Source organism: Paralichthys olivaceus, chromosome 2 (assembly GCF_024713975.1).
Source record: "Paralichthys olivaceus isolate ysfri-2021 chromosome 2, ASM2471397v2, whole genome shotgun sequence".
NCBI lineage: Eukaryota > Metazoa > Chordata > Actinopteri > Pleuronectiformes > Paralichthyidae > Paralichthys > Paralichthys olivaceus.
In genome coordinates, this window is record NC_091094.1 from 23724197 (window position 1) to 23831823 (window position 107627).

Below are 107627 nucleotides of genomic sequence, written 5' to 3' on the forward strand. Positions count from 1 at the left end.
GCTCAACAACACTGAACCTCTAATAGTGTCTATGTGAAAAAGAAAGTGCTGCACATAGATGCGCTGTATGAATGTGTGTGTGAATGGGTGAAGCTCCGTAAAGCACTTTAAGTGGTCATCAAGACTTGAAAATCACTATATAAATACAGCCCTCCATAACCCGGCTCCCACATACCTGTTGGACCTTCTCCATCTTCCCATGCCCTGCGCTCTTCCTCTGATTTACTTCTCTCTGTCCCCACATTTAAACCCAGCACTGTAGGTGGCAGAGCCTTCAGCTGCTCTGCATCACGACTCTGGACGTCTCTGGTACTTCACAACCTCAAGCTGGACTCTATTGGACTGTTCAAATCACAACTAAAAACACATCTTCAATCAATCAACATAAAATCTTATCTGTCCCTTACTTACATTTTTAAGCCCTTGGTTTGACTTTTAGTCCCCCCCTGCTGTATTAATAGGTGTTTGTGTCTCATAATCTGATATTAAAGCATGATTTTACTTTGTTTATCCATGTGTCTATATTGTAAGGTGTCCTTGGATGCCTAGAAAGGCGCAGTGAAATGAAGTGACATTATTATTATTGTTGATCTATGGATAACAATAGCACCTTTTTAATTATTATTTTATCCATGTTGGACCAATTACAGTTGTGCACCATCACCACTAGTTGAACCTGGTGACCACTCAAAGCACTTACACATTCACACAGTGCATTTGGGGTTCTGTATGTGGAAAGGGGGAGACTGGGATCGAAGCCCTGACCTTCTGGTTATTGAACAACCTGTTCTACCTCCTGGACGCCATAAATGATAGTGCAGATCATTTAGGCAATGCCTCTCACACCTCATTACTCAGTAATTCATTACATTTTAAAATCCCAACATACATTATCTCAAGGCACTTTATATGGTGCAGTCAAGAATTTACAATATTACAAAGAAACCCAACAACAGTTTTTTTTTATTTGTCCCATTTAAATCTAAAAGCAATTACCTGGCATGGAGGATAAGGTATATCTGCTCAGATCATCACTTGTCTGTAGTGTTGATAGTTATTCACAAGAAAATGACCCATTAAAACCCCAGGCAGGTTTTCTTGTGAGCTCTCTGCAACATCAGGTTGAATGGGGAAGGATAGAGTCTTGGTGTCAGGACACATTGTTCTGCTCTGTTTAATGAAATAAACACGTCCACAATGTCCAGATTAAATCAAGATTCCAATAAAATGCAGGGGAAAAAAGCTTTCATTCATCTCAGCATTTGCAAGAGAAACTTTTAATCGCCCCCTTTACCCTCCTGGCTCTGACAGGCTGTGTCGTGGAATGTGTTGGAGTAAAAACTGCACCTCTTGTGCGCCTCCGCTCTGCCCAGGACAAGGCTCTCTGTGGGGGAGACCAAGCGTGAATCATGTAGGCTCATTAGCTGCTCTCCACGGCTCCAGGTCCTATTGTGAATCCCTCGCTTTTTTCTGTTCAGAGTGAATATCCGTGCCTCCACATAAGTCTGCCCTCCGCCCAGTGATTACCTCTGCTTAGCTCATAGCATGCTGCTCTAATTGAGCCTCATCACGGTGGCCTACTGATAACTACAATTCAGTCAAAACAACATTAAGCCCTGCCTCACTGCGTCTGTAATGAGTTCCTGGGAAAACTGTGATTTTTTTTGTTTTACCTTGCGTGTTATGGCATGAAGTTCATTTATATTCATAGGTGGGATGAGTCCTTGCAGCTATGTATTTTTTTCTTTTTCAGAGAGACCACAATATCTGCAGACTAGTTAATTTATTGATACCACAGGGATGAAGATCATAATAAAAGAGGTATTTTACTGAGGTGAGAGACGTGCACTTGTGGAGTGGATTCTCCCCTCATCAACTGCACCCTTGAGCAAGGAGCTTGCGTTACTCGCAGACGACTTCACAAGACAAACAGTTAGCCCTCATTCATTATGTATGAAAGGTGTGCAGCTGGGTTTGAACAGCACGACATTAAGATGGAGAAACTTATCAGGGGTGAGATGTGCTGAAACAACTTTCAGGACTTTTTATCATGCAAAGGAGGATGACAGTCATGCCAGTCATGTTTGTGTGGAAAAAAAACACTCCAGTAGACTCAAGGAAAGTGAGTCACTGTCAGGTTGTTGTTTACCCACAACATAAAAACTGTTCAGACTCAATCTGACTGCATCCATCATCAGTCAGCAGCAGTTCTTTTGAAGCACGTAGCAGCCTTGAATTGCAATAACTCCAGAGGGCTGCTCGGCCTCCGACAGTAGAAGATTGAGGTTGTACTGCTTCTGGGCATGAATGTGTAAAAACTGAGTAATGCTCTGTGTGTAGAGAAATCACAGATTCGACCAGAGCAGTAGCCAATATTCCCATCAAACATCATCATTGTGGTGTGACAGGATATACACAGTACCGTATCCTAGGAATCAGTCGGCATATTGCTGCTCCTGTGTGCAATTTAACAAACTGTATCATGCCAGCGTTCCGGAATCAGAGGCGTGACCCTTAACACAACAGTGCCGGTGTCTGTCCCCACGGTTCTAAATCTCCTTTGTACAAAGACATCGATCCGGCTCTGTGACTACATCAACAGGCAGCACAAAGATGGAACCATAATTCCCCTCCATTGTGGGCATGTGTGGGTCTTCACAGGAAGCATTTGGTTGTTAGTTGCAGAAAGAGCTAGAGTACAAATAAGAAGCAGCAATGGCTAGAAGTAGAATCTAGAGTTTAACTGCTGACAACAGAGACAGCAACACTTGTAATTGATTATCCATGTTGTGTTCTACACTGGCAGCCGAGGTTGTTTTCGTCCAGAAGGGGGTCATGTGATTGAAGCCTGAATCAGTGAAGGCTAAGAAGTGATTGAAAAGACCCAATCAGCCAGTGGTTATGAGTGTCATTTTTGTTTTCAAACATATTCAGACTAAAATGCAGCCCCAGAGTTTTAAAGCAAAAATGGGGCCAGCAGCATTTCCAAACGTCTCTGTTTTAATAGCTCTAAAACTCTGGTGAAGTGTGGACGCCAGGTGTAAATGCACAGGAGTTGGTACGTTTCCAAACTAAAACATTTGTATGGATGTAGCCTGATACAGAGATCTTGCTGTATTGCGGTTGAGACGACCCCTCAATATATCTTGTTGTTCACTGAAACACAAAGCCTGGTTCATGGCCTAACACATCATGCCAATGTTCCAGAATCAGGGGCATGGCTGTAACACAACCGTGTTGGCGTCTGTCCCATCTTTGTTCAGGCTATGTGACCATCTCTTCTGCTGGCATAATCACAGAACAACAATACCCTGACTAACCCCCAAATTCGGTATTTGTAGAATGGTATGCATAACATTCTCGCCTTGAACAGGCTCTGAAAAGCCGACAAGATAAACTGATCTGAATATCAAAAAACTGGAGGAGGAGGAGGGTTTCTGAAGCTACGCAACCAGTAGAGAACCAGTTCTGATGAAGCATACTGGCGGATTCAGGGCTGGACTTAACTCTATGAGACCCAGATGGTAAAACATGTTGTCAGACCACATCAGAAATCATGCTTTTGTAGTTATTTCTATTGGAAAGACGACTGTCATAGCGGGGAGGGGTTGCAGCAACTTAAAAAAATGCAGCGTATGGTTTCTGACAGTGATCCCTGGAAAACCATCGTACTGTTGCCCTTGGTTGTTCACATGAAAAGTATCAGAATCAGTTGAAAAAGAATGAAAAATGAGAGCTTGGGGCAGAAGTTTAAATCCTGGCTCTTTTCTCACCTCTGCACAGCTGCTCAGTTATGGCGTGAAGTGGCTGTAAATGTTTGGATTTCACTTTTCACATTTAATTAACCTTAACTACAACCTCTAACCTCTTCGGTTGCCTAACCCTAACCACACCTTATCTATGACTCATTTGCCATAACCAAATTTATTCCATAACCCTAAAGGTTTCAGTATTGTCTCAACATGACTGAGGGGAAAAAGTGTTTTTTTAACTTTTCTGAACAGCCTCACTAAAAGCTGGCCATAGCAACAGGGGACACATGATACTTGTACAACTGGGGGTAGCAGCGCACACTTTGGAGCTTTTTTCCCCCACAGGGATGTTGTTGCCCACATTTTTCAAAGTGTTGCACTAAACTGTGGAAGTGAATTAAGCAATTGTATTAAAATCCTTTTGTGATATGAGTGCGCACAAATTGGCTTTGGTCTGATATTGCAGAAAGCAGGAATTAAAAAAAAAGTAAAGTAATTCATGCACCTATCCAGGGCTTAGAGAACAGGCAGGGTGAGGGGTTAAGCCCATTCATGGTTTCCGCTTCTGCCAGCGAGCTGGGGTTCACTATGGTCCTTGTGATGCAAATGTCGTCCTCCACTCTAAATTTGTGACCGTGTCAACTGTATGATTGAAGGTTGGTGGGTGGGGGGGCTGTATGCTGATTAGAAAATGACTACTACTACTTGAAAACTTAATGAGGGGTATTGCCTTGTAAAATATAATGTGAAATCAGAAATTGAGACAAAACCCTTTTTGTGCACCGAGTGTATTAAACTGATGGATTAAATTGGGCAGTTTAATCAAGCAGCATCAAACAGTCATGGTGGATGACTCTTTGCAGACTTAATTGGCATGACACAAAAAAATTACATTTCCACAAACACCTTATTCAGTAAAAGACTAAAAAATCAAATATATGGCAACTACAGTTAAAATGAATCTGTTCTTGCCTCAAGTACCTCAGTTTTTTTTCGAGCAGCCAACAGTTGACCTGAATCTCAAAACAACTCTGCAGCCTCACCGGAGGAGCTCACTGTGTTATTTCAATATGGCACTGAATCATTTATGTGGGCACACAAAAAAGAAGCCATGCCACGTACACGCCTGGTGAGCACAACCACCTTGGAAAGGGAAGGGAGTAAAGAAACGTCTGGGCCGTCTCCCTCTGTGTACTCTACCTTCACAAACCTTCAGAAACGGAGGAGTGGAGATAAGATGTGAAGTGGGAGAATTGGCTGCTAAAAAGGCAACGGCACGGCAGATTGAGGACATACCCTCTCTGCCTCTCTCTCCCTGGCACTGATCCATTACGCACAGGGGAGAAAAGTGACTTATGATTAATCATCTCTTGCAGAATTCTCCAATAAAATTCCCCGATCGATACGCCCCGCATGCCAGGGGAGAGAGCACACAGCTTATAAATAAGATTTTGAATGATTTAAAGCCTACTACTGTGCTTCGTTTACTTGCTTGAATCCCAGTTTTTGTTTGACTTTTGTGGAGAATCAGTCCCTTGAGGTTGCGTCCTTCTAAACCTTCTAATTACACACTTTAGTCTTTCTTCACAGTGAGGCTGCCTTTGTCATCAAGACTCATCTCTCCATGGCGTCTTGCTGACACAGAGGCTACTGTTGCCTCTGTACTAGTTCCACTGTATCACCGCGATTAGAACCACTTGACCTTCCACATGCAGATGATGCCCATGTGAGTCTGTGCCTATTGTTCTTTTTTCTCTGCATCTCGCCACATGACCTGCCGTCTGCCTTTCTAAGAGCGCTCCCTGCGATGTTAAACAAATCTTCTAACAGTCTAACAGTCACATAACAGCTCGCTCAGTGCACTTCACACTGATGTTTGCTTTTCAACCGAAGCTTTTATAGATTTCCAATTAAAAAAAAAACATACAGTACAAGCACCTCTCAAACAACTTATGGTGAAGTGTGGTGAGTAAGCACGAGAGAGTTTTCTGTTTCGCAGTCGGTTGCCCACTCCAAAGCCAAAGTTCTGACATGATGATAAATTATGATGTGATTATGATGATACAGTTCTCTATAAAAATTAATTTCAGTTCTTTTTGTTGACCGAAACGTCCTCTTCTCTTTTTCATACATTAAAACCCATGAACACATATCCATTGTTCCTGCTATCCGCTCTTTCTCACACTAAATTGGTTTGTTTCTGTCACACACACATGGTCACACAGCCGTCTTCATTGCCATGTCCATGCTGTGTTGAATGGCTGCATATCCCGTGCACGCTCTAGTCCGTCTGTGGATGTTTGTGCGTGTTTGTGTGCGCTGATTGTTGTCCAGCGGTCTAACCCCGGCGGAGCTGTGTTGGATGTGTAGAAGTGTCCAGGGGGGATTTGAAAAAAGAGGGGAGGGCGGTCGAGGACACTGTTTCCTTCAGCAGTGGAATGTCTTCATGCGTGTTCCTGTTTGGAGAGGCTGCTCACGGCTCCCAGAAATTGGCAGGAAACCACATGCTTCTAACACTGGGGCCGATAAGACGGAGAAGGAGGTGGGAGGGGTTGAGGGGAGGAGAAGAAGTGGAGTTGGAAGGGAGGAAGGGAGGAAGGGAAGGGTGTTTTATAGTGAACCTCCAGGAAGGTAGATTATCCCACGAAATGCTGGCAGGGCTTCAGCCTTTGTGCATGCTTGTGTGTGTATGTGCACGTACGTGTGTGCATGCCTGTGTGTGTATGTGCACGTATGTGTGTGAATGTCTGTGTGTGTTGAGGAGAGAATAAGGGTGTGTGACAATAAAAAAGCAGCTCCTCCAGCTCACTCAGCAGTGGAGAGTTTCAATGAATCCGGGGCAGGCTCCACAAAGGGCTGCTGAACAAAAGGCCTGCAAGCTGAGAATGTGCAGCACCGAGGCACGGCCCAATCTTATGCTTTGTTAACCCTCAAACACAATACTGCATAAAGACTAAGACAAGCACGCCTCACTCGTCTATTACGTGTGTGCCTGTTGATTACGAACCTGACAGTGCAATGCCTCCGACTCATACACTGGGATTCGTGTAAACTCCTGCTGTACCTGTAATGCAGGAACACTGTGCGCTCTATTCTTGGGCGTAACATTTGTGACTCAATTGTAAGAATGCCACAGGATATTTTCAGCAAAATTTGTTCAAAGGTTATATTTTGCAGAGAAATTGTGATCAAGTAAAGAATCGATCATTTGGAGCAAACAAAAGTCAATTCTACACCCACTTAAAGTTATCAGCATTTTTGGTGTTAACCACGTAGTTGCTGAGTAGTAACCTTTCATTTTCTCTCTCATTGTCAGTGTGCTCTCTGAAAAAACACCACCGGGGTTTGAAATAACTTCCTAAAATAAAAGTCTTGCAATTCATAAGTCTACTTGGGTAATAGAAGTATTGGCATCATGATGAACTTTTATCAACTTGTGTCTGTAATGAAGATTAGAAAAAAAACACATGGACAGATTAACTGTGTGTAGGGATGTTGGCGTGGATCCAGGATGTCTTTTGCACTTTTTTTAACGTGCATTTCTCAGAGAATAATTCATGGATCTTAAATTATAATAAAATTAAGCATGTTAAGGGAACTGATCTAGTGAATTCAAATGTGGTTTCAAATGGACAATTTGGGGCTTTAGTGGAGGTATGAACTCTACTCAGTGACATTGACAATGGAAATACTCAGGTAAAACTGCAGTACCTCAAATTTGTACAAAAGAACAGCACTTGATGGTAGCCAAGAGAACTTTCAAGATACTGAACCCCAAACTGCTCCTGACGTGTGTGATAGAAAAGTGAAGCATATAGAAGCATTGTTTGAATGTGTGCATGATGATACTTGCACTGTAAAAAGCTTTGAGTGGCCAATAAAGCTGGAAAATGTCTATATAAATACAGTCATTTTTAATCCAATGGCTTGTAGGGATTTGGGAGTCCTTAATCTATTCTGTTCTAGTGAATGAGAAGAGAATAGAGTCTTTGTTTGCTCAGATTAAATAATCTTTTAAAACGCTGATAACAATAAATTCATTATTATGTTATACGTTTACTTTATTACAGTGGATTAAATTAGATACTGAGCCTAATAATCATAATTGTCATGCCTAAAGAGGCATAACAAACGTGATTGGATAAAAGAGTCGTCGTGGGTCCCCAGTTTCCAGTTTCGAGATCATGCTGCTTCTAAGAAGGTGGTTGGACCACGAAAACTGGCAGAGAAGCACAACTTAGTGTCGATCACGCTTCTCCAAGAGAATGATCCTTTTTACCCCTTGAATAAAACTGCATGGGCTGAGTCCCACATGTCCATCCACAGTCTTTAGATATTCCCACAAGTGCACGCACACACAATCCAAGGGATTATAAATCACAGACACTTGGGAAAGGGTTCCGCTGACTCCGGCTGGTGTTTATGGTTCTCTATGACTGAATCCAGCTGTTTGGAGCCGCACAATACTCTGCGAGGTGCAGTCAATTTGGTAGATTAGCGTATTGACAGATGGTGCTCCATCCATCCAGCAATCAATATGTTTTATTTTATTCCTTCAAATGTTTACTCGAGTACCGAGACACAGAACCCCTTTCTTCCCAGGCTCCAGTGGCTATTGTACAGTCTCCGCTCTCCTATTACACCCACCTCCCACCCCTCCATATTTTTCCTTCTCTGCCTGGAATGACTCTCTAGCCGTCCGTGCAAAAAGGAACACTCCCTTGCTCGCAAAGTGCAATGAGATATGCCCCCCCCCCCTCAAGTAGGGCAGCCAAATTGAGCAATCAGACAACACATCCATCACTATCCTGTGGGGTGGAGTAAATGACCTTGATGCCGTCTTCACACTCAATTTCAGATACCCTTGGGCTCCATTATGGGGAGATTTAAGCAGCGAGACAGTGGCCGGCCTTCACATTTGATTCTGACGATACAAGATGTGATAAGTGTGTGATCCGGCTCAGAGAAAAAGAGTAATGTGGGAGGTACAGCTAAGGGTAGGGGGGACGCAGCTGATGGAGAGGGTGAGTCAGCAGAGGTGATGAAAGCGTGGCAAAAAATTAAGATGGAGTAAGAGGGCTCTGGGAGATGAGAAGAGGAGATGGTTGACAATAGTTGGAAGAGCCAGCAGGTAGAAGGTGGCTGTAGATGGAAGAAGATAAATTGCTTTTCAAGGACTTTCTATCCAGCCCTTCTACTCTCTGTCTTCTTCACTGCACTAAAGCTGCTGGAAAAGAACGGTTTAGGAACGGATAAGTACTTATCCTCCCCCTCCCCCTCATCTCAACTCTGGCTGGTGGGAGAGAAAAAAAGAAAGAGCACAGATGAGCACTCTCAAATAGAAACATGTTTGCATACCAACAACACTTTGATGCCAAGACATATCTTCTCTGACAGTGCCACAAAACAGTGGCTCAAAATGAAGAAGAAGCAAAAAACTAAGCAAGCCCCCGTTGAGTTTTGATGTAAAGTGATTTGGACAATGGTTTCCTATTTAGTTTGACTTTTTTCCCTTTAATTGAGTGTGTGTTCTTCCTTCCTCTTGTCAAGAGGAAAGACGCAAAGGCAGCAGCAGCATGAACGCACGCAGCTCCCCTGGGAGTTCATTTAGAAACACCACCTGCAGGTTTGAGTAGCATCATTAACAAAGGTCAGATGTGCTCACTGTGAAATTATACACACATGAATTTCTCAATGACTTGTTAATACACCTGATTTCCTTGCCCTGGGCGACAGTTTGCCCTTTGCTGTCTGCCAGGGGCAGAGTTAGACAGGAGTGCAGCACGTGGGCGCTGTGCATTTGATTTAATTGAGAGGTTGCTGATAACACTTTACACTTGAGTTACATGAGCATGCAAATGAAATCAACATCATTAACGAACCAAGTGGCGAAACAAATCAATATGCGTTATCCAGTGTGTACACTGGATTGTGGAGCTTTAATCCTCATCTGAGGCTGCATGTTCATAGGTGTCTTTCAGGAATGGAGCTGATGTGCTTTGGAGTCGATGCAATATTTGTTCTAAGTTAATGTTTAAACTGTTAAAATGTTATTGGATTTTTTGTTCTAAACCAAAAAATCAATTTGCACTTTTCAATCAGAAAATATTCAGTCACCATTTTTCTCTCATTCTGTTATGCTGCAGCCTTATGCTGAAATAGAAAAAGAATCCTTCATATTATAAATACAATTTTGTCTTGTTAAAAGGAAACAGAAACACATCCCATTGATTTAAATAGTCAGAGTCTTTGTAGCTCAGGTGCCTCCTACCTCTTTTGATCATCTTTTAGATAATTCTGCGCCTTGATTAGAGGTTATCTGTAATGAGTCCATTTGAAAGACAAACAACTGTTTATGTGAGATCTCACAGTGCCCATAATTCAATGGCTTATTCATATCTGAAAATGGCTTCATGTGGTTTCACCCTGACAAGCAATGATCCAGCTAACTGGGAATGAGCCGCAGGTTTGATCTTAACAGCTTGTTGCTCTGATAACAGACCCACAGAAACTCTGAGTCAGAGAACTGGACAGGACTGTCAAGACTTCTCAGGGGAGCATTTCACTGCATTTTACTTGTGTACCTGTGACCTGAAGCGTGCCATGCTACAGTGATTATGCACTGGCTATTGACCAAATGCAGGTGACCTATACTAAATATCCTGCCTGAATGCATCCTCTGTTGGCACAAACAGGGCTAAAGCTGCTGTTGTGCAGTGCTTTCACCATCAACTCTTATTAGAAAGACCCAAAGGTTAAAAGTCACACCAGCAGTTTATGAGGCTATCAAGAAATATGAAGGGAATTTGGATGTCCATCCACACAGAGAGAACATGATCCGGTTCAGACCCAAGACCCTCTTGCTGTGAGGTGACAGTATCTGTACCACCATGCTTCCCAGGAAATACTAACGTCTGTACGAATTCAAATGCTGACAACACATTTCCCTAAAAACGTAACTGTCAAACCCATTACGATTAAAGCTGTGCACCATGAGTATCTGTCCCAAATTGAATTGGTTATAGGTCTGATAGTTGTTCAAATTTTTTAGGAGAAAACAAAAACATTTCAATTTCAAAATGAAGGAGGAAAATCATTGGATTACCAAAATCATTAGGAATAATCCTAAACCCACTGATAGTTCTTTTAATCTGGACCCCCAGTGGTGAATCGAGTTTGCCTTTCACATATGAAGAGTGCAGCAGAAGATTGCCCGAGTCAGACATACAGATGTATTTAATTCCGCTGCAGAGATCATGGGTTTTTGTTTACAGTGCATCAAATCAGAGTCAGCCCTTGTCAAATCATCAACAATCACATCAAGCTAATTATCTGCAGTGAGCTGCTGCTTCTGCTGATTTAATGCATTTGAAACACTCCAATAAGCCACAATGCATTCATCTGCATATCACCCACATCTAGCGTATCACCAGACAGGCCCAGGAGAGCTTCCAGATACGAATCTTATATGTGCATCTCTCTGATGGCCCCACATAGCATGAACAATTTGCGGTCATAACATTGTGAGAAGCGCTGTCATGTGAGGAGAAACACACCATTAAGACTCAAGCAGCTGTGTCAGATCAGACTTTTACACAGCCCGCTGCTTTGTCATGTCAGAGAAGGTTGCAGCTTGTCCTTGTCCACTGAAGCGAGGGTTTGCACAGTGGAAACAGGCCCAAGGCAGGTTATCTGTGCTGCACTCATCCATGTAACTGCAACATATAAAAAATACTACGCAGTGCTCCTACTTACCTGCCTCGTGAGTTAAACGTTACATGTTCGGGGCTCATGTGGCTGAGATCTAATCACGGTAACGCAGCGGAACCAGGACAGACGCAGTAGAGCTGCGTGTCACTCTGACAAAGCTTGTGTTGAGCAAAGGAGACATGACGACCTGCTGACGACAAGAGAGAAAACTGTCACAAGGGAGTAAAACACTGCCTGAACATGTCATAATCATAACAAGGTAAATATGTGGGAAGCAAAGTTTAATGAATACAGTATTTTCAAGTCAACTTGGAAATGAATTCCTGAAAAGTTTTAGATGTTTCCCTGTTCATTATCACAGAAGACATTGTGACTATGTCAGTCTGATTAAATAACCATATAAAACTAGATATGTAAAAACTTCTTCAATCATTAGCAATATTTTTCTCTTCATGGTCTGTTATCGGCCTTTCTAATCTGTATCATACACGATATCATTGTGGGGGTTGGAAAGTCATGCCACAGAGAAACGTGCACAGCCTGTTTTCTGTTTTTATTTAGAAACTGTGGCTTAAAACGGGCTGTCAGGACTTCTGGAACTTTGTGATCTCACAAAAACTACTTTCAGACAGAAATGCATTTTAAACATTCTCCTGAAATTACCATAACCATGCTCGCCACCATCCAACCTGGAAGGATTTTGTTTCGTCAAGTGTTTACCTGACATCCCTCATATTGTTATTTAATCTCCATTACAGACTCGGTTGGTTTCAGCCTTTAATCCTTTTAAGTCCTGTTCTTCTACGCATTGTTGGATCACTTTTATTTTTTTCTATTTTATCAGTCGTATTGTTTCAATAAAAACCTAGCTGTGTGTGCGCAAACTTGCTTACTCACAGTGAAGGGATGATGTCCACTGCCTGGAGTTGGAGCTCAGAAAGAAAAGCTGCTTTATGTGTTTGTCTCTGCAGGCAAAGCATATTTCTGCCATAAATTCAGCATAAGCTTATGTCACGCCACCGCTGGTTCCATACATGTCAACCTCACTGCCGTCTCAATCAGTCTCATTCAAAAATACATCCTGTCCGGTGGTGACAGAAAGGTTGAGTGCTCCTTCTCCTTGCCCTGGTAATCCACTCGCCATATTCCATGCTCGTCCCAGCTGTCCAGTCACCCACCTCTCTGATGTCCCTGAGGGGTATCAGACTCTGCGGCCACACACACTCTTCTGGTTGGTTTCTGCACCAGTCCCCCCAGCCGAGGAGAGAGAGCATTCTTTGAACATCTATATGGCTCATTCTGAATATGTGTCCATATTGGGGTTATTACAGCATTTTGCCTCACACAGCCTCCTGCCTGTTTACAGTCAGCTGTAAATGTGTATGTTGTAAATAAACCAAGCAAGTTGAAGAACACAGTGCTGACTTGCAGAACAATGAGGGGTCACCATGGGAGCAACGTGCCAGTTTGACAAGAGAGGACAATCCTCCAGAGGCCAATTAAGTTCAGAGGGTGTAGTCATATGGGGACTTTTATCTTAAAGGAGATGATTTTTCTCTTTTTCTTTCCTCCAGTGTGTAATATAATTTGAGAACCTAAAACCTCTGTGAAGTTAAAAAGTCTAAGATACAGGCAGCTCCTCTACCCAACAGTAAACACTGCTCCTGAATCTACTGAAACAGGAGTCCAATGCATACTTCCTCATAATCGTGATGTCACACGACACCAGAGTACAACACTTTGCATAATGCACACCTAGCTACTACAGAGACAGGAGCTAAAACCAAGTGTCAGACAGAGGCTCAAAAGAGAAGCTGCATCAATGGACAGTGTGAGGAAAGTTATGTTTTTTCTGAACATTAGAGCGTGTGAACCTTTTCAAGTAACGACCCAAAGTAAAATTAGGAATCTGAATACAAGCATAATATGTCTCTTTTCTTCTGAGTATGAACGGCTGCATGGGAATATTAATGAAAACAGCTTGGTAGGAATTGTGTTTTTAGGAATAAGGACAGAAACTGGGATATTTTGTTCTTATGGATGCAATGAATGAAACAAGAGATATGAACATTGGACACACATCGCACAACCTGGTGTAAGGCCACAAAATACGAAGAGGCACTCATCTAACATATAAACAGACAAAACAATTGTTAACAAGTTGACATCATACTTCTCCTAATAGACATCAGTTAGGAGGATGACAAGATGGTTGTTTTCTCTGGGAAAATTGAGGTCTGTTCTCGATTAGAGCCTGTCACAACGCCTTCTGTCACATTCTGTCACATTCTTGCATCCTCCAACAAGCTGCGTGGCTGACACTGCCAGGCTGTAGATTTCCAGGAATGAGACCGTTGGCACTTGACTCTTCTATATGTTGTTTTGCATCACTCGCCACCCCTCCCCCTCTCTGAGATGAATACTGAGAATGATTCACTCTTGGATTGATTCACTGACTGCCTCTCTGCTCCCTCCCCGTGAGAGGGAGAATGTTTCTGCCAGAGTTAAACGCTGAGCACTTGTCGAGCTGCTTGACATGAACGCAATTGCCGGGGCTCAAATCGAACACTTAAGTCAGTGCTCTTACATGTAGTGCACTATGTACACTGTATTCTCACTGGTGTAGAGCACGAATTCCAACAAGGGCAGTGTTGAGCCAATCCAAACACGGCGGTTGTGAACTCACTGGAAATGCTCCAACATGTGATGGCTGCCTGACTGCTTTGCTCACATGCCATTTTTACTTTCTCGTGGGTCCCCTCTATCATGTAACATGGACATATATGTCACGACAATGTGTCCTCCTTCCTCGGGTATTAATTTCAGCTGGTGTTCTCGCTGGTGGCCTCTGCCAGCCATGATGGCAGCGGAGGAGAAGTGTCCATCATTTTATATTTAACTGTAGATCATTTTGAGTGAGCACCATGCAGGTAGCACACCGTGTGTAGCCACTTGTCAGAGTAAATGTGTGAAAAGGGAAGCATGTCAATTGAGACACAGCAAATGTAAAAGTAAGGATACATCCACATTATTACGTTTTCGTCTGAACACGTATCAACCCTGCTTCGGATAAGCCTAAAATCCACACTACTCCAGAAACTACTCCAGAGTTGCAGAGCAGCTAAAACTGGGATGTTTGGAAACGCTGCTGACCCTGTTTTATTTTGAAATCTCCAGGACTGTGCTTTAGTCTGAAAGGGCAGAAACTGACTTTGGTGTATTTGGAAACGATGATGTACACTCACAACCGCTTGTTGTGTCTTCTCGGTCACAATGTAGCTTTCGATGATTCACCAGGCTCCTATCACACAACCTTCTTCCGGAAGAAAAGTACCTGTGGTGTAAATTTCTTGCCACATTAGTCAGCACACAGTGGGACTTTCTGAGTGCACATTTAGACTCTCGCAAGCACATACTTTATATTCTGAACTGAAATTTTTCCTGTGCTCAACTCGGCCTACACACTCGCTCAATCTCTGCTCTGTGCGCTCGCAGGCACCCGCGCTCTCGCTCACAGCGTCTCTGCTCTCTCAACATCTCATGTGCGCTCTCAACTCAGTCTGAGCACTCGCTTGACTTGGCACCGCATACTTGTAATGTATGTACCACCAAACCAGCCACCACAGACTGGGAGGAAGCAATTCTGATTAGCTGTTTATAATTGGGTTGCGAGAGTCCCACTGCACGCTCACCGATGTGGCACAAAAATAACGCCATAACTATCGGCTAAGCCTCCACTACCAGAGGAGAAGGCTACACAAATAATTAATTACAAGGGTGGCTGACTCTGTTGTCTTCACATCTTCACATGATCTGGTATTTGAGCAACCTGCATCAGTTCCTGTGTCCAGTGAGACGTGCATGCCCTCCTGTTAACACTGGCACGTGCATGCTCAGTGAGTGGTCATGTGATGTCTGTCCTGCATGTACGGGTATTAGTCAGGACTGGGATTCAAACTGTAGATCCTAAACGCTTGTTTTAGCTTAAAATTGTTTTTAAATCAAGATGTGATTATTATAGTGTGCTAGTTTTTTTCCCGTTGTATCACTGATCATTGCATTGGGATATTTTTGAATTACAAAATTGGTTCCTCTGCATTTATTTGTCAAAATATTTTGAGTTTTGAACTTAAAAATTCTGGGTTTTGACCAGGACTGTAGATAATGAATTAATTCACATACAGTAACTACAGTTATTTTGTGGATTTTTGTCACTTCATTGTGTTTTGTTACATTTCATCATGAGCAGAAATTATTTTACTGCCTAAATACAACCCACATAAAAAGTGTGGTTTACTTTGTATAACACAATAATGCCATTGTAGGAAGTTCTACATGATGCTATGAGAGAAAGTGGCACATTATCTCATGTTTGTGTGTAAGTCCTGTTGTCTCCTGATAAGATTCATAACAGGACATGTAGTGTGTCCTGATGTTACCCCTGGGCTGAGGGGAGGTGTGTGAATAGTTTATCGACGCACTAGTAAATCCACGAGTGATGCTAATGTCTCACAGATGTGTGAACACTGGAGTCTCCTGACTCAACCACAAAGATGAATGTTGTGCGGGTGGGCATTGATTTTTGTGTTGCAGAGATTAGTGCACATTAGGGCTGGAATATGTTAAGGAGGAAGGTACACTTTTAGCCTGCGCTCCCATCGCCCTCCCTCTCTTTTCATTGAGATCAGATCACCAGGCGGCAAACAGATGTATAACCAAAAATACACATTGCAAGTCTTTTGATGCAAGAGTGAATAATAATGTATTTTGAGTGCGAAAATCTGGGATGAAAGAAATGCATGTGTTTCTAATTTCAATCAAGAGATTTATTTGAGGACGGAGGTTCATTCTTGACCTTTGGAAACAGCATATGTAACAAAATACTCTCAGCTCACATGGGGCTTTCATCTGGCCGCCTTTATTCAGCAAGTGGAGCCGGTTCAGTTGTCACCACATGATCTAAGTGAGAAACGTTGGGCTCCCCCTCCCCCAAATGTCTTGATCTTTCTTCTGGTCAGTGATATTGACCTCTTCTTATTCAATGCTGGGACCAGTTCTGGTCTGGTGGTAACTGACAGTTCATGTTGCCTGTTTTATCATTCAGTCTTTTAACAGGGGTTTCTGCATTCATACTTAAGCAGTGTTCACATTTGTTGTTGCAAATAATTTCTTGAATTAGGCATAAACTTCTCAGATAAATAATGTTCCTCATTAAGCTTTGGTTAAAGATGTTGAAACTTAATTTGTTACGGTCTTTCCTCATGGGCATTCATGGTGTTACAATTGATACATTCATATAAAATATATAAGAAAGGTGACAGAAGAATGAAAAAAATAGTCTTTTACAGGGTCCTAATTTTGATTTGGGGGTCTACTATAATAGTTTTCTATCCTGCAATGTTCAAATTACACATCTCCAACTTCCAAAAGCCCAGTTGGCTCTGAACTGTAAGCTGGTTAACTCTTTTGTGATTGATAAACTGCTTAGAGCAGTGTCGGAAATGTCAGAGCCCTTAACCAGAGGCTTCTTGATCAGTTGCCGGTTCTGTCATCAATTCAAGCCCCAGTCAGATCTTGAAATTCAGGATGAATCTGCCGATAGAACTCGACCAGTTTCATAAACATGACAGGAACAAGACTTTTCACACTGGTTTTATTTTGTCATTCTCTTAATTGTCTAAATACTGTCTGTAGGCAGCCATGTTACCTGGTGATGTGCACACATCACAGAAAGTAAACCAGGGATGCAAACAATGTGTTTGATGCTCTACAGGAGCAGAGAGAGAAGGACTCCCTTTGCTGTGGACTTCAGCCTTTATAACTTTCACATGCACATAAAAGCTATGATTGTTTCTAAAACAATTAAACACAGCCTCAGGCCAAGTCTGATGTTGCAAATACAAATGGAGAGGGTGACTGTAAGTATCAAACTGAAACAACCTGTAAAACATGATCAAGATTAAACCCTGCAGCACAGCTTCAGTGGGATCAAAGTCCTCACTCAGCACACACACACTCCATAATCATCCTGTGCCGTTTTGCACCAGCTAAAGGTCAGTTACAGCAGCCACTCTGCTCAGGTTCAGAGGTCAACAGCCTCTTGTGTCCTGGTTAATGGATCCAGCAGCCTTATCAACTGTTATCCAAGTGCAGGCCGATAGCTTCCTTTTCTTCAGAGTGCAGAGTCACTCCGACTCGCTGCCGGCTGCACGCTGCTTCATTCCACGATATCAGTTTATCTGATCTGACGCTGTTTCCACAGCTTGACACAACATTAATGCACAACATGCTTATTAGGTTGCTCTGATGTCAGGAAAATCCAGCGAGCTCCCAATCACGTTGCGGCAGATGTCAGTGGCGGAGCCCGAGGCCCCGCATTCTGTGAAAATAATGATACTTTATTCATTTTCTTTACTCATCGTTTCATTCGTCTACAGTCTGGTTCTTCAATGAGAAGCAGCAGTCTTTCCAAGAAGCTGGAAACAATAGTGTGAACAGAAAGTTCAGACAGACCCCTTTTTTTTAAAAGCGTGCTACGCTGACAGTGATTTCTCCCTCCTCCTCCTTTACCTTCCTATCCTCGCCCTCCAAGCCCCCCCCTTATTCTCTCTGTTGACGCAGCGTGTCAGCTGGGAGGCACGGCGCTGTACCATGCAGATGTAATCTAAACCTCTCCGTGCCAGAGACCAGTGATTGAATCGCAGCAGGCAGCCGATCTGTGACATGCTGACAGGATCGGCATAGCGACACATGTGTGGATATCTGCTTTCATGCAACACCTCCTGGGGGAACAGGAATGTGGTAGGAGGCCAACTCTTGCGATGTGCGTAGGGGTGAAGCGGAGATTTGCTGGAAACGCTGCACGACTGGGTGGGACGACACACGAGTTGGCTGACACTACGCAAGAGAGAGAATTTAATCTGAGCTGAGATAAGACGGAAGGCCGCAAGCGAGGGTGGGTTGGTGAGAGACAGAGCATGAAATAGAAAGAGCAGGTTCGAGGAAGTACGGCAGGCTAACTGGGAACAGAGTCGCGGAGGTGGAGGATGAAACACGGCAGAATGAAGTTGTGTTTTGCTTCGGCAGCTGTGATCAGGGTGGAAAGTCCATTTGCTTGCTCAGCGCGTGTCAACGGAAGCAGCGGAACCGACACTGCCGAGCAAATTTAGACAAGGAACCAAGTGTGTTTCTGTGTTCACGTGAAAAGCACAAGCTTTTATCTGTGTCAAGATCTGATGTCAGTAATGTCAGGGGAGCTCGTCTGCAGAGTGCTCGGGGAGAACAAGCATGAGAAACCTTTGTTCACCGTCTGGTTGTAACACACTAACATCCTTGAGGCATCATTAGTCTGAGGCTCAGTCTGCGCCGCTCAGAGACAAACGGGCAGGAACGCAGACTTCACACAGAGGCTAAAGGGCACCGTCCCATGGACATAAGGCTGAGCAATCACAGCCACTGCCTGCCTCAGAGGTTCAGCTCGAGGTTCCCCCCATTTTTTATTCTCCTCGGTTATTTTCTGCCAGCATCTGAAAAAAAATCAAAGTGCGTGTGATCATTGCTCAATCTTAACAACTTGAAAAATGAACGATACACCGATGGCTCTTTGACACCAACCAGTTTACCCAATTTATTTTGATTTCCAACCTGCGCTGCTGTGTACCAGGAGTCATAAAGGAGCTGCTAAACTCCATGAAAGCCGAGCATATATATATATATATATATATATATATGTGTATGTGTGTACAGCAGACGAGGAGGGAGAACGGCAGAAAGCAACAGTGTTGGTTTGTTGTTTCCAACTCCCTCAGCACTTACAGGTTCCCTCCGGCACAGTCTGCACTGAAATATTAATCGTGTTTGACAGCTGTTTTAGCTACGAAAACAAACATGAGACTGGTGCTTTTTGGGAAAGCGTGGAGACATTCACTTGAACGTGGACTGGCTCAGATAAGACACAACTGTTGTGTGTGCAAAAGAAGAACAGGCTCACGACACCAAGAGTGTGGAAGCAGCCTCATTAGAAATGTGCTGTTGTTTCACACTGCTAACCAACAGCTCATTAGAAATGTGCTGTTGGTAAGCAGTGTGAAATTCTGACGAGGCGTACTTCATGTCAGCTGTCATGTTCCCAAGAGCAGCGTTGTATTGCACAAAGTCTACATCCTGTTAGACAGAAAAGACTCAATCACCCACCACTTACGTCATCATTTCCAAATTCGCAGTTTCTGACTAAATTGCTCCACTGGAGTTCAAGGCCAGCAGCGTTTCCAGAGTTGATGTGTTTTCAAACGAAAACGTAGTAGTGTGGTTGTAGCCTGAATGGAAGAGTGTATATTGTAGTTTGTAATGTTCAGTCAGATATCAGCAGGTCAGAGTCTCGAGAAGTCGAGTCTTGTGTGTGACTGCTCTGTCAGATGATTATTCTATCATTACATCCCTGTAACCCCAACGCTCTTTACAAGGTGGTATAACGATGCTCAGCTCTCTATCACACATACACACACACACACGCACACACACACACACAGCTCTAGCATGGCAGAGGCAATTTGCAGCATTAAGCTGCCTGATAGCACATGTCAACTGAGAGTTAAGGAGTGATTTAACGGACATTGCTCACACCAATTAGAGTGAATCAGCCAGTCAACGCTACTGACGACAAGTGGATGTCCCAAGCTCCCACACACACCCGAGCTCCCACACACTGCAGAAAAAGGGATATTTCACCATTTCTTTTGTGATTAAGAGCATGAAAATAGCCCATTTAGATAACCCCCCCCCTGTCAGCACTGTCAGCCTGAGAGACACTGACACATCCCATGCACTCATTCCCACATTATCATACGACATTTCAAGAGGGCCGACTACAAAGCCCCGAAGAATGAGCTGAAGGGAACGGCCACCTGCTTCCCTGTCGTGAGCGGTGGAGCGCCGCTCCTCGTCTGTGCGCCAGCCAAGCCTGGAGCGACATGACACAGTACGAAGGCCACAAAAAGGGAGACAGAGCCGAGCCGCGACACAGCTGCGCGAGAAAGAGTGCGCACAAAGGGATTTCTATTTGCGCACCCATTGGACGAGTCAGGCCTTGGAGAGCACCTGATTCATTTCTTCTTGAGGGCTATTAATCTTTTCAAGCACCAGAATCACTTTGCCTCTCAGGAACGGGAGAGGAGATTGAGTTTTCTTTCACAATCAAGCAGATCAGCGTGCTGCTGGGAGAGGAGGACTCTGTCCTTGCTGCTGCCTTTCTCATTCAAAACAAAAACAAAGGAGGGGACATTATCACATTAGTGAGATAATTCTGAAATTTCTATTCACAGTGAGGCGAGCAAGGTCACAGTTCATATGAAAGAGCCAAGTGGTTCACTTCATCTTCACAGACACCCAACCTGAATGATTTCAAATGAGTCCAAGTGTTAGGTCATATGGTCAAACTCCTCTATACATATAACAGGTGGCATTTTTAGTCGAAAGCTTCTCACTGTTCTTACTTAAGCACGTGTACTTATGTTCGGTGTGCAGAAGAGATACCTGGATTACCCTGTGCTTCCTCTGAGTATGACGTGCACTTGTGCTCTGGAATGAACACGTTCACAAGGTGGAAGAGAAAGTGAGCTCTCAGGATGTGAAGGTCGGGAGCAGGTTCTGGACAAATCTACAAACTAATTCCACAGACGTCTGTCTGAATGTTGCTCTGAATGTGGAACACATATCTCTCAAACTGATCATCTGATCGACTCCACACGTGGCATGTGAATTCTTAGTGCTCATTAGAAGCGCAGTGCAATTTGGACACACAAGACGTTCAATATATGTTAATAGAAAAGTCAATAAACAGGCGACCAGCTCACTATAACCGTCAGTGTGTGTGTGTGTGTGAGGGAGAGGGGGGGCAGCATGCTAACTGTTAGATGGCAGACCCAGTTGAATCTGGGCAAAAATAGAAAAACTGTACAAAGGAACTGAAAACATGTTCTACATTGAATAAACCAAAACTAAATGGAACTCTGAATGGATACATAATGGAACAGGAAGTGTAGATCGTCCTGTTGCTGAAGTTGGTCTCAATCTGACGATCATGTTTTCTTTATTTCTTTTTGCTCTGAATGCTGTGTGTTACTTTGTCTGTGGTTTCATTTGACTTGTGAGTGGAGTATGGAGCTGAAGCAGAAAACTTTCATTCATAAAACCTGGACTTAAGACTCAATCTGACAAGTGAACAGATAAAACTTGAGAGGGAGGTCCGACAGGAGGAGGAGCTGCTAAATGGAGAAACCAGGAAAAGACGACCTCCCACCAAATCCTCCCTCGCCTACCTGAACGATCTGGATAGTGTGGAGACGGTGGAGGATGAGGAAAAACTCCTGAACCAAGAGACAAATTGTTACCAAAAGAAAGGAATGTCCTGAATCCTCACCCTTTTTGATTTCCCTTCACCTCTTCTTATCTCACCCAACGGTTCACATCGAGCTGAATTTTATCTAATATTTAAGTTGTGAACATTTGTCTGAGGATTGTGCCAATGCCTACAGACCTCTGGAATAGCCCACATGAAACGTATAGAAAAATATGAATTATTATCTATTACAAAACGTATAGTTATAAACATACAAATATCTCTGAATGATACTGGAAATGTCCCTGCACTGTCCTGCTGTGCTGTTCAAAATGTCTGAACACAATTTGAAAATAGCTTCAGAAAGCTCCATCTCTCTGAGAGTTAGGTGGGAAGATCAATACCACTCTGATCTGTCCCATGAATATGAAGCCTGGAAGCTTGGGGAACAGTTAGCCTGACTCTGTCCAATAGTTAATAACAAATCTATTTCCCAGTACCACAAAAGCTCATCACTTAAAACATTAAATATTCTCAGTCGGGTGCAGTGACTCCAATTAGTTTTTGAGGTTTTACATTTGGCAGGAATCAAGCTGTTCATATTCCCTTCTTTGCACTGGCTACTGGCTGTAGCTTTGTACTGAGTGTGGTCTCAATCCTCTCATCTAACCTTGGCAATAAAGCAAATACAGCAAAATGGTGAATTATTAAGAGGAAAACTATTTACAAATATGGAATTTTGCTGGCCCAGCCATGTGGACGTGTGTGGTCCTCCCACTGGTCAGTCCAGTGATGACATTATCATTAGACGTCTAGAAACCATTTCTTCATGACGACACTCTTCCGCTGTCCAGGTATTAAATGGGAAACCCTGCAGATGGGTTGGTAAAAAGCTAATCCATCAAGGGGCGTGGTAGAACCTACCTTCATGATTGCACATGTACTGCTGCTAATGGGCTAATTTCCAAGATGGCCTACAAGAGCACCTGAGCACATTACTCCCGTTTCTTAGCCCCTTGGGGGTCAGAGGGCACTCTGCACATGAATAAGGGGCTGATTTATCAGATCCAAGTCAAAATAGAACACAGACATCACATTAATTACTGCCTTGTATAATTCATCAGCTACCTTCATTAAAACGTGGCCCAGTCCCTTGAAAAATGTCAGCTGGTGAAGAGTATTAATTGCAGAGGAACCAGGAGAAGTGCTGGGCCTTCGGTCAGACTCAGAGACGGCAGTGCTAACGGCGGAATATGGAGGCAACTTTAAGATGAAAAACGGGAACAGAGCCCAGTGTCACTTAATCACTGTGAAACCCCAGTGGGGAGAGGGAACAACCGCCTGCTGGGGGATGCACAGTCCCCTACACACGTGTCCCCAGAATGAACGAGGGGGGGGGGGTTAAATGGGCTGAGTCTCACGGCGTAACTCATCTCCCTCACTGCGATGGTGATGCTCGCTCCCAAGAGGGGCTTGTCTCTTCTTGGGAGGTGCCCCACAACACCATCCATCTCGGTAACACAATACTGCCGACACTGCCCATCTAAGCAGCCATCATCCCCTCCGTCTCCTCAGCTGCCTCCATTCAGCGGAGGATGGAAGAGCCTGAGGCAAAACTTTGGCTGTGCTTGATCAGTCACTCCCTCAACTACTTATGACCCAGATGATCACACAACCCGAGAAACTCTGCTAATTTGGGTCATTTCTGTATTTCTTCTCCATCATTCACTTATGATAATCGTCACAAGTCGACTCAGGAGAAGTTCAAATTCACCTCTTTGCCCAGAGGTGCTGCTGACACCGTTTTCCTCTCTCTGCTGCCCCTCTGCTCCTCTATCTCGCCGCTGCCTCGGGCCCCATGGTGCACTTATCTCTCACACAAACGGCTGCTGTGCCGCAGCACCGCTCGCAGCCCTCATCTATCTGCCTGACATGTGCTTCCTTGTTTGTTTTCTCTCGCCTGCTAGACGCGCCTGATGATATTGAGCTGCGTTGACGGCGCTCCTCCATTCATGCCAGACGAATCAATCACTCCCGCGTGCTCCACGGCCCCGTTTAGTGCCGACAGAGTCTTTTCCACTTCAATCAATGCTGGGGCTTTAGAAAAGGTGTTAGCGTATTTCCTACTATTTATTAGGAAAAGCATAGCTCCCTCAAAGTAGCTCTGCCAGGCATCTCTGCTGAGTGATGAACATTTGTCAGCTTCCTGGAATGACATTCCTGCTGCGTTTATGAGAGCCAGACATGAATATACAGGATAAATATGTTAATATGAGCATGGGAATATACATGGGGAGTTGTGAAGTTTTACACTCAAAAAAGGAACTCAAGTTATTCATACAAAATCAAATATAGCTGAGGGATCAAGTCTAGTCATGGAGCATAGATTATTAATTCATTTATTAAGAGAGCAGCAAAGACAAAAACAGTCAAGATAAGACTAGACTAGACAGAATAAGGAGGTTAGTGTTCCTCAATGAAATAAGGAGGGAAAAAACCATATGAATAGGTAATAAGGATTTTAATGAGGCTTTGAGTTCATCTTTTAAGATAATATAATTCAAGACAGTAAATAAAGTCCTTTAGAAAAATGTTAAAGAATAAAATCCCAGCTGCACAAAGCAGAAGCTTGGAAAAATTCCAGAAGTAGAAAGAAAAATATTAGGAGAAAAATGGTCCAACAGGTTTTCTTACACTTGAATGGAGTTAACAGTTCATTTCAGTTTAATAAGAGTCTTTCAAGTTCCACATCAGTTCCTCTTAGCTGATGAAGCCACTGTCATCGGGATGGTCCTGTGTTTGGACAATGTGCAGAGGGTTTCTACGAGGACTCAGCTCTAACACAGTCCCACCGCTGCTCCTCACAGATGTTGCTTCAGTCTTTGCTTCAGTGCTGCTCAGCTGTGAACGGCTTCTCTCCGCTTTGCAGCTGGAGCCTTGAGAGACGTTCAGCTCCTCTGCCACCCGCTCCCCCAGCTCCTCGATCAGCTGTCTGGTGCTTTCTGAAGCTGCGGGGAGGGCGTCCACTTTTCTCTCCGCCGAGAGGAGTGTGCTCGTCGGCTCCTGGGGGATGGGAGAGGCAGCGGAGGTGGGTTGGGGCAGGGGAGGGTTGTCCTTAGACGTCTCTCCTCCTCCACCTCCTCCCCTCCTGCTGGAGTCGGTGCATCCCTGCCCTTCAGCCTCAGATTCCTCGCTCTCATCAGATGAGCCACTGCTGCTGCTGCTGTCACTGGAAGCGCCGCTGCTGTCACCGCGGGATGTCGGAGCGCCCTTGGGAGCTCCCTGCTCTTCGGCTTCGTTTTCTTCTTCTTCGTCCTCCGCCACCATCGCGGCTGCTTCCTCCAGCTCCTCCAGCTCCAGCTCCAAGTCTTTTTTCCGCAGAGAGGCTTTTTGTAACATTGCAGAAAAGGCTGCCACCTTCTTAGACCTGTGAGAGTAAGGAGGGAGAAATGGGGTTAGCAAATGAAAAAGTCAGTTTTCTTAATTAAACTGATAAGTGAGTACGCAGAGTGAAACAAAAGAACCATCTAAGTACGACTTCATTAGTGGCACTACGACTGATCGACTGGCTCTGTGTGGTGAAGACATAGCCACAGGATAACCATCTACAAATCTAATACCCATTAAACAAATCCCATTCTCATCTGAATGCTAAGTAGTCCGCGATTTGCTGAGGCGCGGGGGGCTCAATGAAATATGGAAATAGGGATGTTTAATAATGTAGAGGAGAGGAGTGCTGCTGATACACAGCGCTCTTCTCCTCCCCCACTGCTGCTCTCCCTGTAAGAGGTGATAAGAGACTGAGAGGGATTACAGAGAGAGGCGCACTCCTCCTCCCCCCACGCACACTTTCGCCTCTGCATCCTGAGAGTCTATGCCAACAGTGAGAGGCTGCAGCACAGTGCAAGAGGAGGTGTAACAGTGATTGATAACAACCAGATTATACTTGAGGAGGATGAAACTGAGCAGAGGCACATTGTATTCTAGGCAAGAGCTTTCACACAGGCACTGAAGTCCAGATAATCTCTTGACATTCTCCGGAGGGGCTGCATACAAATGACCAAGTGAGAAGCTCCAGACTTTCTCTGGAGTTTAGCACCCTTATTAAAAACTTCAGATAATGTCAAAGTGAGCCAATGAGAATGAATGTGTGAGAATACAGGAGGCTTCACCGCCAGCTAGTGGGTGTGTCGATGACGTTTCTAAAACGTGACAGAAAAAAACGAAAAGAATACAAATGTTTCGGGATGAAGAGGCGGAGCCACACACGTAGAGGACACAGTACGTCCTGCCTCTACACGCTGCGCCACCCCTCAACTGAATGCTCCAGACATTTCTGTGTTGTTGTGAACACGTCTGAGCAAAGAATCTCCTGCTACGTTGTTCATGTGTGAAAGGCAAACGCTGCATTGAACAGACATTCGTCAAAGTGCATGTGTGAAAACAGATGCTCTTAAAACTTTTGAAATCATTTCAAGAGCAGCCAACGAACCCCTGAGAATATTTTGAGCCTGAGAGAAGAAAACAGAGCTTAAAATTTGTTTTACTTAACAATCAGGCAGCACTGGGAACTAACTGAACTAACACAGGGAAAAGAAGCAGGGTAACCCTGAACGGTCAAAAAGTCTGACTGCAATACAGTCGATAAACGTCTGGAGAGAGAAAGGCTCCAAACTGCAGTCTCACAGCCGAACGTCTCTAAAGATTAAGATTAAGAGAAAGCCCTCATAAAGCAGTACATTAAACAATGTTCCTGTCGGCCAGCCTCAGGTTCGGAGCTGTGTCACCACAGACGACACAACAGACTCCTTGAAGAGAGAGGTGTTTTATTGCTGATGAATGTCCTCCCACAAGGCCCCATTTGTGTAAAGCCATCAGATTGTTGGGAGGCCCCTGTCTGCACATTATTCACGCTGGGAATGCCCGCCATGCTGCCAAAAACTTAAGTGGTGGCTATTCGTCCCTCAGCGCGGTCCGGGCTTGTGTGCCGCCCCCATTGCCATGGTGATTACGAGCTGACCTCTGTGGGTCACTGCGATTCAGACTATGTCCATTCAGAGTGGGATAAAATGTGTGAGCGAAACTTGTGTGTGTGTGTTAATGTGAAGAGGGGGGTGTGTGTACGTGTGGAGAGGCTACTCTTCCGCTGCCATTCACATTTTCACACTCGGCTCCTGTTGCCCTCTCTGGCCCAATTAACCCACTGCTGAGCACCAGGATGGCTCCTCATTACCGTGCAGTCCTAATGAGCTCCCTATTCCGGAGCCATAAGTGTTTATGGAAGCAGCATGGAGAGGCTGTGTATTCATTTAAGACCTCAGGAGGGACTGTGTAAACAGATCTCATAGTTGTGATGTATCGTCTTACACGTTTGTCTCTGCACACTGAGGAACAGAAAAGAATGAAGAGGGAATGGCAGGAGGGAGGGGAGGGGGAGACTCTCCTTTCTGACATTCACCTTCATCCAAAAATGTTCTGTTTTTCTCTGTCACGTTGTGGCAGAATTTGAAAACGGTAGCTGAAATCCACTGAAGTCCATCATGCTAAGACGCTTGGGCAACTTGCCAGCTCAAACAGAACCAAGAAATGGATTTTTTGAAGAAAGATCTCCCCCTGTGGTATCAATCATAGAGCTGTGAGTGAAATGTAGAACACTAAAGCCAAGCAATCTGTAAATGTTATCAAATAAAACCTAAAATATGTCAAAAAAGACATAAGACATGTCCACTTATGAAAATAAAGTGCCTTGAGATAAATTATATTATGATTTGACGCTACACAAATAAAATTGAATTGAAAAATACAACAAATCACACGTCAGAACCAAAAACATTGATGAATTGATCCTACTAATGAATGTTGTCTGATATATTTTTATTTTAAAGTATATATATATATATATATATTCACCAGCTGTTAAAACTATTCATCCTAATGGAGCGTGAATACAAAATGTCAATGCCAGCCTCGTGGAGGCACTACATCAAAAGTCAGACATCACCAACAACTTCAACAAAGTCATTGATTCGTCCTCTGGGCACCATGAATATCTGCCCCAAATTGTCAATGGCTGTTGGATCATGTCTAACCCACAGAGGTGAACTGAAGAGAAACTGAATTTTCAGATTAAACAAATGAATCTGAGCTCCTTGTCTCATGAGAAATGTTTAATCTCCACACACTCAGCTCATGTGTCAACACAGAAGTTGTCTGAAGAGGAGACTTGCGACCGAAACCACTGCATTCTTTGGGCAATCAGATCCAAGTAATTTGTGGCTTCAGTGTGTGAATGTCAATAAAACTAAGATTCACAAGTTCTGCCCAACTTTAACGATGACAAACAGTTTTTTTCAAACACTGACTACAGGATATGAAGACATTAATGTAACCTCAACTGATCAGGATGAGTGTCTACAGGCTGTATGGAGACTGCTTCGGTCCCAGGCTCTATAAAATCCATGTGAGAACTTGCTGTAGCGAGACTGGAGCAGAGGAGCCTCCTGCAGCACAGCCACTTCAAAGACTGCCCTGTATTCTCTTTCCCCCGTGGGAAGTCATTATTGAGTTAGCATTGGAAAGGCGCGCTTGTTTTCTCTCCCCTCCCTTGCTCTGTGGTGGGAGAAGCTCAGCCTGCGGTGAATACAAAGGCTCTGTCCAGGAGGGGGAGGGATAATGTTGTACACAATCCAGTCATTACTACACCGCTGTTGTGGCTTGCCTTCATTAAACTGAGGAGGGGTGGCTTTTTCAAGGTTGGAAAACTTCTGGCGAGACAAAGGCACCTCCATCTGCCAGAGTCTTTAGATAAAAATGGGAAGAGTGAATGTATGTGTGTAAAAGAGCCAAGCTAAATTACAATCTCACATTTCTTTCATAGAATTCGTGTTCATTGAAAAAGGAGACTCATTTAGCGTGTCTGCGCTCTTTAAGACATTTCAGATAAAGCTCGTCTTCTGATGTATAAATCTGTGTAATACGAGCACCAGATTTCCTCTGTGTAACTCGCAAAATGCATCATTCACTAGCTGAGGGGGATAAACGCAGAAACTGGGAGACGTGATCCGTCAGTGTGACTGAACACTGGAACAGTCCGAGGCACTGGATGCAACTCCGATTCCAGAAATGAGAAACACAGATGTATTTATTCAGCGAGCCAGTGCTGGAGATTATACTTAGGGCTGCATGAGAAAAGAGTTACTGTACTGCAGAAACACAGACACACAGTTTGTTACATTTGTGACAAAAATATCTCCATGTTTTTTACAAATCTTATTTTTGCAGCTTTGGCTGTCACTCCTACCAGGTGTGATAAGCACCCTTAGATCTGAGGGCACAGGGATTTCACAACAGACCATAAAGAATGTGCTGACATGCCTCAGTTTTACGCTGCTTATCTGGAAAATAAACTCAAACAATCATTCAAAATGTCAGCCAGGGCATCTGCTGTCAACGTCCTCTGGATTTTTCAACTTACAGGTTCATATACTGTACTTGCAGTTGTTGTACATGCACACATTTTCTTTTGCCCAGCTAGCATCGTCGCTCTTTGAATGGTTGTCAGCTGGTCAGTGCCCAGAGGATGAATCCCATACAGAGTTTTATGATTTCCAAGATTTCGGTTCAGACATTCAAGTTCAGGATAAATCATAGCAGATTTGGTGATTCCCTAACATTTCCTGTAGGACTATCAGCCGGTCAAATTGAATTTGTCAAATACTGAAAAATCATGCAAAAATAACAACATTCCCATCAGCCTCAGCAATACTGCAAATATTTGCATGCTGATGCACCAAAGTGAGATAATGAACATGCTACACATTATACCTGCTAAGCATCAGAGTGTTAATACACTTTATTTCCGTTAAGCCAAAACAAAAGTTGGCCATTGAGCCAAAAGGGCCAGTGTACACTGTCCTAACACCTGATGGGAGTTAGGGTTAGGGAGACATTTTCTTGAGAACATGGAAACATCTCTACAACAGCAGTAAGACAGTCAGATGATTTGTTTCGATGATTTGTCTAAACCACAAGAAAAGTATTGTGAGTGCACCCTAATAGTTGGTCATGATGCTTCATTGGATAAGTTAAAATGAGGGCCAACTATCAAAGAAATTTAGTTTTTTGTTCATTGCTTTTCGTGCACAATGAACACACTACAAATGTCTGAGTGTCTTCTCTGTAAATCTATTACCTCATGTTATAAATACACACTTCTGTGTCTCTCCTCTCACTGTAGCAGCTGCTTTTCCAATAATTTGAATGGGACCATTGAGAACAACAAAAGACACATTTAATTTCTAACAAGGTCGGACATCGTGTCACACAAACCACTTCTTTGATAGTATTATTTTGCCCTCATTTTATTTTATACAATGGCGCATCATGACCAACTATGAGGGTTATATATTCTCATAATATGTTTTCTTCTGGTTTAAACAAATCATCTGACTGTCTGACCGCTGTTGTAGAGATGTTACCATGTTCTCAGATCCTGGCTATTACATTGGTGAATACAATATTATCATAAGCAGCAGAGGGCAAAACTACAAAGATGAAACTCATTTTGTCGACATTTTCCTTCCAGGCATTTGCTCTCTGTTGGAACAAGTCAGAATGTAGTAGAAATTTAATGTGCCTCAACAGACAAGGTTTTGTTGCATTTACCAGTTCATCATTTAAGTTTAAAAGTCGAGCTGAAACTTTCATGAACACACAGTATTTCCACTTATCGCAGGCACTGGACTGGTCTGTGCACAAGACAGCCAAAGCCCCCAGGCTTGGATCTGAAAGCTCTTGTTTTTACACTGCAACTTGGAAAGTTAAAATCTTCAGGTCGGAGTTGCTCTTCTGTTGGGATCGTGGGATTGTTCTCGTCTTTTGACTCATGAAGTTCCTTGGACAGTTAAGTCTTTAGAAAATGTATTAGCAGTTATTCATTCTGTTTAGATATCTCTAAAGATTATAGCTGGTTGTTTAACTGAACTTCCTCTAAATGCATAGGCCTTGTGAGGCTGCAAAGACAAAGAAAATCCAGACAATATAATTGACTGTAATAAGTGGAGTGGGCACTCGGAATATGGATAGAGGAAATTATGCAAACATGGTTTGTAAGTCTGTGTTTAAGATGAGCCTGTGTGCTCAAGACAAAAAGCTGGAGTGGCATCATGCTGGGAGGAAATCTGTACTACTTATCCCCGTTAGCTGGGAGACATTTGTGTCTTTGTTCTCCCCAGCGGGGCCTCTAGGATCTCCTTCAGTGCTGAGGCTATCATCAGATAGAGCAGCTCCATTATCTGTTTCAAAGCCTTCAGGACGGGCGTTTGACAGCTGTTTAAGGATGCCTGGTTCCAGGGAACATCTGGGTGTCACATCAGCTGTGCGGTTGGGAGGGGGATCAGAAAAGCTGCCAGGCTTGGCTAGAGCACAAATCCCCCACTTCCTTCCACAGAGGGAGCATTGCACCACAGAAATATCCTCAGATGGCTAATTTTAATACTCCAGTAAAAAGCCCTTGGGCACGAGTAAAATTAAAACACCTATTGCGTAAGTAGCTAAAGTGAAAATCTGGGGTAATAAGTGTCTTATGTTTTACAATCACACAAAGAGGTGTACTGAGGTGAAGTGAACAGCCTCGCTCAGTGGGGGGTTGGGGGGTGTAACACCACGCCAACACGCACAAGTGCACTTTCGAGGCGTTTGACCACCGGTCTCAGCTGACACGCTGACCCCAAATTTGACCTTGTTGCCCCGAGACGTTCCCAGTTATTACAGCTCCAGATGCTTTTCCCTGCGGGGGAGCTGCCGACAACTCTCACCAAAGGCATTGTCGTGCACACAATGCAGAGGATGAATGAGATGAGGGAGGAAGAGAGAGCGGGAAGAGAGCCTGAGGGCTGCTGCATACTCCAAAAAGGAAAGAATGAATGTCTACAACTTCATTTTTGGCAGCCTCTTGTTGTTTTCATGTGGTACAACACACATTCTTTTTCTTTCACTGTATTCTATCTCTTCAGTGGAGACCACACCCGTTGTTTCTGAGGACTGTTCACACACCTACCATTCACAACTACTTAAGTACTTAATTTTCCTGTTATTTTCAGTCCATCCTTGAAGTTTTTTCCGGCCTTCGGAACAAAGTATGATTGTCAAATTGTCAAATTGTCAAATTGTTTCCAAAAGTCACAAATTCACTCCATAAAAGAGAAAAGAAAACCCAGAGAGTCAGTTTCCCCCTTGCAACGATGACATCATATGGAAACTCACCTCACGTTCCTCCTCTCAGATTCACCCTGGAGCACATCACTTGTAAGCTGCCATGTTTTTTTTCAGTTAGAATCTAATTGACCCATTTAATAAGGGTGGGTGGGTGGTTTTTGAGTGAACCTGCACTGAAAAAGGAAGTTGTAGCCCTTCTGATTTAACTGAGGTACTGTAACACAACACCAGGCTTATAAGCTTTGTCTGTGCTGGCTGCCATGAATCTACGTTGGCCTCCCTCCAAGCTTTTTGATAAAGGGAGCGAAGACAAAGAGAGAAAGTGAGGCGACTCGCTTTTTTTTTTGTCTGCAGTCCAGCAGCTCTGCAGGGGCTTTGGCATCTGAGGACCTTCAAAAGGAAACACCGAGGCTAATGGACTGGAGACGCTGCTGCTCCATTTGGAATTATGCTCTCTGCTAACAATTCACAGATAATTAGGACTGGATGGGTGTGCGAGGGCCAAGTTAAAACTGTTTCCACAGAGGAAGAGTGTGTTAAAATCTGGAACGATCACCACCGCAGTGAAAAAACACTAAACTCGAGTTGCACATGACTGAGACAACGCAAAGAGTAAATTGGTTTGAGTTTGCACTCTTGATTTCAGTGCGCAGGGTTGTCCTCTGACTGTGTGGGAGAGTAAAGGAGGGCGCCTGCCTCGGGGCTTAAATCACGCTGAAGCCTTTATGAGGTTGTAAATTTGAGACCGATGTCTCGGCAGTCAGAGGAACTTTAGGAGTTGAAATGCATGTGGGACAGCGAGGAGACTAAATAAATCAACCCCTGAGCCAACAAACACCCATTAATCGCTGTGTCCATCATGCACAGCTGATCACGTCTGTCTCGCTGGTGGCAGGGAGTGACAAGATACAGGGATTGCATGGGAGGGGGGGGGGTATAGATTACATCTCATTTTACCGCCCGGCTCCCAGAGACGACTCACTTAGCCGAGTATGACAAATCCTGCACGGGGGAATATGTCACACTGAAGGAAACAATGGCTACACAATCTGACATCAAACCTGTCAGACGACACAAAAGAGCTGCCACAACAAACCGCATGTGTGATAGGCGAAGATGGTGTGAGTTAACCTGTCATTCCAAACATCAGAGGGGCCTGGTTCTCCTGTGCTGCGTTAGATTTGAAAAAATATTGTCTGCTCACCAATTCCACAAGCGCCTGTCTGTCTGTCTGTGGAACGCATATTTCATGAACCGTTCTTTTCGATGTTTACTCTTAATGGCTCGAGGAAGGAAAGTGTCGAATTTGGTGAGATTAGGACATGCAATACTTTCAATATTAATACGATTTAAATAAACAGGCAATCAGCGCTCTGCAGCAGCAGTGGGGGCGGGGCAGTCTACCTTCAGTCTGCGGATAAAGTTGAACTTCTGATAATCTACAGTAGCGGCAGGCAACTTGGTCAAATCACAGCCAGATACTTTTTTAATGAGACCATTTTTATAAATATATTAATATATCAGACTGACAGACATTCACAGGAGTCGATGGTGCTGATCTCCACTATGGCGACAACATTCATAGGATCACTTCTTCTAAATAAAAGCATTAAGAAGCTGTAATGCTTCATATTGAGCTGAATTAAAGAGCTTTTATTTTGAGAAGCTGTGAATTGATTGCTGAACAGACCTCTGAAATAATAAAAAAAATAATTCAAACTTATATTTACACCACACATAAACAGAAATATAGCTTATTCTGTTTCATTTTATAAAAAATATTGACTATAAAATCTTCACTGCAGGAAAACCAGGTAGGATGAAAGCTTGTTTACAAAAGGCTCTGCACACAACGTCCAGCAGACAAACAGTATAAAGTGTCAGTATATTGTAGAACTCACTGATGACAAGGAATAATTCTGAAGTAGCTCCTCAGCATCAACACAGGGCAAGAGATCAGTCTATTCCAAACAGGTAGGTTTAAAATGGCCACTTCACTAACACTACAACCATGGGAACATACTTTCACAAACCACAACTGGAGACTGTGTGGAATGTCTATGGAACCAGAACACTCATACACAACAGAAATCAATACAAGCTTTGGTTGCTCTCTCAAGTGGTGGGAGGTGATAGAAGTGGTTTCACTGATCTGAATGTCTTTTTTCACAAAATGATAGTTTACACGAGGGCACACAAAGAAACTTAACTTCGCTTTCATTATTGAAAGGAAGAAACAATACATGAAAGATGGAAATGTATCAATTCAATCACAGGGCAGTGCTACCAGAGCTCGGACTAATCCATTTAATGATCGATGCAGGGGCGTAGTAAGATGTCAGCACATTAGGTCAAGCGGACATTTAGTTCCAATGCACTGCAATGGAAAAGAGAAGAGATGCAGGGAGGAGAGGCAGTGTGCCAATGCCCCTCAGGTCTGAAGAGAGTGAGATTGATTGAGAATCTCAGGGAGCGAATGAGCCTCAGCAGCTCTGTGGACCTGCAGAGGAAGATTAAAGGTGTGTCTTCTCCATGGTCCCTGTCCTGAAGAGAAAAGAGATCACCGACCCTAAACTGAGCTGCTGATTGCTCCCATGCATTATGACCCCTGGCATCCATAGCATCTATCCATCCATCCGTTAAGAGCAGAATTCAAGACTTCTGCTGGAAAAATGTAGAAATGAGAATTTGAGGAGAGGGAGAGAGAGGGGTTGAAAAACGGCACTAAATCCCACTGGACCTTTTATCGTGTCTGCATCTGGGCGCCGAGCCTACAACATCAGGCACACATTTTTCAACTGGGCTTTTTCCAGACGAGCACACCACTTGGCTGAACCCTTGCCAAGAGTAAAACAGAGCTCATTACTGAGTAATGCGCTCGCAGGCTCAGATTTAAAATGTGTAAGTAATTGTAAAATATGTGCAGGGAGGAGGAGAGAGCTATCAAACCTATATCATCGGAGGAAAAAGTGCAGATTTTGCAAGATTGGCTTGAAATGCAAGTGGATGATCACAAGAAGGGAGAATTTGAGAGGCCCCAGTACACAGAGAGAGAGAGAGAGAGAGAGAGAGAGAGAGAGAGAGAGAGACACACATATACATTAAAAGTTCTGCACAAAGAGAATCTGCAGAGTGCAGCTGCCTCTTTCAGATTCACTGATAGTACTTTTGACACATGATAATGGAGACGATGGCGATTGCATCTATCCCTGGCTTGGTCGCAGAATTGTCCCTGCTATGACAAATGACTTGTCTAATCCTCTCCTCTAAGGCACTGATGCATCATGGAGGCTGAGTGGCACTTTCCTTGACTTTGACTCTGCAGTTATTCTCTAGGTGAAGGTCTCTGAGGTGAGTGTGTGCGCATGCTGAACTTACTTGACCCTCTGGATCCAGATGCAGTAGTCTGTGATGTACAGATCGTTCAGTATGTAGGCCGGCTCGTTCTCCCTGAAGACTCGGTGAATATCCAGCAGGCATTTGAGGACACAAGCTCTCCCTGGGCACAGGAACACACCGTGGCAGGCAAATGGAAAAACAGTGTAACAGTGTTATTCTCGCTCAGTATTAAGGATGACAATGTACTCCAGCTGCTGGCAGACACAGCATGAATCTAAAAGCTTTCAGTCATTGTTCCATACATAAAAGGTACAGGATCAGAGGAAAACTCCAGTGAGCTGCAGAGTAATTTGATCCATACGCTTTAAGACGAGTTCCTGGTTAAGAAACGGTTCATCTGAGACAAAGGAGCCAATGAAAAGACAAGTATATTTTTGGCATCTGTTCTGTCAATTTAATGATGGTTCTGTTCAGACTTTTTTTCTGACGTGCGTTTGCTTTCATCCGTCAAAAATAGCACTGAATGTTTTTTGATGATTTTCCACTTGACATCTATTCTATTCAGTCAATTCAGCTATTGTGCAGCATCATAATCGTCCTGATCCGAATCCACTTTTCCTGTGATCTGACAATCACGAGAGCCTGATTCACACATTACAAAGACGTCAATAATTCAATCCAGCAGGGTGATGAATGTTATTACAACTGTGCATAGCACCATGTCACACAATTTCAATCTGTAAAAGACATCTGTATTTTTGTCTGGCAAAAAAACTCCTGAGTGTGGCCCTAAATGAAGAGTATTGTTTTGTTATTCTTGAGAAGTTTGTGAATCTCATGTCACAAGCGCTGCAGCTTGAACGTTTAGTGTGGATTTGCCGCATCTGTTTTACAGCTTAAGGCTTTTAATTACTTGATTATTTTGCCACTTTTCTAGTGTGAAGGCATTACAGCTGCGCAGCATTAGTATGTAGTATGAAATATGGACACAGCCACTGCTTACAAGTCTGCTTTCTGATTCAGTTTTTGAAATATTTGGGAAATGTGATATTCAGCTTATGCTTTACTTTGATTTATAAAATTTAAGAAACAAAATAAGGCTATGGCTGCAGCAATGACCAGAGATGCCATGACGCCGAGAAACATTGTTCACAAAACAAACAGATACAGATATTGTTGCCACACCCTCTGGTTGAATGCAAATGTCTCATGCCAAAGAACATGTGTTTGTGTGTTTCACGATGCTTGAGCACCATAAACTAAATTCCATTCACCTCCGTGCAATTTTGGGTGGAGGCAACGGAAATTGTGATGAATATCTCAAAAAGCTCTGCACATAAACCGTGACTATGTAGAGTTAGATGAGTAGGGAAGTATGAGAACTTACATGTGCTTTAATGAACAATGGGCTAAATAAAGAGCAACTTTGTGGTTTGTTTACAGCTAACAAAAATAGGGAAATCATATCATCAAATCATATGTTAATACGTATCTACCTTACATTAAAGCTGCTGTCAGACCCTCTGGTGATACAGGCCGACACCTGTGTCAATGTGCAGTAAATAAAAACGTGATATCCGCAGCTGAATTAATACATTACATCCGCATTTCCTGCTGCACCACCTCACATGATCGCCCCGGAGATTTCTGTGTTGTTGGGAACACGTCTGAGCAGAGAATCTCCCGCTGCATTATTCATACATGAAAGACAACTCCAGAGAAACTCCGGAGTCCATTGTGCAGACATTCTCTGGAGTTCATGTTTGAGAGCGGCATAAAAGCTGTTGGGAAATGAATTGAAATTTAACAAATGACTCCTGTTCATTCTGGATAATCATGTTCTTTTGGGGATTTAAAGGTTCAGTGTGTAGGATTTAGTGACATCTAGAGGTGAAGTTGCATGTTGCAGCTGAAGTCTCCTCATCTCACCCTCCCCTTCTCAACATGACAGAAAACATGTGGTGAACTTCAGTTGTCATGAAAACTCAAAAGGTTTTAGTTTGTCCAGTTTGGACGACAGTAAAAAACATGGCGGCCTCCACAGAGATGTAAATATATGTAAATCCATGTAAATATAAAGTTTTTAGATATGAAGAGTCCATTCTGTGGTAAAGAAAACAACAATTCATACAATCTAGATGAAACACACCATAAAAAAATAGGATATCTATGTTTATATATATATACACAATTGTTCAGATAGAAATGGCAAACACTACAATTATTGAAATGATCTATTTACCATTAAATTTACTGAATCTCAGACAAATACTTATTGAAATTATTATTAGGTTTATTATGATTAATAAAATAACACTTATGTATCTCGATGTAGTAAACTATTTTGTTGTTTGTTAAAATCTTTCTTTTCAGTTATGTCTTAAGTCAATGGATATTCCGTGTGATACTTGTATTCAGCATGGGATCTACTATTCAGTAGATTACATTAAAATTATTACATAAAGGTTTGATGGAAATAAATCATCTGCCAGCCAATGTAACTATATAATGTTTATGTCTCCAATGGGGGGGTGGCTTTTAGCTACAATGCACATGACAGGATTTATTGTCGTCACCTGCACTTTGACAATGTATTTAGAAATTGTTTTAGCAAGCAGTCAAAACCACAAATGTATCACACATTGCAGAACTGCACTGAATCTCTGACAAATGACTTCTTCCTGAAGTATACAACAAACCAAACTGCCAGAGCATTTCTCCCTCCAATCAGGCATATAAATAGTCTTCTGATGTGGCCTACAATCCACTGAGGGCAAGAGAAAATGCCCCTCTCCACCTCCGCAGAGCTGCTTGGCATTGTCCAGAGACATTCCAGTCCAATCAAAATAAACAGCACACTTGCAGCAAGGAAAACCTTAAGCAAACATTTGGTTCTCATTTAAGTGTGGGATCATATGCAGGGAGATCTGCTCTCAACTTCAGGACTTGGATCATGTGGGGAAAAAACACACTTGCTTCCAAGATTTACTGCTTTTTAACGCTGAAGTTGTTAGTGGAAAATTAGAGGAAAGGTTGCTCTCTGCACCAGTTCACCATTGTGGTTCTTGGTGAAATGCCCATGACAAGTGGGAAAGGTGTGTTAATTAGGCAAAAGCCGATTATCCAATGAGCAGTGGGAGCACGTGCAGTCCACAAGTGCTGAAAGAGCAGGCTGACACAGACGCAGTGTGGGATGAAAACAAAGGTTGCTGTGTCTTCTGGACAAAACTCTAGCGATTCCAAAAACTGCAAACGCAGCAAAGTGAAAATTGCTTTTACTGAAATTGTTCTTTTTTTTCTTATTCTGAGCTTTATTTCCAAAACATCTGTAAAGGTTTATGTGGTTTAACATTATAGTTTTAATATATTGATATATTCTATGTATATTAACATATGGAACACATGGTGAGTGGGAACAACACATAAAATATGAGTAGAGGTTATTAATGTTAGAGTGTAACCAGTATGGAATCTGTATTATAGCCTTCAAACAAATATATTTTAAGGATAAATGTCTCATCTGCCACATAAAATATCCGTAGTGTAATTATACTATCTCAAGAATACTTTGAATAGATTTGGTTCTCTTATAGTTCACTTAGAAATATGAACTGAAGGATTTTACTAGTCAAAGTACTTGGGTGGAGGGGACAAAAATAACATGGAAATATGAATTTTCTTCTGGGTAGAACATTTTAATTTTTGAAATCCCAACTAACAAGATATGACAGTGCTTAATATTTTAATCAAATTGTTTCTAATAGTCTGTTTTATTATATTACATATAATATATATTATTTGTAGAATTGTGGACTGTAAACCTTTTGAAATTGTTAGAATACCAGGGAGAGACGGCAGCAACTTGGACATGAATAAAAGCATAATAAAAATTTAAAAAGTGATGCTGGTTAAATATACGCTCATTGGTTTAATGACCGAACCCGATGGACCGAACACCTGATTGTCTCGTCTGGTGGTTACAGTGATAAAATAAATAACTTAAGGGTTCAGAAGGAATGTTTCCAGTTTGTGAGAGCGAGACCAGAAGAGTCTTTCATAGAACAGAAATAGCAGCAGGAGATCTGCATTCGACTGATTTTGCCACTAGTGATGGTGTGCTTGAAAGGTAAGAGAAGAACATCTTCACCCAGTGTCAGATCTAATATGTGCCGGGGAAGTTCAGCTTTTACAGCACTGCCAACTGACATCACTGTCTTCCTCATAGTCTACTTCAGTGCATCTAGTTCAAATAACTGTATTCAATATCAGCACTTCCTTATAATTCAGTCCTTTTCACACACACACACACACACACACACACACACACACACACACACACACACACACACACACACACACACACACACACACACACACACACACACACACACACACACACACACACACACACACACACCATGCATCACATCCAATTAAAGGTCGCCAACACTCTCCCTTGATTTTCCATATCTAGGTCACAGAGCTTACTTGACCTAAAATTTGACTTCCACTCATTTAACTGCGGTAAACATTCCATTACGGGTGCATACATTTTCTGAATGACTGACAGATGTGGTCCTCTGTTACAGATCCATCCACCATGCGTCTCTGCTGACATTTCTCGTCCTGTCAGTGTGACGTTGATAGCAGCCTGGCCCTGAGGTCGTCCCTGACACCCCCTCTGCTCCTCCGTACCTGCCCACTGGTTCTTAGACACTTAAGAAGCAGGTGGAGGAGCTCCTGGAGAATCCTCGCCACGCAGCCAGAGGCTTGTTCAAATATTTACCCACGGAAAACATTTCCTCCGAGGTCTTAACCTTCACGCTGCCATTAACGGATTTGTTTTACTAATTCCTATGAATGTTTGCTTTCACAGCCACTTAAACGAAGTGTCTTAAAAATGCAGCGTGCATTTCCATTTGCCTTATCCTGACAAATTAATTAGTGCGTGAAATAATGCTGTGAGGAAACCCGCCCTTGCCAGGCCGGGAAACTGTCGCGTTTCAGTTCATTAAGGGAAAGCCTTATTACTCATGCACTTGCAAGTAATAATGTTTTTATGAGTCTGGAATTGACATTAAGAAAAATAATAGAGAAATAACATTTTGTCTCCCTTGATGCACTGTCATATATAAACAGTCATATCTTATCAGACAAAGAAGAGCCTGAGTATGATGTTGTAGGAGCTGTCAGAAAACTGGAACAATGAGACAAACATTGTTCCAGTGTTTCCTGTGCACAAGAAAGAAGGTGCGGGAGAGAGCGACTCAGACTGCTGTTTCACTGCCTCTCCTGATCAACTCATCTTCCTACTTAATCATGCGAGGAAATGCTAATCTGGAGCTTAAAAGGCCTTTAATTTGCTGTCATTTACCAGCATTAAAATCATCACGAGCTGGATAATCTCAGCCCTCACACACCCTGCGTGTGTTTACACTGCAGAGTTTCATCTGTCCGTGGGGACTCTTGATTTAAAGATTACTCTTGGCTTCAAGATATCAAAGTCAACAGACCGTTCTCCACTAATCCACATTTTGCTCCCCCGAGGAGGTGCGAGCCGGGCCACTCTCTCACTTAGCTGGAGCAATTTTACTTTTAAACACACGCCACACTATACTTATTAATTATTTTTAACTCCACACCATGTGTCAGTTCAGAAGGCTGTTTTTCTATTAGGCAATGTACCACTAAAGCATGCTGATTTTCAGGGTGTCTCACAATCGACCTGCATCCCACTGCTTCCAGGCAGGCGGCAGACTCTGAGCCTTATTTACATATAATAAACGCTACTCAGAAGAAACCACAGGGTGGACAAAATCAATTCACACTAATTAGCAATGATCATGTGTTCACAGTGGAGTGAAATGATTCCACATTAAAAGGTTTGAGTACGCTGAAGCTGAGTTTTAGAGCAAAAACCACAAAGACCACAGAGACTACAAACTAACGGAGATGTGGCAAACGCTACGGGGTCACGACCAGTCTGCAGAGGTCAAAGGTCACTGTGGTAATGTGTGTTGCTCGAGCCCACACTCACCTGACTGAAAAATCTTAGTTGTGTCACGTAGTGCTGCAGAGACCAATGCAAAGTGTCTGTGGAGTGGGTAGCACAAAACCCTTCGTCCAAAAGACACCAGGACCTCCTGGAAGGAGCCGTACGTCTGTAAGGGAGAAAACAGGACAGTCAGATAACTATCCAGCATAAAAGCACATAATGCTTTAGTTCAAGTTGACAAAATTCAATACAGGCAGACAATGGAGAAAATTAATATTCAACAGAGATTTAGATGGAATAAAAACCTGGAGTGACATATACAGTAAGCGAAAATACATTTTATAGTGAACAATCTCAAACAGCACAGATTGTGATAAATGCCTCAACAAATCTCTCCTAAAACATAACTTTGCTCTGCTTCCTTCTATTACAATACAGTTTGTCACAAACAATGTTCAGATGTTGTGCTATGAACTGCTGGAGACTTTGGGTTTCATCTGCTGCATGATTCCAAAGGGGATATTTTAAACTGATATAAGAAATCATATTTTGTGTTCAGTCTAACATCTTTACAAATACTTACATCTCTACAGAAATCTCACAATGACCTTTGTATATAAAGAACAACATTATTCATATAGACTCTGTAGCTGCAGAGATATACTTTATTCATTTTGGGCATGTCATTTGGCAGAGGGGGGTCTGGGCAAACGGTAGGTATTAAGAGGTGAGTGACATTTAACAAAAAAACAGGATACCCAGCAAAACTAATTCTGGCCAGTGCGGAATATCAATCATCCATCGTCCAATCCTTTTCCAGCAGATTCAAAGTCATTCCTGCATATTTTATTGGATACTTAGTAAGAATTCAAAATTAAAAAAGGTTATTACATCAGCAACTGGAGATCCACTATCTGTCAACCTCTGGATCAAACTGGCAGTCATGGTTCGGTTCGATAATATTTCACAGCCCAGGAGTTTACCCTCCTTTTTTACTGAGTTTAAAGTCTGGTTCCCATTGGAGTGCATTACAGTGGTGGTGCTCTAATTACTCCGAACAACTCCTCAATTATAGAGCTGGCAAAACAGGGGCTCACAACTCTTAAACACCTCTGCAGCCCTGGCCAATTAATTGCTGCTTCTCTTTAATCACTGCCACTCTCAGATTTTCTCTGCACTAATGGACACACAGCCTGCAGACAGAAACTGAGATTTCTTTATCCCTTGTTTCTTCTTTTCTTTGTGGCTTGTTAGGGATGTGCTGGGAGATAGTGAGTGTGTGTCATCGGGGATCACGCTCTCCCTTGGGCTTGTTTAGTATGAGAGTAAATAAGGTCTGCTGCTGCCGGGTAAAGGGGGGGGGGGACTCGCAGTCACACCAGTGCAGTCAACTGAGGACAAGTAAACATACAGCAGATGGAAAAGAGAGGGGGGGGTAGGTGGTGGGGGGGAGGGAGAATGTTGGGCATAAGCGGGGCAAGAGAGACAGACAGTGGCAGAGTAAGGAAGAGATTGCAGAGAGGGAGAATGGAGAGAGGAAGCAGAGCTGATATCGATGGTGACACACAGACAGACAGGCAGGCAGTCAAAGACAGAGAGGAAGCCATTGTGGAGCAGAAAGTGAAGGATAAGAGAGGAGGAGGAGGCGGGGAGCAGAGGATTGAGCGAGGTGGTGTGTCAATAGGGGCTGACAGCACTGCTGACTGAGGGACGAGCAGTATACAGCTGCCAGGCAGGTGGAGCCTATTCTTTACTCTGCTGTCACCTCAGCAAGACAACTACTAGCTCTCCAATTGGGGTCAAGGTCTACGAAAACAAACCGGTCCAATGATGAAGCAGACTGTTCACAGCTTCACTGGCTTGGTTGTAATTAGCCACAAAATGTGTCATAGATGATTTGATTTCCAGTGGTGACCTTGAGTGCACGCCCAGCCCCTAACAAGGACGCTCTGGGACACAGTCAGTCAGTAAATATTTAGAGGTGCCCTGTTGTTGCTGAAAGCATTAAACAACTGGCAACAGCAACTAAATAATAGAATTAAATATGCTGGTCAGTCTGATGACCTGTCCAGGGTGTACATCACCTCTCAGCCAATGTCTGCTGGGACTAGCTCTAGTCCCCCGACCGTCATAGAATAAGCGGTATTGAGAATGAATGAGTGGATGGATGGTTGATGACTGAACAAGATGTGTTGTAGCCTCCGTTAACTGTTCCAATCGTCAGTTAAGATTTCACCAGCGTGTTTTGTTACGCTGCAATGACAAAACATTGCTTCTCAATAAACATGACACCTGGGTGAACACGCTAAATAAAGTTCGTCTTTATTTAGTGATGCTGCACAACGGTGCACTTTGAAATTCCAGGCATTGGCCTGTAAAGACAGAAAGGCAAACTACTGGTCCAGGGAAAAGAGTCAATCACCTGTTTTACCATTTTAAAAAACGTGGATACCTGCTAATTTTGATGTCAAAGAGGCATTAACTTCTCCTCCAATTGACTAATCCTAAGTGTTTAAGTTAGTTTATGACAGCTCCCCACATACACACAGACATGCAGACACACAAACTCACACGATTGTGTAATGGCAGTTTGTGAGCAGACACACAGCACCCATCACTTACTCTATGAATCGGGAACACCTGTTACTGCTATTATACAGGTTACGTGCCAAGTCCAACAACTGACAACTCCCTGCAGGTCACATTACAGGCTCGTGTCAGAGCACAGACCTGAGCTGTTTATTTCAGAGCAGTCTCTAATGTGTCTTCAAACGTTACGGCAACTGTCAACATATTCACACAGAGTGCGAAACACATTCACACACTGACATTCTCTTCAAGAGCCTCTCTAATCACCTCAGAACACATCCAAGCTCGAATACATCAATCACAGCAGCCAGTCAAAGCGAGTGTGTTCAGTGGCAGCTGCTGATTCACAAGTCAAATACTTACAAGAGGATAATAAAAGAGGAGCTGAGCTACTATATCTTACGATATTCTTCGTCAAGTTCACACACAGGAGTTTTAAAGGTTCACACTTCACTGCACTCTGATTTATTACCTAGTTTATCAACATGAAACCTGTATTTCTAGTTGTAGAAAAAAAGTTATTGTTATTGAATATTTTTTTTCTCAAGTATTACTTTGCCAACACAAACCTAAGTCGAAGAATAAAAAGACGGTGAGAATGTCAAGGTGTCAAGAGGAAAGTCTTAAGAGGTAAAAGCTCCAGCAAGACTTATAGTTTAAACTATACTGGAAGTGTTTTCGATGCCTTCAGACTCCAAACATCTTATAGCTGATACTACAAAAGGGCATATTGGAGATATTACACAAGATACTGGAATTCTAGTGTAATTCTAATGAACTGTCTCTGTGACAGCATTCAGACCTGGTATTAACATTTGTTAGTGGTCAGCACCAATCTGGTCTGAACACACTCAAATGCGTCATGAGAGCTGATCACTCAAACCACATTTGGAGCTGGAACGCATGTGACCACATTCTTTTAGCTTTGAATCCAAATGTGTCCAGGGCCACATACAGTGCGATGATGTCTTCTGACCTACTACAGTTCAAAAATCTTTTTACACTTCTCAATGTCCATGCGTTGATTTGTTTGTTGCCACCGCTACAATATGAGCTGACCACCACATTTTTACTGAAGACATTTTTTCAGGTAAAACTCAGTTTGCCATTATTTTAACTGCACCAAGGTTTGGACTCTGTAAAAGTGGAACAAGGGCAGCACTGGTGAAACTACAGTTTGGTCTGATGCAATGTGTATTTTAAGGCATTCCAAAATATGGGTGGAGGAAATGGAAATTTAAAACGCACACCCTGAGCACCTGATTTATAGCTGCAGACTGACTACTGCTGAAATTCCAACAAAACTTTTCCATCTGGGTAAAGGAGGTTTATAATCTGCAGGAGTGGGAGTATCACCAGGAGAGACAGTGAGAAAGATGCATTGTAAAAGAAGTTTATCGGAACAAAAGGCAGCAATGAACATACTTTCTTTCCACCATACAAACCTTAGTGCATTCATGTGGAGAGCATCAAAACATAATCATCTCATAGATGTTATTTTATTTATTTATTTTGTTTGGCGGGGGTCTCAGATTACAATATCCTGATTGCCGCTGGGTATTTTGCACACTAAGTAATTATTATTAGATTTGTAAAAGTTCTTTTTATTGAGCTAATACATATTTCTTTAGACAAAGTCTTGTTCTCATGAGATTCATTGACACATGCCGTTTCAGAAGTATCTCCTCTTGAATCAGTTCACTCTTTCTTTGGCACTCTATTACTCACCGGACAACAGCTCAGATCTTATTTATACAGCTCAGATAAACTGCAGCTGAGTTCGTTTATATCTGAAGTTTCAATCTAAATACTCAGAGAGGACTTTCTGCTCTTGATGTAATGTGCGAGAGGCTCAATAAAAATCTCACCAACCCGGAGCTGCAGATGACAACAAACCCGGCACGTACATGAGAGTAAATCATTCACTGCCTCGTGCAATAGCTAACTCACCTCCAGCCAGCAGAGAGTTCCGCTGAGTTTTCTGATTGTCCACGGTGACTCCACCTGCAGGGAAGGAGGTAACCACTCATCTTTATATCAATAACATACAGGAAATAATAGATGGGAAATGCAGCACAATAAATTCAGCTTGAAGAGCAGCTGCTCAGATGACTGTTCAAAACATAAAACAGGCTACAGGTTGAAATAAAAAAGGGACTTGTTCTTGTCTCTCTCCAGATATAATATCCCAAATGGAAATTTAAAAGATCACATTTCGTTTTCACAGCTGGGCTTTAATTCAACAACGTTGTATCAAATATCTCTACAATTTGAATAACACATGCTACGAAGCACCTTTATCAATGAAGTCAGCCTCTCTCACCTACCTAGACAGCTACCTCAGAGGACTGACACAATGAGGTCTGAACTGAGCACTCGGATCTGCTGGTAATCTCTTAAGGCTCTGAATGAAATGGAAGGGGGTGTAAAGGATTTGAGGATAGAGGACTTTGTCAACCAAGGCTAAGTGCTGCTCATGAGGAGCTGCCTCTTCACACACACACACACACACACACACACACACACACACACACACACACTCACATTGTGCTCTCCCTCTGTAGAGCGTACTTCATAGCAATAAGCCAGCAGGACGTCCGCGAGGCCGAGCCACGCTTGGTGACGGGACGTCTTGTCCAGCAGGAAGGAGCGGTTGGTGAATTTTCTCAGCTGCTCCTTCTCGTCATCAGTGAATGATACAGCTGCACGAGGACAAGGATTTTACAGTTAGATGTGAAGTTTAAAGTCACCATAAGTCTTACCGGTATAATTTGGTAGGTCACACACTGCGAAGGAATATGTGTATACCATCGTTCAAAGCCATAAGCCATTTTCATGAACTACAGAGAGTGTCTGCACATGTCCGTCACATATGAACGATGCAGCAGGAGATTCTCCGATCAGATGCATTCACAACAACACAAAGTGTTCAGGTGAGGGGGTGGCGCCTGAGTAGAGCAGAGGAGGCTGGACATAATGTATAAATTCTGCTCAGGAGATCACATGTTATGGTTTACTGCACATTTTGGCCCTCTATCACCAAAAACTTTGGAATCTTGTTCTCTTTCCAAGTTAACATCTTCGTCAGTGTCCTCTACTTGTATGTCTCCTTTATTTCAGCCTCAGATATTTGTATCCTTTTTGTTTTTTTCAGTTTTGCGCCCACACGCTCACTGTGGATTCTCTGTATAATCTCCTGCTGTATTCTCACATGGGCTTGGACTTGGACATTTCAAAAGGGGGATGGCACGAGAAATGCCTCTAAATTTCTGCCCGTACTGACTTTGACATTAGTTTGCACATACAGGAGGAGCTGTATGTGAAAATGCATCATTTAAACACACCTTTTAGCCACAAGGTAGAAAAATAAAATAATGACTGAAACCAACATGTATGAAGATGAATGACACAGAGTTGCATTATAACACTAATAGAATAAAAGAAGCTTAATAAAGTGGCTGCATAAAAATTACATCCATACTGAGTGAATGTGAAAATGCATGATCCTGGGAAATAAGTGATACATCCAGAGAAGCGATAATTTTCAAGTCACAGCAGAAATGTATGAGTCCCAGTATAGAGCTACCTTACCAGATGTTTCCCCTGATGTACCGTTTTTGTGTGTGTGTGTGTTCCTAGTGAATTCAACATGAACAATGCTGCAAAACCTCTCACTGACATTTGTGTTCTCACATACAGCCCCTCTGGAGAATTTACGGAGATTCTCTTAAATTCAGAGCATGTCTGAAAGCAGCTAATGTAAGTCAATGTATTGTCCTCTGCAGTCATGGAGACATGTGGGAGTCTGTGTGTGTGTGTGTGTGTGTGTGTGTGTGTGTGTGTGTGTGTGTGTGTGTGTGTGTGTGTGTGTGTGTGCGTCTGTGTGGGGGGGTGGCAGCATAAAAGGAAAAGGAAGAGGAGACTTGGCCATTTTCCTACAGTTAATCTGTTTCCACTGTTGGCTGATGAACTGTTTTTCTGGAGCAGTTGGGGGCAAAGAGCCTTGTTAAAGGGCACCTGACTGAGCCTGATAAGCAGTAGAAGCAAAATACGCCAAATACTCCTACAGGAAATTCACAAAATTAGTAAATCCAGTCTCATCTATGTGTTTGACAGCTCTGCTTTAAGAAAACACACAGCTCCATCATATGAAAATATCTCAAAACCACTGCTTCCCTGCTCACTGCAAAGTCACTAACTGTTGCCTTTTGAAAGAGACATCTGCTTAATGGGGATTTGTGGCAAGCCTAATGGAGCGACACAAACAGACTTCAATCCCATTTAAGCTATCTGCAGCGTTCAGTGCTGAAAGGTGCACTGAATGTCTGCAGGAACATGCTGTAACTCAGCTGTTTTCATCCTTTCACCCAGCACCTTATGAAATAGCTGAAAGCATTTCCTCTCTCTGCACGAGGAGAGGAGACTCTGCACTGAGCCCCCGGTGAGCAAGACACACGTGTATTGGCTGGAGCATGAACACAAATACACAAGCTCACACACACACACAGCACTTTTAAACGATCTCTCTGGCTGCAGCGGTAACTTGGCTCTGTTGGGAAGGAGATTCCCGCTGCATTACGTCAGTTTCTAGCTCCCGAGTCTCTCAACGCTGCAGCGGGAGAGCAGAGTTTGAGGAGAAGACACAGACAGACGCACACATCCCCACACCCACATCTGCAGGCTTTGTTCTTCCAACAAATGCAAAGACACATAGATTGAGAGAGGGGATGAAAATGTAATATAAAACCCAGTGGTGTAATGCGTAAACGTGCAGAGTCACAAGCATCAGATAAGCAAGACCATGTGCACAGATTGTCCCTCAGCACGCACACACAGACACACACTTAATTACTTCTGAGGACATTACATTGACTTATATTGATTTCCTGGAAAACTAACCCTAACCCTTCATTTAAACCAGAACTTAACCCAACCTTTACCTTACCCTAAACTTAACCCCAAACCAAACTGTTACCCTAACCTTAAACAAAATCTAACCTAACAGTAGCCTCAACCTAAACCTTAAACATGTCTTCACCTTAAATTCTAATGATAAGGTTATGATAACTCACATAAGTGACTATGTGAACAGATTTAGGTCCAAACAACAATAGTAATAACTGGACAACACACACAGAAATGCATGGATGCACAAGTGCTTTAAGATAAAAAAAAAAAAAGGAGAAAAGATTGATGTACAATACAAATATTGACAAAAGAAAATGTATTAAGGGTTCCTTGTTCACACAGAAAGGATCCTAGAGATTTGAGCAGTACAAGTGCCATCTGTGCTGGAGAAATTATGTTGCACAACACACTCAGATTCAGTAATTAAAAACAACAACTAGAGGGAAAATCGAAATTGAAACAGAGCACGCACCCTCTTGCGAGTTGGACACAGCAGCCACACGATGCTGATATATTTTCTATTAACTCTGGAGCCAATGCAGCGAGGTGAGGTGAGGTGAGCAGAGCTGATAGATGTGCCCAACACCACGTTCATTCGTCTCCTCCACGCAGCCAATCAATTCTAGCAGACATTAGCACAGTGGATGCGGACCTCTCCTGCTTGCAAATTAATTTCTGACCTAATTCCTCCAGTCAGGGCAGTCTGGCTCGTCAATGCTCTCTACAGGTCCAGATGGTCTGGTGGCATGAGGAAATATGCTTCGTGAAAATACTGCTGAGGGTTGGAAAAACGCTCCCAGAATTTCGCAAATGCATCATATGACCTTGGATGGCGGATACGGTTAATTTTGTGCATGCACACGCTGTGATCATTTCAAGCATAAATCAAAGGGGTACTTAATAGCCATTTTTGGACATGACCTGCGGGTAAAAGGCAGAGAATTGACTACAGAGTTTACCCAGAGTTTTCCTTTCACACGTGAACACCAGAGCAGGAGGTTTTGTGCACAGACGCGTTCACATCAGCAACAAATCTGCTGCATTATTCAGGTGGGAGTTGCAGCAGCCAGATGCAGCAGATAGAAGCAGGAAGTGACGTATTAACACTGCTGCTTAAGATATTGTTTACAGCACCCCAACGCCGTTGTAAGCTCTTATCACCACAAACTCTATTTATGTCTACGTCTGCATCTCTTATGTGTGTCACCTCTTTTTCACCGGATGATCATCTTCCATCATGCTACAAAGTATTTACTCTAATATCTGACGCTTCCCATTACACACGGCATCAATTGCACTTCTGTCCATCCTGGGAGAGGGATCCCTCACATGTGGCTCTCTGAGGTTTTCTAAGTTCTGTTTCCCCTGTTGGCAGGTTTTTTTTGGTGGTTTGTTCTGACTTGTTGAGGGTTGAGGGCAGAGGATGTCACACCTTATTAAAGCCCTATGAGACAAATTGTGATTTGTGAATATGGGCTATACAAATACAATTTGATTGATTGATGATGATATTTTATCATTTTTACGTCGGTCGTGTATTATCTTCACCCCCCCCCCCACACTTGCTCACGGTGAATCCAGCGGTGGATCCCCTGCTGTGTTCACACATCAGCTCCTCCTGGAATTCTACGGACTTTCTTCGTGGAGGCCAGGTGGAGAAAGTCCGTAGAAACACATTCAACACTGCAGAGTCCAGCGCATGTTTGAAAGCATCTAATGACAAAAAACACAATCTGCTAAAATGTGCACAGAAGACGATCTTCGTCAGAGGTCAGATTTCTAAAACTCAGCCATAACAAAGTGGAGCAGTTAGAGAGACGGAGCTGTCAGGACCATTTAGCCTGAACCAGCGTGTGAATGCAGGCCTCCAGTGGGCAGCTGCGGCCTGTCAGTGTGCCGGCCCCCAACACTGGAGAGCACAAAGGGGCCACTTTCTACTTCATTAGCACTTGTGACCACATCCATCTGTCAGGTGACATATATATCAGACTTTGCAGAAGCGAAGGACAGGAGGAAAAAAGCCTAAAAACCCACATGAGAGGAGGGAAGTTTTAGTCCTCCATTTTAAATATATGACAAACAGTTAAACTCACAAGCAAGCCTTTAAGATTTGATGGCAAGCCGCTTAAATCTCCTGACCGATGCCATTCTTCACACTCAGCTGAGGCTAATGCTATTCCACTTGTCAATCAAGCCATTAAGTTTAATTTGGCCCATTTATCTACGCCCGCGTTCCCGACCGACGCACTCAGTCTTAGAATGCGGAATGAGGCGAAGGAGCCGCCGGGGATACTGGGAAGCGCAATGTTCTTCGGAGGCTAAACTCAAGAGTGCGGCTAATGGCCTTTGCTTTGCTGACTGATGGCTGCTCGTCAGCGGTCGGGGGCTGGCGGAAACGCGACCGGTCTCGCTCCCTTCTGCGATAATGCTATCTGTTTAATCTAAATCCTCTCTCAAGCGTACGGCACCCATGCACTGCACATAAGCTGTGGCTGTGAGCCCTGTGCTCACTTTAACAGTGGAAGTGCTGGAATTAGCAGGCTGTTAGAGGAGCGGGATGGCACAATTAAATAGACTCTTGCAGCGCAGAGGCCTCACGCTCCTCTACAAGAGGCTGAACGGAGAAATGAAGCTGGGAGGCTCGAGCCAACAAGCAACATATTTCAGTCTGAGTAAATGAGCCATAGGTATTGATATAGACAGGAAATGACTTGCAAAAAGAAAAAAAACATTTTGGGGAAAATTGCAGTAAGTGCAAGAAGGTAGAAATATGAACTGCTTTTGATTTGCCTCTCACTCATCAGTTGTGGGTGTTGGTCAACGGGCAGCAGGGAAATGCAGTGATTAGCGAAGGTTTAAGTTCAATCTCTCCTAATGCGAGTGTCTTTGCTGGTGGAAGAGCCCTGAGGCTGTTTGTCGGGGGAGGGCAGCTTTAGCCGACGAGCTGAGCTCTGACCTTCCTCTGGTACGGGGCAGTAAAAAGACTCATGTGTCCTTTGGGGATTAATATATTGTCAGAGGACAATGTCAGGGCCTGACATAGATCAAGCTCAGCCAACACTTTCCCATTTAGAACTCCCTCTCTTGTACAGTTTTTCCTATTCATATGACTGAAGGAGGATTTGGAGGTTTGAAGGGTTGGTATACAGGGAGGTAATAAAATGTTTGATAAGCAGTATTTCAATTTGATCAATAAACAAACAATGCATGATTGCACTTTCATTTTTTGCAACTTCATGCCCCCTTCTGGTAGCCTCTAGTCACTGCTCATTTAATTGCTTGAAAATCCAATGATCCACAAGAACGTGATGTGTGATATGTTTTTTATATGATTGTGGTTAAAAGTGAATATTCCCATGTGTTCTGCCCATGTTTACTGTGCTCCAATGATTCTAAGTGTTTTCTAACCATTGAATTGTGATCAATTACAGAAGTTGATGTCCAGTTGAGGCACATTTGTCTGAGGTAAAAGCAGATCCCACGGATAATGATTTTCCTCTTTTGTTCATACCAAATTATACAATTATAATTAATGAGATTATATCAAATAAATGAGGTCGTGACTGCTCAGATTACTCCTGTGAATCTTTGGAGGGGGAGGTAAAACTTTTATGCTTCATATGAACTCATTAAAGTCACGTCTACTCTACCAACTACAACCACATTCTGCCACTTATCTTCAGCCACATGCATCAGTAATAACAAACTAATTATATTATATGAAATAAATTACAATTGTCACAGGGACTTTCTCTGCTACCTTGAGTACATTCTGCTGACAAAACTTTACTGTACATTTTCTTCTCCTGTTCGCTTATTTTACATCTGTGCACTGGAAACATTTAATAGAAAATACATACTTGTGTAACCTTTGTTAAGGAGCTAACCCTGAGATTGATTCTAGCAGCACAATTAAGATAAAACAATCGATCAATTAAATGTTTAAAGATTATAATGGCATTAGTTGAACTCACCAGCGTCTCCATCCTGCACCGTAGAAGGACTCATCTTTGTCCACCATGGTTTAAACTCCAGCAGTCCCTTTATTTCATCGTCCTCAAACAAATCAGCACTGCAATGACACATATATATATATATATATATATATATATATATGTAAAAAACACAGCTCCATGTATTCAGTAGAGTCAGAGGTTTTTTTTCTTGGATAAACTCACAGGTAGTGGTCAGTTGAAAAGGCAGATGCTTCTGCCTCCAGCCTCGCCTGCCTCCTCTCTGCTGCTGTTGTTCCCTCTGGGTTCTTGATATCGATCACATCGCTGAGCTCCTCCTGTCAGAACGTTCACAGCATTAATGGCCATGTGGTGTGTGTATGAGCAGAGTTTGTCTAATCTCATTCAGAAACAGATGGTACCTGTAATCTGGCAAACACTCCAGACCTCTGGTTGGCAAAGCCATATTTCTGCTGGGCTCTCAGTTCCTCCTCGGAGCTCTCTGTGTACACCTCCTGCTCAACCTGCCAGTCAAATTCTTCTTCATCCTCCTCCTCCTCTTCATCGTCTCTGACACTTTCACTGCATCCTTTAAAAATGTTCAGAAGGTATCTATCATTGGTTCTAGTTTAATACTGCTTCATTCTTCACATTTTTCCTTATGTATGAATTCCAATTAATGACTTTCAGTTAATAAACAAGTTAAACCAGTGTATGAAATTGACTTACCTGAGCTTAAATCTTCCACCAACGGTTTTGCTGAGCGGGAGCCCTTCGGTGCGAGGAGACTCGTCAGCATCTGAAGTCCTTCAAAGTTTTCCCCAGATGTCTCCTTTGGAACCCGAAGAGTGAAAAGACCTGCAGTGAGATGGGACATGCAGGGAAACGTTTTTAACATTACAAAGCTCCTGTTTACTGTACAACTCAGGTTTCTGTTATTTCATACACACATGGTGTATGTTCAACCTAAATGAAAGACATCTTAAAAGGTAGTTTTAATGCAGAATATAATTTAATCTAATACTAGTTCACCATCATACCAGTTAAATGCAGGTACAATGGAAAACCAGTAGGGACAATATTGCAGAGAATTATTTATTATAACTAAATTTCCCAGTACCTTTGAGCACTATACATGTATTTGTCATTTCTGATGGAAAAATAAAATGAATGATACTATACATATTAAAATGATGAATGAAACAAGGCTTTTGCTAAAATCAAAACTTGACCAGTAAGAGACAATGATCTGTGAAGTAACTGTAGCTTGCAGTGGTGACAGTGTTTGCTTCACATCTGGTGGTGCTGACTGAATCTTCACATACAATGGTCCATTTACAGCAGCGTGGCTTCTCCTTACAGACCACAATTACTTGAAAACATTTTATGACTAAAACCATTGCAGAGAGCAGAAGGCTGTGGTCCTCAATTCAGATTTGCTCTCCATCCCCAAACACCAAACTGAGCCGTCTGTGTCGCAGCCCCCACCCTCTGGAAACCTGCCAAAATATGCAATGCTGCATCTCTGAACTGCTTCAAAAACCTCCTCAAGCACCACCTGTTCACTAAGGCCTTTGGCCTCAGTCAATGCTCCACCCTTTTTGTTTGAATGAATAGAACATGAGAAATACATGAAGCCATTGACACCAACTTTACTAAACTACTCATTTAAACCCTAAAGAGAACATTTGACCTTCTGACAAATCCCACATTTGAATTTGAAAATAAATCTATCTTTATTACAAGCAGCAGCAGATAAATCAGGCCACCTACATGTGCAATACTACAAAAAATTAAGCCCTTGCTATTAAAACTGAAGAGATGAATAAAAATGATTTGCCTGCGCCACACCGATAATCTGATGGTCGCCTAAAGACCTCATAAAATTTCAATGCACCCAAGTGTTAAAGCTTACAAGCACTTTACGATAGAAGCTGACTAAGTGCTTGAGTTGCAGGTCTTGCAGAATGGGGCGCCTGGAAGACAGATCTTAATGATTGCTCATTATAAGTCTAAACAAGGACACTCATTAGCAGCGCTTTATTAGCAGATGTTAAAGGCTTATTTAGACACAGTGTGTTAACTGGGGCCATGCTGACAGACGGGCGACGAGGTGTCAGAGTCCATAAGGCAGACGTCTCCATAAAGACAACTTCATTACAACTGATTAAGGGGAGGGAGATCAAAGTGACAGAGAGTAATGTAAAGACAATAGAGAACATCATGCCAATAGTCATTATCATGTTTCATTTGATGGTTATATGTTTAAACAAAATTCTGTGTGAGCTGCCTGTCATTGTCACAGTGAAGAGAGAGAGTAGAGACAGCCTGCAGGCTATAATAATTATGACATTACAGAAGGTTCCAGCAGCTCCTTAAATGGGATGAGATGATCAGTGGGTTCATTTACTCGGGCTGATTGACTCAAGTACAAACTAAAGACTCCCTGGGGATCAATCACTGACTGCTATTACAGCCATGCTTCTGGTCCTGCAGAAGTGTCTGACTGGTCACTATTAACATACAAGCAAAAATCAGCCATATTTTTAGAACAAACTGTGCTGCGTGAATGTGTATGGATTCTAATTTTCACCAGATATATAGGTTACTTATAATCTGTTGGTTGGCGTTTAAATGCTTTGTAACTCACACACCTGCTCTTTCACACATACCAGTGGCAGGTCACATTCACACAGGGCCGCCGAGCCGACCACGTGCATCATGCACCATGTGTAGAGCACCAAGCGCCGGAGGGAGCATCACAATTATGATTATCATCATAATTGTCACAATCACTCAAAATGATGAATTGACGAGTGATTGAGAATCAGCAGCGACACTGCGGTGTGGCCCAGGCATCAGAATGTTGCTTGGGTGTTGCTTAGCAACCGACACTGCCCGTGGCACTGTGTGGTCTGAACCTGGAGAGCTGTGCAGACGGGCGGGGTGGTGCTGTGGCCAGGCTGCGCGCACTCTGGCTGGGCCACAGGTCCCTGCCCCGGCTGTGTGAGCTCCACCTCCAGAAGGAGAGCTGTGCAGGTGGCCTGGGTGATGCTACAGTCTAGTAATGGGAAACACTGCACTTCCTCATCATGTCACTTCTGCAAGCTCTGAAGAAGAAACTTCATGTCTATGATGTACATCATTTAAACCACTGTACATCATTTAAAAATGTATACTGAATATTTCTACACTTCTTTTGAAAGTTGATCCAGCCACGTGACACCAGTTTGTGAAACCTGAGCGGTTTTGTGACTATGCGTTAAGGAAGAATCTAACAGTTCAATTACAGCCAATGAGATCACGTCGCCAGTACCAACTGCTGTCTGTGCCGTTTGAATAAAACTCGATATTAGACAATCAGCTACAGTAAAAGTTGATGGTAGCAAGCAGTGCCAACACAGTTACTAAGTAACTGAAACAGACCTAGAATCCAGATTCATATTGGGTTACTGTGACCTTTGACCACTGAAATTGAATCACTTCATCTTTGAGTCCAAGTGAACCAAATTAAAAAAGAATTCCCTTGAGATGTTCTGAGACATCACATTCACAAGGCAAAACATGTTTGAGGTCAGAGGGACCTTTGACCACCAATCAGGTCTAATCAGGTCATCCAGGATTCAAAGTTAATTGTAGCAGATGTGATGAAATTCCCTGCGGACAGTCCTGATATATCACATCCACTAGAACATGAGGTCACTGTGACCTTGACCTTTGACCTTCAGGCACCAACAATGTGTCACTTCATCTTTGAGTCCAGGTGAACATTTCTACTAAATTTGAAGACATTTCCTCGAGCTGATCCTACGATATCACGTCCAACAAATAAATAAACACACTTCTTGAGGCCAACGTGACCTTTGGCTACCAAAATGAAATCCAAGTTCAAGTGAATGTTCGTGCCAAATTTCACAGAATTCCCTCAAGGCGTTCTGGAGATATCACAAAGCATATTTTTGCCTTGTGACCATGACCTTTGACCAAAACAAATTAGATTCAGGTCATCCTTGAATCCAAGTGAATGTTTGTACCAAATTTGAAGAGATTCTTGAGATATCTTGTTCAATGGAATGGGGCGGGCGGACGGACAGACCAAAAAAACGCCTCCGGCCATAGAAATCAGCCTCGAGCAAAAACACACTGCAACCTGTGATTAATTATTTAAGAGTAGCCTGTCAACTATGAAGACTCATTAGTAGATGTGTTTTCTTGCTGAAAACAAATTCGATAGCCGATTAAAAAACCAACAGCAGAGCTTCACACAGGAACAACGCTGCGAGGGTATAATCATGTCAGATTACATTGTCAGATTTCAGTTATATTAAGTAAAGCACAGCCAGCTACATGGCTAACTAGCCACTATATGAAGTGTCTTATAATAGGGCTAACGTTAGTCTGCAATCTGAGTCGACACCTTCAGTAAAAGTCCAGTTCTTGGTCTAAACATCTGAACCTTAATTTATCTACACGTTGGTGATACATGGTATATCTGCTTCCCCCACACCGAGTGACCATCTTTTCAAAAGTGTTTAATCAACTTGCCCTGCTTAATCTTTTTACTGGTCCAGGGCCATCGGTTAAGTCACACCCTGTTTGACAAGTGCATTTCTTTTCAATACTGGCGTGATGAGGAACCTTTGTCATTCCATGTCATAACCCTGTTCTGCATTTAACACAGCTTATTGTTCCTTTTTTTCTGGCTGAAGGACAGAGTAGCACATTCACAAAACAGTTGGGAAGGAACAGATTTTTGAAAACAAATCTAACCAGGAAAACACTGTGTCACTATGTAGTTTAGTACAAAATAAGCAAACTGCTGGAAGGTATTAGATCCTCCAGCAGAACTCTTAAGTTGTGTACTTTCCTCTCAGAGAATTTCTTATTAATCATGTAGTTTATTTGTGTGTAAAAAGTAAACTTTGGTCATTGCAAACTGTGAACATGCACATATATGGATTGTAAAAAGCGGCAACACTGCAAGACTCAGGCTCCCTTTCCTCCAGCAGCTTTAAGTACCTATAGTGAAATATGTTAACTGACATTTTGCTTTGTAATGTCCTCATGAAACTGTGCGATGAGTCATGCTGTTTTATAGCCATTGTGCATATTGTCATCATATAAAAATGTGACCTACCTTTATCAATGTCAAATTTGGCCTTTTCTCTCCCATCCTCCACAATTCTTCCAGGAAGAGTTAATCTGGAAAGAGCACATATACATAAATGGTGATAACTAATAACTGCAAAGACAAACATTGGATTTGATGATCCTCACTTGTCATCTAACTACAGATATTGAGTAAATGCCTGTATATTAAAGTCAGCTGGTGCTGCTTCCCTTTCATCCAACCTAACCTTAAACACAGCTCCACCAGTGTATGCTTATTGGTTAACTCACCTTAGAAAGTAAGGCTTGGCATAGAACTTGAAGTCTGATCCATCGATGTAAAGGTCAAACTCTGATGTTCTAGTGTAGGGCACACGGATGCTGAGGATCAAGTACTCAGGGTCTTGGCTCAGGTCAAACGCAGGAGTAATCATTATGAATGCAGATTTAAAACAGACCTGTGGAGTCAACCAGGGGGATAATGTTAAAATCCACTTAGTCTGAATGGGAATCACATTTCACAGCAGTTAGCCAGGCTGGATCATGCATCATGACCCGCCTGACTACAGCACGCCACCTGGTGGCTGACTCCATTAAATGTTGTTGTACGTGATCACGTGTCCAGAAGCCGCAGCAGCCCACATGTGCCACACAGATGGTGACAACTGTAAACAAACCCCGTGTCACACGTCACAACAGGTTTCCCTCTGCAGCAAGTCACACACCATGTATTTATATTAGGTTTCAGTCAGCTGGGAACAGTCCTGTCGTTCTGTCTTGTTTTATACCAGACTTCACTGGGAATCTGAGGTATTTAAAAAGGTCTGGCTCATTGACATAAGTGTGTACACCTCAAAACATCACGGAGGCCTCTTTATTAATTAAAGAGGCCTCTCCGGCATAATCAATGTCTGCATTTCCTCAAGCAGCATCAATCGACTACAAGCTTGTGTGACTATTCCGTGAATTTATGGATTTAGCTAATATAAACCCCTCAGATTATTAGTTGTAATCAGGTTGGTGTATTGTCTTATAATGACTCAGAGTCACAGCGCAGACTCAGCATCACACCACACGACGCGGTTATCTGTGAGCAGAACACATCTGAGGATATAAACACGCTAAGTTAACGCAGTAATAAAGTTTCACTGCTAGCTCGCTACTAGCCCGCTAAGCTAACACATGACAGGTCTCCTCGTGTGTTAGCTAACTGATGCTAACATACCGCCACTGAAACAACCCTCTTTTCTCCGCATGCAGAAGAACCCGTCTGTTTGGATCACATCGGTGGAGCAAGCACAACACAGCAGGAGAAGAGTTAACACAGTTCACAGGAAAACACAGTCACTCACCGCAGAAACACTGAGTTCTTCTCACTGACCACGGTTAGCTCCTCAGTGTGGCGGCCATGTTTTACCGGACTACACAGACAAAACAGGCAATTTAATGTTTAATGAAAATTCACTTAATCTGGTTTATAGACAAAATCAGAAACTGCAAATGGTGTAATACATGACATCACATGATATGACGTGACATGACGTGATTTGTGATATATAGTAGATGAAATCACAAGACATGACATTTGATATATGATATGATTTGTGATGTATGATATAATATGATGTGATATATGACATATACAATCTATATTAATCGATATATAAAATCACATGAGATGATGTGTGATACATTCTATGACATGACATGACATTATATGATATGTGATATGACATGACATACAGTATGATATCATATGTGATATATGATATGAAATTAATCTAATGACTTAATTGATCAATCAATCAATACAATTTATTTATTTTTATTTGTGTTCACTGCAAAGAAGAATTAATCAATCATCTGATTTAAGCTCCAACAGAAGATAAGACCTGATGAAATTAAAGCTAAATCAGGAGTGAGTCTAGCTGTTCTCTAGCAGCTCAACCAGCTTTGTAACACTGCAACTATTCATTTGTTCTACACTGTTCAGCAGCAAAAAAGAGAACTGAATTGGAGTGAACTCAATTTATTGCATTGGAATTAATTTTATTGAAAAAAAATAACTTAATTGGAGTGAACTCAATTTATTACATTGTAATTAATTTTATTGAAAAATATCTATTATGCAACAAATATGGGAAAATTAACCTATTCTAAGCCATATTGACCCCTTTCCCTCACACTCTATATGTTTTATTCTGGGTTGTAGATATTGTCAAATAGGAAATAAAATAGGGCCTGTATTTTTTGAGTTGCTCATCACATATGAACAATGCAGGAGATTCTCCACTCAGATGCATTCACATCCACACAGACATCTTAATAGTGGTCAGATAATGGGTAAGTGCAACAGACAGGAGGAAGGACATAATGTATAAATTCTGCTGCAGAGATTATGTGTTTTTCACATCAACTCCAGTGTCCTTCCTTAAAACCAAGAACTCTCTGGACATTTTGTCGGTGTCTTCTGCAGGTATAACACTTCTTTCTCATCCTGACATATTTGAAGTCTTGAGTCTGTCGCATGATAGAAACATCAACAACATGCCCTGAATTCTGTGTAGGATTTCTTGCTTTTTTCTCACATTGGCTCATTCCGACATTATAAACGTTTTTACCAGGGGCTGGCAAGAGAAACTCCCTCACTCGAAAATTTGCATTTTCACTAACAGCCCACCCGGAGAATTTCCAGAGACTCTCATGACTACAATGCATGTCTGAAAGCAGTTTGTGTGACATACTAGGTCTGACACCTTAGCATGAAATGAGTACTAAGTGAATTGCAGAGTGTTCATGAGGTAATTTAATAGCTTCCACAGTTCAAGCCCTGCAGAAGTGACAGCAACATGTGCAGAAACATGAATGTTTGCACAGTTCTTTTGTCCTAATTCTGCTGATCAATGGTCACCTCATCAATGCGTTCAGGAGCCCTTTGACGTCTTATGCTGGAATATTTATTGACGCTTGGCCAAGGAGAAAATCAGAATTCATCCATACAACATCTGTGCATTATGCTCTCTCATATTCTGAAGTCTGCTTTCCTGCAGTCACACTTTAAACCCCAACAGATCATTTAATCTATGGGTGTGCTTGTTCCTGAACAATCAAATGTATTTACTAGTTATGGAGACAGTATTGTTGGCTTACGCAGTCTCATATCTATGATGTCTAGGGAGTGAAGGCTTTGACCTTCGCCAAGTTCTTGCACTTCTCAAACACAACAGCCTGTTGCACTCTGCCCCAGAGAGGACAAGAGACAGTGTAGTAGTAGAAGTAGTTGGTGGTACTTCTTGAGCAGCTGCCTTTAAGGTTGTGTCAGCTGTCCCTGGTGGTCTAGTGGCTAGGATTCGGCGCTCTCACCGCCGCGGCCCGGGTTCGATTCCCGGTCAGGGAATTCTTATTGTAAAGTATCAAATACATGTACTTATTCATGCACTATCTGTAATAGTGATACTGTAGATAGATGGAGAAACTGTGATGAGATTCATTGAAATAATGACTCATGCAGTGAAGATTGTACACTGAAGCAATGAATCAGACATCATGATGAAGAATGTAGTAGTCTGACACCGCCTCAAGCAAAGTGAAAACCTACCAGAAAGCAAACAATGAATGGTGAAAGAAATCCCAAGTTTAATAACCTTCTCAAAAGTCAGTGCACAGAACAATGCGATATGCAAAGCTGGCCAGGGTCACAAGTCAAACCCAAAGAAATATTGCAGCCACAGACTAACGTGAGCATACCTGCAAACAGTGAACACACAGTGAACCCTCCATTGACAATATCATTAAATTAGGTATTAAGAACTCTATCACCATCTTCAGGTAATTAGTTCAGGTCACCATCTTGGAAGTTGTTGCCTTTTTCACTGCTTGAACTCTCACTGATATCAGCTGACACCCAGCCACCGGCTACATCCAATATTCCTAATCACCATGCCATTTTGTATGCTAGAACAGTATCTCCATTTTAAGACCTGACCAGTGGCCTGGAGGATGTCGGCACAGTTCCATTGGGACTTTCTGAGGTGGCCTTTCCCACATGAACAATGCAGCAGGAGTTCTTACTAGGGAGCTGGCAGGAGAAACTCCAAAGAAAGTGCGGAGCCTCTCACTCAGACATATGTATTCTCACTTACAGTCCCTCCAGAGAATGTGCAGACATTCTCAGAAGTTTCTGTGCATGTCTGACAGCAGCTTATAATATACTTATGATGGCTTTGATGACAGAAATATGACTCTTTGTGAGAAATTGATGAGTAAAGTATTATATAAGATATCATTTTAGTGAAGATATCATGGAAGTCATTGTAATTGTATTGGTACACCAAAAATATATATGAAAAAAATATACGAAAAATGTAATTAAAGGTACAGTGTGTAGAATTTTGTGATATCTAGTGTTGAAATTGCATGTTGCAGCTGGACACCCCTCACCTCACCCTCTCCTTTCAAACATGAAAAAGAACCTGTGGTAGCCTTTAATTGTCATAAAAACTCAAAAGGTGTTTAGGTTGTTCAGTCTGGACTAATGTAAAAAACATGGCGGCCTCCGTAGAGAGGACCCCCTCCATGTAAATATAAAGTATTTAAATATAAAGGGTCTTTTATGGAGTAAAGAAAACTACAATTCATACAATTTAGATGAAACGAACTAGTGAAAACATCATGAGGATTATTCTACATTAAATTTCTGCCAATAGATCCCTTTCACCTAAATCTCACACACTGGACCTTTAAGCAGGACTTCTATCCCAGTATAGTTATTACTACATAGTCGTGCGTTAACAGTCCCGTCATTACGGTGAAGCAGCAGAGGCCACGCCTCCCCTGTGTAATCCTCCATGGACGGTGAGCAGCTCCTCTCCATCATCATCTGCGGGAAAATGCGAGCGATGGACGGGAAGAAAATGTCAACCCGGGCTGCTCCCCCTCTCCCGCAGACATGAGCGGGGCCCCGTCTGCTCCTCGGCCCGCAACAAGTCGCTCTCACCATGCGGATCCACTGCAAAGTAGTTGTGATCGCCGTGTGCTTCGGAGTTTTCCTACTTTTGTACTTTTTGGGGGGCAACGCCGCGGACGATCCGCTGCTGAAAGAAGTTGTGGAGGAGAAGAAGGAGAAGAAGGAGGAGAAGGAGGGGGACCGCAGGGCTTCCCCGTTGCCAGCTCAGCTCGGACGCGGTGTCGCGGCGAAGTTTGCCGGGAAAGCTTCCGCGGGAGTCGCCGTGCGGTCGGAGGATCCTCCCGGGGGACGGAAAGAGGCGAAGGCGCTGGTCGGAGGTGGCGGCGTGCATGTGAAGGGGTGAGCGGAGTTAGTTTCTCTCTCTGTCTGTCGTGATCAGCGCTTTTCTTACACGCCTCTGCCAAATAACACGAAGTCCTCTCCTGCTCCTCTCTGCTTCTTTCCTCTGGTGAGTGTCAGTGCTTCACGCTCCCTCCATCAAACTGCACACATTTCTGCACTGGCCTCACAGAAGCCTCGTCAGTCAACAGATATTCTTCACCTCCTGCATACTTGCATCTGCTCGGCTGCGTTTTATACCCACTATTTTTCCTCTGGTTTATTGCCCCGTGAATCATTATAATCAGGGGGCTGCTTAAATGTCTGGCAGAGATGTGAGTAGGGAGCATGACTAATGTGATTAGGTTTAAATGTTGGCACTATTCTCACAGCAGCACAGCAGAATGATAAATCATCACCTGACCTCTAAATCTGGATCATTTGACCCCTGGTGTGTCAGGCCTCTATTTTCTGACCCTCTTTTTTCTTCTAAGAGGCAATGGTCACCTTGAATGAAATAAATGGATGTTTAATATAGATGCAAATATGCACTGAATGGTTTCACTGTAGCATCGGTGAGGTCTTGGAAGTGACACGAAAAGGAAATCCATCCTGTTGACTGTTCCCTCCTCAGAGTCTGCCAAAACATGTCTGTGTAGGAGTGAGAAGCTTGTCAGGTGTGATTCTCCTTTTCTGATTTAAAAGTGAAACCGCGTCATGACAGTTGATTTGACGAAGACACCGTTTTGTCACAGTCTCCTCAAATGTTCGAGCAAAGGCAGGAGTTTGTCAGGTGCTATTTCTGTCCAAGGATGGAAGCATTCTGTTGTGTCTCGCCGCTTTTCTAATTTCAGCCTCACACATCCCTTCTGCGTTTCCTCCTGGGTCGAATGCCAGCCATGCCACAGCAGCCACAGTGTGGTTGCTGGAGATACCTTCTCCACCGGCAGCCGGTAATATGTATTCTGGTCCAGAGCCCGACTGGGGAGGATGGGGACACTGTTCGGTAGATAACGGCCATCAAGGCGTTACATTGAGGAAGGACCTTTATGTCCTCTCAGAAACCACAATCCCCCGTGTGTGCTAAGCACTGATAAGAGAGATGGGGTGGAAGGGGTCACCAGTGGCTGTAGCTATAAAAAAAGAAAAGAAAGAAAACACTTACGGTAACTGCTTTGGAAAACGCTCAAGACTGACTGCTGCAATTAATGGAAACACACATCTGGCTAGAGCCTCGAAAACTTTCTACCGGAGATAATCTGATTATTTTTAGTAGTTTACGAGAATATAAACCAGAGGAATGTGAAGAATAGGATGTAGTTTTCAGGTTGGAGACATACAAGCCTTGGAAAAAAGGTTGATGCTAATATTCTGATCACAAGGATTGATATAAATAGAAAGCTCCACTGTGACTTTGGGGAAAGGATTTTAATTGTGTCTCTCATATCTGTGGATACACACTGTGGACATCTGCAAATCAGAGCACCGGACAGATTTCCTGTGTGGCGTGCTTAATGGCCAAACGTCCCTGCTTTTCCTAATCAGATCATTTCCTCTTGACACTTCACACTACTTCCTGTGTCCAAAAATAGAAGGAAGAGCTCCAGCTACCAGACACATGATTAGTCTACTAATCAGTAATACAAATCATCTGAAACCATTTAAAGTACTAATTCATTTTCATTTGTCAAGTACAATGAAAAAACCTTTTCAGGTGTCAGAATATCAAATGTGAGCTTTTGCAGATTTTCATAATTTTGAAACAGACAGACATTGGTAAGATAAAACAACAACAACATTTTATTACACTGAATAGAGCCCGACTGATATGGATTGTTACAGGCCAATGCTGATACTGATCATTTCTGATACAGATATACATAGTATTTAAAAAAATGGCAGTGATTCCTAAGATGTTTTTGTCAAACTCTAATGACAAAGAAATCTAACCCGGGCTTGATATATATAGACATATATAGAATTTATATAGAATTTAACCATGACTTGGAATCCCGAATCCTGAAAGTACATGAATTAAGAAAGTAAACACAATTTTAAATGTAAACAATGATAGTAGTGTGTCTGTAAAAGTCTCCCATCGGTCGATATTTATCTGCTAACTGATAAATCCAGGCTCAGGTGCTGAACGAATAATCACTTATCAAAATATTAATTGACAATGTTGGTCAGATGTTAATAATATTCACTGCTCAACAATACATTGAAAAATGTTCTAAAACTATGATTTAAAATCCTGCCAGCAGTCTTGACTTGCAGGATACACATTCCTTCACGGCGATCACTTCATTACTGTCAGCATGTATCAGATGCAGAGTAATACAGACGTAAGCCCTCTGTCTGCTTTGTTACTCGGAATTACCGTCTGCATCTACAGGATTAGATGACTGTTGATACATTGCGCTGAAACAAATCCCCTGCCCTGTCACTTGGTATAAGGTTCAGCAGCGTTCCTCTCAGTAAAAGAGTTTCTCTCTCACAGTGGCATTATGCATACCTATAAAAATGTCATCGTACATGACTGAACACTCTCTGCAAGCTGTATGAAATCTCCCTGCTCGCCTGTGTGACCTGGCCAGAGAGGCTGCATGTGTGAGCCTCATCAGCAGCAGTTGTATGTCTTATCTTGGCTAACTCATTTTGAAGTTAGTGGTGGATGAGTCATGGATAATGTGGAAGGAGAATCTAGGAAGACAGTGAGTCTGCTTTTGGGTAAAAGCCAACATGGCTGAAAAGCAGGATTTGAAGCCCAAAGTTTAGAAAGTGACTAATCATGCCAAAATAAAAAAATGTTAACAGGAAGTGATCCCGCTACTGCTAAAGTAAATTGTTCTGCAATTGATGACTTGATCAACTGAAAGTAGTTCAGTTACAACTTGTGCGATCACTGATAGTGATGATGATTTGCAACTAATCTCTAACATGTATAGATTAATTAGGGGCTGTTGCTTTGTAGTTCACAGCTAAGTCGATGTCAGTGTTGGGAAATTTGGAGCTTGTTCTTGTTTATTCTGAGCTGACTCACGAATGCAAACATGAAAGAACACTAAAGTGAGGCTCAGGCCCTGTAGAAGATGCCTTTTCGTTGACGACCTCCCATGTTTCCTGGGATATATATTCAACTTAGGTTCTATGGTGTCAAGACACAGTTTTCATCTGATGGTTATCCTATTGGGGAAAGAAAGTTTTCGAATGATAGAAGTGCAACTAAAGTGTAACACACTTCATTTATTTCACATAGCATTCAGTTGCCTTTGAGATGAGGAATCACTTATAGTACAGTGGCTGGGATTTTCCAGTCTGAGCAAATTTGAGAAATCATTGGCATCCTGGTGACTTCTGTTGACCCTAGTAAACGAGACATGGTGTATATTTACGCTTTGATTCCGTTGAAACAACACCTGTGTGTTTTCCTATAAAACAGAACAGACTTGTTATTTGCATCCCCCACACTGACAAAACTCATTTTATAAGGTGTACATCTAGGGGCCGTCTAGGAGAGTGTAGCTAAGAGAAAACAACTGTGCCTGCAAAAGCCTTCCCTTATGGGTTTGACTTATAGATTTACTGCATGAGCGTGGGAAGGCTGCTGTAGAAGAAAGCAGGGAAAGCAGAACGTGACCATTTTGATTCAGACTAGTTCTTTTTCTGATTGTGTCATTCTTGTAAGTAAATATGTTGGTTATATAATTATCTATATTTTAGAAGGACAAAGAGAAGGAAATAATTGATCAGTAATTGATAATTGACCATTGAGTCAATCTTTTACAAGGATCTACCAGTGTTAGCAGATTGCATGATTCAAATTTAGGAGGCATGTGCTGTGTCCACATGCTGCACAGCTGCAAAGGTTTGAAGGTTTGCACGTGTTTGCAAAGAGCAAGTGCAAGAGTCATTCCTTCGAGTTTATTAGCATAATTCAGGGGTAATTTAGCCAAAGAAAATTGGATATCGAACCATAGATCAGATTTTTTTGGTACACATTTCAGTCATATTAAAGTAACTCTCTTTTAAAACGTGCCTACAACATTTCGACAGGTTTCGTCAGCCCATCTTGGCTGAATTATGAATTGGACTGTGTGGCGGTGGGGTATGGTTAGGGCGCCAACTGCTGGACAACAGGGAGGAGTGGCTCAGCCGGTGATCCGACAGCTGGGCAGAATCAGGTAATCAGGGCAATCAATAAAAGCATGCTTGTAACCTGGTTCTGCCTCTTGTAGTAGGCTGGCGTCCTGAGACCTGGAAGAGCGGCGGACGTGTGCGGGCGTCTGAGCGGGTTTAAAGACCCACCCCGATAAAGAGAGATATTCAGAGACAAATATATGCGTGTGTGTGGGTTGCCAAGGAAGGCAACATCAATAAAAGACTTTACGCAAGCCATACTCTCCTCCCGTCATTCCCCGGAGTGGGCCGAGTATCCCACAAGTGGCGCCTGAACAGGGACACGGAGAGAGGAGAGCATGGGGGGGAGAAGCAGCCTGGAACGCGCCATACAGGGCCTGGCGGCGAGGCAGCAGAGCACCGCGGCGCTGCACCGGCAGCAAACCCAGGCACTTGCCAACATCGCGGCAGAACGGAGGGAGGACCGGGCTCTCCTGCGGGAGCTGCTCCAGCGTCCAGCCACCCCGCCGACCGAGCCGGGGACTAGCTCCCGGCAGCCGTCGGCGGAGACCTGCGGGTGGCCGGAGGAGGAGAGGAATGAGCGGAGACTCAACAGCGCCCGTCTTGTGAGCCGGATCACAGCGCTGTCGTCAGAGCTGGCGGATGAGCGGAACACCGGGGAGTCTGCCTCCCAGCTGCGGGAGACTGAAACTTCCGAGAGACTGCGTCTGGAGAGGGACATGAAGGACCTGCAGACCAAGTATGAGCGAGCCATCAGAGAGATTGAGTTCACCAAGAAGAGACTGCAGCAGCAGAACAAGCGGCAGCTGGAGAGGAGGATCAGCGACCTGCAGGCCGAGAACGAGGAGTCCCAGCGGAACATCCAGCAGCTGAAGGAACAGACCCAGCGACTGACGGCCGAACTGCGGGACACCAAACTTCACCTGGAGGGCCAGCAGAGCCGCAACCACGACCTGGAGAAGCGGAGAAAGTCCGACAGCGAGCCGAGTGGAGCCCGGCAGCAGTGCATCCCGGCGGGGCGCCCCAGACCTGCTCCAAGACAGCGAGTCCCCCCAGCACCACCAGGCGGGACAGCCCCGCCCGCGGGACCCAGGAACAAGAGAGCAGAGGCTGCTCCTCGGGGCCCAGCCTACGCGTCGGGTCGACCGGCACCAGGGGGGGCTCCTCAAACGCCGGGGCAGGAGTGCTGGCGGTGCGGCCAGTCGGGCCACTTCCGACGGGAGTGCCCGCTGATGGAGGTGGGGCAGCGGGTCGGGGTGGCCGGGCCGCCAGCCTCTTCCCACGGCCCGGGAGAGACGTACCATATACCGGTATGTATACAGGGGGGTATACACCAAGCTCTGCTGGACACGGGCTGTAATCAGACGATGATCCACCAGCGCTTGGTTCGAACGGGGGCATTGATGGAGGCATCGTGGGTGAAGGTGAGGTGTGTGCATGGGGATATTCACGAATACCCAGTGGTGACTCTGCTAATTTCATATAAGGGAAAAAAAACATAGAGTCGAGGCAGGGGTTAGTCCCCGTCTCACGCACCCCCTGATTTTGGGCACAGATTGGCCGGGGTTCCGGGGACAGGCGAGAGCGGCGGTGGGGGTGCGTTCACGTGCGGTAGGGAAATGTGAGTTGTGTGCGGTGCTCACCGGGGAAACAGAGCCCGAGACTGTCGGGGGGGCGGCGGGACTAGCGGAGCCTCGCCCGGAGGCTCCTCTAATCCCCCCGGTGAGCCCCATGGACGATTTTCCACTCGAACAGTCTCGGGACGAGACCCTCCGCCACGCTTTCGATCAGGTGGTGAGTATTGACGGCTCCGCTGTTTCTCCGAACGCAGCACACTCTCACCCACACTTTTCGATCATTAGGGACAGGTTGTATCGTGTGAGCCGTGACACACAGACAGGAGAAGAAATCACCCAGTTGTTGGTGCCGAAAAGCCGTCGGGAAATGGTTTTCCAGGCGGCTCACTATAACCCCATGTCCGGGCACCTAGGGTATGAGAAGTCACTGAACCGGATAATGGCCCGCTTTTATTGGCCGGGCATTCGCGCGGACGTGAGTCGGTGGTGCGCGTCTTGTCGCGAATGTCAGCTGGTTAACCCGCCGGCCACACCAAAAGCGCCGTTGCGCCCTCTTCCACTGATTGAGGTACCTTTCGAGAGAATTGGCATGGACCTCATCGGGCCATTAGACCGGAGTGCACGGGGACATCGCTTTGTGTTGGTTCTAGTGGATTACGCAACGCGATATCCCGAGGCAGTGCCGCTGCGGACCATCTCCGCGAAGAGCGTGGCGCAGGCACTGTTTCAGGTTATCTCCCGTGTCGGGATTCCGAAAGAAATCCTGACGGATCAGGGCACCTCCTTTATGTCACGTACACTACGCGAGCTGTATGAATTGCTGGGCGTCCATTCAATCCGGACTAGTGTTTACCACCCACAGACCGACGGGCTGGTGGAGCGGTTTAACAAGACACTAAAGAACATGATTCGTAAGTTCGTGCACGAGGATAGCCGCAATTGGGATAAATGGTTAGACCCTCTGTTATTTGCAGTGCGGGAGGTTCCCCAGTCCTCCACAGGATTTTCTCCATTTGAACTGTTGTTTGGCCGGAAACCTCGGGGCGTCTTGGACCTGGTAAAAGAAGACTGGGAGACGGGTCTGAGCGCTTCCAAAAACGAGATTCAGTACGTGCTGGACCTGCGAGCAAAACTCCATTCACTTGGGGTATTATCACGGGAGAATTTGCTCCAGGCCCAGCAACGTCAGCAGCGCCTGTATAACAGAGGGACGAAACTAAGAACATTTGATCCGGGAGATAAAGTCCTTGTATTGCTCCCCTCCTCTAGCTCAAAATTACTCGCCAAGTGGCAAGGGCCCTTCGTGGTCACACGACGAGTGGGGGAGGTAGACTATGAAGTAGTGCGGTCTGACAGGGGTGGGGCCACACAGATCTACCACCTCAACCTCCTTAAAAAGTGGAGAGAGGTGGCCTCTGTTTCTCTGGCTACCACGGTGATCGAGAGAGATGAGTTGGGACCGGAGGTATCAAAACCGGATTATTCTGCCCCGGTCAGTTATGACGACCATCTCTCGCCAAGCCAGAGAGCAGAGGTTGCGAAAGTGCAGTGGCGGTTTGCCGATGTGTTCTCCCCCTTGCCAGGACGCACTACGCTCATACACCACCACATAGAGACCCCCCCGGGCGTGACGGTGCGTTCACGGCCCTATCGTTTGCCGGAGCACAAGCGGAAAATTGTGCAGACGGAGCTTCAGGCCATGCTGGAGATGGGGGTAATAGAAGAATCCCACAGTGACTGGTGTTGCCCCGTGGTGCTTGCGCGCAAGACCGATGGGTCAACACGGTTCTGTGTGGATTATCGGAGGGTGAATGCGGTGTCCAAGTTTGATGCCTATCCAATGCCCCGGGTCGACGAACTCCTGGACCGGCTAGGCACGGCTCGCTTTTTCACGACACTGGATTTGACCAAGGGCTACTGGCAGATCCCCTTGTCTCCAGAGTCCAAGGAAAAAACGGCCTTCTCCACTCCGTACGGTTTGTACCAGTTTGTCGCACTTCCGTTCGGGTTGTTCGGGGCCCCAGCCACATTTCAACGCCTCATGGACCGGGTTCTGCGGCCACACTTCGCATATGCTGCAGCCTACTTAGATGATGTGATCATTTATAGTGAGACCTGGGAGCAGCATATGCGGCAGGTGGGGGCGGTGCTCGAGTCCCTGAGGCGGGCGGGGCTCACGGCCAACCCGAAGAAGTGTGCGGTGGGACGGAGGGAGGTACGGTATCTGGGGTACCACTTGGGGGGCGGACAGGTGCGGCCGCAGGTAGAGAAGACCGCAGCGGTTGCGGCCTGCCCAGCGCCCAAGACGAAAAAAGAGGTCAGGAGGTTTTTGGGTCTGGCCGGTTACTACAGACGCTTTATTCCAGCCTTTTCAGAGCTGGCCAGCCCCCTGACCGACCTGACCCGAAAGGGTGCCTCAGATCCGGTCCAATGGACGGAGCAGTGTCAGCTGGCGTTTGAGAGGGTTAAGCTAGCCCTCTGTGGTAAGCCACTGCTGTATACTCCTAACTTTTCTCTCCCTTTTGTCCTGCAGACAGACGCCTCGAACAGTGGGCTGGGGGCCGTTTTGTCCCAGGAGGTGGAGGGGACCGACCGCCCCGTACTGTATATTAGCAGGAAGCTGGTTCAGCGGGAGAAGAGTTACAGTACGGTGGAAAAGGAGTGCCTCGCCATTCGGTGGGCGGTCGGGGCCCTCCGCTATTACCTCCTGGGGCGCCCTTTCACCCTCTGGTCGGACCATGCCCCGCTCCAGTGGCTCCACCGCATGAAGGATGCCAACGCGCGGATCACTCGCTGGTATCTGGCTTTGCAGCCATTCAACTTCAAGGTGATCCACAGGCCGGGTACCCGGATGGTCGTGGCCGACTTCCTCTCCCGCTCGGCGGAGGGGGGGGGTGGGCTTGCGGCCGGCGGGATCCCGGCCTGAGTCGGGCGGTGGGGGTATGTGGCGGTGGGGTATGGTTAGGGCGCCAACTGCTGGACAACAGGGAGGAGTGGCTCAGCCGGTGATCCGACAGCTGGGCAGAATCAGGTAATCAGGGCAATCAATAAAAGCATGCTTGTAACCTGGTTCTGCCTCTTGTAGTAGGCTGGCGTCCTGAGACCTGGAAGAGCGGCGGACGTGTGCGGGCGTCTGAGCGGGTTTAAAGACCCACCCCGATAAAGAGAGATATTCAGAGACAAATATATGCGTGTGTGTGGGTTGCCAAGGAAGGCAACATCAATAAAAGACTTTACGCAAGCCATACTCTCCTCCCGTCATTCCCCGGAGTGGGCCGAGTATCCCACAGACTGATATCGAATTTTTGGTTGAGGTGATTCATCTGGACATCCCGACTATTGCAAATCATCAAGCAGGGTAACGAAAAACAGATTTTCTGCAGATATTCATCTGGTTGTGGTCACGTCATCAAATGCTAATGACCAATCATGTGAGATCTGGGGTCAGATCTGGAGTATCTGAAGGTTTGTCAGCTTGTTACGAAATAGAGAATCTTTACCCAAAGAGGAAGGGCACGATGGCAGCTTATTCAATTCACAGCTTTGATATCCATTTTTTCAAACCAATACAAGTTTGATACAAGCCCACCAAATGACAGACTTATATGTTCCCTTTTTGTCTTTTCTCGTGTACATGTACATTTTTCTTTTTTCTTTGCTATTATCCTTTGAAAGGCTCCGCCGTGGTGCTTTGTGGGCTTCTCTTTTGCTTACTCTGCAGCCAGTAATGAATTCAGTCCTTTTGTACCTCTTCTGTGCTTTTTCTGACTGCTTCCAGATGTGGGGAGCACTGCCATGACACAGAACATCATGTGTGCAGCCCATGCTTTATGCAACAAAGGAATTTCTCTTTTTCTTGTTTTGTCATCCAATTTTCTGGCAAAATCGTTTCCAGGGCATTTATTTTGCATGACTAAATGCAACATAATTACACTCGTATGGGAGATATGGATTGCATTTTCTGTGGAGGGGAAAATAGGAATGTGCGTTCAACAACCTTGACAGAACATCAGCCTTTGAAGCATGGCGGACAGATTTCTCAGCACCTTCTCATTCATCCTAATCTGCGGTTCATCATTGTCTCTTAGCCATGCAGAAAACGAAGTGTCACGCTTGGAGACTGCCCTGCAACCCACCTGTCAAATTTCACTTTTCTGTCTTCCTATCCATTTTATGGTCGACTCTGTGCTTCCTCCAGGCTCAGAGGAAATCCATTTCCTTTAGGAATGGCGTGGTCTTTAGATGTAAAACCATTTGCCTTCTTCCAGTAAACGCTACATGCTGAAACAAAAGGTTCTCTGTTCTTTTTTGTCTTCTCTCACTATGGCTATGAAAATATTTATGTTGAACATGTTATTACAGCCAGCTTCATGTAGTGTGTGTGCGTGTGTAGTAGATAATATTGGCCCTAGCTCGAGGCTCTGCTATTGTACGTGTGTTTCCCTGTCATGGTGGGAGATATTCTGCACCGCTGAGTGTATTTTAACTCTACAGCAACACTATCGCAGCAGAGAGAGCATGTTTTTACCTCACATTAATGACCGCTTCGCTTTCGAGCATGGAAGAACAAAGTCTGGTGGGAACTTGCACAGTGACATAGAAGAAGAATTGGCTTTGTGTGTGGTAGTGTGGAGGTAGTGTTGAACAATGTGCAAAGCCACAGTTGCCATGTCTTTCTGAGACGTTCTTGACTTTGCACCTGATCTATCTAACAGCAGGAGGAATGTGGGAATGTGCTATGTTCTTGAATGTGTCCCGTGTCTCATAAAGTCCAAAATGAATGTCTTCACTGCTGACATGCTCATGAAGTGACATGCCATTACTCTACAACAGTGATGTGTTGGCAGGTGTGCTGCTATGCTCTGATACCAGATGCCTTCGGTTACAGATCGATTATATTTTTGCTGTTTGTCGGTATGACATCACCCGATCTGTGTTCTGATTGGATGAATCCAGTGTTTCTATTTATTCATTCAATGATGCGTTTATGGAGATCCCTCAAGCTGGATTCATTATGATTCTGGTCAAATTCTGAACTAAAAGGCAAAGACATTTAAGTTGGAAGATAGAAGATTTAATCATCTCTCTGGAACGTGGAATTCACAAGTAACAATTATGGTTGTTTTAGCATTTATTACTACTGGTCTGACATATTGTTTTCTAGTATCCCTTGAAATATTCTAAATACTATAAAACATTTAATTGATTTTAAATGTTAATTGGTATCTCATAGAGCGCAACTTTTAGTCTTCATTTTGATAAGCTAAAAGTGGGGATTTCTTCAGCTTTATCAACTTACAAGTGGCTAGTCGGCTGTAGCTTACTACCATTCCTCCAGTTTGAATATTACATAAGTACTTCTGCTACTAACTTTTGAAATTGTCCATCAGTAGTCACATTGTTAGGATGCAAACATGTTTTTATTTATATCTATATTGTATCTAAAGCACTTTGAGCTGCATTTCTTGTATGAAAGGTGCTATACAAGTAAAGTTTATTATTATTATTATTATTGTCATTTAAGTATGTTGGGCTGAGTTACAGTGGAATATGAATGAGTGGTGCACAACATATTTTTCACTTGAATCATGCAACCAGAAAAAATGATGTCTTGGGTTTGTGATCTTAAGTACAAGCATGACATATCTCTGCAATGAGGCGCATAAATGAAAGGTTTTTGTAATTTGAAGATTTAAAGCGAAGACATGCAAGACATTAATAACCATCTGCAGTTTCAGTGGAGGGTTTTAGTATCCCATAGTGTTCAAGTGCTGTTTTATATGCTTTTTAACCACGGTGTCTGTACGGCTTAGTATTATACAGGGAACATGCAGACGTGCTGTGTAGTTTTAGGTACATTGTATAAAAACGTATGTGTTAAGGCGTTTAATGTTGCCACTTGCCATAAAATATCAGAACTGGTTGTCTTAGCCTTAACATGAAACTCATAATCCCATATTAGTCCATGTAGGTTTCAGATTACATTCAATCTTTCAGTACTTTCATTCTGTATGTTTTGACTCAAGTAAAGTCCAGTACATCTGTTGTACCAAGTGCAAATTGCTCTTCACAAGCTGCGCAGCCAATTTACAAGCGATGAGTGACGGAAACAAGGTTTGTGGAAGAAGTGATTGTCAGCAGATCCGACAACCCCACCCGGCACACACACACACACACACACACACACACACACACACACACACACACATGGCCTTGGCCCATTTAGACCTGACAGCACTTTTGGGTGGAGTAAACTGAACGTTCTGCGCATGATTTGTTTGAATAATGGAGCCAATTTTTTATCCCTTTGCCTTTGTTGTTACGCTGAATTGAAAAGAAGACATACCAATGTAAAAGTGCACAGTTTATTTCTTTACTTTACATTTCCTTCTTTCTTTTGTACTAAACTGCACTTTTCATCTCTATTTGCTTTTCATCTCTAGTAAACAACGGAGCGCCGTGGCCCGACCTGTGATGAAGCGCACTCGGGCTGAGGACTTCATGCACTTGGCTGTGGTGGCTTGTGGGAATCGTCTGGATGAGACCCTGACCATGGTCAAATCAGCCCTCCTGTTCAGCCTCAAGAAGATCAAGTTTCACATTTTTGCCGAGGACCCCTTGGCCCCACAGTTTGAAGAAAGGGTGAGAAGACTTCAGTAGACTAACGCCTGAATTAATTCAGAGTAAATGTTGACAAAAATCAGATGTGGTACCAAGACAGTCCTTGATTAAACGCAGCACTGACTTTCTTCTCAGTGTACGCTTCATTAGAGGACGCTCTGATTTGTGATTTAATGCAGCTCATGTAAAACACTTCCTCTCTCGTTGCAATAGATGACATCAGGATCAGAGCACTTTTAACTCTGCCTCTGTGACTCCCCCCAGCACAGCCACATAATCCTTTTAGCTCAAGGCTGGGGCGTAATATATCACCAAGACCCCCTGCAATTTCTCCCTGCACACACACATCAAAGTCACCTTTACAGAGGTGCCTGGCATGTTTTTGATTAGTTCCACTGATACGGAAACTAACAGTCTGTTAAAATTACTCCAATTAATGGGCCTCAAACAGCACCTTAAACTGCTTTGAATCCAAACCCTGAACCTGTGAACTTGCCGTCAAGCGCGCATGAATTATTTCCATGTGTAGAAAATCCTCCCCCCATGGAAGACGGGGATTCAGATAACAGAGCACGTGCAGCGTGGAGCTAATGTAGAGAGGCAGTGTGAAGAGACGTGACGTGTGTTTAAGAAAAGGTTGGTCTCAGTCTCTTTTGATCTCTCGTCCTTGTCAGCACAAACCTCACCAACCGCTCGCAGCGCTCTCTCTCTTTTCAGGGCCAAACTGGTGAACTGTTGATTTCACAGGGATTCAGCATCTCTTAGTGATACACTGCTGACTTTAAAGGTACAGGGTGTAAAATGTATATTTTCAAACTAAAATGCAGCCAGCAGCTTTTCCAAACTCTTAAGTACTTAGGATGCAAGAAGTATGCATAGCAGAGAGGATGAATTTCCATAGGAAAACATTGTAGTGTAGATGTAGCCTAAGAGGGGGCCTTCCCCTGTTTAGGCTGTTGGTTTTTAAATAAAACAACAGCTGACAGCTGCACGGGCTCAACGCAGAGCTGCACATCACCACGACACATGACTTCATTTTTCAAAATGGCATGATTTAAAATCTAGTTCATGTTGATAATTCTGTGAAAGTAAAGAGAGATTCGCTTTCAGAATAATGGTTGTTTGAAGTGGTAGGAAGTCCATTAGTTGGTGCCTCTTAATAAAGTGTGATGTGTTGCTTTACTTCCAGCTGCACCAGTGGCCCCGCTCCATCACAGCCAGGTTCCAGTACACCATCTACCCCATCACCTTCTCCGTGGGGAACGCTGACGAGTGGAAGAAGCTCTTCAAGCCCTGCGCTGCTCAGAGACTCTTCCTCCCTGTAAGGCTGCAGCTCTTATCTCCTCTCACATCCTCAGTCACCATGCATAATGTGATTAGCTTGCCTTCAGAAAAAATGTCATTAATCTATTTCATTTCTACTCAAACAGCAATTTCCTACCCATTATTTTATCCTGGTGTATGGTTCTAATTAAGTACTGGCGTAGTGAGTGATGATTTCACACCTCTTCGGCAGCATTTACTTAACAAATAAGCCGTCTCCAGGGATGTTATCCAGTAATTTCATCAAGTGGAGATTGTGCGAGGCAATTGATTTTATTTTTCTTTCCTGGGTAAATTGAAATAGCACTCAGCTTACTTTGCATGTAATGAACATATTGCAGGTCACATAGATCCATAGTTTTTTTTCCCTTGCTGCAAGGCAATCAATGAACATTCACCATTCTCTTAATTAGAAACACCTACTGAGCACCTTGTAGGAGTCTTTTTGTCACTGTATTAAATTATGCAAAGAGTGGACTAGATATGATGATATGGTGAAGCAGTGTGGGATCATGGAACTTGTTGTCTTCACCATCATCGCCAACAAAAATCTACCTAATATGACTCAAGTCACGTTTAAGGATGAGTTCATGTTTTAAAGTTTTATTCACGTCACCCAGCAAATGGTGATGAATAATCGTGATCCAATACAAATAGTGGAAGCAGCTGACTGGCTAACTGGCCAACTGGCTAGCAGTGTGTTTTTTTCATCATACATCATTTCTCCCTGAAGTTATATCAGAGACAGGCAAAGCCACCGGTAAAACGGATATGATGCAGTTAAAAGGCCAGCAAAATGAAACGTCCCATTACCTTGAACAAAGAGTTTGAACATTGTTTGAAACCTTTTAGATAATGTAACAACACAACTCAACAAAATATAGAATGTATAGATGTTTGTTTTTTTTACATATTATATCTTTATATGGAAATATTTAAATGGAAAACTTGCATATGAACTGAATGTCTGATCAATGCTCGCGCGCTGTGTACAACAATAACTTCTATAGAAACACAATTGTGCTTGCATAAGAGGAACTGTCTGGCGTACGTGCAGACTGACGATTCGAAACTAGACAGACACCTTTTACTTTTTTACCCTTAACTATCAAATGACTGTTGCCATGCACTTGGCAGATGTAACCTCAGAGTTCATGTCCTTTCTTGTAGCAAACTTCTTCTTTCGCGCAGAAGCAATAGCAGACAGCTTCCTGTGCCAACCAGACCACAGGTGGCTTCAGTGTTCATGCTATCACTCAGAAACAGTTGTCTCTTATGTGTCCTGTTTACCTGACTGTATAAAAACCTTCTTCTTTCCCTATAAGGGGTTGTTCCACTTTGAGTATTCATGCTGACTGTGCAACCCTCTGCAGAGCTTTCTATTAAATGACCTAAAGACAACTCCGGTCTGAGAAACTCCAGATACATTTCCACCACAATATCTTTAAGTGGGAGATTGTTTGTGACGGGTTGCACACTCCTTGTCTAATTATATTTCTTTGTTATGTGCCAGTTACATCGGTATTAATATGTCCTGAGAATGGCTTTCTGTCTTCATCTTTTTTTATAACAAGGAGCTTTCGCAACATTCCAGGTCTTCAATGTTTAAATTATGTTTTATCTTCTTTTGGAGACACTGGTCCAATGTGCTGGTCACTCCACAGACAAATTAGGGTGATGTTGCTTCAAATGTCTGGCCATGCTTGACGTACTGCCACTGTCACATAGCTTTTCTCATGGCACAACTACATAACAGTTTTGTCAAAATGTCCCCATGTAGGATTTAAATGATACTGGAGTCTTCTCCAATTCTTCTGCTCCTCCAGTAGCTGTGTCTATCACTGTCTACTAATTTTAACATGTGCAGTTCACGTGAACACAGAACAGCTTGATTTAACTGCATGTCTGGATTGAAATATATGCAAATCTTTACTTTTAAGACGGCAACACAAAAACGGTTACACTAATATGTAAACGTTCCAATTAATCCGCAGTACGACCGTGTTTTGAACCGTGGGGGTCGATCCATAAAGATCTAGCTTTATTTGTGGTCCGTTTCACCACAGTTAGTGTAAAGGTTAAGAGCTCTAAGAGGGAACTTTGATGCTAATTATGTGGACGTCCGGGCTGTTTTGTGGTTTACAATCCATTAGTGTAACCACACCATTTGCCAAGCACCATTTATACTGACAGAGAAATCTGTGTTCCCTTACCCAGAGTCCTCATTACCTGTTATTACACAGCTGTGGACATGCACACATACTTTTAGGTTGGTGAAGCATTGGTCTGCTGCTCTGTTTGGACTTGTTGGGATTAGTAGTAGCAGCTCCTCGCTGCTTTCAGCAAAATAATACAAGGTCAAGCCGCCTGCAGCATACTGACATGGTGTCTTCTGGCATTAGTGAGCAGCTAGAGCACAAAAACTGAGTCCAGCTCCCAGTGGTTCTGTCTGTATGAACTGTGCATATCAGACTTTATCGACCGAGTTACAATTGTACCAACTCGGCCACAGAGGCTGCCTGAAGCTCTGTCTCTGCTGCATACTCTAAATGGTATATTGAGAGTGGTACACTGTGTTACAGCATGTGCTTAAACTATGAAGTTAAACATAATACACTCTGTCATTATACCCCAGTGGAAGTTCTTTTGTGTGGTTTAAACCTAATAGTTTCTTCACTCTGAAAACTGGCTTCCTGGCAGTGTTGGAGTAAAAAAAACTATATTTATCGGAGCCAGGCTTTGTGTTATTTGTCTGCGTCGCATTGACAGCTCAATTCATCAGTGGATACTGGAAGTAATTATCTCAGCCACCAAAATGTTTGTTGGTCTTCCACAGACCACCTCTGTCTCGGTACTGACATTTAAAAAACAAAATGTGATCACAACATCGTCATAAACTTGTAAGCAGTGAAAAACAGTGTTCCTTTGTCAACTCTTTGTGAAATGCTAGAACGTTTCTACACTCTGATTTTCGTCTGATTTGTTCATATTTGAGTGAGTTAGTGTCAGAACAACCTGTTTTATGCATCTAGGGAGGTGTAGTATGACAAAGAGAGAACATTTTGGTATGTTTTCTTATTTTAAGAAGTATAGCTACCCTCTACAAATGTTGCTGATTGAGCTCTATCTTAGCTAAGCTAACAGCATGGCTGTATGGATGGAACAGTTGTCCCACCTCTGTGATCCAGACTGAAATATCTCAACAAATGTTGTCTGGACTCACTCTAAGGCCACCATGAGGTTGACATTTCGGTATGGTCTTGATAATTGTCCACCATTTGTAGTGTAAAGACATGCATGGTCTCTTCAGGATGAATTTCAGGAACCTTTGAGGACCAGCTTCACAGAACTTCTAGCTGGGCTGTCGACTCTTAATTCTGCTGAAAGACTGAAGCTGTGTTTTTAACTTCCTTTATCTCCACTTAAACATTTAGATGATTTGAGCTGAAGTGAACCTCATGGTGCTTTCTGCATACTTTATGGTTATGATTTATTAATATGCAAGTCACTGTCTGGGAAAGCAAGCTGTTGGCAAGCTGTGTGCAGATGAAGAGTGTGTACCAACAGCAGTTTTATTCATGTAACTTAATTTTTGGATGTTACATCGTGTAATCTTGTCTATTCATGTTCTTTTTAGATGGGAGACTGGTCATAAATATTCTGCTGATGACTGTGCTTGTGCTCGCAGGTCATCCTGAAGGACGTGGACTCGTTGCTCTATGTGGACACAGATGTCCTCTTCCTGCGGCCCATGGATGACATCTGGAGTCTCCTGAAGTCCTTCAACAGCAGCCAGCTCGCGGCAATGGCTCCAGAGCACGAGGTCCCCAAGATTGGCTGGTACAGCCGCTTCGCACGCCACCCTTTCTACGGGGTCACGGGGGTCAACTCCGGTGTCATGCTGATGAATCTCACCAGGATCCGCAGCACACTGTTCAAAGTAAGTAGTCACATTTCTCCTCACTGTGATCAGTTGGAAGCTGAAGTGAGCTGTGATGTCTCTTTTGCATTCTAAAGGGTTTTTTTTTTCTCTTCGAGCTGAACTCACACAGGCTGAGTGCTCTGAGTGGGCTGTGATTGAAGCTTTCTGATTACCACGCTAGCATCGCAGACTTGTGCCCTCGGAACTCAATTTAGCAACTCTCCAGTTCTTAATGCTGCCAGCAGATTGCAAATGGAAGCTGGAATATAAATGTGCTCCTCCTTTGATGATGTGTTTTTGAAAATGAAAAAAAGGAGAAGGCTGCTCTCGAGCTGTTTTTCGAGTGAACGTTGTTGTTGGTTTTTCAGAACAGTATGATCCCCAGTGGCCTGTCGTGGGAGGATCTTCTACATCCACTCTACCAGAAGTACAAGAACCACATCACATGGGGAGACCAGGACCTGCTCAACATCATCTTCCACTATAACCCAGGTGTATTCATGTTATATACTGTGAGCAGTACGCTGGAAACACGATGCAAAAGCATAAAGAAGTCTATTCAAAGTCAAACTAATACATCGAGCTGTTTATATAAACACATTTTAAAATTCCAGTCTGCACATCTTTAACTGAGCAATTTCACACTGTTAACATGTTCACATAAATAGCATCTTATTTCATTGTAAATATAACAGCCCACACTATGAATGTTGATCAGCAAACACATGTGGATGTGGCCATAGGCAGCAGCACGCTTCAGTGGCAGAATGAGTTCCAGCTGCAGCAGCCAGATGTGGGCATTAAGTGCTCAGAGCCATCGGCAGAGCTGGCATGGCTGGTGTTTGCTCGACAATGCTGCAGAGTGGAGTATTTGTTTTACATGGCATAGCTTTGAGCTCTATGCTGTCTCCAGAGGAAGACACATCAGCTCGTAAACATCGTTTGGAACCGTTTTTGGCTTGTTCAGCAATCAGGGAAACATACGAAAGTCTCCTTAGATCAGGATATAATGGAGTCTAAAGGGAATAAAATGGAGCTGGCATTTTGATTTGTGATGTTTTTTAAGTGTAAGAAAAACATCTGTATATTCTGTAAGATCATTTTGACACTTTTGATATGGTAATTTGTCCCATACTTGATCCTGGGCTCATTACACCCAGGATATATGAATATAATGGGCTCAAATGAGCGACCTCATATGAGCATCTATGCTGTCGCTCAAAATGTTATCTTCATTCTTACAGTAAATATACATTCCCTCTGAGCAGGTGCAGTATAATCACCATCAGTCAATGAGCTGCTGCACTGGAGCAGTTGGTAGTTGATTACTTTGCTCATGGGCACCTCACAGTGTAAACAGCTCTTTTTTTGTCGTATTTGTTTCGTGTAAATACTGAATGAGATTAGAGGAAAAACATTCAGACCGAGAGACCATAAAGAAGAGAATGATGCTGTTTTTCTTAACAGTCCATCCTCCGTTCTCTGTACGGTTTTCTCTGTATTGATTGCCCTGTTAATGTGTGGGACACAGACTCTTTTCACTGCACTGGGCTGTATAGACGTTTTGTGTTGAGAAGTTTTGCTATATCATTACTGCCAGTACTGTAAAGAAATTATCCTGATCCTCACACTCATTTGTACACGTTAGTTTATCACTGACTACATTTACATTGACACCAATAATATGATTATTGGCCTTATTCCGACTAACACTTTACTTTTATTATGATGTTTATACAAGTTTGCTAATAGAATTTTCTTTACACGTCACAGAGCATAGTCTTGATTATGACTCACTGACAATTCTGCAAAGTTTTTGAAAATATTGCCATTGCGATGTTTGCACTAATCTAAAAACGTAATGATTTCAATTTACCTGAAAACACACAGAATAACTATGGTTTATCCCTCACACCAAAAATGTGAATCCTTCGTAGCGCCAGCCATCTTTTTTTACACAAACCCAGATCAAGCAGTTGGTAACAGCCGTATGTCAAAGTAGCATATCTCCAATAAGATGTTTTAATGCGGTTACATCGTATATGTTTACACAATGCAACTACTGTCAGAATACTCCACATGTTTTAGTTCTATCATAGCTTATTCTAGCATGACCTTACAATAAGACAATTCTGTTTGCATAGCAGTGTCTTATTCCGAATATTGCCTTTATCAGGTAAATATCAGAATATTGCTGTCCATGTAAACGTGTCTACTGAACCATTAGGGTGTTATACTCAGCATATTACATTGTTTATTGTTATATACTGTACATGTGTGTGACCAGTCAGACAGGTGAAGCCAGAGAAAGTCTTATTGAACAACTGAATACAGAAACCAGTGTTTTACACTGTGAGAGGAACTCTAATTAGAATGAATAGGGTGATCCTCTGGAACACTGATTCCATATTGATAGATATTGATAGACAGCATATGCTCCTGGCTGTGCAGTGCATACATATTCTACTATTTTCCAGCTGCATATTTAGTTTTCTCCTCACAATCAACACAGTTGTTTGTTTTACAAATCCTATATTCTCCAGTCTTTCAATAGCAGTCTGGTCGATGTTGGTACTTTTTTTTTTAAATAATGAAAAGGATAATGTCACATATAAAGATAGAGTTTTGAATCAAACCCCTGTTTACTGTGAGGATAGATATGTGGTCTACTGTCGTTCAGACTTTCAGCACAGATTCTTCTTTGTGAACTGGGGAATCACTTTTATTAAACTTTATAAGCCACTGTGCTCACTTTGCCCTCCTGTCCTTCTCAGTTGGATTGCTTGAGTTATAATATGACTTTCAACAGATCTGTAACTGTTTGTTTTTGTGTGTTGTTTTTATTTTCCAGAGTGTCTCTTCATCTTCCCCTGCCAGTGGAACTACAGGCCTGATCACTGTATGTACGGCAGTAACTGTAAAGGGGCTGAGGAGGATGGTGTGTCCATCCTCCACGGCAACCGTGGAGTCTACCATGACGACAAGCAGCCAGCCTTTAAAGTAGTGTATGATGCAATACGTGATGTAAGTATTCCAAAGTATTCAGTTTTCACTGGCACAAAGTGGTACTGACGCATAGCGCCCTCTGTTGAAACCCCACACCCAGTGCAAGGTGGATGTAGTTGTGTGTGTTTGTACACTCACTGAGCACTTTATTAGGAACACCATACCAACACTGGGCATTTACCAATATCTGTTTTTTATGTTAAATTTGTTCTTAAGAAAACTACATTAGATAAATTAGGTGTTCTTAGAATGCACATTTGTTCACGCGTGTCTTCGTAAATTGAAAGCACAGAAATCAAAAAGAAAATTTAAGAAGTCATGAATGCGAGAATGGAAAAAACGACAATGTAAAGACTGTATCAGATGGACATTCATGCAGCCAAGCTGCTGTTCTACCACATCCCTCTTCTACTGGATTCAACTCATGTTTATATTCATGAAACCAGTCTGAGACTTTTCTTTAGTAACCTGCTGCATCATCATGCTGGAGGAAGCCATTGAAAGATGGCTATATTTTGGCCCTATGAGGTATATATAAGAGTACTGAGATTGTGTTTTAGAGAAGTAATATAATGGATTATGATAAATATTCAATATATTGCTATTTTAGTAATACACCTACATATATCAATGGCTTTGAATTTGTCTATGATTAATTTTCATCTGACTGTAAAGCCAAGAAGCACATTTTCCATAAAATGTGTTAATCTTGACCTGCTCCTTTAAAGACATGAGCTCAGGAAAAGAGCAGCTTTGAGAATGTTCTCTCTCGCTCACATTTAACAATCTGGGTCAGTTTTTAAATTTAGAATTTGTTTGCTCTTTGAGTAGAGTCATTTCCCCCCCTGCTCTGCGGAGATAAGCCTCTTATAGATGAGCTGTGTCGTAATTTATGATTAATAGAGAACCCCCCCTACCCCATCCCTGTTGAAGTCTTTTGTATATACTATTTAATATGTGATATGTTTCATTAAAAAAAATCATGAAATGATGTAGCTCTGGGGGCAGAACTGACACAGAATTGTGATGTCTCCATCTCCACAGTTTCCCTTTGAGGACAACATGTTTCAGTCACTCTTCTACCCCATCCAGAGCAAGTTCCTGGACACAGTTAACACTCTGTGTGGCCGAATCCCTCAAGTCTTCCTGAAGCAGATAGAGAAGAGCATGAGGAAGGTGTTTGAGGAGAAAGTGGTCAAACACGTCATAGTGCACAAATAACCGATGGAGAGAGAGGACTCCTCTGTTTTTTCAGACAATGCCAAGGACCGTCCGGCTGTGCATTATGTGTCAAAGCAGCATCTCCCAAACAGGAGTGGCGGCTCAGCATTTGCAGTGTATTCAACACGTGATGAAAATGGTCTTATGAGCAATATGACCCTCTAGCGATGGCGTGGGGAATAAGCCTATTGTGCACACAGAAGCATACAGTGCTGGTCAGTGATGCTGTAGAATAGGTTTCCCTTACTCCCAGTAATATGAGTTGTGATGAGGTGAATGATAATGTTGGAAAGTTACAGTGGAGGAAAAGACAGTGGGTTATTTTTCAAGAATTATTATTATTATCATCAGGTCTTCATCTCAAGTGTAAAAGCGAAAATGAAAGTATATTTTTGTCAATCCAGTGCTTGACAAAAGTATCTGCCTTCCTTATTTTCCTCATGAACATAGTATTAAGCAAAACAAAGTCAACTTTGGGCTTTGGAAAGCTTTACTACTGAGAGTAGTAAATTCATAAACCACTCCTTTAAAAATCATGTGAATGTTTTACCAGCAAATAACTTGAACCGTGAGCCTGAGTGAATGAGAGGAGCTGTGTGTTACTGTTACAGAGCAAGTATGGACTTTCATGTTTCACACCGAATGTTGAAATGCACTTTCAAGAATGATATTAGGACTGGACGGTTGTAAACACACGAAATGAGACGCAGCACTGTCAAAGTGAATCAATACCAAAGGTGCTAGCGTTTAAGAAGTGACATACTACAACAGATTATGTGCCATATATAATGTCGGCCATGTTTGCTATTATAAGACAATGGGTGGTATAGGCGTGTGTGTTGTGTGGGTATCTTTGTAATATGAAGTATGTTGTGTTGTGAACACATGGGTCATATGTTTTAGCAACATTACTTTAAATGTGGCTCAATTGTCTAAATGTATCAAATGATTCAAACTGGAAACTGAAAAAGGCTGAACAGTCACCGTGTGTTTCTGAAATAAAACAATGCAATGTCCTGAGCCTGCATCTTTAACACAAATATGCAATGTAAAGGAATGCAATTCAAAACTGCATTTTGAATGTCTACCTTTTGATTTTATACTTTACGTGACAATATGATTCACCAATGCTTTGAAACTGGATATAAACTATAAGTGGTCCACCAGTGGCTGACAGGTTGGTACAAAGTCCCTCAATTCTGTCCTTTCAGGTTTATTAAACAAATCTAGTCATTTAGGCCCAGTCTCAGTTCCTGGGTCCATTCAAGACCTTTCGAAATGCACAGTAATATAGTAAATGATTGATGATTTTCAAATCAGATTGGAAGACTTCATGCATGGATGTATCATTGACAGATAGAGGAAGTGGCTGACAGAGAAATCCTACTAGAAGCCAGCCTGAAGGACAGCACATAGGCTGTGATCCTAGCAGCAAAATAACAGGCCCTCAGCACAAGACCTGTGGGTTCCAGGGCAGACAAGACTCAAGGTGCAAGGCTGGGCAATAAATGCCTGTGAGACAGTCCAGCGTGTATTGGCAGGATGTAAGATGCAGGCTGAGACAGTGAGCTCTGAGATACAAAAACAAGTAGCTGGGACACCTTTGCTGAGACATACCACCGAAAGTGGTTGAAAACAACAGAGATAAGATCCTGGGGGACCTCAACTTCCAGACTAACAAACGGCTGCAGGCCAACCAACCAGAGACAGTGGTGGTTGACGAGCAGAAGAGGGCAGTACGGGTAAATGTGGCATTTCCAGCTCACGGCAGCATCACGAAGAAGGAGCTCAAGAAGATCTAGGAGAACAACTGGAACAGATTTGGAGGGTGAAGTCTGAATTGGTCTCTGTCGTAAAAGGAGCATTATGGATTGTGGCCCTCAAATGGGAGAGGGGCAGAATCCAGATACAACATCTAAAGCATCAGTGTAGAAGAGTGCAGTCAGTTTACTTCAGATACTTCAGAAACACAAACTCAGAGGATCAGAGCATGATAGAAAAGGGTCATAATTGGACTGTTGCAAATATATAAATATATACTATATATCTAGATAGATATATATTTCTATATAGAGAGAGAGAGATAAACAGAAAGAGTGTGGTTTGTGTGCAATCTGTACTTTATGTTAAACAAGGAACAGTGTTTCTATATTTTTATATTTCTATCATATAAACATAGTGTGTCACTGTTGCATCTTTACGTTGTTGCCATGGTTCAGTGTGTCTCCTCTGTCATCTGGAGATAAGTGTTGTATCTGCCCTCACTGCTGTGTCTTGTGTGCCGCTGAACAGGCAGTGACCTCACGGCGCCATATTAAAATACTCCCTCCTCTCCGCCTGTGAGATCGGAGCTTAGCAGCCGCAGCTAGCCGCCAGTCTGCTTTTCACATCCACAAGACTGACAGAGGGCGACGACGTGATGGAAATTGACTCGCTTCAAGAGGCGCTCAGAGGTCACTTCACTTTCTTTCGACAGGTTTTCTGTTCGTTGCGACCACGTGTTCTTCCGTAGTTGTTGTATAGTGGAAATAAACGAGATGTAGCTCGCCGGCTAACGTCGCTAGCTGCTTCTCAGAACTAGCTTTAGCTTATGCTAACATTACAAGCGGTTGGACGGAAGCGGCTAACCGTCTGTTCGTTACGCTGACCCACCATGAAAACTCACTAAATATACAGCTTCTCTCTTTATTCCGTCCACCAAACGTGTTTGTATTTACCCTCCATGAGCCCTTGTTTGCTCACTGATAGCAGTGGCTGGGATGAAGTAGCTTACCACTGTCAACGGCTAGTGAGAGACAGTTTGCCGGCTACGCTGATGCGGCTAACTGAATGTGCTAGCCAGTGTGCTAAACTGAAGCTAATTCTAGCTAGCTAGCCAGCGACCTAGCAAGACTGTTAGCAACTGTAGCTCGTTGCGTTATGTAAATAACTAACGAGACAGTATGATCGCCTTCAGTCCTAATGTGTCCGTAGACCTGCAGACAAGCCTCGTGTGTTTAGCTTCAGCAGGAAACCACTGCAGGTGTTCAGGACATCAGCGCTTTACAGCACACTTCCCAAAACTGGGTGAAGCTAAGTCAAATGACTTGTTATCCTCTGATCTGACTGTAACATTGTGTACATGTATGTTTGTGGTTCTCTTTCTCTGACCAGATTTCGAGAAGAAAGCAAAGAAGGAGCCATGTCCTCTTCTGGAACAGTTTCTATGTCATATTGCCAAGACTGGAGAGACCATGTAAGTGAACATTGAAGGCCTGATGAATTTCTCCAGCCTTACTACTACATCTACTACCACTATTACTGCCACACACAAGTAAATACACGTTTTGTATTTGAGCTTGTATTTGATTATAAATGCAAGCATAGTTTCTTTAGATGAGCAGTCCAGAAATAATCTCATATTTCCTGAACAGAACTTCATTTTTTCTAAATGTGATGCGTTGTCATGATGCAAAGTGTCTTAGTTTTTAGGTCTAGATTTTTTCTGTCTTCCAATGTTGCATTTCCAATGTGTTGAGCCCCATTGTGTTTACACTTGTCCGTTAGGGTGCAGTGGTCTCAATTCAAGAACTACTTCCTGTTTAAACTGGAGAATGTGATGGATGACTTCAGAGCCTCAGCACCTGAGCAGAGAGGTCCTGCAAATCCCAACGTGGAGTCAATTCCATTTGAAGATATGAAGGAGAGAATTCTGAAGATAGTGACGGGATATAATGGGTAGGTGCTAGTTAAATGAGTACATTTCTAAATAATAGAGTTTGTGCTAAGCTGACTGGAAGAATTGAGCAGTCACACTAAACTTGTTTGGTTCCCTATGATTAACACACTCCATGGATAGCTTACCTGTTTGCTTCAGAGATATCTGTAGTCTACAATATAGAGTCTTATGACTGCTGCTTTTCTTGCTTTGAGAAAGTAGGCTGAAACACTATAACATTTGGGAACTGTCACAACTTGCCCGATTGAAGAATGACTTGAAGCCCTCTCTCTATTTTTCTCCCTTGTAGGGATGTCGTGATTAACCAATTTTACAATATCCGCGGTTTCATAACGTCATGATTTCATAACTGTAAGAATTGTAAAAATTACGATATCTAACTGTGGTGACCTGCCTCTTGCGAGTCACATAATTAGTGTGTGTGCCGCACGGTGAAATCTCTTGCGAGTCATGTTTTGTGTGTGTTTGTGTGTGTGAGCCACTAAAACGATAGTTGAGAAGAGGAAGAGGGAACTGACTAAACGGCCTTATTTCCACCAACGCTGGACAGACAACTCTATCGGAGGAGTTCTCAGCGAGAGGGCAAAACCTTGTTAATTTTCTGTTTCTGACCAGCTCGGCTGACACACACACACACACACACACACACACACACACACACACTTCTCTCTGTGTTGCTCTTCCTATTAACCATTATAAATGTAGCCAGGAGTTTAATTCACCTATACTGGAGGTAGTAATAGTATAATAAGGACATGAAGAATGTGGCTTGAACCAGGACAGTTTACCTGTTCACTTTTTCACAACTAGTCTGAACTTCCCTCCCAAAACAGAACAACTTCCGTCGGTGACCCTTTACAATAAAAGTCCCATACAGACACACGACAGGAAACACAAATTCACCGACCAACCTTCCACAATAAATTGAATAGATTACATAAATTACTTTGGAATAGCCAAATGTTACACTATAAAAACTTTCTTTAGTTTGCTTTCCATCAACTTGTTTTGTTTCCAGGTTCACAACCTCTGCTTCTACCTTTCATTACAGCCAAGAGTAACATGAGTGTAGAGCTGGGCAATAAAACGATAAAGATCATCAAAAAATAACATTTCCTTAAGACAGAAGAAATATAAGACGTGGTCGATACAACGTTGATAGAACTCATTTCATCCGTGGCTGTAATAGAGTTACAGCCACATCAGCTTATATTGATGCCCACAGCAATGAGTGTAGGAATAGCAGCCGGCAGTAGCACACGTGCTAATGTTTGGGCTACTGCAGCTGTGCATACTAGTACGTTAGGAGTGGGAGTGATATAAAAGAGAAAATGATGACAGAAAATGTTAACAAAATCTTGAGCAACAGTGTTACTGAAGAAGTAACCCTAATGGACACAGCCCAAGGCTCAAAAGGCGAGGACATTGTTGAAAAGGAATTTAGTAGTGTGGAGATATTTTGGTTATTTAAAGTTTGACAAGAAGCAAAGTAGTGTGCACTGCACATTGTGTCAAAAGCATGTTCCCCCAAAGATGTAATACCACACACTAATCTTTTTTACCATCTGAAGCTGAAATGACAGAAATTGATTTATATCGTGATATATATTGATATCGACTAATATGAAAAAGATTATAGTGATAAGATTATATTTCCGTATTGCCCAGCCCTAGCAGCCAATATATACATGTGCGATGTATGTATCGCAAAAAATACTGCTTGAACTGTGATTAAATGGTGTTTCATGTGCCACGCGTTCACACTCTGCAAGTCAATATCTGACCAATCAGATGGAGCCCTGCTGCCCTAGATAATAAATTAAAGATATTCAAATCATTGACAGGTTCTTTCATTAATCAATCAATAAATAGAGTTTTGCGAGGCAGCTCTGTGATGCCTCCTCCTCCCAACTAAATTCTATGGTGGAAACTTCTAGTGATCACCTTTGTCCAGGGTTAAATTCATCACTATGAGCGGTCGATTATATAAAAGAATTGCATATAGCTTATTTATGATAGTCCCAGAACCTTAGGGGAAAGTAACAGTCTACACACACTGACTCTGCTGCACTCTCTCTGGCTCTCAGACTCAGCTGACATCTCTGACTCACTACAGTTTAAACATTGATTTGTTTAAAATGATGCTATAATATCATCACTTAATGACCCATACTTGTCTAATGAGTAAAATATTTCTTAACAGAGCAGCGCGCAAATTCATCAGCCAACCCTCTCGCTCGATACACACTTACTCACTCACTCACACAGTGTGATCAGACATGTGTAAACTCAAACTGGGTAAAAACAACTGAGTTTGTAAACTTAAACAATTTATGGAGAATCGGAGGAGATGGCGGGGCACGAAATATAAAATGGCCTATGTTAGCAGTGAAACCAATCACAAAGACTTTAAAGGGATAGTTCACTGAAAAAAGGAAAATTCAATCATTATCTACTCGCCACTATGCAGATGGAGGGGTGGGTGAATTGAGTCCACAAAACACTTCTGGAGTTTCAGGGATAAACCTTGTTGCAGCAGAATCCAATACAATTGAAGCCAATGGTGTCCTCTCCTTCAACAGAAAAAACATAACATGCCTCCTTACTGCCTGTGTGGTGTCATCCAGGTGTCCGCAAGCCCCAACATTCATATTCAACTTGAATATTGGAGTTGAATATAAATGTCGGGGCTTGCGGACACTTGAATGACACCACACAAGCAGTATGGAGGCATGTTATGTTTTTTCTGTTGTTTAATTGTCTGAAGAAGGGGTCACCAGTTACTTCAATTGTATTGGATTCTGCTGCAACACGGTTTACCCCTGAGACTCCAGAAGTGTTTTGTGGACTCAAACACTTCAGAGTGAAGAAGATGAGTGAATTTAAATTTTTTAGTGAACTGTCCATCACTGTATACTTAAGCATTTGTTTATTTATCAGTCATAAAGACATCGCAATATTTTAGCAACATTCTCGCATATTGCATGTTTTCCATATATTGTGCAGCCCTACTTTACATCACTTAAACTTTACACCACTGTGTTCTCACATCAATTCTGCTGACTTTATGCTTGGTTGACAGGTTGAGAAAGTCCGCAGAAACTCCGTGTTGGAGTTCAGTGCATGTCTGAGAGCAGCTTAGGATCAACGTGATAAGATCACACTTTATTGATCGTGGAAGGGGATATTCTGGTTTTACAACCGCTGAGTCTGAATAAATCTGCCAAATGGACACAGATATAAAGGACCTATGATAGCTCTTCATCATACACATTGGGGGAGTAGAAGTAGAAATTGACCTAAACGATACATTTTGTATTTACTGTAAATGGATCCTTTTGCACTTTATTCGTAGAATCCCGTTTACAATCCAGCGCTTGTGCGAGCTGCTCACAGAACCGAAGAGGAACTACACAGGAACAGATAAGTTTCTCCGGGGGGTGGAGAAGGTACGTCTAAAGAGTGGTGGATGATATTTTTTTCTCCTATCATTAACATGACACCTTCTGTCACTCATTTGGCTGTTCTTGTTTTGTTCTAGAATGTAATGGTGGTAAGCTGTGTACATCCAACCTCAGAGTAAGTGTCATGATAATGTAAAATGTAATGATAACTTTTAATGTAGAAGTTTAGGAATGATATTTTCTACTGAGAGTTCTTTATTGTTTACAAACGTGCAGGAAAAATGGATGCAGTGCCGTCAGTAGAATGAATGGTGTGATGCTCCCTGGGAACACATCTGCTTTTACAGAGAGGTTGGGACAGATTTTGTCCTTGATTTGAACATTTATACATTTTATATACACCATTAGATAACATATCTGTTATTTATATTATGTTTTAGGAAAGTCAACGGTCCAGGAACTCCCCGGCCGCTGAATCGACCGAAGGTGTCTCTGGCCAACTCACTAGCAGCTAATGGTCTGCCAGATAGCACAGACAACAAAGACCTCAACACAGAGCCAGAAGACGACAAAGACTCAAGGTATGTCAGGAGCCACAACGCAACTAGAAAATGAATTATTCATCTTCAACACCAACCCATTGGAATCACCTGTGTTTCACCTGCTTCTCCTTTCTTTTGTCAGTGAGGTTTCAGCATCTGAAGCCTCCCTCGGGAGCTCGGTGAAGAACAAACACCCAGACACGGAGGAGGACATGGAAGCTGAGCAGCAGGAGGTGAAGAGACTGAAGTTCAGCAAGGATGATGAGGATGAGGAAGATGAGGAGGATGAAGAGGAAGAGCAGGACGTTGACACACTGAGGCCTTCACATGTCACCTGCCTATCAAAAGAGGCAGAAGCCATGGTCCAAGAGGAGGAGGAGGAAGAGGAGGAGAAGGTCGGGTACAGCAAGGAGAATGAAGCTTCTAGCAGTGCGGCTGCCAATGAAGACCAAGGCAGGTTTTTCTTCCCCCATACGTACATGTCTTTAACCGGTTGTTGGTTAATGGTATGTGAGGCTACATAGTTTTGAAAAGCTGGGTTCGTGCAAGTAGGTTATGAAAAACAGAAATACTACAGATGCACTGGCTTTAAATATAGTCCACAGGTAGAATAAGATTACAGGGTTATGAACCCAGTTATACTCAGAGGTAGATATATATCTCAGCAGTTTTTTAATACTGAGAAATTGAAATTGAAATGTCTAGTACTAAGGGAAACCTCCAGAAAAGCCAGGTCAAACAGTTGAGTTTTACACCATCTCATCTGAAAAGGATGTTTTAGGTTTTAATATATATTATTTATCTCAGATCTGAAACATGCATCACATCACATGCATGTTTACAGTGAGGAAAACGTGACAAGGCATGATATCGGCAATGACATGTTCATTAGCAGTTCGGCAAAAAAATAGTTGATTCATTATAATGATAAGTAATGTCACTTACTGTGCATCGCTAGGTACGTTAGTATTTACAGATTTATCTGCTGAAGCACACCAGTAATGAAAAGTCAAAAGTGACTGTAGATAGCTGGTAACAATGCTTTTTTATGATTTGAGCAATAATATGTGACTGAACTTGGTGTAAAAAATGTAATTACCAATTTACCATTTTTTCATTTTACGCCCACATACTGCTACATAGTTGTACTTGCTTAACCCAGGGGTTTTCCAGCTGTTTTCTCTTTTTTAGGGTTAGGGTTGTTAGAGTTGCTCTCCTTCACACTGGCTGTCAATCAAGGTCTTACATGTGTCACACTTATAAATCCCACCATCTGACAGCTGCGCCAACATTGAAATTTAGAATACCGAAGAATTTTTTTAATGATTTTTTTAGGGGAACGTATTTACCTCTTTACTGAGAAATTAGTGTATAAAAATAACTGATGTAATAAATTAAAATCTAATTCACAACTTTTTTGTACCAGGGCTCCAGAGTTTTAACATTGGTTGCACTGGTGCACCTGACTTTTTCATTTAGGTGCACCCAAACCTTTTCACTGCACTTTTGGGCACAGCAATAATACACCTATTATACCTTTTCTTGGCAGTTCCCATATGCTTTGGTCATTTCTTCACTAGGGCTAAGACTTACTCGATTCTTGTTGTTCCGGGTTTGTACCCTTATGGTTGAATGCACTTTGGATAAAAGCGTCAGCTAAATGTAATGTAATGTAGGGCTGGGCTTGATTCCATTTGATTTGTTATGTATTTACTTAAGATATTTCAGTGTACATAATTTTGCCTGGATATGAAAGAAATTCTCAGAATGAAAGCTGTCACCTGTGCAAGGAAACCTCTTATTTGTTGCATTCTATAAAAAATAAGGTTGGCCCTTCACAATAATCAGTGTGTTTGTGGGCACTCGTCGTTTTCGATGTGTTTAAATTCATGTCTCAAACTTATGAGCAAATCAAAAAAATACAAAGTAAACTTCAGGACTGTACAGGTCCTAATAACTTGTGATCAATGTTGGCTTTAAATGGTGAAGCATAAAGTGAGCGCAGGTCCTGATGAGACGATGTGATCAATACAGAGACACACCAGTTAAATGTTTGTTGCACCAGTGCGACAAAGGAACTTTTTTAGTCGCACTCTGGACTTCACCCATTAAGACCTACGGTGCAGAATAAAGATGCTGTCTCAAACGTTAAGACCGGATTACAAATTGCAGCCGAGTCTTCTGATCTAAAGTGGGGGATAAGTTTGGACTTGATGTTCGATGATGTTTTTAGACTGATGGTCATGTTTTACAATCCAACCAGTGATTTCAGTGTTATAAGAGGCAGCTGTATGTTGCAGTTCAGTGTGATTTGTGCTGTAAAAACTAGCAAGTTCAACTGTGTCTGTGGTTTTCTCTCTTACTGTCGTGGGAAAAAAATGTCTTTCAGACCCTGAAGATTAGCACAATTGTTTTAAATCCTGTGTCTTTATTGTAGTGTCTACGTCAGGTGCACAGACTGTAGGTAGATATTAGGACTGGACATGATGCATTTACATTCATGTGCTTGCAGTTGAAAATCCATATTAAAGCCTAATATGGGCTGTCTTCATTCAATATTCTCCTTCTCATATTCTGGACTTAATTACTTGTGTAATTTAAATTAAATCTGGCATCTGTGCACTAATGAAGGGAAACGTGTGTAAGAGTGAATATTGAAATGACAAATTTAATACTATGTCATCTTTCCTGTCTCTTTGCTGCCTGATGAGACGGTACCAAACCAGTCCGTTAATCCTTCTGAAGTTGTTTGGAAATAAATAACAAATAGCCTTGAAGTTGTTCATACTCAACTTTGATTTAACACATTTCCACCTTTCCTACACAGAACCTACGAGCAGCACGCATGCCGAGGTGTGTGCAGGCTCGGGTGAGGAGGTGGAGCAGGCCGAGAGGGAGGTACCGTGTGGCTCCCAGGACGAGGCCAGCGACATGGATCAGACAGAGCAACAGGCACCCGCAGGCGTCCTGGAGAGCCCGGAGACCAGCAGGGACAGCGAGGAGAGCAACAGTGACCCAGTGAGCAGCAGCAGCAGTAGCAGCAGTGGTAGCAGCTGTAGCATAGAGGATAGTGCAGACGCGGCCAGAGAAGACGTTGCTCTCGCTCCCTCCAGCAGTACAACTGAACCTCCCACAGAGGGCGCCATGGAAAGTGCCACCTTGAACACTGGGACCACTGAGGAGCCTATGGAGCAGGACTAGACTGCAAGTCCCCCCTGCAGCCGTGTGTGACCATAAACCAGCTTGTCCTTGAATCCAGTTTGACTCTCACTGGGATTGAGGATAACTGCACCTCGTACGCAAGACGAACGCCTCGTCCCGCTTTTGGACACTCCTCCAAAATGGCTACCTGGCATTTGATGTGGGCATAGAAATCAATTTTCATTTGAAGGTTTTTTTTACTGGAATATTTTATTGATCTTCTTATCTTGTATTTTTAATTTTCCCTTAAAAGGGGCTTGTTTCGGCAGCCTCGAGTTTGTCGGCTGGATTTTTTTTGTTCTTTCTTGCGCTCTATGGGTTTGTTTCAGTGCTGTGGTGGTCTGGTTCTAAAGCCACTCTCTCCAGCCATTTGGGACATTGTGACACGATTGGTGGTGTAGGTTTTGTACCCTTTAAGCCCAGTGTACCACACTACCAGGATCAGAACAGAGCCATACCAGCCCTCACTATTTATGAAATTGTTCACTTATGAGCTACAGCCACCATTTCAATTCCTGACTGAAGCACATGTAAAATATTCTTTAGTCGAGCTATGACCTGAACCTAACCCCCCACCCCCCGCTCACCACAACTATGTTACTCCACCAAGCCTCCACCTGTTGATTGTTTTAAAATTTACCTCTCCATCAATGTGAGATGGGAGACCTTTTTTTTTTTTCCATTGTGTCCTTATATTATTTTAACCACATTTTTGCAAAGATACACTACCAATCCCGCTGAAGTATAGTATGACATGCTACTTTGTAGACATGTCCTCTGTAAAATGATATATTTTGGATGCATAAAACCACCATAATTTATAAAAATCATTTCAATTCAATAAGTTCTTTTGGAGTATGTTTTTTTTGTTCTGTCTGCCAGTTGTAGTTTCCAAAACCAGCTGTAAGTACAAAGATGACCTCTGCTTTCTTTGTATCGTGATGTCACCATGTTGTTTCACCGACAGATATCCAGAGCAGTTTCTGGTTCCAGTTCTACACCTGTTTTCTGCAGCTGTACTTTTTGATATTTAGGATTTTAAATTTCTGTAAAGTAGATTTTTGTAGATTGTAATACAGTATGTGTTCACTGCCTTTGTGAAACCATATATAATTGTATAATTTCTGTGTATACTCTGAATGCTTTTGCTTTCAATGCGGTATTCAGAATCAGCAATAAATGTTAACATTTTTATGCGTGGTGGTTTTGCTTATTTGCACACAGCATCTCATTTATGTGCAGTACTAGTGTTAATAATGTTGTTTTATGCTGGACACAGCTGGATACTGTAGCTGTCTCAGCAGTTGGCATTTTGACTCCTAGCTGAAAAGCACATGTGTAATTAATAACTGTGAAATTTTGATTGTAATGCATGAACCGAGTATCAGTGAGCTGATGCTTTACACAGTTCCACTGGAACAACAGCTGGGACTCATATCAAACCAGATTCATTGATGTCACTAGAAAGACCTGTGCTCCTGCTGTGTCAGAATGTCAGTCATGAATAGGGCATTTTCAGAATTTCCTACATTTTTTTTGTTGGTTAAAAAAAATTGTTGGACTCCAGGTTTTCAAAAAACAACTCAAACCTTTGCCCAAGTCCATACTTCAAAGGATGTCCAACTGGCTTCCCTGCACCACTGCCCGTTAACAAATCTCTATTCCGTCCATCCATTATCTATAATCCTTTTGTTTGGGAGCTGGAGCCAATCCCAGCTGACGTTGGGCGAGAGGCAGGGTACCCTGGACAAGCGGCCAGCACATCCCAGGGTCAAAATATATACACAACCATTCACAACTACGGTCAGTTAAGAGTCAACAATTAAGTGCTATCCAGCATATATATATATATATATATATATATATATATGTGATATGGGTTAATTTGCCATGTTACAGCAGAAAAGAAGACAGTCAAAACAGAGACCTCAGTCAAAGCAATAAGCAAACTTATTAAAAATTAAACATTTTGAACTGATTACAATTTTTATTGATGTGGGATACATTCAAAAATATGTGACTTTTGAGTCACCTCAAATTTGACTTCAGACTTAAGTGAATTGGGAACTCAAATACTTCACTTGTAAGATGTACTTTGATTTCACAGACTGCTGCAAGGTGTCGAGGTCCTGAGAAGCAGTTCATATTTTACACACACATTTAAACTCACGCAGGATGTGCAACTAATAACACTAACAATCTAGTGTGAGGTGACCCAGCGAGCCCTGCCATGCTGCCTGCATGCACCAGAACCCTGGCAGTGACATACCATGAATGAAACACAGCCTTTTTTATTATTAGCTACACATGTGTTCGACAAGTTATTTCCCACATTAATCCTCCTGTTATAATTTGTCTGGATCAGCTTTGATCTCCAGCACACTACTTCCCTACATGGTCCCACAAACATAATATGCAGTACAATTACATGCACTCGCAGACATTATTTGCATTTTAAAAGAAAAAAAAGGTTTGTTTAAGGCTTTTCTCTCAGTGTCTCTGGGTAGTTGTTCCTCATTAATGGAAGTAATGAACCCATCAGCACGACTGTTGTCACATCCCTCCCCTGTGTCACACACAGAGGGCAGAGGAACCATGTATGAAAATTAATGAAGGCAGCCAATTTGACTTTGAGATTTTTCATGGGGCAGCTTTGTAAAAGCTCAGCAACTACATGGTTTTGGTCACAGTTAAAATACACAGAGGGGCGAACCATAGCTCATTAAAATAAAGATGACTTTTCACGTCCCCTTGAACAGCTCGGCTCAAAACCCTGCTCCTGTTGGTCAGTTTACAAACGCGTCTGTCACTGCTGTCGTTTGACTGCTGAAATTTGCCCAGGCTCTCGGAGGAAATAAGAAGTGGACTGCATTAATCCTCGCAGCGCTGTTTTAAATTGGTGGCCTTTGAAGACTTGTCCCCGGGGAAACAAATGCCAGGTCAGGAGGGATATTAAAAAGCTGCATGACACCTAATGATTGTTAATCTGACCCCAGCTTCATGAATTTAAAGGTTTCACACACTTTTATTAGAGGTGTCCAAAAATATCCACTTGACTCTTTACACTTGTTATAAAAGCAGTTTACACTGTACCACAGTTACTCCTTAGTTCATCATTACTGCAAATATAGACTATTCTTCTCTATTCTTCCCTTAAGAAGCAACATTTCTAATATTTATTTGATATAGAATAAATTGAAAAAGTAAATAACTGCAGTGCCTGGGTTTCTCTTCATATCACAACAGAAGTGCTCATGAAAATAAGAAAATGTTGATTATTCAGTTAGTTTTTTCCTATCTTTGGGTTTTACTCACATTTATTTTGAAAAACACTACACTTCCTGCACTGTCTGTCTCATAACTGGTAGAGATACTGTAAATTGTCTGCAGGTATGATATTATAATAGTCTATGTAGCAGCTGGAGTGAAAGCTGCAGTGAGTGAACTGAAGTCTTTGATCAGACCAGTCAGTAAAATAACTATGAAATTAAACTCTCTCCCAGAGCCCCCCGACAGTGGACCCCTGGGGGTCTCGGGACCCCCCTCGAATCCCACTTGGCCGCTGTGAGGCGTTACACTCGGGTTTCATGCATCAGAAGCCGCCTCGAGAGAAGAACTTTTAAATGGAAGTGTGGTCAGCATGCAGCGCATAACAAATCACACTAATAGTCTTGAGTCATCGAGTTAAGTGGAAGCACTCCCCTCGATGACTTTGACAGGATTAAAAGATGAAATACAGGAAATCTTAAAGAAAGTGATTATAACACAGGAGTTACTCTCTCAGTTCATGGTTGAGCGGGACTGAGAGCTCACAGTCACGTCCTCTCTGATTGGGTCAGGCAATGCTGCGCGCAGTCTTCGTGCCATCCAATAGAGGGTACTGTTTAGTTTCCAACCCAGACCAAACGTGGCCCCTGAAATCAGAATGCTGGCCGAGTCATCCTGCTCCTGCGAGAGAATGCATGCAGGCTGTGACACACGCTGTGCGCCTCCTTATGTGCTGTCTTGAAAAAGGCACACAGACACTCTGTCCTCCTTCATCCCTGTGCAGCTCTGTCCGCAGGATGAACTCTTGCCTGTCTAAAATTGTCTCCCTGTCTTAGTGTGAGGGGACGTCACAGCACGCTGCCTGTGAACACTTGTGAATGAGCTGAAGATGACATAGCCGTCGTTTTCTTTACTCTCCAGATGCCAGTGAGAATGTCTGATGCTTATGCTGGATTTAGCCTGTGACACATTCAACACACCTCTTGAGAAACCACAGATCGACTCCCACGTGTCTCATTTCTAGAAGAAGAAAAAAACTCTTTCATCGGAATGATCTAAAATATGCTACTTGTAAACACTAGCCTTGGATCATTTGGCGCTTTCAAGGCAATGCAGTGTGTTTTCAGAAAATAAACAAGGTCAGAAACTGATTTCCTCCACATGGTTTTAAGATTTCTTAGTGTCTGTTGGTCAATTTCAGGTCCTGGATCAGGTGTGGGTGTAAATGTCAAGTTACATTTTTCTGGCACAGCAGGGTGAAACATTCTGATCCACTCTGACAAAATGGCAAACAGCAGTGAGTGGGATGCGGTGTGTTGGCAGACTGGAAAGGTCTGGGAGAGTGGGACATTTATTTACCACCACTTCAAGACCACCAAGCACACCTGAAAACAGAGGCAGCCAGGAGCCTCCACCGCAGGAGGCCTCCAGACAGGCTTCACAAGAACCGCTCAGCAAAGTGGGTACAGTGTGAAATACTGTGTAACGCTCTGAAATGGTCAGTGAAAAAAAAAGGATAATTCTGATGTTTGAGGAGGGGATTTTTGTGAAGCTCAGTGAGGGGGCGGGACTCTCAGCACTGACCACGGGACGTGGACGCTATTGAATTTCCCCTTCTCTGTCAGAATGACATCATCACAGAGGAAGTTAGTGGAGGACTGCTTTGATTTAGATGGTGTATCTGTATCGTTCCTCATCAGACTGGCTTTCAGTCCTGTGACAGCTGTGTGGATCTGTACATTAAGGAGAGATTGTGTATATGACTTGTACAGAAACACTTGACATATCTTGACACATTCACCTTGGTCTCAGACACAGGGGTGTTGCAACAGGGTAGGCATGGCATGCAATTTCCTGGGGCCCTGAGCTGAGAGGGGGCCTCTGAGTACAGCTGTTTACAGCAATTACAATTTAGTGAAAACCTCCTTAAATTATATGATTTGTTATGTAAAGGAAACTGCAACAACACCATGGTTGAAAACCCTCAATAACAAGGCAATTTTAGAGTTTTAGAATTCTAGAATGAAAGGTGTTTCAATGTTCAACATAGGGCCCCCAGGTTCATTTTGCCTGAAGCCCCTTTAGTCCCTTGAAACACTCCTGCTCAGGCACATAGGAAATTAGCAAACAAGCATCTAGGACAGTCCAGAATAGTATTGCAGCTACCTAACAACAACAATTGACCATTTAGAAACTTCACCAACTTTTCATGAGTAATCAAGAGGCCTGTATTAGATGACCACATTTGATGTGCAGGTCAGGCAAGAAGTAAATACTAAAATGAAGTCTAAATAAGAAACTGAAAAGAAGTCAGTGAAGCGTTTGAGAAGATTTACCCAGAAATAATAATCTCTCTCTTATTATGTCACTTTGATCCACACTAAAACATTGGATGGCTTGTCATAACATTTTACACCGACAACATTTGTGCCCAATTAAATGTCTCCACATCAACTCGATGTATTACCACCACATTTTCTAACAGATATTCGTGGTTCCTAAATTACATATCCTGATGACTTGTGAAATAACAATAAAACAGAGATCAGGCCCAGCAGGAAACAAATGCAAAAATCGAACAAGGCAGAAAAAAACAACATGAAAACACTGGAGGCAAAACACACAGAGACTAAGACCATAGCTAAACAGAAGACCTGGCAGAACCGAGGACTTAAATACAAACTGAACTGATGACAAACTAGAGACAGGTGGCACGGGACAAACAGGTGAAACAGATCAAGGCAACCAAACCGGAGGGAAACACACAAAGGCAGGAAGTAAAAAACACAGAAACATAAGGAAGGTTTCAAAAATAAAACAGGAAACATAATTAAACACAAATCTAAACACAGAATGAAAGAAAATCTGAAAACAAGGAAATACAGGTAGAAGTCAAAAATCCAAAAGAGTCCATACTAATATCAGACCAACAAAGGCAGGTTTATGCCATGGCTGACATAGGTCAGGAAAACAAGTTCAAAATCAACAATGAATTATTTCCAGGATCATATCCTTTAATAAAAAGTTGACCACCAAAAACAAGAATTTCTGTTTTGCCATTGTGAAGTTGCAGGACATAATGACACCCACTCTTTTACATCTTTAATTCATTCAGGGAGCTAACTGATGGCAGGTTTCATCCACCAGATGATGGTCTGATGCTCAAGCAGTGTCAACATTTACATTTTATTTATGTCCATACTAAAATATCCATCTAAACCAGGAAACATGACCAGTATTCATCAGGTTATGGCCTCTCTGCAGGTTTACCACACTCTGTCACTTCACACTAATGAAGTACACTAATTGACTTTACTCACCGTGTTGGCAGCACAGGGCCCGTCTGCTTCCACCAGCCACTCAGTTTAATGACACTGAAGAGCCTTGTTTATAACAGCCCCAGGCTTTTAGAGGCGATTTCCAGAGATACGACCAGCTCTTTGCCCAGGGATGTAATAAGTGTGAATGGGAGACTAATAAAGGTGCAATTACAGCAGTTGCGTGCATGTGCGGCAACGCTGCTGTTGAGTGGGACTGTAGATGTGCATCCTGCAGCTGAAGAGGCATGTTGCTTAGATGCTTTACAGTGAAGATGATAATGGACTGTTAGAACACACTGGAGAAGCACATCGGGAAATGTTCGTCTGAGCTGCTGCTGTCTGTCCAAGCGAGAGCTGTAATTCTTCAGCTGTGTGGTTCAAGCATGTCTGACGACATAGAGTCATAAATAAATAAGAAAGTGACTGCGCTCTTTGCACTAAATGCAGTTAATGTTTATTTATTCAAGCCCCTCAAATCCAGCAAAATGAAATAGACTCTTTCGAGATGGCCACTTAAACTGTATTGATCTGTCTTTCAGCTGGAGGAACATATAGTTGAAATGTAGCGCGCCATGGATGGTTGAAAACTGCTGCTGTGGGAGGCCGGAAAAAAATTGTGAGTCATAAGCGCAGTTCATTCAACACAACAACGGACTTCATGTCACATTTAGAGCTGCTTGTTGTATTCCAAATCAATAGGCAGTAAAGAAGAGTTACTCACCAAGCCCTTCACATGGCTGCGAGGTACAGAGACCATGCAGCATATTACGTGGACAGGACGTGAATTACTGGTGTTACATCATGGCACATATTTTAAATGGATAAGCAAGATGGAGATAATAAAATGTTTAGACCATCTAAATATAAAAATCAAGACATCCTAATATGTGAACTTCAGCTTTACCTCAACACATGTACAGTTAGACAATACTGTTTTATTGTAGTACTGTGCCATACTAAGGCTACATCCATACTAGTACGTTTTATTGTTGGTAGTAACGATCCCTGTCCACACAAGCATTTTGGCTCTGGATCCATTTTAATGCTCGTCAGCAGGCGGTTGTCAATGTCTTTGTCATAGTTTTCCAAACATCTCGGTGGTTGTATGGATGTAGCCTTATGTCGTACATGAACACATTTCTGTCCTGTAAGAGGTAGACAGTGCTGATATACTGTATGAATATTGTGTTCATTTTATCCCAGTGAAAGACCTTCACTATAATTAGCGTGTTTTTCTTTCTGCATCTGAAAGTGATGTCTGTGAAGTCTTTCCATTACCGCTTGTCATGCTGAGATTCTAATTCCTCACTCCAGTGGGGGGATTCTTTGAAAATAAGGACCATTCCACAATCATTTCATGTAGCACATTGTTGCTTGTAGATTTTTCAGATATGCAGACTCGCAGTCGAATGCCAGTGTTTTATTTGGAATAAGTAAAATGAATCGTTGCTGTCTTCGAAAGGCTGTGAACGTGTTCAAAAGCAAACCTTGGGCCAGGAGGTGAAAATACATAATACTTCTACAATTTCAGTTTTGGCAAATACCAGGAGTGGGAGCAGGGGAAAACATCAGCGAGCTTGCCTCTGTTCAAATAATTTTTCACCATTTAACATTCTGTGTCTTATTTTATTTATCTCATCCATAAATAGACCTGTTAAAATAACAGGTTGTTATTTCTACATCTTTAGAATGAGTAACTAAAGATGGTGTAACCATGTCTTGGTGGCCAACGCTAATAAGCTATTCAGCAGCTTTAGTGCAGTCTGTACCAAGAAGATGCTTCTACACTTGAACCATAGACTGTATATAAATGAGATTTGAACAGAGGCAATCAAGTATTTTTTGCCAATCCAAAATTTACTCCCACGCTGGCAGAGCCTCCGTTGGTTTTTTGGGTCAGCACCTTGTGTCTGTGTGTGAAACTCCAGTCGGACTTTGTTTTTTCTAAACTCTTGCAGTCAGCCTGTTGTGACAGTGCTTTACCTAACACTTCAGGATGTAGGTGTTATCCTCACTCTCGCTCTTTGAACATGAGCACTCATGCAGCCAGCCAACGGGTGAGATAAATCCTTTGGATCTAGTGGGAGATGTGGCAGCACAGAGGAAGAACGGCATGTTTTTCCCTCTCATTCTCCTTTTCTCTTTTTCCTTGTTCTGTTGCTCCCACCCTGCTGAGCGAAGCCTTTAATTTGGAATGTATATAATGGATAAATTAGCTGTCAACCAATAAATCTGCAGAAAGGGAGCCACAGAGGTTCATGCGAATTGACCCAGGAAACTGCGCTGTGAGAAAAGTTGAGCAGAGAGGGATGAGGTGTGGGAGGACGGGCCGCGGTGAGTTATGGCTCCGCTGGGCCATAAACAAAACACAAGCAATGGGGCCTTTGAAGCTAACAAGACCACGCAAGGGTCAAATACGTAGTTAGAGACATTTATGTCTTTGGCATTCAAAGAGTTTGGCTTGCATTATACATCCGATGGAACAAAATGTAAGCAGCTGAGACAAAAACGTCTTTGAGAAATTCAGAAAAGGCAAAATTCAACTTAAACAATTCTAAAATTCAAAATATAGCGAGCATGAAAAACAGTACAATGTTTTATACAAAAATATATAATGCTTAATTTTTGTTGAGAGAGGAATTATATTCCTGGGTCATTTCATTTTTGATGGTTATCCCTGTGTGTGGTTATGATGAAGGTGACATACCCGCTGCTCTCGCTGACAGGATACGCGCTGTCTTATTGCCTGTGCTGACCTTTAACTCAAAGTGCAGAAAGATGGCTCAAAGACAGAAGCATTGACAGCTAACTCACAGGCCTGGCTACAGATAATCATGGTGCCACCGTATGCTTGTAACAGAAGGTCTCTTAAAGTTAATGGGGATTTTGAACTTTCAAACCATACTTTCTTTCTCTGTTTTTCGTCTCTCTCTTTCAATCTTCACTTTCTGTCTGATCTACACACCTGGCTCTGTTTAGAGCTTTATAAATTCCATCAAAAGTTTATGACAAACTTGATGAGATCATATTTTGTTCTTGATAGAAAGTTCTTGTTATCACAATAAACAAAACTATTTCAAAGCACCAGCATGCTAGCATGGCTGTAAATGCATTTTTCCTGTATTTTTTTTACGTTCAAATGACAAATAATAATAAAAAAAAAAAAAACTATGCCTTGTCTTTGTTTCAATCAGTAATATAATTAAGCTCACTTTCCTCTTAACTACTCAAATATCTGTACTTCTATGTGATATATACTTTCTCCTGCGAATGGTCGAGGATTGACAAGATTCAGTTATCACACATGGTACACATATACATATACTAAAACTTACACTGTGAATCAGATTAATAATTCCCCATTAAACTATGATGGTTTGGCTTGACAAGAGGGTGAATGTATCAAAGTGGCCATAATCAATACTTTACGTCTGATCATAAACTACATTGTAACTGTTATGACAGGTTCGTTCATGTTGTGTAGACCTTTACACATTTTAATACTTACAAAGGAAAACCAAATGTTCCTTTCCTGCCATCAATCCCTGTGATGTTTCTGAGTTGTTCCATCTTGTACTTGTGAAAAATCAGAAAAGCTTATGGGTTTAATTATGCATCTTACATACAAGATATATTTAGTTACCTCTGGAGACTCATTTATTCTGGCTGTCACGTACGAGTTACAAGCAAGCACATTGTTCCGGATTGAAATGTGTGATAAAACTCAGTTGTCACTTTTTGAAACCATATCAGCTGATCAGACATTAGTATTTCACGGTTGCCATGTTTGACAAAATCGCAAGTATCAGAAAAATAAAGTGTGTAAAGACACAGAAGAGAGTAATTCACAGTTTCTCACATGGGGTGAAATGTCCCAATCTAAAGCTCATTCAGAAAAGGCTGTCTTTTAAGTTGGAGAAACACATTGTTTTCATCTCACATAATTTTGTCTTGAGGGATGTCTTGGAACCATATCTGAAGTAACATTTATATGAAAATAAGCCATTTTAAAGGTCAGTATTTTATTGTCTTCGATTTGATTCACCAGACAATAAATCCATTGTTTTACATATCAGAGTTATCACAGTAATCTTAATACCATTATCTTAAACCATGGATCAGTCATGCAAATCTAGGTCAGAATGATTGTTCTGAATACACAAATCAACTTATGAATGTGGTTTAGTAAAGAGTGCAAGAAATGCATAGTGTCATGTAAAGTAACATTTTGCAACATTTTTTATTTTCCATTTTTCATGTCAGCATTACTTTTTTAGATGCAGCTCTGAGTTTATCGTGAATTTAACATTTTTGGAATAAAACCCTTCAAATATTCAGAGTTCATAGACTTAAATGCTCTGAGGACATGCCTCCACATCTAAGAGCAACCTTTTTGACTGCGAGAACATGAATATGTGGTTCAGCACTTCTTTCTGTTTATCCAGCAGCTTGTTCTCTTTTATCTGAGATGTGCTAACACTGTCTTCACACCTGCTGAACTTGCTGGAGCAGTGTGGTGCCTCCAAGGTTTTATTTTATTTTAATTTAGGTCATGCAAAAACTCAGACACAACAACCTGTGCCTCAAGTATTTCCTGGTTTCACCTTCAAAATTAATTGTGGCTAAGATGGTAAATAAAGCAATGCAAAAAATATTTTCCAGGCTTGTTAAGCAGGTACGTGCATCTCAGTCTCCTTTGTGAAACAGCATCAGAATCAGCAGTACTCGCAGGCAGCAGAGACGCCCCCTTATCAGTTAATGGATGAGTACACTGGAATGTCGGCGTGTTCTTCGCTCTGACATTTAAACCGATGAGTCCTGCTCTCTGGCTCAAACGCAAACTGCCAGACCAGTGGGGGGATGTCCACTTTTATCCCAAAGATAATAAAAATACATGAGGATAGCGAAGCCAAATATGTGATCGACTAATCTCCTGGCGTTCTGTGGTGGCAGGGGGACGTCCCAGAATTGATTATGGGAGTTTTTTTGTTTGCATTGCATGCCATATTGTTATCTCCCATTTAAAGAGTGTGTAAAGAGTAGCCAGGCATTAATCACAAAGCTGGGGTTCAGTCAAACCTAAGGAGGAGTAATCAATTATAGTCTGACAGACATGGAGAAAAAGCTGAGTTTGCACCCCAGGCTGCTCACATTATCATAATCACCCCCTTAAGT

At 42.7% G+C, this 107627-nt stretch overlaps 4 protein-coding genes and 1 non-coding gene across 7 annotated transcripts; 4 read left to right on the top strand and 1 right to left on the bottom strand.

Moving 5' to 3' along the window:
- Positions 1 to 24181: 24181 nt before the first annotated feature.
- Positions 24182 to 59361, bottom strand: shq1 (SHQ1, H/ACA ribonucleoprotein assembly factor). Of its 2 annotated transcripts, none has more exons than XM_069512748.1 (12): positions 59259 to 59361; positions 58198 to 58364; positions 57935 to 57999; positions 53527 to 53655; positions 53220 to 53386; positions 53023 to 53135; positions 52819 to 52916; positions 46481 to 46638; positions 45887 to 45940; positions 41390 to 41513; positions 35392 to 35512; positions 24182 to 25225 (listed from the first exon to the last, which is right to left on the bottom strand). In XM_069512748.1, the coding sequence occupies exons 2-12, from the start codon at positions 58338 to 58340 to the stop codon at positions 24559 to 24561; spliced, it is 1839 nt and encodes a 612-aa protein (XP_069368849.1). In that variant the 5' UTR covers positions 58341 to 58364; positions 59259 to 59361; the 3' UTR covers positions 24182 to 24558. The 2 variants fall into 2 exon arrangements, with proteins under 2 accessions (XP_069368849.1, XP_069368856.1); XM_069512755.1 differs by having other exon boundaries at positions 59132 to 59281.
- A 1870-nt stretch (positions 59362 to 61231) lies between these two features.
- On the top strand, positions 61232 to 61303 carry trnae-cuc (transfer RNA glutamic acid (anticodon CUC)). The gene has a single exon. It is a non-coding gene; the product is annotated as a tRNA-Glu (tRNA).
- Positions 61304 to 62731: 1428 nt separating this feature from the next.
- Positions 62732 to 86072, top strand: gxylt2 (glucoside xylosyltransferase 2). Its single transcript, XM_020106842.2, has 7 exons — positions 62732 to 63211; positions 75351 to 75549; positions 76718 to 76849; positions 80540 to 80791; positions 81142 to 81265; positions 83625 to 83797; positions 84824 to 86072. Exons 1-7 carry the CDS (start codon positions 62904 to 62906, stop codon positions 84998 to 85000), a joined length of 1365 nt encoding a protein of 454 aa, XP_019962401.2. The 5' UTR covers positions 62732 to 62903; the 3' UTR covers positions 85001 to 86072.
- Positions 67290 to 71980, top strand: LOC138405282 (uncharacterized). The gene is made up of 2 exons (XM_069512769.1): positions 67290 to 68640; positions 71441 to 71980. The coding sequence occupies exons 1-2, from the start codon at positions 67669 to 67671 to the stop codon at positions 71831 to 71833; spliced, it is 1365 nt and encodes a 454-aa protein (XP_069368870.1). The 5' UTR covers positions 67290 to 67668; the 3' UTR covers positions 71834 to 71980.
- Positions 86073 to 86703: 631 nt separating the features above from the next.
- Positions 86704 to 97059, top strand: ppp4r2b (protein phosphatase 4, regulatory subunit 2b). 2 transcript variants are annotated; one of them, XM_020106844.2, is made up of 10 exons: positions 86704 to 86828; positions 87293 to 87453; positions 88154 to 88235; positions 88547 to 88717; positions 92074 to 92167; positions 92260 to 92297; positions 92399 to 92473; positions 92563 to 92703; positions 92807 to 93117; positions 95492 to 97059. In XM_020106844.2, the coding sequence occupies exons 2-10, from the start codon at positions 87420 to 87422 to the stop codon at positions 95863 to 95865; spliced, it is 1320 nt and encodes a 439-aa protein (XP_019962403.1). In that variant the 5' UTR covers positions 86704 to 86828; positions 87293 to 87419; the 3' UTR covers positions 95866 to 97059. The 2 variants fall into 2 exon arrangements, with proteins under 2 accessions (XP_019962403.1, XP_069368880.1); XM_069512779.1 differs by lacking the exon at positions 86704 to 86828 and having other exon boundaries at positions 87264 to 87453.
- The last annotated feature ends 10568 nt before the right edge of the window (positions 97060 to 107627 follow it).

What these genes read in the sequence shown, in the direction of transcription:
- shq1 (XM_069512748.1), bottom strand. Translation starts at nt 58,340, where the DNA reads ATGATTACTCCTGCGTTTGACCTGAGCCAAGACCCTGAGTACTTGATC. An exon ending in CAAATTTGACATTGATAAAG is followed by an intron (nt 53,656 to 57,934) that starts GTAGGTCACATT and finishes ATCTCACTGCAG; the next exon opens with GTCTTTTCACTCTTCGGGTT. An exon ending in AACTAAGATTTTTCAGTCAG is followed by an intron (nt 35,513 to 41,389) that starts GTGAGTGTGGGC and finishes TCCTGTGCCCAG; the next exon opens with GGAGAGCTTGTGTCCTCAAA.
- gxylt2 (XM_020106842.2), top strand. Translation starts at nt 62,904, where the DNA reads ATGCGGATCCACTGCAAAGTAGTTGTGATCGCCGTGTGCTTCGGAGTT. An exon ending in TCCGCAGCACACTGTTCAAA is followed by an intron (nt 80,792 to 81,141) that starts GTAAGTAGTCAC and finishes TTGGTTTTTCAG; the next exon opens with AACAGTATGATCCCCAGTGG. An exon ending in CATCTTCCACTATAACCCAG is followed by an intron (nt 81,266 to 83,624) that starts GTGTATTCATGT and finishes TTTATTTTCCAG; the next exon opens with AGTGTCTCTTCATCTTCCCC.
- LOC138405282 (XM_069512769.1), top strand. Translation starts at nt 67,669, where the DNA reads ATGGGGGGGAGAAGCAGCCTGGAACGCGCCATACAGGGCCTGGCGGCG. An exon ending in GAGAGACGTACCATATACCG is followed by an intron (nt 68,641 to 71,440) that starts GTATGTATACAG and finishes TTTGTCCTGCAG; the next exon opens with ACAGACGCCTCGAACAGTGG.
- ppp4r2b (XM_020106844.2), top strand. Translation starts at nt 87,420, where the DNA reads ATGGAAATTGACTCGCTTCAAGAGGCGCTCAGAG. An exon ending in GCTTCAAGAGGCGCTCAGAG is followed by an intron (nt 87,454 to 88,153) that starts GTCACTTCACTT and finishes TTCTCTGACCAG; the next exon opens with ATTTCGAGAAGAAAGCAAAG. An exon ending in ATAGTGACGGGATATAATGG is followed by an intron (nt 88,718 to 92,073) that starts GTAGGTGCTAGT and finishes CTTTATTCGTAG; the next exon opens with AATCCCGTTTACAATCCAGC.